General features: G+C 35.9%; 3 long non-coding RNA genes across 6 annotated transcripts, besides 3 other annotated features; 2 read left to right on the top strand and 1 right to left on the bottom strand.

Moving 5' to 3' along the window:
• Nucleotides 25,408-26,127: an enhancer, noted in NCBI's record as "OCT4-NANOG-H3K27ac hESC enhancer chr14:48736950-48737669 (GRCh37/hg19 assembly coordinates)". NCBI's record gives its function as "activates a minimal SCP1, AML or CMV promoter by ChIP-STARR-seq in primed H9 embryonic stem cells {active_cell/tissue: H9 hESC(primed)}" and the evidence as "EXISTENCE:reporter gene assay evidence [ECO:0000049][PMID:30033119]".
• LOC124903310 (uncharacterized) lies at nt 25,794-31,442 on the top strand. Its single transcript, XR_007064150.1, has 2 exons — nt 25,794-28,313; nt 31,391-31,442. It is a non-coding gene; the product is annotated as an uncharacterized LOC124903310 (long non-coding RNA).
• A 9,257-nt stretch (nt 31,443-40,699) lies between these two features.
• On the top strand, nt 40,700-60,347 carry LOC105370482 (uncharacterized). Its single transcript, XR_943835.3, has 3 exons — nt 40,700-40,841; nt 58,256-58,443; nt 59,648-60,347. It is a non-coding gene; the product is annotated as an uncharacterized LOC105370482 (long non-coding RNA).
• A 5,310-nt stretch (nt 60,348-65,657) lies between these two features.
• On the bottom strand, nt 65,658-99,751 carry LOC101927483 (uncharacterized). Of its 4 annotated transcripts, none has more exons than XR_943829.2 (7): nt 99,642-99,751; nt 88,856-88,972; nt 85,607-85,723; nt 81,468-81,637; nt 80,209-80,287; nt 67,555-67,658; nt 65,658-66,023 (listed from the first exon to the last, which is right to left on the bottom strand). It is a non-coding gene; the product is annotated as an uncharacterized LOC101927483 (long non-coding RNA). The 4 variants fall into 4 exon arrangements; XR_007064149.1 differs by lacking the exon at nt 99,642-99,751 and adding an exon at nt 91,151-91,865; XR_007064148.1 differs by lacking the exons at nt 80,209-80,287; nt 85,607-85,723.
• Nucleotides 105,913-106,458: an enhancer, noted in NCBI's record as "OCT4-NANOG-H3K27ac-H3K4me1 hESC enhancer chr14:48656619-48657164 (GRCh37/hg19 assembly coordinates)". NCBI's record gives its function as "activates a minimal SCP1, AML or CMV promoter by ChIP-STARR-seq in primed H9 embryonic stem cells {active_cell/tissue: H9 hESC(primed)}" and the evidence as "EXISTENCE:reporter gene assay evidence [ECO:0000049][PMID:30033119]".
• Nucleotides 106,459-107,004: an enhancer, noted in NCBI's record as "OCT4-NANOG-H3K27ac-H3K4me1 hESC enhancer chr14:48656073-48656618 (GRCh37/hg19 assembly coordinates)". NCBI's record gives its function as "activates a minimal SCP1, AML or CMV promoter by ChIP-STARR-seq in primed H9 embryonic stem cells {active_cell/tissue: H9 hESC(primed)}" and the evidence as "EXISTENCE:reporter gene assay evidence [ECO:0000049][PMID:30033119]".

Genomic DNA, 144,179 nt, shown 5'->3' with positions numbered 1-144,179 from the left:
ATAGAATGAGAGAAAATATTTATAAATGATATATTAATGATAGATTAGTATACGCAACATATAAGGAACACATGCAACTTAATAGCAAAATAAAATAACCTATTTTAAAATGGGCAAAGGATCTGAATAGATGTATTTCTGAAGAAGATGCATGGCCAATAGGTATATACAAGGGTGCTCAGCATCACTAATCATCTGGAAAATGCAAATTACAACTACAATGAGATATCAGCTCACAGTGTTAGAATGGCTATTATCAAAAAGTCTAAAGATAACAAGTGCTGGCAAAGATATGGAGGAAAGCGAACCCTTATACACTGTTACGGAAAATACTGTAGAGCTTTCTCAAAAAATTAAAAATAGGACTACCATATTGTCTAGCAATCTCATTTCTGCATATATATTCAAAGGGAATAAAATTAGTATCTCATAGAAATATTTGTACTCCCATGTTCATTGCAGCATTATTCACAACAGCCAAGATATGGAAACAGCCTAAGTGTTAATCAATAGATGAATGAAGAAAGAAAATGTCAGCTAGATAGATAGACAGACAGATCCATAGAAGATAGATAGATAAATGAATAGAAATACCCACAATAGGATATTATTCAGCCTTAAAAAAGAAGGAAATCTTGTCATTTGCAACATGGATGAACCTGGAGAGCATTATGCTAAGTGAAAAAGTCAAATACACACAGACAAATCCTACAAGATCTCACTTACATGTGGAATCTAAAAAAGACAAACTCATAGAAGCAGACGGTAGAATAGTCACTGGTAGAGGCTGGGAGTGCTTCAGGATGCAAGAGTTGTTGGTCAAAGGGTACAAAGTTTCTGCTATAAGGGAATATGTTCAGGAGACTTAATATACAGCATGTTTACTATAATTAATTATAATGTATTATATACTTGAAAATTGCTAAGAGAGTAGATCTTAACTCTTCTCACTTTACAGAAACTATGTGAGGTGAGGCATATGTTAATTAGCTTGATTATGATAATCATTTCACAATGTCTGTGTGTATCAAAACATCATATTGTATACTTTAAATATATAAAATTGTTATTTGTCAATAATGATCTATTTTCAGATGAAATGAATTTTCTCACATATCAATTTTTATTTATATCAGATATTTTTGCATACATGTTGCAAGGGTAAATGAATTATTCTGAATTACTATATTCAGTCTTCTACTGGTGAATTTTGCATAACAAAGTTTCAAAAAGTAGAGAAAATATAAAAATAGAACGAAATCAATCTGCTGATGTTTCCATTAACTTAGAACTATTATATTCCTTTTCTTACTGTCTTTCTTAGACAAATCCCAGAGTAAAATGTACCAAGTTGTTAAATCAATAGTCTGAAAGAGCACATCTCCAGATAAAACAAGTACAAATGATGATGAGAGTAAATAAATCTAATTTTGTCCTTGTTACAAAAGTTATCTCTGAGACCAGTAAGGCATACATGAATAACTAATTGCTTTTGTGTATTTTTAAACAAAGATGTTTAACAATTCAAGAAGCTTGTAATATTCATTTTATTCCTAACAGACAGATAGTAAAGCAGGGGCAAAGTTCATTTCTGTATTTTCACCACCTTGGGAAATTTTGCAGGAATAAAGTCCAATTATTTGATTGTGCACACATTTTGTCCAAATAGTTACATACTATTGGGATGCAAGAATAAAACAGGGAGCCAAAGAAAAATACTGCCTCTCTAGATTAGAGAAAATTAGTAGAGGTTTATCAAGGCCAAATAATAAGAAAAATGTTTGCTTCAAATATGTATTGCCAAAGATATGTTACTTTAAGATCAAGATATTTCTATCATAATGATGTTAGTGTATGGATAGGGAATAGGTACTCTTAAATGTTGATGAGAGAACAAATTGTCACAACATTTCTGGTGGAAAACAGATATTTGATAATATATACATGTATAAAAATATGCATACACATTGATCTATCAATTCTGCTTTCTGTTCATTTGTCTTAGGAAAATAATAATGGTTACATATAAAACACTACCTACAAGGATATAAAGTTTAAGCACCCTAAATGCTAAATGTAAAACTGGTTAAATAATGTCACATGTTCATGTAGTAAAATACTGTGTGATGTATAACATATATTCAGCAATATGAAAATATGTTAAGAACATATTGTTAACATATGAAAACTAAGTAATTACAGAAGGCATGCATTGAATTATTTCACGGCAAAAAAAAAAAATGAACTCTTTTTGTAATTAGGTATCACTCTACCCAAATTTTCAGTATTCATTTCCTGAATGCTGCTCAATGATGATAGAACCCTCCTTTCCATCCAACCACAACTGATTGATGCAGGCAGCCATGAGCACCTCACCTTGCCTGAACCAATATACTTCTTTTTAAAAAATATCTCCTCAAAGAGAAAAATTTGTTCCATAATTATATCAGCAACTTGTAAACTTGTGAGATGTCAAGAATAGTATCTGGTAGGTGATATGGAAAAGGGAGAAAAATGTTCCATAGGGAAAGAGATCAACAAAGCTAACACTCAGAGAGGAGTAAAGATCAGAGGTCGAATAAAAGAACTTGGAACATTTCAGTCTGTGAATCTAGCCCATGTCTGAACGCTGGCTGCAGTCTTGAGCTTAACTCAATACAAACCTTCTATCCATCTACTTAATTATTCATTTCAGCTTATGTTAACTCCATTGAGTTTCTATTACATGTCAGTAAACATGTTCTCTGCAAAAGTTCTGGGCAGATAGTTAATGCAAATGTCAACAGGCATTATTAATATGTAGTAGAAGAACAGGCATTTTTCTTGTTATTATTTTCTGCATTTTCAAAAGTTTGTAAAACAATTTATTACATTTGAACATGGAAAATGTTAATTAAGTTTAAGATTAAAATATTTAAAATATTTGGATGTTTTTGAGGGAATATGAATTTATAGAATGGAAAACACTCATTCATCAGAAATTTTAGGTTACATTCAAACTGTTAATATATACTCTTGTATGTGTGCCAAGGTACACATACACACATACACTCATACACAAATAAATGTAATTTCAGCATTTTCTGTAATAGCATGACATTGCAAAATGTTCTAAGTCTTCATCAATATAACTGTAGTCATAACAATATATCATAGTATAGAATTCTATGTAAAATGACATAGATTAAGATATATACTTATGTGTGTGTATATATATATATACACACAGATACATACTGATATTAAACATTTTAAAGATATATTAAAGAGTGAAATAAACCAGTTATATATAACTAAAATTTAATAAATATACACATACATATACATATACTGGTATTTTCAGATAAAACTACTTTTGGAATTTTGCATGAGAGATGGTTAACTGTAGTTCCTTCCTGGTGTCATTAAGTAAAAGGATCAATCAAGGCTCAAGTGTAGAGTCTGAGATAAGGAAACATTTTCTAACACGTATAATTCTGGTTTTTTTTAAATTTTTATATGTCATAATCATGTATTTTCATTAATTCAATTTAAAACTTTGTGTAAATATACTTTGCCATCAATATTACATGGAAAAAAATGAAGTTGAGAGAGAAAGAGGGAAAAGAATAAGGAAATGAAATAAGGAAAAAAGAATGTTTGATGGAAATAGCTTCTCTCCTACTCTTGGACATACACCTGAGTTCACTGACACTGTGTGATTTATACAGATAACATCGAATTCCATTATGGATCTGGAGAAAATAAACAAATTCATCATTCTAAATAAAGAGGACATAAACATCTCTTTCACTGGGCTACTAAGGTATCTGCATTGTACATGGATAAAAAAATTCTTTCAACCACATACAATTGTTAGTCTCAAAATAGTTTTGAAAAAACTTAGCTATAATTTCCAGCATGTTCAAGAAACCAGCTTAACCCTACAAAATTCTATTTCAATTCCATTTCTGTGTCTCTGCCAATGGATTATGTGATTATGTATGAGGCTGCACAATGAAGCTTTCAGCTGCTACATGTTTTGAAACTCCATTTTCAAGATTAAAAGGCTATAAAGTGAAATACATTTGCTCATGTGCCAAAAATAGTAGGGAACTTATAAACAGAAGGGAATACAGATATATCCAGAACAGAAAGCACTGTTTTTATAATTTCTGTACTAAATTGTGTTCTCATTTATAAAGAATAATCATATTATTAAAACTGTTATATTCAAGAGATAAGAATTTTCTAATTATACCTAGGAAATCACAGCTAGCACTAAAATAAATTTTTTCTAGTAATTTTCTTGAGATTAAGAATTACATTGAAAAACCAAGATGCCCATTAATCTCTGATTTAAAATGTATTTAATGATATTTTTCTTTCCTTAAAGTCATTAACTTTGAGAAGTACATTTTACCTACTGTTCTTGACATGAATTCAATCTACTTTGTTTTCTACAAATGCTTTCCTGGGTACAATATGACAGTAAGCCATAAAATGAAAAAGGTTTTCATGTAAAAATAAGTATAAATCTATTTACTACTTTATAAACACTCTTCCATCAGCCATGACCAAGAAAGGTAAGGTTTTTATGCTAATGAACTCTCTGTTCTATCTTCTGACTTCTGAGTGTTATAAAACTATGCATTGCTCCTATGAGACAAAGTAATGAAAGTATCCAATAATATTGTTCGTCAGCAAATTATGTCAATCAGAAAACAAATACATGCCACTGATCAACACAACATTTCTCTTAGTATCTGAATATTTGAAATTTGTAAAAAGAATACTGGGAAACATAATAACAAACTTCTATAACATATTCTTTTTTAATTTTCACTATTCTGAGTAATGAGAAAATACTCAGTGAACACTTTGATTTATCCGTATCTTTGTTACATATTTCATGGACGAGGTAGTTAAAAATTCAAATTTACATCTAAAATATTAGAAATTGATTTTTCAAATAAGAGACTATATTTTCTCTTTTTTTCTGAATCATAGGAGGCACATTTTCATAACTTTTTCCACAAGTTTATTGGAATGCATCTTTTTTTCCTTCTCGGAAGACTGTTTATCATTATCCTTCCTGGACCATTTATCTTCACATTTGTTCATTCCCACTATGAATTTTCTTGGATTTGGATTTAGTAGAAATACATTATGGATTTTACTGAAATAATGCACTTAAGAACAATCACTAAATACACCTTGCATAATAGTGCCCATACCTTTTATTTATTTTGTTATTAAGGATCACTAAACCCCATTTTGTTATAACATTAAAAAAATCTTAAATCATGAATGCATAAAATAGTTTTTAAAAAAATCTACGTGCCTCATTATAGTTTCCCAATTTTAATTGATAACATAATTATATTTCAAAATGCAAAATACATTTTGTTTCTTTAAATATGAACCAATAAAACTTACAAATATAATTGACAATAACTGTTAAATATGACAGTCTAAATAATGGTAAATGTATATATTTTAAAGTGTATTCTGTATACATATATTTGTTACAAAGAAATAAAAATGCATGATTAATATAAAGATTTGAATTATAAATATATGATATATGAACAAATTCTGTGGGGAGCATTGCTTAGAAATATGAATCCTGGAAGCAAAATAAATGATGACTAAAGAAATTATAATTCAACAATATTTTAAATAAATTCTGTGGAAATAACCTTGCTATGATACATGAATTCCGTATATTGTCAAGTATTCTAGATTCAGCTTGAATTTACTCTTCATTCTAGCTTTTATCTATTTGGAGAGATTGAAAATAAACTCCCTGTAGGCTCTGAATATTAAACCTTTGTTGGATGGATACATTGCAAAAATTTTCTCCCATTCTGTAGGTTGTCTGTTCACTCTGCTGATAGTTTCTTTGGCTGTGCAGAAGCTCTTTAATTAGATCCCATTTGTCAATTTTTGATTTTGTTGCTTCTGCTTTTGGCATTTTCAGCACAAAATCTTTGCTCATGCCTATGTCCTGAATGGTATTGTCCAGATTTTCTTCTAGGGTTTTTATAGTTTTGGGTTTTACATTAAGTCTTCAATCCATCTTGAGTTAATTTTTATATAAGGTACAAGGAAGGTGCCCAGTTTCAATATTCTGCATATGGCTAGCCAGTTCTCCCAGCACCATTTATTAAATAAGGAATCCTTTCCCCATTGCTTGTTTTTGTGAGGTTTGTCAAAGATCAGATGGTTATAGATGTGCCATCTCATTTCTGAGTTCTCTATTCTGCTCCACGGTCTAAGAGTCTGTTTTTGTACCAGTATCATGTTGTTTTGGTTACTGTAGCCTTGTAGTATAGTTTGAAGTTGGGTAGTGTGATGTCTTCACCTACAAACCCATTTAAAAGTGAGCAAAAGACATGAACAACCACTTTTCAAAAGAAGACATTTATATGGCAACAAACATAAAAAAAGCTCAACATCACTGATCATTAGAGAAATGCAAATCAAAACCACAATGAGATACCATCTCACACTAGTTCAAAATGGTGATTATTATAAAGTCAAGAAAAAAACAAATGCTGGTGAGGTTCTGGAGTAGAAGGAATGCTCTTACACCATTGGTGGGATTGTAAATTAGTTCAACCATTGTGGAAGACAGTGTGGCAATTGTTCAAAGACCTAGAGGTATAAATACCATTTGACCTAGCAATCCCATTACCGGGTATATACCCAAAGGAACATAAATCATTCTATTATAAAGAGACATGCATGTGTATATTCATTGCAGCACTATTCACAAAACCAAACACCACATGTTCTCATACGTGTGAGCTGAACAATGAGAACACATGGACGCAGGGAGGGGAACAGTATACACTGGGGCTTGTTGGAAGGTGGGATGGGAGGAGGGAGAGCACTAGGAAAAATAGCTAATGGATGCTGGGCTTAATACCTAGTTGATGGGTTGATCTGTGCAGCAAACCACCATGGCACATGTTTGCCTAAGTAACAAACCTGCACATGTACCCTGGAACTTAAATTAAAAGTTGAAGTAAAAAAAGAAGAAGAAGAAAAATAAACTACATTTTTAAGTCTCCTTGAATTTATTAATAATTTTCTGACAATTAGATGCACTCCTATGAGATTTGGAATTGAGTCCCAGGACAGGTTCCTGCAACTCCTGGGAGCTATGTCTGACAAGTAAGTAATATTGGGGCAACTTAAAGCCATCCTGTAACAACATGCATTTCAGTTTCTAGTCTCTACCTTCACAGGTGGGAGAGGCAGTTGTATCAGGGATGATTGCATCTTCTTGCATTAAGCTTACCTCTCTGGAAGCCTCAGTTAAACAATTCTGTGTTATTTTGTGTCATTCTTAGAAGAACCAGTTTGGATCTTTCTTTTTCAAGAGTCCCACTAATTTTGTAGACACAAATTGCCAGTTATAATTTCATTCCTGCTTAAGATACCAGGAGTCTTTTTTGCTTCTGACACTGATCTCAGAATAATGCATTTTATACTAGAATTAAGATGGAATAGCTGCTTCTGATAGAACTTGATTAACTAAAGGAAGAAAATAGCAAGTTACAAGTTGCTCAAGGCAAATTCTGAGGACCAAATTTTTATATATTATATATATGTATTTTTTATATATATATGTATTTTATATATATATATATATATACACACACACACACACACACACACACACATACACAAACTACCAGGTACTACATCTCTTGAAAATTTTACTGGAAAAGGAAAACAAAAAAGGACAATAAGGTCTGGTATGGCAGATACTGAATTATACTATAAATTGAATGTACAAACTTTCTGTAAATTATATGTAAATCGAATTGTACAAGTAAAATTTTTAGTATTTATTAAGTAGGACTGAAACTTAGATAATTGTAGTGAAGACATCCAGGTGAATTGTGTTGACATACTTTAAACACAAAAGCCTCCTGTTTCCTTGTCTGTTAAGAGTAATCCTATAGTACACAAGGCCTAATAATTATTTTACTTTAAATATTTTCCTTGAAAATAACACACATTGAGAGGGGTGGAGCCAAGATGGCTGAATAGGAACAGCTCCAGTCTACAGCTCCCAGCGTGAGCGACACAGAAGATGGGTGATTTCTGCATTTCCAACTGAGGTACCAGGTTCATCTCACTGGGGAGTGCTGGGCAGTGAGTACAGGACAGTGGGTGCAGTTCATCGTGCATGAGCCGAAGCAGGGAGAGGCATCACCTCACCCAGGAAGTGCAAGGGGTCAAGGAATTCCCTTTCCTAGTCAAAGAAAGGGGTGACAGACGGCACCTGGAAAATTGGGTCGCTCCCACCCTAATACTGTGCTTTTCCAATGGGCTTAACAAACGGCACACCAGGAGATTATATCCCACACTTGGCTCGGAGGGTCCTATGCCCATGAAGCCTCACTCATTGCTAGCACAGCACTCTGAGATCAAACTGCAAGGCGGCAGCGAGGCTGGGGGAGGGGCGCCCGCCACTGCTGAGGCTTGAGTATGTAAACAAAGCCGCCAGGAAGCTCGAACTGGGTGGAGCCCACCACAGCTCAAGGAGGCCTGCCTGCCTCTGTAGGCTCCACCTTTAGGGGCAGGGCACAGACAAACAAAAGGCAGCAGTAACATCTGCAGCGTTAAATGTCCCTGTCTGACAGCTTTGAAGACAGTAGTGGTTCTCCCAGCACGCAACTGGATATCTGAGAACAGGCAGACTGCCTCCTCAAGTGGGTCCCTGACCCCCGAGTAGCCTAACTGGGAGGCACCCCCCCGTAGGGATGGACTGACACCTCACATGACCAGGTACTCCTCTGAGACAAAACTTCCACAGGAACGATCAGGCAACAGCATTTGCGGTTCACCAATATCCACTGTTCTGCAGCCACCACTGCTGATACCCAGGGAAACAGGGTCTGGATTGGACCTCCAGCAAACTCCAACAGACCTACAGCTGAGGGTCCTGACTGTTAGAAGGAAAATTAACAAACAGAAAGGACATCCACACCAAAACCCCATCTACACATCAACATCATCAAAGACCAAAGGTAGATAAAACCACAAAGATGGGGAAAAAACAGAGCAGAAAAACCGGAAACTCTAAAAATCAGAGCGCCTCTCCTCCTCCACAGGAATGCAGCTCCTCACCAGCAACGGAACAAAGCTGGATGGAGAATGACTTTGACGAGTTGAGAGAAGGCTTTAGAAGATCAAACTACTCCAAGCTAAAGGAGGAAGTTTGAACCAATGGCAAAGAACTTAAAAACCTTGAAAACAAATTAGATGAATGGCTAACTGGAATAACCAATGCAGAGAAGTCCTTAAAGGACCTCATGGAGCTGAAAACCATGGCATGAGAACTACGTGATGAATCCACAAGCCTCAGTAGCCAATGAGATCAACTGGAAGAAAGGGTATCAGCTACGGAAGATGAAATGAATGAAATGAAGCAAGAAGAGAAGTTTAGAGAAAAAAGAATAAAAAGAAACAAAGCCTCCAAGAAATATGGGACTATGTGAAAAGACCAAATCTATGTCTGATTGGTGTACCTGAAAGTGACAGGGAGAATGGAACCAAGTTGAAAAACACTCTGCAGGATATTATCCAGGAGAACATCCCCAAGCTAGCAAGGCAGGCCAACATTCAATTTCAGGAAATGCAGAGAACGCCACAAAGATACTCCTCGAGAAGAGCAACTCCAAGACACATAATTGTCAGATTCACCAAAGTTGAAATGAAGGAAAAAAATGTTAAGGGCAGCCAGAGAGAAAGGTCGGGTTACCCACAAAGGGAAACCCATCAGACTAACAGCGGATCTCTCAGCAGAAACTCTACAAGCCAGAAGAGAGTGGGGGCCAATATTCGACATTCTTAAAGAAAAGAATTTTCAACACAGAATTTCATATCCAGCCAAACTAAGCTTCTTAAGTGAAGGAGAAATAAAAATACTTTACAGACAAGCAAATGCTGAGAGATTTTGTCACCACCAGGCCTGTCCTAAAAGAGCTCCTGAAGGAAGCACTAAACATGGAAAGGAACAACTGGTACCAGCCACTGCAAAAACAAGTCAAACTGTAAAGACTATCAAGGCTAGGAAGAAATTGCATCAACTAATGAGCAAAATAACCAGCTAACATCATAATGACAAGATCAAATTCACATATAACAATATTAACTTTAAATATAAATGGGCTAAATGCTCCAATTAAAAGACACAGACTGGCAAATTGGATAAAGAGTCAAGAGCCATCAGTGTGCTGTATTCAGGAAACCCAATTCACGTGCAGAGACACACATAGGCTCAAAATAAAGGGATGGAGGAAGATCTTCAAAGTAAATGAAAAACAAAAAAAAGCAGGGATTGCAATCCTAGTCTCAGATAAAACAGACTTTAAACCAACAAAGATCAAAAGAGACAAAGAAGGTCATTACATAATGGTAAAGGGATCAATTCAACAAGAAGAGCTAACTATCCTAAATATATATGCACCCAATACAGGAGCACCCAGATTCATAAAGCAAGTCTTTAGTGACCTACAAAAAGACTTAGACTCCCACACAATAATAATGGGAGACTTTAACACCCCACTGTTAACATTAGACAGATCAACAAGACAGAAAGTTAACAAAGATATCCCATAATTGAACTCATCTCTGCACAAAGCGGACCTAATAGACATCTACAGAAGTCTCCACCCCAAATCAACAGAATATACATTCTTTTCAGCACCACACCACACCGATTCCAAAATTGACCACATAGTTGGAAATAAAGCACCCCTTAGCAAAGGTAAAAGAATAGAAATTATAACAAACTGTCTCTCAGACCACAGTGCAATCAAACTGGAACTCAGGATTAAGAAACTCACTCAAAACCACTCAACTACATGGAAACTGAACAACCTACTCCTAAATAACTACTGGGTACATAACAAAATGAAGTGAGAAATAAAGATGTTCTTTGAAACCAACGAGAACAAAGACACAACATACCAGAATCTCTGGGACACATTTAAAGCAGTGTGTAGAGGGAAATTTATAGCACTAAATGCCCACAAGAGAAAGCAGGAAAGATCTAAAATTGACACCCTAACATCACAATTAAAAGAACTAGAGAGGCAAGAGCAAACACATTCAAAAGCTAGCAGAGGGCAAGAAAAAACTAAGATAAGAGCAGAACTGAAGGAAATAGAGACACAAAAAACCCTTCAAAAAAATTAACGAATCTAGGAGCTGGTTTTTTGAAAAGATCAACAAAGTTCATAGACCACTAGTAAGACTAATAAAGAAGAAAATAGAGAAGAATCAAACAGATACAATAAAAAATGACAAAGGGGATATCATCACCAATCCCACAGAAATACAAACTACCATCAGAGAATACTACAAACACCTCTATGCAAAGAAACTAGAAAATCTAGAAGAAATGGATAAATTCCTTGACACATGCACCATCTCAAGACTAAAGCGGGAAGAACTTGAACCCCTGAAAAGATGAATAACAGGCTCGGAAATTGAGGCAATAATCAATAGCTTACCAACCAAAAAAAGTCCAGGACCAGATGGATTCACAGCTGAATTCTACCAGAAGTACAAGGAGGAACTGGTACCATTCCTTCTGAAACTATTCCAATCAATAGAAAAAGAGGAAATCTTCCCTAACTCATTTTATGAGGCCACCACCATCCTGATACCAAACCCTGGCAGAGACACAACAAAAAAAGAGAATTTTAGACCAATATCCTTGATGAACATTGATGCATAAATCTTCAATAAAGTACTGGCAAACCGAATCCAGCAGCACATCAAAAAGCTTATCCACCATGATCAAGTGGGCTTCATCCCTGGGATGCAAGGCTGGTTCAACATACAAAAATCAATAAACGTAATCCAGCATATAAACAGAACCAAAGACAAAAACCACATGATTATCTCAATAGATGCAGAAAAGGCCTTTGACAAAATTCAACAACCCTTCATGCTAAAAACTCCCAATAAATTAGGTATTGATGGGACGTATCACAAAATAATAAGAGCTATTTATGACAGACCCACAGCCAATACCATACTGAATGGGCAAAAACTGGAAGCATTCCCTTTGAAGACTGGCACAAGACAGGGATGCCCTCTCTCACCACTCCTACGCAACATAGTGTTGGAAGTTCTGGCCAGGGCAATCAAGCAGGAGAAGGAAATAAAGGGCATTCAATTAGGAAAAGAGGAAGTCAAATTGTCCCTGTTTGCAGATGCCATGATTTTATATCTAGAAAACCCCATCATCTCGGCCCAAAATCTCCTTAAGCTGATAAGCAACTTCAGCAAAGTCTCAGGAAACAAAATCAATGTGCAAAAATCACAAGCATTCTTATACACCAATAACAGACAAACAGATAGCCAAATCATGAGTGAACTCCCATTCACAATTGCTTCAAAGAGAATAAAATACCTAGGAATCCAACTTACAAGGGATGTGAAGGACCTCTTCAAGGAGAACTACAAACCACTGCTCAATGAAATAAAAGAGGATACAAACAAATGGAAGAACATTCCATGCTCATGGGTAGGAAGAATAAATATCGTGAAAATGGCCATACTGCCCAAGGTAATTTATAGATTCAATGCTATCCCCATCAAGCTACCAATGACTTTCTTCACAGAATTGGAAAAAACTACTTTCAAGTTCATATGGAACCAAAAAAGAGCCCACATTGCCAAGTCTATCCTAAGCCAAAAGAACAAAGCTGGAGTCATCACGCTACCTGACTTAACTGGCTAGTCATATGTAGACAGCTGAAACTGGAGCCCTTCCTTACACCTTATACAAAAATTAATTCAAGATGGATTAAAGACTTACATGTTAGACCTAAAACCATAAAAATCCTAGAAGAAAACCTAGGCAATGCCATTCAGGACATAGGCATGGGCAGGGACTTCATGTCTGAAACACCAAAAGCAATGGCAACAAAAGCCAAAATTGACAAATGGGATCTAATTAAACTGAAGAGCTTCTACACAGCAAAAGAAACTACCATCAGAGTGTACAGGCAACCTACAGAATGGGAGAAAATTTTTGCAACCTACTCATCTGACAAAGGGCTAATATCCAGAATGTACAATGAACTCAAACAAATTTACAAGAAAAAAAAACAACCCCATCAAAAAGTGGGTGAAGGATATGAACAGACACTTCTCAAAAGAAGACATTTATACAGCCAAAAAAACACATGAAAAAGTGCTCATCATCACTGGCCATCAGAGAAATGCAAATCAAAACCACAATGAGATACCATCTCACACCAGTTAGAATGGTGATCATTAAAAAGTCAGGAAAAAGCAGGTGCTGGAGAGGATGTGGAGAAATAGGAACACTTTTACACTGTTGGTGGGACTGTAAACTAGTTCAACTATTGTGGAAGTCAGTGTGGCGATTCCTCAGGGATCTAGAACTAGAAATACCATTTGACCCAGCCATCCCATTACTGGGTATATACCCAAAGGATTATAAATCATGGTGCTATAAAGACACATGCACACATATATTTATCGCAGCACTATTCACAATAGCAAAGACCTGGAACCAACTCAAATGTCCAACAATGATAGACTGGATTAAGAAAATGTGGCACATATACACCATGGAATGCTATGCAGCCATAAAAAATGATGAGCTCATGTCCTTTGTAGGGACATGGATGAAACTGGAAACCATCATTCTCAGCAAACTATTGCAAGGACAAAAAACCAAACGCCCCATGTTCTCACTGATAGGTGGGAATTGAACAATGAGAACAGATGGACACAGAAAGGGGAACATCACACACCGGGGATTGTTGTGGGGTCGGGGGAGTGTGGAGTGATAGCATTAGGAGATATACCTAATGTTAAATTACGAGTTAAGGGTGCAGCACACCAACGTGGCACATGTATACATATGTAACAAACCTGCACATTGTGCACATGTACCTTAAAATTTAAAGTATAATAATAATAAAATTTAAAAAAAAAGAAAATAATACAGATTATATCTGGCCTATTTTTATCAAACATTTCTGTAACCAGACAGAAACCAGAATCAGGACAATTTCAATGTCCCCTAGGGTATCAGGGATCTGAGCTGAGAAAAGATTATCTAGATTTCACAAATTTTATCAGAAATCTGAAAAATAAATTTCATAAGTGATATACAAGAGGGAAAAGAATAAAACTGTAGATTGAACCAAGATGAATAGTGATATGGACATATTTTTTTAAATATTCTGCTTAGTTCTATTCACTACTGAAAGTGTAGTGTTGAAGTCTCCCACTATCTTCCTGCATTTGAAAGCTCTGTCATTAGGTGCTATATGTTTATAATTGTTATGTTTTTCTAATGGGTTAACATTTTTTATTGTTTAAAATGTCTCCTTTTATACGTAGTCACATTTTCTATTTTAAATACTTTTTTCTGTTAGTAGTGTATGCTTTCTAGCTTTGTTATGATTGCCATTTGCAAAATATATTATTTTCCACCCTTTGCTCTCCATCTATTTGTATATCTGAATGTAAAGATTTGAATGCATCTCCTGCAAACAGCATATAGTGGGATCTTGTTTTTTAAAACTTTGTGAACATGCCTGCTTTTAATTGGATTTTTAATACATTTACATTTAATGTTATAATTGATGTAGTTGGACTTCTAACTGCTACTACCCTACTTTTTGTTCTATATCAGTGCCATGTCTTTTTTGTTCCTTTATTCTTCATTTTCATTAAGTGAATATTTTCTAGTGTAGCATTTTAATTCCTTTGATGATGTTTTCATTATATTTTTTTTAAATTTATTTTCCTAATGGTTACTCTGGAATTATCATGGACATTTTAATTTATCAGAATCTACATTAGATTTATATTAATTCTAGCAAGATATACCTAAAAATATTAATTCTATATAGCTCTATTCCCCCTTTCCTCTTTGTATGTTATTATTACTATATATATTACACTTATAAATGTCACAAACCCAATAATACATTGTTGTATTTACTATTTGTCAGGCCTCTGAGCCCAAGCTAAGCCATCATATCCCCTGTGACCTGCACGTACACATCCAGATGGCCCAAAGTAACTGAAGAATCACAAAAGAAGTGAAAATGGCCTGTTCCTGCCTTAACTGATGACATTACCTTGTGAAATTCCTTCTCCTGGCTCATTCTGGCTCAAAAGCTCCCCTACTGAGCACCTTGTGACTCCCACCCCTGCCCACCAAAGAACAACCCCCTTTAACTAATTTTCCTTTACCTACCCAAATCCTATATAACAGCCGCACCCCGTCTCCCTTCGCTGACTCTCTTTTCAGACTCAGCCCACCTGTACCCAGGTGAAATAAACAGCCTTGTTGCTCACACAAAGCCTGTTTGGTGGTCTATTCACATGGACAAGAGTAAAACTATTTTACATAGTTTTATGGTTTTTTTGAAAAAGTTGAGAGAAGAAAGGATGGCATGTATATATTCTTAGAGTTTGTTTTCTTGACCTTATTATATATCATTTCTGGCTCTCTTCACTTCTTTTCATGGATTCAAGTCACCATGTTGTATCATCTACTTGTGTTCAATACACCTTTACTTCTACCCACTCCTTATGCAGTTATTGTCACCAAATATATTTCTATTTCTTATAGGTCCCATAATAAAATTCAATACACAATGTTTTATTCAATTCCATTTTAAATAAGTGCTTTCCCTTGTACATAATGGTTGATTATTCCTTTGCTTCTTTCAAGATTTTCCCTCTGTTTGGTCTTCAATGTATTTACTACGATGTTTCTGAGTGTGAATGTTTTTGCATGTATCCTACTTTAAAAAATCTAGAGCTTCTTGGATATACAGATTATTGCCCATTAAATTTTAGACGTTTTCAGCTATTATTTCTTTGAGTTTTCTGCTACTTTCTTTTTCTCCTGTATTCTGGTACTCTTATTGCTTGTATGTTGGTGTGCATAATGGTGATCCAAGTTTCTCTGAGACTTTTGTTTATTCACATTCTATGTGTGATGTACTGTTGTCATATCTTCCTTTACCTCTTTGAGCACAGTGTTCTTATTCTTTGAAAATACTTACAAATTCTACTTTGAACCCTTTATCTGTTTAAATTTGACATCTGGATCCTCTCAAAGGCAGTTTTTGTTGACTTTCTCTTTTTCTCTTTTTTGTTTTCTGCCACACTTTCCTGTTTCTCTGCATAATTCATAGCTTTGTTGTTATTGAAAACTTCACAGTTTAAACATTATCACAACTCTGGATATGAATTCCTCTTTCTCGTCTTAAAGGCTTGTTATTATATGGTTTTCAGGTTTTTTTTTTAGTGACTATACTAGAATATTTTAGTAAAGTCTATTTCCCTCACATTGTGAATCCTCTGGTTTCATTCTTCAGGTGGTTTGACCTTTATGTAGGAGGCAGAATAATTATCTTCCAAAAATGTTCACATCCTCATCCCTGGAATCTGTGAATTTGTTACCTTATATAGCAATAAGGAATTTAGGTTGCAGATGGAATTAAGGTTGCTAATCAGCTGACTTTAAGATAGGGAGATGATATTGAATTATCCAGGTGGGCCAAGTGTAATTACAGTGGTTCTCATTTTCAGAATGCTGAGGCAAAATGTAAGTCAAAAGATACAACCTGAGAAGGACATCTCCTGTATTGCTTGTTTTGAAGGAGGAAGAAAAGGCTGTGAGATAAGAATGTGAGAAGCCTTTAGAAGCTTGGCAAAGGACTTTTGGCTAAGTCCCCAAAACCAACTGCAGCAAAAACAAAAACTGACAAGTGAAATCTAATTAAACTAAAGGGTTTCTGCACAGTGTAAGAAACAATCAAGTGAGCAAATAGATAACCTACAGAGTGGGAGAAAATATTCACACACTATGCATCTGGCAAAGGTCTAATATCCAGAATTTATTTTTTAAAAATAAACAAATCAACAAGCAAAAAACAACTCCACTGAAAACATAGGCAAAGGAAATTAATAGACACTTCTCAAAAGAAAACATATATGTAGCCAAGAAACATGAAAAAATGCTCATCGTTAATCATCAGAGAAATGCAAATCAAAACCACAACGAGATATAATGTCACACCAGTCAGAATGGCTGTTATTAAAAAGTCAAAAAACAACAGATGTTGGCAAGGCTGCGGAGAAAAGGGAACACTTATATACTTTAGTGGAAATGTAAATTAGTGCAACCATTGTGAAAAGCAGTTTGGAGATTTCTCAAAGAACTTAAAACAGAGCTGCCATTCAATCCAGCAATCCAATTATTTCATATATACCCAAAGGAAAATAGATCATTATACCAAAAGGACATGGAATCAACCTAGATGCCAATTAATGGTGAATGGGATAAAGAAAATGTGGTACATATACACCATAAAATACTACATAGCCATAAAAATGAATGAAATCATATTCTTTGCAGCCACACAAATGAAGCTGGTGGTCATCATTCTAAGCAAACTAACACAGAAACAGAAAACCAAATACCATATGCCTTCCTTTATGAGTGGGAGCTAAATGTTAAGCACACATGGACATACAGAAGGAAACAATAGGCACTGGGATAACTAAAGAGAGGAGGGAGGGAAGAAGGGGGGCATAGAATGAAAAACTACCCAATGGGTACTATGCTCACTACCCAGGTGCAACACACCCATATAACAAACCACACATGTACCCACTATGTCTAAAATGAAAGTTGCAATTAAAAAAAAAGAAGAAGAAGAAGAAGAAGAAGCTATGAAAGGCAAGAAAATGTACAGTCCCTAGAGCTTCCAGGAAGGAATGTAGCTCTCTCAATACCTTGACTTTATCTTGGCAAGGCCTATTTTGTAATTCAGACCTCCAAAACTGTTAAGATAATCAATTATTATTTTTGAAAATGCTAGTTGGTTGCAAATTTTATAGCAGCAGTAAAAAAATTAATATAATGTATCCTGCAATGACAGTGATTCTAGCAGGCATCTGTTTGACTTTAGTCTTTGACCTCTCTTTTAATATGTCTGCCTCTGTTGGTATTACACCTAAGTGTGAGGCTTCACTAATCGATTGGTTTTTGACAATGCTCTAGGGCATAAACTGCTCTATAATATGATCCATTTAAATTTGAGTCCCTTTGCAGGGATCCATTCTAATGCCAGTCTTTACTGTTTGCTCTGACCAAGGAGTGTGCTTTTCTTAGCCATTTATTACCATAGCTCTCTGAGCAAAACAGTTGGCCTATCATTTAGTTTCTTGTTGTCAGGGAACTACTAGCCTTCTATTAATTACTTGCCAACAAAAGCTCCATTGTTTTTGAAAGTGCTCTTAGGCTGGAACTTCTCCACTTTCTGGTCTAAATAAAGCCAGTTTGGTTCAGGGAGATCTTTGGAGCTTTCTTCTCAGAGTGCTTCCCTCCCTCCTTGGGAAAAATCTCTGAGTCACTGTTCCAGAGCTGAGGGTAAAGACAATAGTCCACCTCTCTCAGAGTGACACCATAGCTTTCTGAGCTGTTGGAGGCATTAGCCATTGGTCTTCATGGTTCAAATTTCTTTGCATGGAATAATTTTTTATAAATGGAATTAGGCAAAGGTGGTTGGGACTCCAGAATTTTTGGCCTGTTATACCTGTCATAGATCTCTGTTCTATGAGCAGAGACTGAGTGGGGGAAAGTAGCCTCTATCTCATGGCTACCTTGCCTGGAATTTAACCTTTGCAATATGTAGCTGAAGTAGATGAAAAATGCTGAAACCCTGATGTTGCTGAAGAAATATTATAGCCCTTGACTAGGAGATAGAGGAAAATGAAACTGCGTCTTCTCAGCCACCCTTGGCCAGAATGACGCTCACATCATGCTAAGTATGGGGAAAGGGATTAGGTCATGGCCAAGTGTCAAAGATTCTCATTGTTCTAACTGAACAGCAAGATTTACAGTGATTTTTTCTTTTTTTTTTTTGTGGTTGTTTTTTTTGACAAAATCTTGCTCTTGTCGCCCAGGCTGGAGTGCAATGGCATGATCTGGGCTCACTGCAACATCCACCTCCCTGATTCAAGCAATTCTCCTGCCTTAGCCTCCTGAGTACCCTGGGATTACAGGTACCTGCCACCGTGCCTGGCTAATTTTTGTATTTTCAGTAGATACAAGGTTTCACCAAGTTGGCCAGGCTGGTCTTGAATGCCTGACCTCAGGCAATTCACCTGCCTTGGCCTCCCGAAGTGCTGGGATTACAGGCATGAGCCAGCACAACTGGCCAACTTACAGTAATTCTCTTAAATAAATGTTTCTTCGTTTGTTTGATGACCTTAGGACAATTTTCAGAGATATAAATAGTGGTTTTCTAAGTAATTTTTACTTGTTATGACTGTTTCACTGGAAAGTATCTCACACTGACATTCTGTAAATGGACTGATAAGCATAAAAACCCATTTCATAGTGAGATCAGCGGTCCTGCAGAATCACTCTGGTTATTTTCCTAGTTCCTTAATGCCTGGTTGGCATAGATGTACTCAAAATCTGGCAAAATTTCTATATTTATTTCCTTAACCATGATATAAGAGATATTTTGGAAGATGAATCACTTAGGGACACCTTTCCAAATATATGCATGACCTAAAAGCAATGTCATATTTGTGAAGGAATTATCAAAGTCTTAACAAAGTGATGCAAATCCTCTCACATTTCTAATATGCATACTCGGCTCTTCAGTAGCTGGATTGGTTTTATGGAATATTATAATCAGATGTTACAACATAATCAGATGATAGCTTTAATTACATCTGTTGTTCCAGGTATGACTTTATTGCCACAAACGATTGTAGTCAAGTATTCAAATTGTCAATTTTGGTAATGTGTTTTTCTTTCAAACCAGAACTTTCTTTCACTTGAAGGGAATGGGAGTACATCTCATGATCTTATTTTGGGGCCATGCCAACTGTCTGACTTAGGCAAAAATCACGTACAGAAATTAGCAGGTCACAAGATGTTTGGAAACATATGTTCACAGCAGAGAGTAAAAAATAAATGAAAATGTAGGATACTGCTACTTCAGTGAAATTTTTGAGAGAATATCTTTAAAAATACCCTCCAGTATGAAAAACAATTACTCTGTTATGTTCTGTCCCTGAGAAAGAAGCACAATGTTTGGTAAACTGCCTTGATTTTGGAGACCACACATATAAAAATTAGTTTTGTTGCTATTATTGCAGTATGCAAGCGTAAGTTGGAATAGGATAATACAGGATAGACTTTACCAGTATTTATTACTGATTGCCCTGCTCTACCTCTGTTCTACAGAACGACTAGGTGAAAAAACTTAAAAGCTACATAACACTATTTTTCTGAATTCTTTGAAGCAAGTGCTCTGAATACAAATTATCATTTCCCTTTATGTGCAGGGTAAAAATGAGATAGTTATCATTTTCTTGTGATGTTATTTGTTTTTTGCTTGGGGCAAACAAGGTATTGGAAACAGGATACGTTTTAGCAGCAATATTTCCATGTCTGTTCTCTGTATATACCAGTGGCAATTGCCTGATTTGACTCAGTAATTCTTGGGTTATAGCTTTGCATGTCTATTCTCCAAATTTCTGGGTATTAAAGGAAATTACAACAGTAGTACATTTTTCTTCAGGAATGGCTACAATAGCAGCCTCAGGGAAAAGAGCTTCCTTAGAGGATCGGCACTTACTCATTTTGGAGATCATTTTGAGAAACTCATCATAGAAGCTGCTCTCTGTGTTAAACTACTTCCTATTTAAATCAACTAGTGTGTTTTCCACAACAAGCCCTGGTTGACACAACTTTATGCATTTAAAAGATTGATCATTTGATATTAGTTTAGAATGCCAATATGTCAAAAGAACATTTAACTTATAAAAAATAATCATTTAATGGAAAAGTTAGAAATGATGGAGATAAAGAGGAGTATTCCAGAAAAGCTTATACAAAGGCCTTGAAACTGAAAGAGTATGAAATTCAAGGAACTCAAAGGAAGCTGTTAGAAAAGAATAAGAATGACTAGATAATATTGGAGTGAGTTCAGATTCTTTAAGACAGAGTAAAAAATTTAGAATTTCTTTGAAGTATAATGACTGGAGTTTTAAAACATAATATAATTTTAAACATGGGAGTAAAACTGTGTCTTTTGTGATTGAAGAGCTACTTTGAAAGTAGAAATGCCAGGTGGTGATGATGGATTGCTAACAAATTACCCAACTCTTCCTATTGTTTTGAGTCTAGAAATTTATATGTGACATTTATTGAAAGAAAGAGCTATTTTATGTTTTTAATTTATTTGTTAAGTTTAAAAGCAAAAAACTTTCTCTCAAAAACCTCTAAAGAATGTATAAGAGAGGCAATTAAATAGTAATGGTAGGGAAAAAAAAGCTTATAGTTACATTCAAAGGCTAGTTTTCTGTTCTTGAATAAAAACATCTTTTTAATGTATTTCCTCCCTTATATTAGCATGTATAACTTGTATGTTATCCCATTGTGTACATACAACCCGTAAATCATTTTGTAGTAATATTTATCAGTATTTTTTATACTTCTCAAATAAAGGAGCTGTAAAATTCCAATGCAAAAGTTTGATTTAAGCTACGACTAAAGTCCATCTCCTATTTATTTCTTATTTTTCTTTTTAACTTATATGACAAGAGTTTTTCAGTTCAAGACCAATGCATTTTCTCATATAAAACATGATATTTAAATAAGCCAACTTCATAATATTCTAGTTCAGTGTTTATGTCTTATTTACTCTACTAGGATATTCATTAATATATACAACACCCATACATACACAAATGTGTGCATCTAGATTTTGAAAACGTTCAAACCATGGTATTAATCAAGATGGTCTATATTATGTTGGGATAGCCACAAACCCATGAATCTCAGTGGCTTAATACAACAAAGGTCTCTTGCTTGCTCAGTTGCAGTAAAATCCACTGCAGATCCAAAACATCTGTTATCCATACCGTAATTAAGCAATTCAGGCCAAGGGAGGCTATGGCCATGTCAGGTAGAGGATCTATTACTCTTACATACTCTGGACAAAATTTATACCCAAAGCCCATTGGCTAGAACTAGGCCTACTTTCCCACCTAACACCAAAAAAGTGTGAGTCTGAGAAATTTCTAATTATTCAAAGGAATAATAGATATATTTTAAGGTTCCTTTTAAAATTTATATTTTTAAAATAGATTATTTTAGGGCTGTTTTAGGCTCATAGCAAAATTAAGATAACAGTACAGATAATGCTCATGAACCCCCTTCCCTTGCATAGGCACAGCTTTCCCCACTGTCAACATCCCCCACAAAAGTGGTGCATTTGTAACAATTGACGAACTTCTATTGACACATCGTTATACACTAAAGTCCATAGTTTACATTAGGGTACATGGTTTGATAACTCATTTCTTTTTAGCAATGAATAAATATTTCATTGCCTGGATATACCACAGTTTATTCTGTCAGTCACCTGCTAAAGGATATCTTGGCTGCTACCCAGTTTAGGCAATTATGAATAATGCTGCTATAAACATCCATGGGCTGGTATTTGCATGGAACTTAGTTTTCAACTCAATTACATATCAAGGAGATTATATGGTAAGAGTATATTTAGTATTGTAAGAAACTCAAACTGTCTTCAAGAGTGGTTGTCATAGCATTCCCACCAGCAGTGAATGAGAGTTTCTGCAGCTCCACTCCTTCAGCATTTGGTGGTGTCAGTGTTTTGGACTTTTGCTATCCTAACTCATATGTAGCAGTATCTCATTTAATTTACAATTTTTTGATGACATATGATGTTAAGCATCTTTTCATGTGCTTATTTGCTATACGTATATCATCTTTGAATAAGTGTCTGTTCAGATCTTTTGCCCAATTTTTAATGTTTTTTTCTTATGTTTGAGTCTTAAGAGTTCTCTGTATATTTCGCACAACTATTCTTTATCAGGTATGTCTTGCAAAGGTTTTCTCCAAGTCTGTGGCTTACATTCTCATTTTCTTAACAGTACCTTTCACAGAGAAAAAGTTTTTAATTTTAAGAAAGTCCAATTTATCAACTATTTCTCTCATGGATTGTGCTTTGTTGTTGTATCTAAAAAGTCATCACCAAACCTAAAGCCATCTAGATTTTGTCTATATTACCCTCTGGGAGTTTTATATTTTTGCACTGTATATTTATGACTGATTAATATTATATTAAAATATTATTAAAATTAATATTTTGAGGAATGTAAGGTCTGTCTGTGAATTCATTTTTATTGGTTTGTTTGCATGTGAATGTCCAGTTGTTCCAGCACCATTTGTTGAAAAGACTACTTTTCTCTATTATATTGCCTTTGCTCCTTTGGTTTTTGGTGTTAGGTTAATTCTGAACTTATAGAAAGAGTTATGAACTATCCCTCTACTTCTATTTATTGGAAGACATTGTAGAGAATTGGTATAATTTCTTCTTTAAATGTCTGGTAAAATTCACCAAAGAACACATCTGGGCCTGGTACTTTCTGTTGTATAACATTATCATTTACTGATTTAATTTACCTAATAGATATAGGGCAGTTCAGGTTATTTCCTTTTGTGTGAATTTTGCAAGATTGTAACTTTCAAGGAATTCATTCATTGCACCTAAGTTACCAAATGTGTGTGCATAGGATTATTCATCATTTTTATTATTCTTTAAATGTGCTTGTGAGCTGCAGTTGATGTCCTCTCTTTCATTTGTGATCATACTAATTTGTCCCTTCACTCTTTTTTCTCTTAGGTAGACTGCCTAGAGGCTTATTGATTTTATGAATCTTTTGAAAGAACCAACTTCTATTGTTGTTGATTTTCTCTACTAGCACTTTTTTTTTTTCAATTTTGCCTCTAATTTTTATTATTCCTTTTCTTCTAGTAAGTTTGGAACTCATTTGCTCTTCCTTTTTTAATTTTCTAAGGTGGAAATTTAGATTACTAATTTTAGATCTTTTTTATTTTCTAACATATTATTTCAATGCTATATATTTTTCTATGAGCACTACTTTTCCTGCATCCTACAAAGTTTGATAAATTGTATTTTTATTTTCAAAATAATTTTTAGAAACCCTTTGTGACTTATTATTAGACTTATATATTATTTAGAAATGTGGTGTTTAATTTCCAGGTATTTTGTTTAATTTCCAAGTACTTTCAGCTATCTTTTTGGTTACTTATTTCCAGTTTAATGCCATTGTTTTCTTAGAGCATTCATTATATATCTATTTTTAAAAATTTGTTAAGGTGAGTTTTCACATTCTAACAGAAATGTGATCTCTCTTAGAAAAAGTTCAATGTGGGCTTGAGAAACATATGTATTCACTTTGTTGGATAAAGTAGTCTACAGATGCAAATTATATCCAGTGAATTAATGGTGCTGTTGAGTTCAACCATATCTCTCCTGCCTTTTCTGCCTGTTAGATCTAATAAATGGGCATTGAAGTCTCCAACTATAATATCTGATTCATTGATTTCTCCTTGAAGTGCTATTACTATTTGCCTCATGTATTTTGATGCTCTGTTATTATTCACATACACATTAAGGGTTTTTTTTCTTCCCGAAGAATTGACCACTGATAATTTTTCTTGCTCTGAAGTTTGCTCTATCTGAAATTAACACAGCTCCTCCAACTTTCTTTTGACTAGTTTTATAGTGGTATATCTTTCTCCATGCCTTTACTTTTAATCTATATGTGTCTTGATATTTAAAGGGTGTTTATTGTAGACAACATATAGTTGGGTCAGATTTTGTTCCACTCTGACAATATCTGTCTTTTAAGTGGAATATTAATACCATTCACATTTAAAGTGATAATTGATGTAGTTTGATTAATATCTACCATATTTATGTATGCTTTCTATTCATCACCCTTATAATTCATTTTTATTTTTGTCTTTCACCATTTTTCTACCTTTTGTGGTTTTAATTGAACATTTTATATGATTATATTTTGTTTCCTTTTCTTGATATATCAATTATACTTCCTTTTTAAAACATTTTTTCTTTTACAAATATTTTCTTTCATCCTGTGGGTTGTCTCTGCACTTTTCTGATTCATATGCTGTATAAAAGCTTTTGGCTTGATATGATACTACTATCAATTTTTGCTTCAGTTGCTTGTGCTTTTGAGGTTTCACTCAAGAAATCTTTGTGAACTACCCATCTGACAAGGGATTAATAACTAGAATATATAAGGAGCTCAAACAAATCCACAGGAAAAAATCCAATTTTAAAAATAGGCAAAATATCTGAATAGACATTTCTCAAAAGACATACAAATAGCAAATAAGTACATACAAATGCTCAACATCACTATTGATCAAAGAAGTGCAAGTTAAAACCACAATGAGATATTATCTCACCCCAGTTAAAATGGCTTTTACCAAAAAGTCAGATAATAACAGATACAGCAAGAATATGGGGAAAGGGGAACCCTCATAGACTGTTAGCAAAAATGTAAATCAGTGCAGCCACTATGGAAAACAGTTTTAAAGTTCCTCAAAAAACTTACAATACCTCTATCATGTAATACAATAATCCCATGCTGGATATATATCCAAAAGAAAGGACAACAATATTGTCATGCCTCTGAGCCTAAGCTAAGCCATCATATCCCCTGTGACCTGCACGTACACATCCAGATAGCCCATTCCTGCCTTAAGTGATGACATTCCACCACAAAATAAGTGAAAATGGCCTGTTCCTGCCTTAACTAATGACATTGTCTTGTGAAATTCCTTCTCCTGACTCATCCTGGCTTGAAGGCTCCCCCACTGAGTACATTGTGACCCCCACTCCTGCCCGCCAGACAACAACCCCGTTTGACTGTAATTTTCGTTTACCTACCCAAATCTTATAAAACAGCCCCACCCCTATCTCCCTTCACTGACTCTCTTTTCAGACTCAGCCCACCTGCACCCAGGTGAAATAAACAGCTTTATTGCTCACACAAAGCCTGTTTGGTGGTCTCTTCACACGGACGCGCATGAAATTTGGTACCGTGACTTGGATCGGGGGACCTCCCTTGGGAGATCAATACCCAGTCCTCCTGCTCTTTGCTCTGTGAGAAAGATCCCCCTACGACCTCAGGTCCTCAGACCAACCAGCCCAAGAAACATCTCGCCAATTTCAAATCCGGTAAGTGGCCTCTTTTTACTCTGTTCTCCAACCTCCCTCACTATGCCTCAGCCTCTTTCTCCTTTCAATCTTGGCACCACACTTCAATCTCTCCCTTCTTTTAATTTCAATTCCCTTTATTTTCTGGTAGAGACAAAGGAGACATGTTTTATCTGTGGACCCAAAACTCCGGCCCCGGTCATGGACTGCAAAGGCAGCCTTCCCTTGGTGTTTAATCATTGCAGGGACCCCTCTGATTATTCACCCAGGTTTCAGAGGTGTCAGACCACGCAGGGATGCCTGCCTTCGTCATTCAGCCTTAGCGGCAAGTCCTGCTTTTCTGGGGTAGGGTCAAGTACCCCAACACCTTCTCTCCATGTCTCTACCCCTTCTCTGCCTTTCTGAGGGGCAAGAAACCACAAACCCCTTCTCCTTCACCCTGAGCGGCAAGTCCCGCTTTTCTGGGGGAGGGACAAGTACCCCAACCTCCTATCTCTGTGCCCTGATCCCTTATTTCCACTCCCCGACATCTTATATCTCTGAGCCCCGATCTCCTATTTCCACAGCCCAACCTCTTATATCTCTGCGCCCCGATCCCGTTTCTGCGCCCCGACCTCTTATATCTCTGCACCCTGATCCCTTATTTCTGCACCCCAACCTCTTATATCTCTGCACCCCGATCCCTTATTTCCGTGCCCCATCTTATATCTCTGCACCCCATCCCTTATTTCTGCTCCCCAACCTCTTATATCTCTGCACCCTGATCCCTTATTTCCACACCTCAACCTCGTATCTCTGCGCCCCGACCCCTTCTCTGCTTTTCTGGAGGGCAAGAACCCCCCACCCCTTCTCCATGTCTCTACTCTCTTTTCTCTGGGCTTGCCTCCTTCACTATGAGCAAGCTTCCACCTTCCATTCCTCCTTCTTCTCCCTAGCCTGTGTTCTAAGAACTTAAAAACCTCTTCAACTCTCACCTGATCTAAAATCTAAGCATCTTATTTTCTTCTGCAATGCCACTTGACTCCAATACAAACTGGACAGTAGTTCCAAATAGCTGGAAAACGGCACTTTCAATTTTTCCATCCTGCAAGATCTAAATAATTCTTGTCATAAAATAGGCAAATGGTCTGAGGTGCCTGACATCCAGGCATTCTTTTACACATCGGTCCCTCTCTAGTCTCTCTTCCCAAGGCAACTCATCCCAAATCCTCCTTCTTTCCCTCCCGCCTGTCCCCTCAGTCCCAACCCCAAGTGTCACTGAGTCTTTCTAATCTTCCTTTTCTACAGATCCATCTGACGTCTCCCCTCCTCCCCAGGCTGCTTCTTGCCAGGCCAAGCTAGGTCCCAATTCTTCCTCAGCCTCGGCTCCTCCACCCTATAATCCTTTTATCACCTCCCCTCCTCACACCTGGTCTGGTTTACAGTTTCATTCCATGACTAACCCTCCCCCACTTGCCCAGCAATTTACCCTTAAAAAGCTGGCTGGAGCTAAAGGCATAATCAAGGTTAATGTTCCTTTTTCTTTATCCCAAATCAGATAGCGTTTAGGCTCTTTTTCATCAAATATAAAAATCCAGCCCAGTTCATGACTCGTTTGACAGCAACCCTGAGACGCTTTACAGCCCTAGACCCTAAAAGGTCAAAAGGCCGTCTTATTCACAAAATACAATTTATTACCCAATCTGCTCCCGACATTAAATAAAACAAAAATTAAATTCCGGCCCTCAAACCCCAGAACAGGATTTAATTAACCTTGCCTTCAAGGTGTACAATAATAGAAAAAAGTTGCAATTCCTTGCCTCCACTGTGAGACAAACCCCAGCCACATCTCCAGCACACAAGAACTTCCAAACGCCTGAACCGCAGCAGCCAGGCATTCCTCCAGAACCTCCCCCCCCAGGAGCTTGCTACAAGTGCCAGAAATCTGGCCACCAGGCCAAGGAATGCCTGCAGCCTGGGATTCCTCCTAAGCCATGTCCCATCTGTGCAGGACCCCACTGGAAATCGCACTGTCCAACTCACCTGGCAGCCAGTCCCAGAGCCCCTGGAACTCTGGCCCAAGGCTCTCTGACTCCTTCCCAGATCTTCTTGGCTTAGTGGCTGAAGACTGACGCTGCCCAATAGCCTCAGAAGCCCCCTAGACCATCACGGATGCCGAGCTTCAGATAACTCTCACAGTAGAAGGTAAGCCAGTCCCCTTCTTAATCAATACGGAGGCTACTCACTCCACATTACCTTCTTTTCAAGGGCCTATTTCCCTTGCCTCCATAACTGTTTTAGATATTGACAGCCAGGCTTCTAAACCTCTTAAAACTCCCCAACTCTGGTGCCAACTTAGACAATACTCTTTTAAGCACTCCTTTTAGTTATCCCCACCTGCCCAGTTCCCTTATTAGGCTGCCTTATTAGGCAGATAATTTAACTAAATTATCTGCTTCCCTGACCATTCCTGGATTACAGCTACATCTCATTGCCGCCCTTCTTTCCAATCCAAAGCCTCCTTTGTGTCCTCCTCTTGTATCCCCCCACCTTAAACCACAAGGATAAGATACCTCTACTCCCTCCTTGGCGACCGATCATGCACCCCTTACCATCTCATTAAAACCTAATCACCCTTACCCCGCTCAATGCCAAGATCCCATCCCACAGCACGCTTTAAAAGGATTAAAGCCTGTTATCACTCGCCTGCTACAGCATGGTCTTTTAAAGCCTATAAACTCTCCTTACAATTCCCCCATTTTACCTGTCCAAAAACTGGACAAGTCTTACAGATTAGTTCAGGATCTGTGCCTTATCAACTAAATTGTTTTGCCTATACACCCCGTGGTGCCGAACCCATATACTCTCCTATCCTCAATACCTCCCTCCACAACCCATTATTCTGTTCTAGATCTCAAACATGCTTTCTTTACTATTCCTTTGCAACCTTCATCCCAGCCTCTCTTCGCTTTCACTTAGACTGACCCGGACACCCATTAGGCTCAGCAAATTACCTAGGCTGTACTGCCGCAAGGCTTCACAGATAGCCCTCATTACTTCAGTCAAGCCCAAATTTCATCCTCATCTGTTACCTATCTTGGCATAATTCTCATAAAACACACGTGCTCTCCCTGCTTATCGTGTCCGATTAATCTCCCAAACCTCAATCCCTTACAAAACAACAACTCCTTTCCTTCCTAGGGATGGTTAGTGTGGTCAGAATTCTTACACAAGAGCCAGGATGGCACCCTGTAGCCTTTCTGTCCTAACAACTTGACCTTACTCTTTTAGCCTAGCCCTCAGGTCTGCATGCAATGGCTGTGGCTGCTTTAATACTTTTAGAGGCCCTAAAAATCACAAACTATGCTCATCTCACTCTCTACATTTCTCATAACTTCCAAAATCTATTTTCTTCCTCACACCTGACGCATATACTTTCTGCTCCCCAGCTCCTTCAGCTGTACTCACTCTTTGTTAAGTCCCACAATTACCATTGTTTCTGGCCCGGGCTTCAATCTGGCCTTGCACATTATTCCTGATACCACACCTGACCCTCATGACTGTATCTCTCTGATCCACCTGATATTCACCTCATTTCCCCACATTTCCTACTTCCCTGTTTCTCACCCTGATCACACTTAGTTTATTGATGGCAGTTCCACCAGTCCTAATCACCACACACCAGCAAAGGCAGGCTATGCTATAGTACAAGCCACTAGCCCGCCTCTTAGAACCTCTCATTTCCTTTCCATCATGGAAATCTATCCTCAAGGAAATAACTTCTCAGTGTTCCACCTGCTATTCTACTACTCCTCAGGGATTATTCAGGCCCCCTCCCTTCCCTACACATCAAGCTCAAGGATTTGCCCCCACCCAGGACTGGCAAATTAGCTTTACTCAACATGCCCCAAGTCAGATAACTGAAATACCTCTTAGTCTAGGTAGACACTTTCACTGGATAGGTAGAGGCCTTTCCTACAGGGTCTGAGAAGGCCACCGCAGTCATTTCTTCCCTTCTGTCAGACATAATTCCTCAGTTTAGCCTTCCCACCTCTATACAGTCTGATAACAGACCAGCCTTTTATAGTCAAATCAGCCAAGCATTTTTTCAGGCTCTTAGTATTCAGTGAAACCTTTATATCCCTTACGGTCCTCCTTCTTCAAGAAAAGTAGAACAGACTAAAAGTCTTTTAAAAACACACCTCACCAAGCTCAGCCACCAATTTAAAAAGGACTGGACAATACTTTTACCACTTTCCTTTCTCAGAATTCAGGCATGTCTTCAGAATGCTACAAGGTACAGCCCATTTAAGCTCCTGTATAGATGATCCTTTTTATTAGGCCCCAGTCTCATTCCAGACACCAGACCAACTTAGACTGTGCCCCAAAACAACTTGTCATCCCTACTATCTTCTGTCTAGTCATACTCCTATTCACTGTTCTCAACTACTCATACATGCCCTGCTCTTGTTTACACTGCCGGTTTACACTGTTTCTCCAAGCCATCACAGCTGTTATCTCCTAGTGCTATCCCCAAACTGCCACTCTTAACTCTTGAAGTAAATAAATAATCTTTGCTGACAGGACTATGCTGAACCTCCTTAGGCACTCTCTAATCAGATATCCTGAGTCGTCCGAATTCTTAGACCTTTAATACCTGTTTTTCTCCTTCTCTTATTTCATTTAGTTTTTCAATTCATACAAAACTGTATCCAGGCCATCACCAATAATCTAAATGACAAATGTTCCTTCTAACAACACCACAATATCACCCCTTACCACAAAATCTTCCTTCGGTTTAAACTCTCCCACTCTGCGTTCCCATGCCGCCCCTAATCCCGGTCAAAGCAGCCCTGAGAAACATTGCCCATTATCTCTCCATACCATCCTCCAAAATTCTCACTGTCCCAACACTTTACCACTATTTCATTTTATTTTTCTTATTAATATAAGAAGACAGGAATGTCAGGCCTCTGAGCCCAAGCTAAGCCATCATATCCCCTGTGACCTGCACGTACACATCCAGATGGCCCGTTCCTGCCTTAACTGATGACATTCCACCACAAAAGAAGTGAAAATGGCCTGTTCCTGCCTTAACTGATGACATTGTCTTGTGAAACTCCTTCTCCTGGTTCATCCTGGCTCAAAAGCTCCCCCACTGAGTACCTTGTGACCCCCACTCCTGCCCACCAGAGAACAATCCTCTTTGACTGTAATTTTCCTTTACGTACCCAAATCTTATAAAACGGCCCCACCCCTATCTCCCTTCGCTCTCTTTTCAGATTCAGCCCATCTGCACCCAGGTGAAATAAACAGCTTTATTGATCACACAAAGCCTGTTTGGTAGTCTCTTCACACGGACGTGCATGAAAAATATATCAAAAGAGTATTCGCATTCCTGTGTTTATTGCAGCATTATTCAAAATAGCAAGACGTGGAACAACCTGAGTGTTCATTGACAGATGAATGCATCAAGAAAATATGGTACATATACACCATGGAATATTATTCAGCAATAAAAAATAATCAAATTCTGTCATTTGCAACAACATGGTTGGAATTACAGGTCATTATGTTAAGTGAAATTATCCAGGAACAGAAAGACACATCTTCTCACTGATATGTGAGAAAAAAATTAAATTGAACTCATAGAGAGTAGAATGATTGTTACCAAAACTGGGAAGGGTAGTGGGGAGAGGTAAATAAAGTGGGAATTGTTAATGAGTGCAAAAATACAATTAGGTGGAAGAAATAACATGTAGCATTTTGTAGCACAATAGGGTTAATATAGCTAAATATTTAGTTTATATTTCAAAATAACTAAAAGAAAGTAATTGGAATTTTCCTAATACAAAAGAGATGATAAATTGTAAGGTAATAGATATCCCAATTACCCTGATTTGATCATTGCACATTGTATACTTGTAACGAAATAACACATGTACCCCATAAATATGTACAACTATTATGTATATTAAAAAACATCTTTTTATTGTAGTGGTTGCCCTAAATCTTGCAATATACTTTTATGAATAAGTCAATTTCCAAAACTATATGGCTTCACGGGTAGTGCTAGTACTTTATAATAACAAAGTATTCTGAATTTCTCCCTCCACTCCATTGTAGCATTGCTCTCATTCACTTCACTTATGCATATGCTATGATAATTGAATACATTGTTTCTATTGTTACTTTTTAAAAACTGTTATCTCTTAGATTGAACCAGAATATAAAGAATAAAAGTTTTATTTTCCTTTACTTATTCTTTCTTTAGCACTTTTCCTTTATGTAGATCTAAGTTTCTGACCTAGATCCTTTTTCCTTGCCTTTAAAGAGTATTTTCCTACATTTCTAGCAAGGAAAATCTACTGGCAATAAATTTTCTCAATTGTTGCTTATTTTAGAAGGCCAATTTATCCTTCACTCTAGAATAACTTACAGACTACAGAATTGTATGTTGTTCCTCTCCGCAACCTTCTCCACTTAAAATATTTCACTCTGCTCTATTCTTACTTGCATGATTTCGAGTAAAAGTCGGATATAATTTTTATCCCTGCTTTTCTATAGGTAAGGTGTTTATTCCTGTTTGTTTTCTTTATCTTTCGGTTGCTATAGTTTTTACATAATATGCCTAGGTGTAGATTTTTGGCATTTTTTTCCTGCTTGGTATTCTCTGAGTTTCTGATACTATCTGTGGTTTGGTAAATGACATTAATTTGGGGAATTTTTTCAATTATTATTCTTCAAATGTTTCTTCTCTGCATGAGCCAAAATAGCTCAAATGTTTCTTCTGTCCTCTTTCCTCTATGTTCTCCTTCTGGTATCTGTCAGGCCTCTGGGCCCAAGCTAAGCCATCATATCCCCTGTGACCTGCACGTACACATCCAGATGGCTGGTTCCTGCCTTAACTGATGGCATTCCACCACAAAAGAAATGAAAATGGCCTGTTCCTGCCTTAACTGATGGCATTATCTTGTGAAATTCCTTCTCCTGGCTCATCTTGGCTCAAAAGCTCCCCTACTGAGCACCTTGTGACCCCTACTCCTGTCTGCCAGAGAACAACCCCCCTTTTTCCTTTATGTACCCAAATCTTATAAAACAGCCCCACCCCTATCTCCCTTCGCTGACTCTCTTCGGACTCGGCCCGCCTGCACCCAGGTGAAATAAACAGCCTTATTGCTCACACAAAGCCTGTTTGGTGGTCTCTTCACATGGATGTGAGTGAAATTTGGTGCCGTGACTCAGATCAGCGGACCTCCCTTGGGAAATCAATACCCTGTCCTCCTGCTCTTTGCTCTGTGAGAAAGATCCACCTACAACCTCTGGTCCTCAGACCAACCAGCCCAAGGAACATCTCACCAATTTTAAATCCGGTAAGCGGCCACTTTTTACTGTCTTCTCCAACCTCTCTCACTATCCCTCAACCTCTTTCTCCTTTCAATCTTGGCGCCACACTTCAATCTCTCCCTTCTCTCAATTTCAATTCCTTTCATTTTCTGGTAGAGACAAAGAAGACACGTTTTATCCGTGGACCCAATACACCGGCGCTGGCCACAGACTGGGAAGGCAGCCTTCCCTTGGTGTTTAATCATTGCAGGGGCATCTCTCTGATTATTCACCCAGGTTTCAGAGGTGCCAGACCAGGAAGGGATGCCTGCCTTGGTCCTTCACCCTTAGCGGCAAGTCCCGCATTTCTAGGGGAGGGGCAGGAAACCTGACCTCTTATCTCTGTGCCCCAATCCCATATTTCCATGCCCCGACCTCTTATCTCTGCTCCCTGATCCCTTATTTCTGTGCCCCGACCCCTTCTCTGCTTTTCTGGAGGGCAAGAACCCCCCACCCCTTCTCCATGTCTCTACTCTCTTTTCTCTGGGCTTGCCTCCTTCACTATGGGCAAGCTTCCACCTTCCATTCCTCCTTCTTCTCCCTTAGCCTGTGTTCTTAAGAACTTAAAACCTCTTCAACTCTCACCTGGCCTAAAACCTAAGCGTCTTATTTTCTTCTGCAATGCTACTTGACCCCAATACAAACTCGACAGTAGTTCCAAATAGCCGGAAAATGGCAATTTCAATTTTTCCATCCTACAAGATCTAAATAATTCTTGTCTTAAAATAGGCAAACGGTCTGAGGTGCCTGATGTCCAGGCATTCTTTCACACATCGATCCTTCTCTAGTCTCTGTTCCCAATGCAACTCATCCCAAATCTTCCTTCTTTCCCTCCCACTGGTCCCCTCAGTCCCAACCCCAAGCATCGCTGAGTCTTTCTAAATCTTCCTTTTCTACAGACCCATCTGACCTCTCCCCTCCTCGCCAGGCCGAGCTAGGTCCTAATTCTTCCTCAGCCTCGGCTCCTCCACCCTATAAATCCTTTTATCACCTCCCCTCCTCAAACCTGGTCTGGCTTACAGTTTCATTCCATGACTAGCCCCTCCCCCACCTGCCCAGCAATTTACTCTTAAAAAGCTGGCTGGAGCTAAAGGCATAATCAGGGTTAATGCTCCTTTTTCTTTATCCCAAATCAGATAGCATTTAGGCTCTTATTCATAAAATATAAAAACTCAGCCCAGTTCATGGCTCGTTTGGCAGCAACCCTGAGATGCATTACAGCCCTAGACCCTAAAAGGTCAAAAGGCCGTCTTATTCTCAAAATACATTTTATTACCCAATCTGCTCCCGACATTAAATAAAACTCCAAAAATTAAATTCCAGCCCTCAAACCCCACAACAAGACTTAATTAACCTCTCCTTCAAGGTGTACAATAATAAAGGCAGCCAAGTAGCAACATATTTCTGAGTGGAGGCAATTCCTTGCCTCCACTGTGAGACAAACCCCAGCCACATCTCCAGCACACAAGAACTTTCAAACGCCTAAACCGCAGTGGCCAGGCATTCCTCCAGAAACGCCTCCCCCAGGAGCTTGCTACAAGTGCCAGAAATCTGGCCACCAGGCCAAGGAATGCCTGCAGCCTGGGATTCCTCCTAAGCCGTGTCCCATCTGTGCGGGACCCCACTGGAAATCGGACGTTCAACTCACCTGGCAGCCACTCCCAGAGCCCGTGGAACTCTGGCCCAAGGCTCTCTGACTGACTCCTTCCAAGATCTTCTCAGCTTAGCGGCTGAAGACTGACGCTGCCCAATCGCCTCGGAAGCCCCGGAGACCATCACGGACGCCAAGCTTTAGGTAACTCTCACAGTGGAGGGTAAGTCCATCCCCTTCTTAATCAATACAGAGGCTACCCACTCCCCATTACCTTCTTTTCAAGGGCCTGTTTCCCTTGCCTCCATAACTGTTGTGGGTATTGACGGCCAGGCTTCTAAACCTCTTAAAACTCCCCAACTCTGGTGCCAACTTAGACAATACTCTTTTAAGCACTCCTTTTTAGTTATCCCCACCTGCCCAGTTCCCTTATTAGGCTGAGACACTTTTACTAAATTATCTGCTTCCCTGACTATTCCTGGACTACAGCTACATCTCGTTGCCACCCTTCTTCCCAATCCAAAGCCTCCTTTGCGTCCTCCTCTTGCATCCCTCCACCTTAAACCACAAGTATAAGATACCTCTACTCCCTCCTTGGTGACCGATCATGCACCCCTTACCATCTCATTAAAACCTAATCACCCTTACACGGCTCAGTGCCAAGATCCCATCCCACACCATGCTTTGAAAGGATTAAAGCCTGTTATCACTTGCCTGCTACAGCATGGCCTTTTAAAGCCTATAAACTCTCCTTACAATTCCCCCATTTTACCTGTCCTAAAACCAGACAAGCCTTATAAGTTAGTTCAGGATCTATGCCTTATCAACCAAATTGTTTTTCCTATCCACCCCGTGGTGCCAAACCCATATACTCTCCTATCCTCAATACCTCCCTCCACAATCCATTCTCTTCTGGATCTCAAACATGCTTTCTTTACTATTCCTTTGCACCCTTCATCCCAGCCTCTCTTTGCTTTCACCTGGACTGACCCTGACACCCATCAAACTCAGCAAATTACCTGGGCTGTACTGCCGCAAAGCTTCACAGACAGCCCCCATTATTTCAGTCAAGCCCAAATTTCTTCCTTATCCGTTACCTATCTCGGCATAATTCTCATAAAAACACATGTGCTCTCCCTGCTGATTGTGTCTGGCTAATCTCCCAAACCCCAATCCCTTCTACAAAACAACAACTCCTTTCCTTCCTGGGCATGGTTGGATACTTTTGCCTTTGGATACCTGGTTTTGCCATCCTAACAAAACCATTATATAAACTCACAAAAGGAAACCTAGCTGACCCCATAGATCCTAAATCTTTTCCCCACTCCTCTTTCCATTCCTTGAAGACAGCTTTAGAGACTGCCCCCACCCTAGCTCTCCCTGACTCATTGCAACCCTTTTCATTACACACAGCCAAAGTGCAGGGCTGTGCAGTTGGAATTGTTACACAAGGACCGGGATCGCATCCTGTAGCCTTTTTGTCCAAACAACTTGACCTTACTGTTTTAGGCTGGCCATCATGTCTCCGTGCAGTGGCTGCTGCCACCCTAATACTTTTAGAGGCCCTTAAAATCAGAAACTATGCTCAACTCACTGTCTACAGCTCTCATAATTTCCAAAATCTATTTTCTTCCTCACACCTGATGCATATACTTTCTGCTCCCCCAGCTTCTTCAGCTGTACTCACTCTGTGTTGAGTCTCCCACAATTACCATTGTTCCTGGCCCGGGCTTCAATCAGGTCTCGCACATTATTCCTGATACCACACCTGACCCTCATGACTGTATCTCTCTGATCCACCTGATGTTCATCCCATTTCCCCACATTTCCTTCTTCCCTGTTTCTCACCCTGATCACACTTGGTTTATTGATGGCAGTTCCACCAGGCCTAATCACCACACACCAGCAAAGGCAGGCTATGCTATAGTACAAGCCATTAGCCCACCTCTTAGAACTTCTCATTTCCTTTCCATCATGGAACTCTATCCTCAAGGAAATAACTTCTCAGTGTTCCATCTGCTATGCTACTACTCCTCAGGGATTATTCAGGCCCCCCTCCCTTCCCTACACATCAAGCTCAGGGATTTGCCCCCACCGAGGACTGGCAAATTAGCTTTACTCAACATGCCCCGAGTCAGGAAACTAAAATACCTCTTAGTCTAGGTAGACACTTTCACTGGATAGGTAGAGGCCTTTCCAACAGGATCTAAGAAGGCCACCATGGTCATTTCTTCCCTTCTGTCAGACACAATTACTCGGTTTGACCTTCCCACCTCTACACAGTTTGATAGTAGACTGGGCTTTATTAGTCAAATCAGCCAAGCAGTTTTTCAGGCTCTTGGTATTCAGTGAAATCTTTATATCCCTTACAGTCCTCAGTCTTCAGGAAAGGTAGAGTGGACTAATGGTCTTTTAAAAACATACCTCACCAAGCTCAGCCACCAACTTAAAAAGGACTGGACAATATTTTTACCTCTTTCTTGTCTCAGAATTCAGGCCTGTCCTCGGAATGCTACAGGGTACAGCCCATTTGAGCTCCTGTATGGACGCTCCTTTTTATTAATCCCCAGTCTCATTCCAGACACCAGACCAACTTAGACTGTGCCCCAGAAAACTTGTCATCCCTTCTATCTTCTGTCTAGTCATACTTCTATTCACCGTTCTCAACTACTCATACATGCCCTGCTCTTGTTTACACTGCCGGTTTACACTGTTTCTCCAAGCCATCACAGCGGATATCTCCTGGTGCTATCCCCAAACTGCCACTCTTAATTCTTGAAGTAAATAAATAATCTTTGCTGGCAGAACTATGCTGAATCTCCTTAGGCACTCTAATTAGATGTCCTGGGTCGTCTCAATTCTTAGACTTTTAATACCTGTTTTTCTCCTTCTCTTATTCCATTTAGTTTTTCAATTCATATGAAACCGTATCCAGGCCATCACCAATAATTCTAAATGACAAATGTTCCTTCTAACAACATCACAATATCACCCCTTACCACAAAATCTTCCTTCAGCTTAATCTCTCCCACTCTAGGTTCCCATGCCGCCCCTAATCCGGGTCAAAGCAGCCCTGAGAAACATCGCCCATTATCTCTTCATACCATCCCCCAAAATTTTCGCCGTCCCAACACTTTACCACTATTTCCTTTTATTTTTCTTATTAATATAAGAAGACAGGAATGTCAGGCCTCTGAGCCCAAGCTAAGCCATCATATCCCCTGTGACCTGCACGTACACATCCAGATGGCCCGTTCCTGCCTTAACTGATGACATTCCACCGCAAAAGAAGTGAAAATGGCCTGTTCCTGCCTTAACTGATGACATTGTCTTGTGAAACTCCTTCTCCTGGTTCATCCTGGCTCAAAAGCTCCCCCACTGAGTACCTTGTGACCCCCACTCCTGCCCACCAGAGAACAACCCCCTTTGACTGTAATTTTCCTTTACGTACCCAAATCTTATAAAACGGCCCCACCCCTATCTCCCTTTGCTCTCTTTTCAGACTCAGCCCACCTGCACCCAGGTGAAATAAACAGCCTTGTTGCTCACACAAAGCCTATTTGGTGGTCTCTTCACACGGATGCACATGAAAGTATCCATCATAAATTACACCTTTTGTAGTTTTACACTATTCTTGGATATTCTTTTACTTCTTTTTTATTTTTCACTTTTATTCCTCTTGATTTTTCAGTTTTGAATATTTCTATTAACATATAATTAAACTCACTGAATTTCTTTAGCTGTGTCTAGACTACTAATAAACTCATACATATATTTTTCATTTTTTAGTTTTTTAATTTATATCATTAAAAATTATTTATTAGAATTTATATGTATCGTCTTACATTGGACATCTGTTCTTTATTGCTGTCTACTTTTTCCATTAGAGCTCTTAGCGTATTTATCATGGTCGTTTTAAATTCTCAGTTTGAGAATTGCATCATTCCTTCCATATTTGAGTCTGGTTCTGATGCTTGCTCTGGCTCTTCAAACAGTGTTTTTTTTTGTCTGGTAGTGTGTCTTGTAATTCTTTGTTGAAAGCCAGATATGATATACTGGGTAAAAGGTACTGAAGACGAATAGAACTTAGTCATATGATGGTAAGGCATAGGGTGAAAGTAGCAATCTGTTGTCTTATGATTAAGTGTCATTCTTTTTGTGAGTCTGTGTCTTTTGGCTGTGACCTGCACAAGTTCTCCTCAGTTTCCCACCATTTGGTGCACAGGATGGCTAGGAGAGGCTGAAGTTGGTTATTTTTCTTTACCCAAAGTTGGTTAGGTTCTGATAAAAGCCCAGTAGTTTACTCTAGTAAAATAGCGTCTCTTGAGGATTGACCTTGTTAACAAGAATTGAATGCTCTGGTATATTTCAAAATAGCTGCCTTTTTTCTCCCTCCTGCTGGAATTCAAGGTTTGTTTGTTTGTTTTTCTATCTTCACTGTGAGAATCTTATTGGGCTCCTGAAAGTAAAACTCATACAGTGTGGGGGGCCTTACCTATGACTGGATACCCTAGAGTTTCTAACTCTCAGACTTACTCACACTGAGTTTCCAGCAATTTGTCAATCACAGTATAGGTTTTCCTACCTGGTTACCAGTTCCCATGGGTACTTCTGCTCATGCGTGGTTGTTCTGGAAAGTTTTGATTTTCTAAATCCACCTGTATGTATTTACAACTTTGGGAGCAGCAGTTTGCCCTGTGACCACAATTCTCTGAGGGATCTATGAAGAGTTGTTTCTTTTCAACTTGTTACACCTTTTGCTTGTTGTTGGGATGGAATAGCAGTTTCTAAACTCCTACATAGCAGGCCAGGAAACAGAAGTTTAATTTCTTTTAATTTTAAACTAAATATCTCAGGTAAAAGCTTCAAAAATTAAATAAATTTGAAGCCCTTATGACAGAATTATTTTTTCTTTTTGGAATAATTTATTTTTGGTAAGAAATGTAAGATTAAAAATGTATTGAAAAAAACATGAGTTTTCACCTTTATTCTAACTCCCAATCATATAAAATGAATTAGAAATTGGAAATTAAAATTAATTATCGTGTTTTATAGCTCATTCTAAATAGCATATTTTAAATGTGCGTATAGTTTACTCTTTCTTTCTCTGTAATTAATAATCATGCAATCCAGACAAATCAGTCATTATTGTAAGTTGTTTGTATAAGTTAATTTAATTTCTTCCTTTACAAGTTGTTGCCTATAATATAACATGTGTTTCACTATCTGGCAGTTCATTTAATAACATAGGTCACTACACTTTTGTGGGCAATTGGTGAATATTTAGTTATATTTATTATTGTACTGGATTTTAAGCTTACAAATACTTTAAATTTCTCTATCAGTATTTAACCTGCATATTTAAAACCAAATTGTTTAAAAGTCACAAGGGGAAAGAATTCACATAGTACAAATTATAAATACAAGCAGATAAACAGATGAAGTCATTTTTCATCTTATAGTTACTGATATGGTTTGGCTGTGTCTCCACCCAAATCTCATCTTGAATTGTAGTTCCCATAATCCCCACATGTCGTGGAAGGGACCTGGTGGAAGGCAGTTGATTATGGGGGTGGTTTCCCCATGCTGTTCTCATGATAGTGAGTGAGTTCTCATGAGATTTGACAGTTTATAACGGACATTTCCCCGCTTTGCTTGACACTTCTCCATTGTGCTGCCATATGAAGAAGGACGTGTTTGCTTCCCCTTCCACCATGATTTTTAGTTTACTGAGACCTTCCCAACCCTGCAGAACTGTGAGTCAATTAAATCTCTTTTCTTTATGAATAACCCAGTCTCGGACAGTTCTTTATAGCAGTGTAAGAATGAACTAATACAGTAAATTGGTTCTCAGAGAGTGGGGTGCTGCTATAAGGATACCCAAAAATTTGGAAGTGACTTTGATACTGGGTAACAGGTGAGGTTGGAACAGTTTGGAGGGTTCAGAGGAAGAAAGGAAAACAGGAAAGTTTGGAACTTCCTAGAGACTTGAATGGCTATCCCTAAAATGCTGAAGAAAGGGAGTAATTCAGACATATAGGAGAGACAGAGAGAGAGAGACCAGAAATGAAGAAGGATATTATATCTGGAGCTTAAATAGCAACCTTATACATGATTACTAAAATAACCTGTTGACTAACCCAAGCCTTGCCAATTAATTACTTAAACAAGATAGTCAACTACCTTGATGGATTCTTAGTAGCACCTCTGAAAGGGGAGGTTAAGAGCAAAATATTTTTGAGATTGTTGGATTCTAATTTAAGGCAGAACTTTCCATGTGGGAGGATTAATTATCACTGGCAAAGTTTCTTGCATAATATACAGTATTGGGGTTAGTAGAAACAGAATTGAGGGTTTGAAATGAATATTAAAGAATAAATAGTTTAATGAACACAGTTGAGTAACCTATCATTCTGATAAAAGGACCTTTTACTCTGATGAGAGCAAGTTGAATAACCTATTTTTCAGCTGTGGAAGATTTTACAATGAACAATAAAGTTATCTGTCTTCCTGGGAAAAAAAAGCCTTTGATACTAGATTTATGTTTCTGAGCCAGCCTTTATTTTTCACCTTTTCAGGCTATGTGTCCTTAGTCTAGATTTCAATTTGCACTATGAGTTAAGATTTGGAAATGTAAGGACCAGTTTTATATAATCCACTCTATAGCATGTTAAGGAACATATGTCCAATGCACAACAACATCATTGCTGTCTTTTAATGAGAATAATAACTATGCTTACATTCTACAAATATTGTTCCAGCTTTTGGATACAAAATGGATCAGAAAGTAAAAAGGAAAAAAATACGATGTTTTCTGTTTAGTCTAGTTCTTCACTAGGTTGAACATAACATTACTTTCTCAAACTATAAGATTGTTATATTTCTAAAAAATGTTTTGTATTTATAAAATGCCTAAATTTCAATATAAACTAAGAGTAACAGGATTTTCTAAAAACCACCCTTAAAATATAAAGAGATATAAAACACAAATAACAGGGATCATGAGCCTTTAAGAAGCATTCTTAGAGCGTTGCTTCTTGAAACCAGCATAAAATTACAATGCTCCTGTATTTTACGATTGAATGTGGAATCTTTTACTCTGAAATAAAAGAAGTGACCAAAACTGTGTTGTTATAACTGTTGACTGCCTTGTAATAACTAGAGGTATGAGAACCATTGGCTTCATTAGCTCTCTCTTCTCAGGAGATTCCCTTTTATTTTTTTAAGTATGGTTCCCCTGTGTGAAATTAATGACTTGTCAATCTCATCATTCAGAACTTGGTTAAGAGAAATTTTGTTTGTTTAACAATGGAAAGAGGAAGTGGGTGACAAATAGAGAAGTTATTGTAATTGCGCGCGCACACACACACACACACATAAATATATGAAGGTTTGGATTAGCATGGAGAACGTGATAATGGAAAGACACAAATGTTGCATGCCAGATACTAAAGTGTGCATAGCGAGTTTTTAATTCTACCATTATCTCCTTTGCTCATTTTTGCAGGCTAATGGATAAAAATAACATCATAAATCATCCTGAAATCATGCAGAAATAATTATCCTTTTTATTCTATTTTATTTTTACAATGAGTAGATTCATAAAAGTTTTCAGACCTGTGAAAGTTTTCATCCACATCACCACAGCCAGGCCTTGTGGAGTTCTAAAGCCCACCTTTGACACTTTTACTCTCTCTCACCTTCAGCTATGAAGAGATAGACTGTACTGTCACAGAATGTAGGGAACTTCCCATCACTGTGGTTGTCACACTTTGGCAGACTGATCACTTGATAAGGATATTGCTCAATGAAACATTGACGTTTTTATGCCTGAGATATTATGAGAATTTATGGTAGAATAAAAACATTTTTAAAAACCACTCTCCTCAGGATAACATTTTTTACTGTCTTATTTGCTATTACAGTTTAGAACAGATGGGATAAAGTGACCTAGAAGCCATGATAACTTTCTGAGATCCAAGATTGATACCGATCGTGACTATGTCAGTGGCCAGGAGTCGTAGCAATAACTCCAAAGAGTGGTAAAGACAGAGGAGGTTGAGCTAATGCCAGAGGCTGATTGCCAGTCCAAATGTCCTTGTGTGTCACCATCTGGCACAAGTGTTAAAGGTTGCCAACCCCTTAAGTTAGAGCATTCATATGTATCAGCCGGTTTCCTGTCTTCTCTGATCACCAACAGATTAGTTCAAATACTACATTTTATTAAAATATGGTGCTGAGATACTCTGTTGTTATGAAAATAACACTTATAGTAACTTGTTTAATTGTCCTGAGAAAATGAGTGTAACACTCATTTAGACAGTAAATCAATGCCCTTGTAAAACATAAAGGAAGTATCATCTTTTGTCCTATAATGGCTTCCTGGCTTCCTGTAATCATGAACTTGCATCTAATCAATAAAAAATACAACTTTGTTAGAACAAATTTTGAAAAAAAATCCCCAGACTTTCAATAACATATATTTTATTCTAATCCATTACTTTAAGGTTAAATTAATGTAATAATATCCTTATAGGTTTAATTTATCATATTTTGCAGGGCAAGCCATTGTCAACATTACTAAAAAGAAGTTCTACCCTGTTTCTTTCTATTATTATTTGATAGAAAACTCAGTTTGAAATTTTGACAACTGGGCAGAAATAAATAAAAAGTCTTTTTTTCTCACAAAGCATAGTAAAGAAATATACTGGAATTATGACATTCAAGGGACTCATCTCCATAAAAGAAAAATTAGCTCAAAAGGGAGATTATGCTAAAGAAAGCATGAAAAATTAGGCTGTTTTTGTGATTTTAAAAAATATCCTTTAATTTTAGTTTCTTAAAAGAAAGTGATGTTGGAATTATGAAGTTAGTGAACAAATTGAGTGTATTGAACTAATAATGTTTTGCCATTGCCCAATCTCGATATGAATATGCATATTTTATTGTTAAAATGAAAATGACTCTCCTCATTTGCATATATCTGGCATTGAAATAATATCATTGTAGACACAGTCAAAATTTATGATGCAAGTTAAAAAGTGACAAGGACAAAAGATGAAATTGGTAAAAGAGGAAATGATTGATTTTTTATGGCAATTTTTCAAAAAGCTCAAGGACTAAATATAGAATAAGTCATTTCATTTTAAAAATAAAAGTCTTTGAGGATTAGTTGAAAACTTCTTTCCAGGGTATCTGGAAATACAGCTGACATTAGTTAAGGCATTTATAGTAGCTGAATTCTGAGTGTCTATAACACTATTATACCAACATGTAATAGAAAACTGAACGGAGCCTACCATTATGAAAAAACCTTTAGTTATCAACTTGGTAAGATAAAATAAATAATAACTAACATTTGTATGACAATTTTCAGGTTTCAAATATTTTCCCAAATATTTCAAGAAGATAACAAATCTAGAGAACAAATATATTATCTTCAAGTACAAAGGAGAAAAGTTTAAATATAAATAACTTGGAAATGTGTCAATTTATACAATATAAATTAAATAATCTATTAGAAAAATTATTTTCACCATAATTATTCTTCCCAAAATGTTTAAACAAGACAATTTCTACAAGTATTTATTTTTGCCTTGATTCATTATATATATCTTGCTGAGACATAAAGCTGGATAAATCTAAAATCACATTCCGCTACTTGATAGTGGTAGGAATTGGCATGATTTAGAACTTTTTGATAAGTCTTTCTTCTTCTTTTCTAGTTCTATAATATAACTATATTTTTTAAAATATTAAAACATGTCTCTCAAACAAGTGGGACTCTGTCACAATTTAATTTAACTAATTAAATAAGGAGAGTATGAGATATGCAATTTTATGGATAAATAAAAACTTAGAATATGACTGCTTTATTAAATACACAATTGGTAAAAGTCCAATTAAGCCATAAAAACTATAAACATTGGCATTATCTGTTTCAACTGACAGGAATTAATACTGAGTCATTACTGGAGAAAGTCTGTAATTTAGCAGGTAGCATTACTAAATATGAGACTTTAAATTAATAGTAAATAATTAATAATACTGTGTCATTTTTCTAGACAATTTTCTAGACTTCTAGATTTGCCTTTCAATATATAAAGCTGAAAAAGATCTTTTTGCATTATCTAAGTTTCAGATAATTTTTGGACTATTTCTCACTTTGTGATCGTAAGTAATCTCTGAAAATTATTATTAACCACAAAAAGATTTGACTTGATTATTTACGTAAGTGTCACAAGAGCACTAATTAACCATATAGGGTTTCTTGGGTTTGCTCTACAAATCTGGAGCCATTCCATATTGAACAAGTTCAAATGTCAGAGAAGTAATTTGTCTGGAAATTTTGATACTGGATGACAGACAGGACTTGGAAAAGCCTCTCTTAATTTACTCTTCTATCCTGAAGCTAGGAAACTAATCTTAAGAAATCTTCCCTGCCAGATTTCACCTGCACTACTCATAAATTGGGTAAATTCCTCTTTTCTTGAGTTCCTCCAAATGTGCAAATGTCCCTTACCTGCCAGGAAATAACCACTTTTACCATGTGTGAAAATAGGACCCTGCAAACCAGGTGTCGAGTCAGAGCAGTTTGTGCCAACATAGTGACATTTCCATCTGCCACATGACAAAGCATTTCAGAAAATCCTTGGTGAATACAGGCTGAAAGCACCAGCTCCACACATAAAGTCAACCTTTATTTTTTAATAGTGGACTTGTCATGCCTAATTAAATGAGAATCATTATCAAATGTGGCACTTCAGTTTGGACTTTGTTACTAAATCAATTTGTACCGTTATATACTGGTAAATAGGAAGAGATTTATTGAAAGATGCAAATAACTCTATTGCCCTAAAATGGAAGGAGGCTCAGAAAAAGATTTGTTTCTGAATTCAGGATAAGGATGAGGATGAAGGGGTGAAGGAGTCAATGACAAGCAGATACCATTAAAAATGTTCTATTTCAGCTTTAAAAAACATTGTCTAATAAATGCAGGGTTAGCAATAGCAACTTCTTTATGTATTCATAAAAATATAACATTAAAAACATTATTAACAATATTCAAAAAAGTAACCACAATTAAATTCCACTCATTGTTTAGTCCTGAGTTTAACAGAAAGTATAGCATAAGAGTACATTTTATTTTTATAAGGTTTGAACTTATTTTATCACAAAGTGTTTTACTTAGTACAAACTTCCTAAATGTCTTATATAAGTTCAGTAAAAAAAATAAGCTTTTATTACTCATTTACATAGTATTTAAGATTTGAAAAGGTATACATAGTGTTAAACAAAATTGAATAAAATTCTGAGACACATTTTTATGCAGGAATTATATTTGTAGTGTATTAGCACGAACATTAAGATTTTAGTAACTCAAAAAATTAAGTAAATATTAAATGAAGTTAATATATGAATAGTCTTTGGATATCTATTAAATTCCCAGTAATATTAAATACCAAAACATTTATTACTGTGCATAATTTAAATGTATATATCTCACTTCTTATTTTTCTATATTTTCAAACACTATACCCTTGAGTTCTGTTACGAGTTCCCTTTATGTCTACACTAGATACATTCTTGTTTTGCTGGATCGTGTTTCAGCAGCCTGCTTTTGTGGAGTACCTTCACTTCCGGACTAATAAAATTTCTGTTTATAATGATTCTGTCAACTGGTCCAGTTTGAAAGTTGCCTAAGCAATGCTATTTTAGAAGCCTGTATTCAACAGACTAATTCTTAATTATCAATAGTTCAAAGTACCTGCTACAGTCCTATCCACAATGCACTGTGATTGTCCTTTTATTGGTGAATACACAAGTTCTAGCCTGAAACTTGTAGCAGAGCCTCGGGCAGTCATTAGAGGGAAGTAAAAATCTGTTTGATAGTGATACTAAATGACTGTGGTCAATTTATTACAGTCACCAAATATCAGAAGGGAAAAGATTAAAATTTTTTATGGGATACTGTATATAGGTATTTCCTAGAATTTGATCATTGTTTCTCATGAGGGATAGGAAGTATGGAATCTTTCAGGTACTAATAAAGTGTACAATTCCTAATATATTTATATTAATATTTTAGCTCGACAAACTTTACCTAGGGTAGCGTAAGCATCCCTTCAGATTTCACAATTCCTAAGGAAGTCTCACAATTGTATTGGGCAAATTTTAAAATAGGGAGCAAACCAAACAAATTAATTATTTCTAGTGTTTCTTTTTTTCTTTTTTCTTTTTCTTTCTTTTTTTTTTTTTTTTTTTGAAACAGAGTGTCACTCTGTCACCCTGGCTGGAGGGCGGTGGCACGATCTCGGCTCACTGCAACCTCCGCCTCCCAGATAAAAGTGATTCTTCTGCTACAGCCACCTGAGTAGCTGGGACTACAGGTGAGCGCCACCATGCCCGGCTCTTTTATTTTTAGTAGAGACAGGGTTTTACCATGTTGGCCAGGCTGGTCTCGAATTCCTGACCTCTTGATCTGCCCACCTTGGCCTCCCAAAGTGCTGGGATTACAGGCATGAGCCACTGTGCCCAGCCTCTAGTGTTTCTTTTTATAAAGTGAAAGAGCAGATCTGTATGCTATTCCAGGCCTTTGGGAAAACATAAAACATACCTTTAAGTGTAAAAATATTCATTATAATTTCCATTTGTTCTGAATGGAAAGCCTGATCTGGGGACAGCACAATCAAAAGATACATCCCAAGATATTTGGCCACTAGATTAAGGTAGGATCTTGGATGCATGGGCATTGTAATTTTAAGCAAGCTTACCTCTTCCATATGTGAGAAAACTTTGTTCTATTTTTAATAATGAAGGACATGATAAAGTCATCTCAATAAAGATAAAATTATTTTTGTGGATCATGGATTTTTTTGCTATCTGGGCAGATTGCACAGAAGGTAAAATGTTATTGTTTATTAACAGTAAGAAAGCCAAATTCCAGTTTGGCATTAATATTTGGCAGTTAGTGCTTCGTAACATTTTAAATATAAGCACATTAAACTGAGCCAACTTTGGCAAAAATATTTACACAACACTTTGTGTCTTTACAGATCTAGTATTTGTAAACACTATAAACCAAAGCAAGTAAAAATCCCCATTCTGCATATATGGTGAGCTTTCTCACCCATTCACATCTGGCTTTTCATTATCCTCTTTCATATTACTGAAAAGATACTGTAAGACTACTTTCTTTACATTTTGATTTACAAAAATACAGATTTTATTATTTTGTCTACATATTCATGCTCTTCCATCACCGTTTTTCCCAGTATTATCTCAATATCATATGAATTATAGCATTTAACCAAAACAATGATATCAAAAATGTCAATGTAAGAAAATTATTGTTAGTGTTTCATTGAGAAAAGTCTGTCATATGCAACCATCTTAGCAGACTATCGAAATTCATGAATACATATAATACATTTTTTACTTCTATATATATTTTATTTTTTCAAAGTGGGAAATGGGTATCTTCGCTAATATGCCTCAGACCTATAGTCGTGTAAAAACATATAAAAATAAGAAAAATGTACAAATTAGAAATTGTTTTGATATTCAGTATTACTGGGAAATTTTATAGATATCCAAAGACCATAACTTTATTTAATATTTACTCAATTTGGGGAGTTACCTAAAATCTGAACAATAATGGTTGTGCTAATACACTACAAATATAATTTCTGCAATAAAACATGTTTCTCAGAATTTTTATTCAATTTTGTTGAATGCTATGTATAACTTTTCAAGTCTTGAATATTATGTAGATGAGTAATAACAGCTTACTTTATTAGTAAACCTATATAAGATATTTAGGAAGTTCAGTCTAATTAGGACACTTTATAATAAAGCTATCTTAAATCTTATAAAAATAAAATAGACTCATGCTATCTTTAACAGTGATAGCAAGGAAAAGACATAAAGCTGATTTTTAAAAACTTTTTAAAACCAAGATTATTAAACCATTCTGATCCATTTCAATTAAGTGAATCTGGGTTCATTAACTGTTTCTGAGAAAGCAGTTTTAGTAAGAAGGATTTCATTTTAGCCAAGCACTTCATTATATTACAAATTATATTTTCTTAACTACTGTGAATTTTGGAAATATTCTGTAAAAATCAATCTGAACAGCACTCATTTAATAGAAGAGAGGTAACAATCAAATTTATGAATGCACTCCAGAAATAGCAAAATACTTTATACTCATTTAAAGAAAGGTAATGTCTTTCCTCAATGACAGATACAGAGACACGGAGAGAGCTTACATCTTCAGAGCTGCAACATTAGCCATAGATAAAAGATAAGCCTAGTCAACAATTCACAGAACTGGTCTCCTTAAGAGGAAGCAAAATTCTCAATTCATTTGAACATACTAATAGATAAAGAAACACATACACAAAGAAAAATAAATGCAGATCAGATCCTTCATGTGATAAAGACTTGATTTCCATTATTCACCTGATACAGATCATCATCAAATGGTAAGCCATAATATTCACTTTCCATTCACGTTTTCCACCATTGGAAAATAACTAGCCTGCATGAAGCAGAAACAAAAACATAATCATCAGCTGAAGAACAAAAAAACAAAAAGCAAAAGCCTTGAGACACAAGTCTGCAGTTCTATGCGGCTTGTGTCCAAGCTTAAATAACCCTTTACATGTATACACACCTCCAGTCACGTAGTTTATGTGGCTCCATCAGGTAGGTCCACTAGCATATGTCAGTGGTTGGCCTACCAAAATTTTAAACTTTAATTTTCAAGAGGTCCAAAAACATGACTACAAGTACATGTAAAATGGACATGTTTCAAATACTGTATTTAAATTGTTCATTAACAAGAGAAACAGAAAATACTGAAATTTATACAAAGAACATTTGAGAAGAGGAAAGGAGATGAGAGGAGGGGAGTGGTGGGGAGAGGACAGAAGAGGGATAGAGATTGAGTCATTAAAAATGTAATAACTGATCTTGTAGAATAAATTAGGCATAATTGTCTTAATCATTTCTCTTAAAGCCCTTAGTAAGCACAAAGCAGCTGAGGCCTGCCTGTTCACTAAGTATAACAACTGGTGTGTGTGTGTGTGTATACACGTGTGCATGTATATGTGCATTTTCAAGAAAATTTAATTTGAAGTCTATAAATTAGGGCTTTTTTTTTTTTTTTTTTTTTTTTGAGATGGAGTTTCACTCCCAGGCTGAAGTGCAAAGGCGTGATCTTGGCTCACTGCAACTTCCGCCTCCCAGAGTCAAGGGGTTCTCCTGCCTCAGCCTCCCAAGTAGCTGGGATTACAGACATGTGCCACCACACCCAGCTAATTTTGTATTTTTAGTAGAGATGGGGTTTCACCATGTTGGCCTGGCTGGTCTCAAACTCCTAACCTCAGGTGATCCACCCGCCTTGGCCTCCCAAATTACTGGGAGTACAGCCACTGCGCATGGCCAGGGCATATTGTATTCAGGACTCTGAAGTCCAGACGTCCCCAGTATAAAAATGTATACTTTTAATACAAGAGATAATTCATTTTATCAGTAAACAAATGGAAACAATAAGTATGACTTGTTACTATGGGCAAGTTACTGTGCAACTATTTAAAAATTGTTCTGTTCTGTAGATTCAACTATACTGAAAAGATTCAGAAAAGGAATTAGGGCAACGTCTCATCTCTTGGAGGCTGTTTAGTAGAAATTCATAAAAGTCCCTCACTAGATCAAGGAGTTTTTTTGTTAATTAATATGAGTGGAAGATCTTGGTGCACACGATCCTGGAAGACACCTGGCCAAGCATGAAATGGATGGGAACCAAAGAAGCACAGAATTAGACTAAACTGAGAGAGCTCGACAGAACTTTTCAGAACATTTGGCATAACTTCTTATATTATAGTTGAGAAGTTTGGAGAGAGATAGGTTAAATAACTTTCCTAAGTTACAAAACTCAACCTACAATGGAAAAAAAAATCACAAGCGTTATTCTCTCCAAGTCCACTTTCTTTAACTTTTTTTTGACAATTATATTCAACTGATGTTGTGAGAATACTATTCTCTGACAGAAATTCTCATCTGTATCTCAGGAACACTTCATGGAGAGGAATAAACCTGAGATAAAGAAAGTTGTTGTTTATTTTTGGTTTTGTTTTAATGAAAGCATCTGATTGAAGCCAATTTCAGCAGCCAGACAGAGATGGCAGACCCAATACTGATGTTTTGCCTGAACTGGCCATCTGCCTGGCAAAGGCAATCAGAACTACAAGTTGAAATAAGATGTATTATATGGTACAATCTGAGTTTCAGTTACATAATAATAATAATAATGTGAATAAAATCTAACAGATACAGAGGCAGTGTGTTGGCACAGGTTCTTTGCGTAGTTAATCTTATTTCACAGTAACTTCATGAGATAGACATTATGATCATTCCTATTTTTACAGATGAGGAAATGAGAATTAAAGAGGAAAAAGTATTAGACTGAACTGTTTTGACCTGTAATTTGACCTAGTAATGTCCCTGTTACATGAATACAAGTCTACCAAATCCCAGAATTACAGGATACTGGGAATTGCTTATTGTCTTACTACCTCAGAAGGTCCCTGAAGGAAAGGACCCATTGCCAGAAACTCAGTGACCAGGATTTCTGTTTTCCTTGCTATTGCACACATGTGTTGTCATTCTATGTACATTGGTATTCCAGCAACCCAGAGATTTCTGAAAAATGAAGTTCTTATTTTAAAGAATCTCTATATGTGCGAGCCATCTAAACTGTATAAGCCATTATCCAGGCAAGCTCTTATTTTACTCCCATCAGTTTCATTATTGATCTCATTAGATAGTTACTTAACGCATTGTTCTCTTTAAAATTTATTTTAAAACGAAGATAATTAGTTATCTGGGTCACATATAAATCAAGTTTTTGAATGTTTTGGTTTTCGAACCACAGAGCCTTGGCTATGTAACTCTAATATGATTATCGCTGTGTGATGACAGCTACCTGAATAACAGTCTTAATTGTTGGAATGGAAGTATGAAGAGGCCAACCTTAGCCAATTAATTCCTATTTCATTGCAGAAAAAAATATATAGCCAGTGGTTTAGATTAGCGTCAATTTTGTTGGGCCACTTAGGATTTCTTACATATGATTAACACCAGATAATTTTTTGGTTATTTATAAGCAACTAAAGGAGTTTACTAATATAAACAGATATACTCTCTTGCTCATTCATCATAGTTCCACACTTTTCATCTCTCTTGGAAATATAAATTACATCTAGGAGATTAAGAAATTTGGTATTAGAGTAATAGAGATTTAAACTTTTGCCTTTGTAATTGATGGCAGCAGTTAAAGGGGATGGCAACCCCACTTTCCTACTGTTTCATGGGCCACTGGGATCAAGCGAGGCAGTTATCTTTAGATGTGAAGAGCAATGGAAGACTAGTACATCAACTTTCAGCACTATCCCATTCAGACACCAAGCAAGTCTCACTTCTTTCACCTCCAAAGAAGCATCAAGTATCCTTGATGTCCATATCAGTGAACAATATTTAGAAATCTCTATCTCTCTTTGGCTGTTTCTTAGCAAAGATTCCCTGAATGTTTCCTTTATGAAAGCCACTATGAAAGGGAACATGTGTGGTAGTGGTTTTCCTCAGAGTTGTCGGAGAGGTTCTGTTGTCCTGAAAACAGAGCTAAACTAAGGGCATCACCAAAGACTGTCTGGTTTTATGAGTGCCTTTTGCCTATTGGGATTTAATTATGCTTGTTTATTTCAGATCAGATTTTCTCACTGTACTTTTCTCTCAAAGGAAAGGTTAGCCTTCAGCAGATAAATGGGAAACCTTGGAAAAATATCAGAAGAATGCTTGAATAATTTTTTAGGTCTACATAAGGAGAATACTATAAAAAGAAAATAGAATAGCACCTGTGGTAGTAAAGAAGCTATACTTGTGCGTATACAGCCATGCATCCCATACCAATGTTTGAAACAATAAATCACATATACAGTGGTGGTCCCATAAGATTATAATGGAGCTGAAAAATTCCTACTGCCTAGTGACATTGTAGCCGTCATAATATTGTAGTACAATGCATTTTTAATGTGTTTTTGTGATGCTGCACTCAATAAACATAAATATACTGTACTTTTAGTCATATGAATATAACACACAAAATTATGTACAGTACATAACATGATAATGACAATAAAATAGTATGTTACTGTTTTATGTAGTTACTATACTTTTTAATAATTTTTTAGAGTGTACCTTTCTAGATTTTTTTAAAAGTTAACTGTAAAACAGCCTCAAGCAGGTCCTTCAAGAGGCATTCCAGAAGAAGGCATTATTATCATAGGAGATGACAGTTATTGACCCCGAAGACCTTCCAGTGGGACAAGATGTGGAGGTGGAAAACAAGATATCGATGATCTTGATCCTGCATAGGTCTAGGCTAATGTGTGTGTTTGTGTTTTAGTTTTTCACAAAAAAAGTTTAAAAAGTTGAAAAAAATTAAAAATAGAAAATGCTTATAGAATAAAGATTTGAAGAAAGAAAATATTTTTGTACAGCTGTACAATGTATTTGTGTTTTGAAGCCAAGTGTTAAAATAGAGTCCAAAAGGTAAAAAAATTAAAAAACTTATAAATTAAAACTGTTACTGTAAGCTGAGATGCATTTGTATTAATATAACTTTTTAAAGTAAATTTAGTGTAGTCTACATGTGCAGTGTTTATAAAGCCTACAGTAGTGTACAGTAATGTTCTAGGCCTTCACATTCACTTACCCTCATGCACTGACTCACGCAGAACAACTTAGAGTCCCGCAACATCCATTTATGGTAACTGCCCTATACAGGTATACCATTTTTTACCTTTTATACCACAATTGTACATACATTTTCTATATTTAGATATTTTTAGATCCCTCAAATACTTACCATTGTGTTACAGTTGTCTACAGGATTCAGTATGGCAATAAGCTATGTAGGTTTATAGCATAGGAGCAATAGGCTATACCATATGGCCTAGGCATGTGGTAGGCTATGCCTTCTAGGATTGTGGACGTACACTCCATGATGCTTGCACAATGATGGAACCACCTAGTGACACGTTTCTTAGAATGTATCCTTGTAGTTATGCAATGCATGATTGTACTTATTAGAAGAGTATTTTTCAAATAGGCATTAAAGCATCTTCATATAAAGGTTTGCCATGATAATCACATTTCTTTTGGAAAGTCTGTTTGTTAAACCTACAGCAACTGGTTTCCTGTTTCCTGTTGCTGCTATAAACATATTTCACAACCTTAGTGGGCTAAAACAACACAAATGTATTGCCTTATAGTTTTGGATATCAGAAGTCTAAAATGAGTCAACAGTGCTACATTGTTGTGAAGTCTCTTGGAGATAATCTGTTTTCTTGCCTTTTCTAGCTTCTAGAAGCTACCTGCATTCCTTGGTTCTTGGCTCCATGCTTCCTTTTCAAAGCTGACAGGGAACATTTTCAAATCTCACTTTGCTTTCTATTCCTGCTTTTAGGAACCCTTGTGATTACATTAAATATACCTAGATAACCCAGAGTAATCTTCCCATCTCATGATCCTTAAATTACTCACACCTGCATAAGTCCATTTTGCCATGTAAGATAAAATAGCCATTGATTTTGGGGATTGGAATATTAGACATCTTTCAGGAGTCATTTTGTCTGCCTACCACACCAGTCCTTTATCAGTTGTTTCTCAACAACATATGGTGATATGTAATTGTTTTCTGAGTTACACGTCAACCTTTCTTGTTCTCACTTTTATGTTTATCTCACTAAACTCACTGGAATGAAAATGTTGTCATATCTAGTGGAAGAAAGAGAGAATAATTAAAATATCCAGAAGACATTACAGAGGAAGGAGTAAAGAGTGGATGAGAATGAGAATTAATAAACCAATATTTGGGTTACAAATACAGCTAAGGTAATAAATTTCTAGTGTAATGCTTTAATTACAACTTGTAAGATTATATTTTGTTAGTTTCCATTTGCTGTATAATAAATTATTTAACAAACTAAAACAACATACATTTATTATCTAAACATATTCATGCGTCCATGAACAAGTTAGTATGGTCTTCTGCTCAGAGTCTGACAAGGCTGCAATCAGGATATCAGTTCAACTGTGTTCTGCCTGATGGCTTCACTGGGAAATAATTCATTTCCATGCTCATTCATATAATTGGAAAATATATTTCCTTGTGAGAGTATGACGGAGAGACTCTGATTCTTATTGGCTGTTTGCTATGAGGTAGGAGGTGGGACTCAACTCAGAGGTGTGACTCCGACACCTGATCAAATTGAAAACTAGCTAAAACAGGTCTAGGAAAGCACTTCCCCATAAGACATGCCCACCAGTGGGCCATGTCAGTTTACCATTGCCATGGAAACACCCAGAAGTTACTACTCCTTTCCATGGCAGCAACCTGACAATCCAGAAGTTACCACCCTCATCCTACGAATTTCTGCATAAAACCGCACCCTAACTTGCATATAATTAAAGAGGGAATATATATATATATATGTTCCTCCAAGCTGCTCCTCTGGGCACATTACCTGTGAGGTAACCCTGCTCCACAAGGAGCAGTACCTCTATTGCTGCTGTACACTGCCACTTCAACAAAAGTTGCTATTTAACACCAACAGTTTGCCCTTGAATTCTTTTCCTGGGCAAAGTGAGGAACCCTCCCGGGCTAAGCCCCAATTTGAGGGGCCTGCCTGTCTTGCATCAGTTACAGTCACTCTGACAGTCTAGAGTTAGCCCCAGTTCCTGGCCGTGTGGTCTTCTCTATACACAGCTCACAAATGGCAGCTTCTTAAAGTCTAGCAGGAGAATCTCTCTATTCCAGTCTTCGAAGGAGGAGTCTTACCTAACGTAGTATAATCATGGTCATTATATCCCATCGCTTTGCTTTATATAATAATATAACCTAATTCAGGCAGTGGCATACAATCTCTTTTGCATTTTGGGGGGTGGGTAGGAGGTTAGAAATTATTTATGGATTCTTCCCACATTTAAAGAGTAGGAGTCATCTTAAGCTGTATCCACCACATAGACACATCGTTCCTTTAAAATAATACAGCATAGGTAATTTTTTTTTTTCTGAGATGGAGTCTCACTCTTGTTGCCCAGTCTGGAGTGCAGTGGCATGATCTCGGCTCACTGCAATCTCTGCCTGTTGGATTCAAGTGATTCTCCTACCTCAGCCTCCCAAGTAGCTGGGATTACAGACATGTGTCACCATGCCCAGCTAATTTTTTGTAGTTTTAGTAGAGTCGGGGTTTCTCCATGTTGGCCAGGCTGGTCTCAAACTCCTGACCTCAGGTGATCCACTCACCTCGACCTCCCAAAGTGCTGGGATTATAGGCATGAGCCACCACACCATGCCCGACCCAACATAGGTAATTTTTAATGTATTTTTATGCTCATACTATCATATAGTTAAAAATTAAAAGGTCATAAAGAGACAATAATTGACTATATCAAGAAAAAAGACAGAGGATGTCGAGCTTATAAGCAATTTGGTTATTAACAGTCCCATCAATTTGGAATGAAAATAAACAATTTAGAATGCTATTTTTTTTTAATCAATTCAACCATTTGTTCAAATGGCATTGTTAAGTGGTTAATTATATGTCAACTATCAAATGTTAAGTTACAAACATAAGCATAATAATAGTCACTGCACTCAAAAGTTCATAGTTTACTAAAATACACTGCTACTTAAAAACATAATATTATACAACATAGTCATACAATGGATGTGTTTTTGTGTTAGCACAAAAGAGGATAATATGAAACACCCTTGGTATCAGGAAAGGCCTCAGTGGAATTTACTTGGAGCTAGATTCTTAAGGATAAATCAACAGATTAGAGGAAAGATTGCATTAGAGGGATGCATGTTTCAGTCAGAGAGAACAGGACACCGAAAGTAAGAGAGCAAGTCATAGACTGGGATCTCCAAGAAACAGAGACTGAGATAAGAGATTTTGAGGAGGTATATAATTTGGACCTGATTCAGGCTGAAAAAGCTAGGTACTGGAAAAAATAAGATTATAAAAGGACACAGTAGTGAAAAAATTTATGTGAGAAATAAGGCTTTGACTTTGCAGGACCTTCTTCTAAAAAGCACAGAATGCCTCCCTGAGCTGTTTACCTGAAAGATGAAAAGTAGAAGAGTTTATCTCCTGACCCTCTATCCCCAGTGACTGAGAATTGCTCCAGGGATGGCTAGCTTTCCCCCTCGGCCCCCACCCAACCTTCCTGGCTGTGCTTGCTTATGGTCTGAGATGGTATTCATGGCACTAGAAAGATCCTGGAATGAAGCTGAAATGATCAAGAATGAATCATTCATGCTTAATCTATTGACCTTGCCAACACCATGCACAAGTATGAGTCATTCATGATCAAGAATAAGTCATTTATTCTTGATCTATTGACCATGCCAATACCTTGCCAATACCATGGGCAGTTTTGTGAGATGAACCTTCAAAAACTGCCCATGGTAGCTATTTCGAGGTGAAATGAGAAGAGAGCAAAGGGATATGAAGCAAGACACCAGAGATGTCTATTACCGAGACGAAGACAATAAGGGGTATTCAGGAATTTACAAGTAATCTAGTACAGCTGAAGCACTAGGTATGCAATGGAAACAGTGTAGAAAGAGAGTTTTGAATGGCAGTCCAGTGAGATATGAATGGACAGATAATTTGACCCAAAATATGATAGCAGAACTATAAATGGAAAGAGGGATTAAAAATAAGGCACTCATAATTTCACTATATAATTTATCAATATTTATATATTGATTATTTTTCATCTAGCATGATTCAATATATATGTTTCTGGATTGGCCATAAACACATTACTATAATATATGTCTGTGTGTGTATATAGACATATATAATGTGATAATATAAGCAGATGTTAATTTTATCCATTGAAAACTCATTTCTAATGATTTTATGAATCATTTATAACAAAAAGCTCAGTCAACATGATGCTGTGTGGCTTTAATAACGAGGTTAAAGTATCCTTATATCTTATTCCTGGGCCTTAGGTTACTTAACCTGTAGGAAGCCAGCCTCTATTTGAGAAGTTCATCTATCCTGAGACTGTTGTGTTGTGGTTGCAGGAAGTTCAAGCTGCTAGATGGACAGGTCAAATGAAGAAACAGATGCCTGACCACTACTAAGCTGTAACTGATACTGCAGTTGAGATACAAGATGTGAATCTAAAAGAAATCACCTCGGATGTCTAGCCCTGTCCTCAAATAATTTCAGCTCGGCTGTCTCATGACTACAACCATACAAGAAACCCCAAGTAAGGAAAGCCCCACTGAGCTCAGGCAGCACAGAAAACCAAGAAAGATGAAAATAAATCATTGATTTGAGCCATTTTCAGTCTACCACTAATAGCCAGAAAATAATAATCATAAAACAAACAAAAATGTGCTGATGATTTAGTATATTGCAAACATGAGAAGGACTTTGTAAACATTTACTTGTTCAATTTCCCAGCAATATATGACATAAACATCATAAATTTTATCTTTAAGATATATAATAAATGTAAGTTCAGGAAGTCTTGGCAACTTGCTGGAGGACGTAGAATTGGGCTTTGAATTCAGGTCAATCTGTATCTAATTCTGCTTTTAATCCCTTACCTATTAAAGTTTCAATAGCAATGTCCTTTAACAGAATTTATATTTTTCAAAGATATGTGAATCTAAAAGTTCATAGATGGTTGCTGGGCAAAGTGGTTCATGCCTGTAATCCCAACACTTTGGAAGGCCAAGGCAGGAAGATTGCTTAAGGCCAGGAGTTTGAGACCAGCCTGGGCAACATAACAAGACCTTGTCTCTACAACAAGTACAAAAAAATAATTAGCTGGACATGGTGGTGTTCACCTGTAGTCCTAGCTACTGGGGAGGCTGAGGCAGGAGGATCATTTGAGGCCAGGAGTATGAGGTTACAGTGAGCTATGATAGCACTACTGCACTCCAGCCTAGGTGACAGGGTGAGACACTGTCTCAATAAAAAAATAAAATAATGAAAGTTTATGGATAGGAAATACATTTCTATGGTATCAGGTTTTATATTTTTACTTTTAAAGTGGTGTATTTTTCAGTCATGCAGAGCAGGAAATGAATCTGTGAACAAGCAATAATGTCACTCACAGATATTATAGAAGCAAGTGCTTATATAAATCACTTTTCTAAATGTTTTATACGTATCTCACCTAATTCTCCTAACACTCCTATCATCGGAACTATTATTAGTCACATTTTAGAGATAAGCATTTGAGGCATAGAAGGATTTAATACCTCGCCCAGTTAGTAAGTGGCAGAGTCAGGCTCTGAACACAGGAAACCCGGCTATAAAGAAGCTTTAACTTAAGTAGCATATACCTTGCTGTGTAAATATATTGTAATGCTAATATTTTTAAAAAATTCTGACTCTTTGAAAGTTGATTGAGACCATCACCAAATACTAGTATTAATCTTTTGTAATTCTTGTACTCACAGCAGCCAACATATGGAAACAACCTAAATGTCTGTCGACAGGTGAATGAATAAAGAAAATGTGGTATATACATACAGCAGAATATTGTTCAGTCTTAAAAAAGAAGGAAACCTTACAATATGCAGCATCATGAATGAACATGGAGGACATTATGCTAAATGAAATAAGCCAGTCACAGAAGGAACAGACACTGCCTGATTCCAATCGTAGGAGATAACTAGTATTGTCAAATTTATAAAATTGACAAGAGAATGGTAGTTGCTAGTGGGTGAGCAGAGGGGAAGATGAGGAGTTATTGTTGAATGTGTATAAAGTTTTAATTATGCAAGATGAGTAAGTTCTAGCGATCTATTGTACAACCTTGTGCCTATAGTTAACAATGATGTATTGTGGATGTAAAAATTTGTTAAAGAGGATACATCTCATATTGTTTTCTTACCACAGTAAAAAAAAAAAGAAACAAATAAACAAGAATGTATATAGTACTGAAAACTGTATGTCTGATGATTAAAAATTAAGAATATCCTCAATACCACATAATTTACACAATAGATACAAAAGGTGTTGGCAACAAAGCATGTCTGTCAACTTGGCTTAAATTTTAATCATAATCTCTCAAAGTCTTGAGAGAAGGCTATGTTTTGTTCGTGTCATTGTTATTGTTGTTGTTTGACTCTAAAGAATAAATGAGATCTTGGTAAATTTTTGTTATATGCAATACGTATCTAAGGAACTACAAAAATCAACTTCTATTACTCTTGCCTAATTCTTTCTTAGTACATGATTAGATCTGTGTAGTACTTCATTGATCGTCTGCTGTGTAGGCAGCATAGGCTCAATGTTTATTGAATGCAGATTTACGATTTGTGAACCAAGAGATACAATGTTCTTTAATAGTATTAGAGTTTAGATTTCATGTGTCCTCAGTGTCAACAAGGACAGTGACATTTCTCCAAGACTTTTATTAGTGAGGTATAGCATCCGTGATGCTCAGTAAATGGAAAAGCAGTTACAATGTCAGGCTGAAGGAAAACATTGAAACCCACTTAGGAAACTTCATGTATAAAGACACCTGACTTTATTTTCTATTTCAAACCTGGGCTTGCCAAGTGTGGATTTACTGTGCATAAAAGCAGCAGTTTATTTGAATTGTGAAGTACTCCTTTAAAATGAATAGTTCTAATTGTATTATACAATTTAGCTCTAAAAGGCTATTATATTAGTGTGCTAGGGCTGCCATAACAAAGTACCAAAGACTGGGTGGCCTTAACAACAGACATTTATTTTCTCACAATTCTGAATGCTAGAAATCTGAGCTCAAGGTCTAAGTAGGGTTGGTTTCTTCCATGGTCTCTCTCCTGGCTTATATATAGCCTTCTTTTCTCTTTGTTTCCACCTGGTCAATCCTCTGTATGTTTTTGTCCTAATTTCCTCTTCTTCTAAGTTCACTAGTCATTAAATTAAGGCCTATTCATATGACCTTGTTTAACCTTAATTACACCTTTAGAGACCTATCTCTACATATAGTCACATTCTGAGGTACTGAGGGTAGGAAGTTTGTTGTGGCACTATTCAGCCAGTAAAAACTACCCACCCTCAACTGTTGCTCAATCTTGTCTACCATAGTCATCTCTTATAAGTCAGATGACCCACAATTTAGGAAGCTGATCCTGTGGTAAATCCTGTTCTCCTTAAATTGGTGAAAGCATAGATGTCAAAAATAGCCATATAGTAAAAATTAAGTGAAGGCATAAAATACCTTTTCAAAGGCTTCCAAAAGGTAAGACCTTTCTAAATATTTCTAAATTGATCTACCCTATTTTGCAGTTCCAACCATGAGGATTAATAACTGCTGTGGAATTTTTTATAAGGGCCAGACTAGAATTTTTAAATGATACCTCACATAATTATTTTATGAAAACACTGTAAGTTATTAATCAAATTAGGTTAGCTGTTTTTCAGCAAATATTCTATTCTTGGACATTGTGAATGAAGAATGCTAACCTTTGATTGGGGTTATAGGGCTTTACAACATCCGAAGCATACTAGTGCAAATTAAACAGTGTATCATCAGAAATATATTTGGGAAAAGGGAAACTATAAAGGCAACCAAAATAGGCTGCGTAAACTTTGCAAACTTCTGTGGCTGGCTAGAGCTGATGTACTCAGGATCTCCCAATATCCTGTTAATACCTCAGTGTCTGTCTTTTCCCCCTACATTCAAAGAATCTATGCAACCCCCTGGGGGCAAACCTGTTCTAAATCATATTAGCCTTTATCCCATTATAATTCCCTGTATATCCTAGTCTAAAGGAAATTTAATTGCCTTATTCAGTCACATAAATTCATTTTAATCTGACACATAATGTACAAAACATATATATTGTAAGATAATGTTCATGAAAGACTTATTTATCAAGGGAGAAAATATAATGTATACATATGGGGTAATGACACAAGATATAAACATGGTAACAGCAATGAAAGTTAAAAAATATATAGGATCAGAATTCTGAAAAAAAAAAGCTATTACCACTAATTCGGATATTTGGGAAGGATTGATGATGGAAATGGCAGTGGTAGCGAGTTTTGAATTGTGAAATAGGTGTATTTTAATTCCAGGCCAAAAAAAAAAAAAAAAAAAAAAAACAAGTAGCATGAGGTAAACATAAAGAGAAGAGTGAGACCTCCAGGAGGAAAAGTAGGATTTGTTTGGCTCAAGTAAATGGTAGATGAAAGGCAACAGAATTCAGACATGGGAACATAATCTTATGAAATAACTCCATCCTATATGTAAAGGAGAAAGTGAAAGTTTCAGAGAAGGACCGAAATATGCTTCAGAAGAATTAATGCTGTAGGAATACGTTAAATGGATTTGAACAGGATGTGCCAACAGCGGAGTACCATGGCACAGGTAAGCTGCATGGTAGGAGCCTCAGGAATAAGGGGGAAGGCCCTGAAAGGATACAATTACAAAAAAATTACAAACTATGAAGTCAATTGGTTATGATGATGAGGCAGAGATTTTGGTCCTGGCTGACTAACAAGATATTGCCTTTAATAAAAGCAGCAAGAAAGGTTAATTTTGGTACGAAAAACATGAGTTCAGTTCTAAATATTGTAGTAGTCAATATTTTTAGATGATTGTCAAGACTCACCACCCCTGGTGTGCAAGTTGTGCATAATCTCTCAGACTGTGAATGTGATTAATTTTATTCTTATGATTAGAATATGCTGTGATATGGCACAATTGACTTTAAGAAAGGGAGATTGTGCATTTGGGCCTCACCTAATCATAGAAACCTTTTACATGTAGGGCATTTTGTCTGGCTAGTAGCAAAAGAGGAAGTCAGAGGTTCAAAACATGAGAAAGACTGAATGGTTCAGTGCTGGCTTGAAGATTAGGGTCCACATGGCAAAGAATTCAAGTGGCTTCTCAAAGCTGAAAGCAGCAAGGAAGACCTAGCAAAGAAATGGGGACACTTAGCAAGGAAACGGGGACTTCAGTTCTACAGCCTCAAAGAGATGACTTTTGCTAATACTAAGAACAAGCTTGGAGTGGATTTTTCTCTAGAGCCTTCTGATGAGAACTCAGCTTGGCTCGTACCTTGGTTTTGGTCTTTTGATAACCAGTAAAGAGCCCACTCATGCTTAGCCAGACTTCTGGCCCATTGACTGTGAATTAATAAATTACTTACATTTTAAGCTGCTAAATTCATGGTAACTTCAATAGAAAATAAATGCAGATATATTGCCCTTTAGTTGTATGGAAAGCATTGAAGATAGAATTTCTCAACCTTGGCACTATTGACATTTTTGTACTGGATAATTATTTGTTATGGCGGTCTGTTCTGTGCATTAGAAGATGTTTAGCAGCATTCCTGACCTCTACCCCTAGATGCCAGTAGTATTCAATATTGTAACAACCAAAAATGTCTCCAGACGTTGTCAAATGCCCTCTTGAGAGCAAAATTTCCTCGGTAGAGAAGCATTTATCTTAGGGTAAAAACTAGCGGTCATTTATAAATAGGAGGTGTCTTAGTCTGTAGTCAGGTTGCTATAACAAAATATCATAAACATAGATAGCTTATTCACAACATAAATTTATTATGTGCCTGGTGAGGACCCATTTCTTATACATAGCGTCTTCTTGCTGTCTCCTTACATGGTAGAAGAGGCAAGGCAGATCTCTGAGGCTTCTTCTATAAGGGCAGTGACCCCGATCTCTAGAGCTCTGTCCTCATGATCTAATCACCTCCCAAAGGCCCAGACTCTGAATAACATATGAGTTTGGGGGTTAGGGGGTGGGGGTGGGAGGACTAGAACACTCAGACCATAGCAGGGCACTAGAGATCAAGGAGTTGTGGTAAAACATTTAGATTGGAAAATCAGCTGGGCGAAGAAAGTTGAAGGTGGGAAGTTTTAATAGATAAGATGCAAGAATTTTAAGAAAAAAGTTTGAAAGACATTTCTACTCAAGTATCATAAAAAGGAGAAATGATTCAGGCTGGAGATAATGCAGGCTAAGAGAAGAAACAAGAAAGAAAAGCCTTAAACAATCTAAAGCATAACTATCAGAGAGCTGAGAATAAAAAGTACGTTGAAATTGGAACTAAGATGTCATTGACAGATTTGTTTTGGCAGAGTGGCTTGGACAGAAGCTCAATAGAAAAGGAATGAATAAATTTTTTAAAAGGCAATAGCTTTTAAGAGGAAATGGGAAAATTAGTGCTTTTAAGGTAGGAGCATTGTTAGAGATAGAGGAGAAAGGACATAGGGAAAGAACTGAAAGAGGACAAATATTTATTGAGTATGTTCTCATAGTATCAAAACTCACCTATAACAGTTACCTTCCCAAAATCAAAGCAACCATAAGCTCTGTCTCTGTTTCTACTGTTGTTTATAGAAGCCTCTTGATGTTCTGCCAACTGAACATACTAGCTTTTTCCTGCCAGCCTGCCATTGCAAAGCCTTTGATGTTGGTTGGTTTCTTGCCACTCAACACATATGCCCCTATGGACTTGACACCTTGGATTCTTCCATTGAATCTCAACTTTGCTCTCACCTGACAATTAGTTTTTCTATTTACTTTTACTTCCAATGCTGAAGCCATGGTGTTGGATCCCAGCAATTTATATACTAAACCTGGTACCTGCTATCCTAGCCATAGCAAAACCCTCTGGGAAAATATTTTGTACACTGTATATAGAGGAAAATATTTTGTACACTGTATATCCATGCTGGATAACTACTTAATTTGTTCTCAAAATCTTCTTATGACATCTCTACACTATTTTTAGAGATCATAAATTAACTTGTCCAAACTCACATAGATAGCAAGTAAAAGCTGAAATTTGAACTCAGAACTATCTGACTCCACTGCCTATGATCAGTGCTCAAATTTCAAATGGAATATATGTTTTTTCAACTTGACAGTCTTCCGTGAAAAAGAATGGTGCCAGAGTCAATCTATGACCTGAGATATTATGTAATATTTTCATTAGTATTTAATTTGTGAACTGGAGCAAAACTTGGTTGAAATTGGTGTTGACATAATACTGAGTTAGGTGGGTGGTACATTCTTTTGAAGTAAAGGTCAGAGGTCATTACAAATTTAGCAAGCTATAAAATTAGTCAAATATGATTATACATCTATTTAATTTTTAATGTTATCACTTCTTTATAAAATAAAGAATTTTGCCAAATAGTTCATATTGACATTGTTTAAGAGCTAAGAGGATCCATAGATTCTGTTCAAATGACCCAAATACAGTGTATATATAACTTTCACAAAGTAGGAAATAATTTATATTTTATAAGTATACAAATAATTTAAAATATAATTATTTTTCTGGATGCATTCATAAAATATTTCTAAAACAAATTTAGAAAGATTTTAAATATTTATTTTTATCAAATTATTTTAAATGAGAAGAAGCTGCCATAGAGAATAGGTTGTCATTATTTCCCAGAACTTTTAAATGCGGAAAGACTCATTTTCAAACTAACTCATCAGATTACATGAAAAGTGAATTTTATTAACTTCCTGAGGCAAGGCAGAGCCCAAACCCAATTCTGAATAGGAGGTCTCTGTAGAGAAAATGAGAGAACAAATTGTATTGTTTATCTCTTAGACTCTTAAGTCTTAGAGTGGGATAGGTGGAGGAAGTCTTCGAATTAATTGATTTCTTAAGGTGAGAAATGATGTAAGCAAGGTGAGTTCTGAGGAGAAAAAGGATTGTTGCTAGGGACATAACACATTCTGCCACTGTATTTCCATAGCTGATGATGATATTAATAGTTATTCTGGTTTTTAGAGAGCACAGCTTGTTCATTCCATTAAAAAGTACGGATGGCTATGCTTCAGTTTGACACTCACTGTAAAGGAAGACAAAATGTTGGTAAGTACTCTCAGTACAAAGATATTGTAAAGAAACAAGTAACAACAGTAAATGAAATTCAAAAATGGAATATTAACAATAAAGAGAAGTAATAGCTCTTGAATTACCTTCAAATACTTCAGAGCTGTGCTGACAAATATGGTGGCCAGCAGCCATGGTGATTTTTTAAATATAAAGCAACTAAACTTAAATAAATAAAAGTTAACTTCCTTAGTCAAACTAGCCAAATTTCAAATGCTCAACAGCCACATTTTACTGGTGGTTACTGTATTGGAAATAGCACATATAAAATATTCCATTATTGCAGTATTGGATAGTGCTCCATTAGTACAACTTTAGTGGATTAAAAAAAAATAATGGTAAAATATTTGAAATTTAGGCAATTTGCAATCAAAAGATGAAAATATATGTTTAATTATATATTAATATATTTACATAACAATATTAAGTGTAAATATGGTAGTTTAAGAATGAAATGTAAATGTATATAACCTGGGTTTATTGGATCTTATTTAAATGATGCATATTTTTGGAAAGGCTATACATCAATTATTGAATGAAAATAAAAAAATAAATTGTATGTTGGCCTTCTGGATATTTGGAAAGTTCTGAATATTAATATGTTGAAAAATTTCATTTTGTATATGGGTATTTTGAGACTATATAAGCAGAACTTCAGATATAAATATATTCATCCTTCAAAGCATTTCTAACTTTCTTTCCACTGAAGGCCTACTGGATAAATGTTTATAAAGAACAGTACAAATAAAGACTTCATCTGGAAATTGTGGTCATAAGCTACTGCTAAAAGTGATTTGATTTATAAAGTAATAATGGTCTTATTTTAATAACATATTATGAAGCTGTTTTTATGATTTCTTTGGAAAGTACAGATCTAAGTATTCATGGTATGGTTTGGCTGTATCCCCACCCAAATCTCATCTTGAATTGTGGTTCTCATAATCCCCATATGTCATGAGAGGGACAAGTGGAGGTCATGGAGTCATGGTGACGGTTTCCTCCATCCTGTTCTTGTGATAGTGAGTGAGTTCTCATGAGATCTAATGGTATTATTAGGGGCTTTTCCCCTTTTTGCTCTCCATTTCTCTTTGCTGCCACCATGAAAAGATGGATGTGTTCGCTTCCCCTTCTACCATGATTGTAAGTTTCCTGCGGCTTCCCCAGCCCTGCAGAACTGTGAGTCAATTAAACCTCTTTCCTCTATAAACTACTCAGTCTCAGGTGTGTCCTTATAGCAATGAGAGAATGGACTAATATAATTCATAAGCCTTTTTCTTTCCCCTCCTTTTTAAGTATATTTCCTAATTTGCTTTGGGGGCACAATTCTGCTTGGAGAAATTTGTTGAAAAGCTAAGGCTTCTATCATAAGTACTTCAAATGGAAGCTGTAGGAATGCACGGAGAATTTAGGAAAGGAACATTGAAACGTTCTTTTATAACATTTCAATGTTTTTTCCTTGACATCTTGAAGGAATTATTTTGACCTACCCATGAAAAGAAAAGCCTCTGGTGTCCTGCTTCCTCTTCCTGCTATAATTTTGCTACCAGAATCAAGTTTTTTGAACTTGCATGAAACGTTGAACATCAAAACCCTGAAGACAAAGCATAGCATGGGTACAAAGTACTTTTGAATATCAGAAGATAATAATAAAGAAATTGTGAATGAAAGACATGTTTACTGGCTATTAGAAGGGCTCCCTTAACAATTTTGTTTCTCTATGTATGTGTCCTTGTTTTCTTCAAAACATCTCAGTTGTGTTTCTCTAACATTCTGAGGTGGAGCTTAATGTGCTTGCATTTTTTTTATACTTGTTTTCTGCAGTTGTTTTAAGTGAGTAGATTTCCTGACCTCTTGGATTCAAGAATGAAAATCAATTATCTCCTAATGAATCTTTATACCTCACATATTTCTGCAGTCACAAAATTAATTGGGTTTAAATTAACAAGTTATTTATTTTTCTTCAAATACTAATTACATATTTGGTCTAAGGAGTTTTGCAAGATGCTCTGAGAATTCATTTTATGGAAATTTTTTTAAAAACTGTCAGTCCTGAAATTTCAGCGTACCCTGAGGATGACCTTTATGAAGTCCAGTAGTATAAAGCTATATTTCTAAAATATGATGTCTTGGGTGACAAATGAAACTTTCTCTTCTACTAGATATAATATAAAAACTTATTTTCATTATATATGATGCAAGAAACCAATATGTGCAGAATATATATTTAATATTGTGTACATGATTCATATGCTGAAGAACTTCTATTTTGAAGAATTTAGTGTTACTTAACATACAGAAACTGATTATTTTCAACGTGTGCTTCAATCATATGCCTTTTGTATTTCTAACTTGTTCATTGATATATGTTATTTTTGCTTAAAATGTATTTCTGTGATTCTTTAAACAAAATGTGTTTAATGGATATAAAACACCAGAAAATGCATTAATTATTCTAAACAATTATTTGAATTTTTAAACTCTAACTACAATTGATTCTAGGGAAATATTTAAACCCAGGTTTTGTAACATTGCATGTTAACACTTCAGATATAATTTTGTTGCTTCATTATTTGTAAAATTTATTTTATTATTTTTTTGTGAAGCTTTTAATCCCAGAATTCTAATCTCAAGATTTGAATAAATCTTGACATTTATTACCTTCACCTTTTTATTATTCATGTCTATTGCTCAATGTAGGATTAGAAACTTCTTACTCCCAAGGCAGATTTTTTTTTTTACCTTTGGGTAGGAATGAAAGTTCTTTGAATTCAGCTAAAATCAGTTTATCTAAATTCATAGCCATTGGTTTTAGACCTTCCTCATATAAATGCACTAAGTATTAGAAGTCTCCAAAAGTGGATTTCTCATTACTTTGTAATCTTTTTGTTCTAACAAATGTTTATTGAGCATCTGGGATCAGATCCTAATGATTTAAAAATGAAGTGAACAGAAGATTTGATCTCTAGAAATTTAAAATCATTAGAACTAATTAATATTTAAATACTATCTGCCCCTACAAATTTTACTTTTCAGTTTCTTGTTCAGTTTAATATCTTGTTCAGTCAAATATCTTGTTCAGTCAATTCCTTTTCAGGTCTAGATGTCCTCCCACAATTAGAGTATTAATACCTGGTTAGTCTTCCCTCCCTTTTATCATCATCTTTCATTCCTTCCTTTCTTCCTTCCTCCCTCACTCCCTTCCTTTGCCCTTCCCTCTCTCCTTTTCTTTCTTCCTCCTCTTCCCCCACTTCCTTCCTTCTGCTCTTCAACTTAGTGGTTGCTGAACAGTGGGATGAATTAACTTAGTTATTTACCACGATAACCTCATTCAAATCAATATAAGTATACTTGTATATCTCAAATTAAAGCTTGAATTCAAGTGAAGTAAATTCTGTTCTTAAGCATTTATGATAATATTAAGTAATAAGTAATATAAACCCGATGATTATAGTAATTTTATAATTTGAGCTCCATTTTTCAGTTCATTTATGGTTGTCAAGAAAACACATTTATAAGAAGACTTTAAAGTAAAAGAAAAACACAAAATAAAACTATGAATTTTATAGTATATTCACATAATTGACTAATGCACTGCAATTCTCTTTTGATGTTTCATACATTGGCATTTTTAAAATAAGTTTGCATAGCCATATTTCTGGCTACAATTATCAATGGAAACTTGAAACTTCAGTACAAACCTATTAGAAGAGAAAGTTGAGAAAAAAACACATGGAAATAGAAAAAGTGTCCATGCCCTTCAACTGTGTAATGAACTGAGGAAAGTCAGCCAGTGTGTGCTAGTGTTGGAATATGCTAATACTTTGAATACTGCTAGGATAGGATTTTTCATTGTGGCTGATCAGCACAATGGCTCCAGGAAGACCATCCTGAGGAGACTGCTATCTGACTGTATGCTTCAAATTGCAAATTGCATCCTACATAAAATTCTTTCTTCTTTCCTAGGTTCAGATCAATTTGGTTTGATAATGCCACTATGCATCACTCTGCACAATTCTGTTAATCCTTTGCAGAAAGTATGAGAGTGTGAGAGATTGGAATATCTCAATAAATAGCTGATGTCTTCAGTGAAAAAAAAAAAGATAATTTTAATTAAAATGTCTTAAATTTTAGAAAGATAAATCTATATTGTAATAAATTAATGATTTAAAGTTTATAAAAATAAATTACTGCAGAAAGTAGCAAAGCTATTTTGGAATGCTTTTCTTAGAGTGTGCTGACAAATGAGGAAGGGTCATCCTAAGGGAGAATAATAAATGAAGCAACTCTCATTTAAGGTCTTTATAAACTTTTATTTGGGGAAGTGGGAGAGAAAAGTAAATAATAAATAGTAAGTTGTTAATTTCGGGACTGTTTATTAGTGTGGCATAAAGGGATTTTTACCTTTTGATTGGTAAATAGCTAGAAGTAAGAGAGAACAGTTACTAGACCTTCAAGGTTGTATGCCTGCTTCTAGGGTGTTCTTGCTGTGTCCAAGGGCTTATCCTCCTCCACAACCACAAGCCCAAGATGAGCCCAGCTGAGCTAAATATAAGACAAGCAAAATATTTATCTCAAGAAGGCCCTAGGTCCACTTTCCCCCATATCCCATACTTCTCTTCTTACTTCTATCATTTTCAATGCTTTTATTGCCGTGTTACAAAAAAACTGGCATCTTAAAACAGAGTACCAGAAATTTTCTTCATCAATAAGAAAAAAAAATAGTTCTATTGCATAATGTTTAACAAATTAAGTCCCACAAGAATATATTTGCATGTTAAAAAATAAGAAGTTCAGGCAGGGCACAGTGGCTCATGCCTGTAACCTCAGCACTTTGGGAGGCCGAGGCAGGCGGATCATGAGGTCAGGAGTTCAAGACCAGCCTGGCCAACATAGTGAAACCCTGTGTCTACTAAAAGTACAAAAAATTAGCCAGGTGTGGTGGTGGGCGATGAACTTTATATATATATAAAGTTCAGTACTATTGCTAAACAATAACTAACCATGATTTTTATATCACTTTTGTAATTACATAAACTTTTTTGATCCCAGTATTAATTATATGACACACTTTCCTCTGATCATCAGTGAAGTCACTGATTTTGAAACAATAGAATTTTTTTCCAAACTCCTTGTACAGTCATGCTGTTTTTATGTTTTTTTTTTTTTTATGACAAATGAGGGGATGCTTTTAACGGAACTTTTAGAATACTAGTATCCTAGTCCACATGAAAATATGACATATATTAAGTACAATTATTAAAATATACATAACTCTTTTTTAGGTTAATGAAAAGGAGGAAATATTTTGACAAAGAATACAGAGACCTGTATTGTAACTCCGACTTCATAAGTTAACAGGACCTTTAGTAACCCATTACTGGACATGCACCTCCTTTTCTATTTTTAAACTAAGTTCACTCCACCAATTAATTTCTTAAGATTCCTTTTGTAATGAAAATTCTATGTCTTTTATGTGAATTTATAAAGAAGCAGAGAATTATATTAGTAGCTTTAGAAGTCAGTTATTACCTCCTGCCATTTGGTTAGAATTTTAAATGTTGACATGTATTAATGATAGAAACTTGTAGAGGGGGATAAATACAAAGTTCATATTACAAGCTTCTGGCCAATTTTCTTTACCAAGAAGCTACAAGCAAAAGCTGGGAAAATTTACTTTTTTACACTTTTTTCTATTTATGAGGACTAACTAAAGTTATATTTGGGTTTAGAGGATGCAGTGGATGCTTAGGGGAAATCAAACAGTTATTTAAAAAGAGGAGGTAAGTGTCACTGTGGCAAGCTCTAATGGCAACTGTGTGTTCCAACAGCAAAGCTAGGTCACAGAGCTAGATTGTTTTGAAAAACAATCATAATCACAGAAGTGGACTGGTCAAGAGCAGATTACTGGAAGGCAATTTGGGCCCCCACGAAATATTTTACAATGAAGTTAAGAAATAGAGCCAGGACTGGACTCTGAAATTAGGTCTCAAAGGAGTATTGATACCTGTTTCATACCTGCTTGCCCCAGCCATCCTGCATGCAGACTGGTGCCCGAGAGAGATGGTTCTGTAGGCAAGCCTAAAAGTTATGACCCTACATTTGCAACTGAAAGTCACTCTTGGCTTGGAAGATCTAGGGTGATGAAATAGAGAAGGAAAGAGCATCCTTCCTCACATTTCAAAGAAACCCTAGCTTATAATAGCAGAGACCACTGAAAAAATGGCAGAGGTCGTGTTATACCTACATGAATTATTATGGTGTCTGCTAAAATGGATGATAAAGCCTCTGATTTCAACAGCTGAAGCAACAACACTGTCAGGATGCGTGAATTTAGAAAACTTTATCTCCACTGTGTATCAGGGCTTGAGGCCCAGCTAGGAATAGTGTTGAGAGCAAGAACAATTTCACTACAGGGATGGCAAACTTCAGAGAGCTGCTCCAAGAAAATTAATGTGGAGACTCAGTTTACTACTTTCATTCGCCTTGCACTCCCCAACCATGCCCCTGGAAACTTCTCACTTCCTGTCAAGTAAATATGATATAGGAGGAGCTATGTCATATTTCTACCTCTCTACTGGTGTCCAGCAGTGACCTTCATTTTCTATCAACTGAAGGGTACCAAATTCATACTTCACAGGTTTTGAGAAGCAGGGACAATAACAGCAAGAATTGCTTGGTTTCTCATACATCTGCAATTTGGCCGGTGGCCTCAGATTTTCTGCCTTCTATGGCATAGATTTAATTTGCTCTGTTAGCTCATGGGAAGGAAGACCAGAACTCACTCTAGACCCCTGTAGGGTTCCTTGAAAAAAATAAGGTTTTAAGAGGTTTGACATAGGGCTAAAAATCCTAATTTCTTGTTATGTAGGGCAGATGGAAGCTCAAAACTGCTACGTTTGAAAGTATAAATATGAAAATAACATTGCTTATCCATACTGGCGAACACGAAATATTGGAGCTACACACTAAAGATGTTAAATCTCATGCAGGTTTTAAACGCTCCCCACAGTGACAGATTCCAGACACTATCCAGAAGAAGGTTAAGAGAAATATGACTGGCGAAAGGAATTTACATATCATGACATCCACTGGTATAAGAGAGGCATGCCACATAGATGGTGGAGAATTCATTTAAAAGTTACAATAGTTGCATTCACCCATTCATTCAACAAACGCATGTTCTATACTTTGGGAAAAGCACTCTGCTAGACACAGGAGTTCACAAAAAAATGAATCAGACATGAATACTAGTCTTTAATCTTGTTTCACTGAATAGATTTTATATATATGTATATATATACATATATATACATCTCATAAGTACATAAGTATGGTTTTAATAGTTTCATAGAATATGGATATATATATGCAAATTTATCTATCTGTATCTTTTTATAAGAGTTTTTAAAGTCACCATCATTTTGGTGCATAAAGCTTATTTCCTGCATTGCTTTTAGTTTTTAATAAATATACTTGAAACTAAATCTTTGCTCAAATCTGTAGTTAATCCATTAGGTTAATTTCCAGAAAAATTGATGTATGGAGACAGTTTAAAGCTTTTGCTATTTATTGTGAAACTGTGTTACAGAAAGCTTATTCTACTTTATTCTCCAATCAACATGTATAAGATATTCCATTTTCTTCTATTTTTGCCAACATTGAGTGATACTACTTATAAAATTCTTTATAATTTCATCGTTAAAGAGTGGTGGCTCACTAACATTTTTATTTTTATTTCTTGGTTTATTAGTGAGCTTCAAAGTGTCTTCATACATTGTTAGCCATTTAAATTTCTTTCTTTATGCATTGCTCCCGTATGTCCTTTTAAAATTTCTGATTTTATTATTTTTAATTTGTAAAACTTTGTATTAACATTTGTTTACTTTAAATATGTTTTATACAGTTAATAAAAAGTGTGCCATCAGAAGAACATTTTTATTTATTTTTTTCTGTTCTTCTACAAGGTTCTCGCACTAAAGCTTTAGTATTTATGTATTTCTCCTTTACATTTCTCTGTGCCTTTATTCTAACTGGGTTGACAGGTTAGCTCAAGGGTAGCATTTTGTCATTGAGTTGCTTTGCCAGTTACTTGGTAAGGGGAAAAAAAAATTAATCCTGATAGAACTGAGTAAAATTCATTCTACATTATAATAGAGAAAGATTAGTTTAAGAAATTCAACTTTCCCTTTTTATTATTATTATAATTTAAGACATTCAACTTTCTAATGGAGGAAGTATCTAAGTATGTAATAGACAGCATTCCATATAGTGAGATAAACAAAAACATGTGGCTATAAAGGAAATTGTAACGTTGCTGATTGAGATGAGATACATTAATCTCTGTTAAGTGGAAGGAAATTACCACTGGCAAACAATTTGTTAGCAACTATACAACCAAGAGGATCTGCATGCCTGATTTAAGCTATCATATGAAGCAGCAAAAGTGAGATAGTCCTAAAATCTCGGAATGTTTTTGTAATACTCCTTTAGCATCATAGGAGACACTTCAGTCTCACCTAGGGAGAAATCCTGTCTAGTTTTTAATCAAACATGTGGGATGTTGTTACCCACTTTTGGTGACTCCCTACTTGAGTAGAAAATCTAACTTGTAGTGTACCCATTTATTTTATCCCAATTTTTCTGCTTATTAATAACAGTTGGGGTAATGGAAGTTTTTAACACATGGCTCCAGGGATGGATTAAATGTAGAAAATTTACCTCTTGGTTCTAATAAAGACAAACATTGCTATTTGGTTACCTGCTGCCACTGATAGCAACATATTGGTATTTTTCACTTTTCCACATTAAAACACATACTTTATTAGTGAAATATTAGAAATAAACAGAAGACAGTCATGGGAGGAATGCACTTTAAGTTTGTGAGGCAAATGTACATAAAATAAATATTCGTAGAATATTGTTATGCTCTCTAATTTCACAAAATGATATACAAAAGAAATGGTATTTTATTTATTTTTGCAGAATCATCCCATATGAAAAAATTACTAGGTGTGGCCTGCAGTCAACATTAAGGATTAGAAGAAACCCGTAAATATAAATCAACTGCTCTAATTCCCTATTTCTGTTCTTCAACACTAGTTTATATGTTTGTATGTGCTGCTATTTCAATCAACTTCTCTATATTTTGATTTAGTTGCCGGTTTAGTTGAGCACTGTCAGAGATCATGTAGTTCAGCCTTCTCATTTTACACATGAGAAGACAGATCTTAGAGGTTAAGTGATTTGCCCAGGGTTACACAACTAGTTAGTATCAAAGTAGAAGCTAAAATAGAGAGTTCCTGATTTCTAATCAACCTTCTTCACTTTACTATGTTGACTTCTAAAATAGTACAAGACCTTAAATTAACCTTCTAAATAGTTAACTTTTTTAAGATTAGTGAGAATTTCTGCCAAGCAAGTAGAAAATGGTATTGATTTACCTTGTTTTACTATTTCAAGTAAACTGTGTGATTTTTTTTCTTTATAAAACACACACGCACATACACACATAATATACAATATCATCATCATGAACAACAAAATCCCATCCATGGCCTAGAAAACTGCATATTTATTGCAAAACTCTAAAGTAATAGCTTATTATATTCAAAGTTTTTGTTTGTTTTGCTTATTTTAAATTTATGTAAACATTGCATCTTGTGGATATTTTATACTTGTTAAATACACACAAAGATGAGGGTATTAGAAATGTAAGACCTAGGCCGGGCATGGTGGCTCCTGCCTGTAATCTCAGAACTTTGGAAAGCCAAGGCAGGTGGATCACCTGAAGTCAGGAGTTCGAAACCAGCCTAACCAACATGGTGAAACCCCGTCTCTACTAAAAATACAAAAATTAGCCAGATGTGGTGGTGGGCACCTGTAATCTCAGCTACTCAGGAGGCTGAGGCAGGAGAAGCACTTGAACCCAGGAGGTGGAGGTTGCAGTGAGCTGAGATCACGCCACTGCATTTCAGCCTAGGCAATAGAGCAAGACTCCCTCTCAAAAGAAAGAAAAGAAAGAGAGAGAGAGAGAGAGAGAAAGGAAAGAAAGAAAAGAAAGAAAGAAAGAAAGAAAGAAAAAGAAAGAAAGAAAGAAAGAAAGAAAGAAAGAAAGAAAGAAAGAAAGAAGAAAGGAAAGAAAGACCTTTCTTTGCCTTTTCTGTTCCTCCTTCACATACCTTATAACTGTGGTCTACCTGTAACTTCCTACAAATCCTGAGATAACTTACAAAAGACCAAAATCAATCTGGCATAAAAATTAAAAACTTTATTGACCTCAAAATGCCTGCCAGCAGTATGTGAGCATACTGCAAAACATCAAGCCAAGCTTAGAGGTATGAACATTCCCAGAAGTGTGTAGGTATTACTACCTGAACAATATTACAATATATTTTCTAATTCCTTCCTAATTAACCTCTTCTTGCCACCAAAAGATTTAAAATAATAAGTTAAATAATTATCAAGAAAGGCATAAGGAGGGAAGATTCAGCATTTTCCTACAGGATCCCTGCACCTACTCAGACCATTTTCCCTAGAGTTTCTGAGAGCACATTATGATATACAATGCTTGATAACTAATTCTCTGGAAGATTTACTATTCTATAAATTTCTTAGACACAGATCTCAATTACAGCCACAGTTGTCCTGCTTGATATTCAGTATCAAAAACATTAGAGTGAATTCATCTTAAAATATACAGTGTTACAATGAAAATGATAAAAAGTCTAAAGTTTCTATCCTTAATTTTCATGCTATACCCTAATTTTAAAATGAGACTTGAGGTGTTAAGGAAATGCAGAATGGCTCCTGAACCAAGAAGGAAATGATAGATATTAAAGTAGGAAGAGAGATGAGTGAAAACCAGACTTGTGTGGTGGATCAAAGCACCCTGTGTACCAAAGAAGCTCAATGCTACAGATTTTTCAGAACTAGAAACTGATAGCTGTTGCTGTTTCGTCCTTTGTCTTTAAATTGTCCAGAATAATGCATCCTGCATTCTATTTTAATATACCACCTATTTTATATTGAACTTTCTTTGTATAGATTCTGAGTTGGAGAATTGCAAACAGAAAGTTTATTGTGGAATGTTCTTTGAGATACACATCCAAAAATAATAATGATTGGAGAAATAGGATTGAGCAAAGGAAAACACCAATCTTCAATGTAGTTGCAACTGAGGCTTCAGCCAGTCTGCTGTCAAGTTTTGGAGCTGGAATAACAATGTGGCCCCAAATTAAGGCAAAGAGAACATGTGTTATATTCCTTCATCAGTTAGTCATTAACTGTGAGCCACTGCCTGAAAGGGGGTGGAAACTTGAATGGGCTATTTTTTATGGATCAAGCAATTCTCAGTAAGGCATGAAGTTGTAATCCCTCTGAAACTAAGATAACCAGCACCTCTGAGGTGAATGGAACGCTTAAAACCTAAGAGGCTCCAGGGGTCCAGAAACTGAGCAAGAGATCATGACTTTTTTATCAAGGTGACTACTCTCCTGACTATTCAGCCTTGATTTCTTTGGATGTTTTCATTAGGCACAGTAGTTTGTCTTCTCTCTCTGATTAATCCTGCCTTTTTCTCTTTGTTACAGGTTATCACCCAAGAGTATTTACTAGTAAAACTTCTACACAAAACTCTTTTCTTCAGAGTCTATAATAATTTATTCAGAGTCTATAATCATGAAGCCAAATTTAAGAGGTTTGTTATCAGTAGTGGACCTTAAAAGCAGATTCATAGATGGGGTTTTGGAGATCAGTCACTTACTGGCTTGCTGTCGATTGAAGTACCCATCGCTCTCGGTAATTAGAGTATGAATAGGTCCTGGCATAATGTAGCAGTGCAATTGTTAAAACTTCCATTAGTAGTGAACTGGAATGTGATAATAGTGGAGGGGATATGTTGCTTTGTGTAATATCTTAGACAGTTGAAAGGTAGGAATGAAATGGTAACTCAAAGGGTTATAGAACTCAGCAACTGTTGCAGTCAGCTATAGATTCATTAAAGAAAGATAATTGCAAACTTATATTTATTAACCACTAACACAAGGTCAAATGTTAAAACTAGAGGACTTCCTGGACAGCATTTATGGAAACCCTATTCTTTTCTAGCTGTATCTGAACGTCAGACAGCGTGAGAACCAAGCTCAAGACTTAATCATAAAGACAGAGAGTTTTATCACTTAGAGATCTAGCAGATAAACTACTTAAGGCTGTATTCACCTGTTCCTGATGCTATAACAAAATATTTTATACTTGGCAATTCTCACAGTTCTGGAAACTAGGAAGCTGAGATCAAGGTGCCAGCAGATTTGGTATCAGTAAGGGCCTTCTTGCTGCATCCTCACATGGCAGAAGGGATGAACATTTTGTCTTCACATGGGAAAGAGTAAGAGAGGGAGGCAGCTTTCTGAGGTATCTTTTACAGGAGTGTTAATCTAATACAAGAGCGTGGAGCCCTCTTGACCTAATCACCTCCCAGAGGCCTCACCTTCTGATACCATCACCTTGGTTTCGACATATGAATTTTGGAGAACACATACATTCAAACCATAGAAAAGGTGTACTTCTATCAGAAGGAAAAAGACCCTAAAAGGATATGATAGAAATCCAATATTGATGGTAAGTAATTCAGTGGATAAAATTGTTGGCAACGTAAGTATACATAACAACACCTTAAATATTTTGTTATAGAAGACTCAGACGACCTTAAGTAATTTATCTGCTAGATCTCTAAGTGATAAAACTCTCTGTCTTTATGATTAAGTCTTGAGTTTTGTTCTAACTCTCAACTTCAGATTTAGCCAGTCAAGATTCGGATTTCTATAAATGCTGTCCAGGAAGTCCTCTGGCTTTAACGTTTGACCTTGCATTAGTGGTTAATAAATATAAGTTTGTCATTATTTTTCTTTAAGGAATCTATGGCACATTGCAACAGTTACTGAGTTCTGTAGCCCTTTTAGTTACCATTTCATTCCTAGCTTTCAGCTGTCTAAGATATTACAAAAAGCAGCATATCTCTTCCACCATTATCACAATCCAGTTATTATTATAATCATTATTATAAAATTTAATATAAAAAGTAAATTATGTCTTGTACTTGAGCAACAACTAATGAATATATATTTTTAAAAATATATATGTGTAAAACATATATAAACTGTAAAATTTAAGTTTGATCACATCACTCCTCTGTTTTAAACTCTTCAATGCATTTTTGTGTTATTCACAGTAAAAATCAAAGCTCATAAAACAGCTTCAAGGCTCATCATTAAATTTCTATGATATCACCTCCTAAAAGTTTAGTTTTCTTCTTACCAATTCTATGCAGCTATGTTAATCTCTATGTGACTATAGAGTAATTACCTTTCATTCTTTGTATGTTTCTTAACTGTTAGGACTTTCAGAGCCAGTTTGCTTAAATAAGTAGGACTTTAGCTAATTGACCAAACTGGAGGTTAAATTATGACTGATTAAATATGAATACACCTATAACAAGCCAAGAAAGTACGTTTACCCACAGAAGATAAATGAATATCTGATAAGCACATTTAAAGATTCTCAAATCATTAGTCACTAGAAAAATGCAAATTAAAACCACATTAAGATACCATGTTATACCTACCTACTAGAAAGGCTATACTGTACATGTCAGGAGACAGTAAACTTTGATGAGGCTATGAGGAAAAGGAACCTTCTTACATGGCTGACAGAAATGGGTATATGATGCAGTCCCACTGGAAGTGTCTGACAGTTAATGGAAAGGTTAAATAAACCTGATGTTGTCATATGACCCAGAAATCCTATCTTTTGTTAATTATCCAAAAGAAATGAAAATGTATACCACACAAAGCCTTCTCTCAAAGTACTGGATCAGGGCATCCTGTGTACCAAATAACAAAAGTAAAAGAAAGAGGTCCTGATGCTTTTTTCTCCCCTATTAACACCATCCAGATTCTTTTTTTCTTTCTTTTTTTCTTTTTGGTGTTTCTTCTTTACAGTGTGTAGGATGATATTTGGCTTTAATTATATCACTCCAGGGAAAAAAATTAAGACACAGAGAAACTTTTCAGCTCTTATTTGCTCAAAGTATAGAAACTTGTGTGAATTCTATATAGCATAATAAATACAGATATTAAAAACTTAACGATTTCTTTGGTATTCTTGAAGACACCATACATCCTCTTGCCTTCAATTTTCATGTGGTCTCCATCCATATTTCTTTTTCTGAAATATACACATGACTGTTAACCTTACTTCCTTTAGATCTGTGATCAAATTCATCTGTGAGTTAACCTTTACTTATTCTCCTTCTATAAAAAATGTTCCTTTCTACCTGGCATGCTCCATATTCTACTCTGATTCCTCTTTCTTCATAATATTTATTACCACCTGAAATAGTTATTTAGTTGTTTATGTATCTCCTATATCCCTCCATGCTAGTCAATGAGAGGAAGGGCTCTGTGCAATTTTATTCATTGCTGTGTCCTTCATATCCAATCAAGTACACGGTTAGTGCTTAATGACCTGTTTGTTAAGTTAATGCTGAATAAAGGAAGAGCCACTACCAAGGACGTACATATCAAGGAGGCTTTACAGAGGAGCTGACATTTGAAATAGTTTTTGAAGAAAGAGTAGAGTTTTCTCCAAAACGGAGAGAAAGGAAGGAAGACTTTCCAGCTAGCTGTGTGGAAGAAAGGGAAATACAGTAAACACTGTCAGTGTCTTATGGCAATTAGGAGGAAGTTTGATGACTTGACAAAAGCAACTTCAGGAAGAAAGCATAAATTCTTCTTCAGTGTATTCATTAATATATGTAGTATGTGTTGGACTAAAATATATAATATTATCCACAATATATAAAAGATACATATTTCTAGATACATAATCTATATTAAAGTTTTTGGCTAAATCTCTGTTAGCTCTTTTAGGTTAGCCCTTTCCCGGCAGAACCGGTAAAAGGATTGCATTTTTTTGTGTGTTTGTACTATTACAGAATCCAGTATTTAAAGGATTTTGGAAAAGAGAATTTAAAATGAAATATTAGAAACTACTTCATTTTTCTTTCTCCTTTACAAATAAAGATGTAATTTTATAAATAGTGATGTAGGTAGTCAAATGGAAAACAGTTATGTTTCTTTTAAGTTAATGAAATTTAGTTTCAGGTTAACCAAATTAATTGTATTTTTAAATAACTATTTGAAAAGATAATTATTTAGCAAAAATATGAACAAGAATGTTGACATGTCTTTGTATTACTGTTTTAAGTGTTGGGAAATTTTACTTAACAGGAATCATCATGGAAGTTTTATTTTTGCAAGCCTAAAGACAAAAGATAATTACCAGTTGCATTACAGACAAATCTTCAATGCTCATTGACTTTTCACAAAAGAAATCTATTACTCACTTATGCCCAATTAAACATGGGCTGGTAGGAGGAAAGGGGCACATTCTCCTCAATCTTGTTCCTCTAGGATCCAAGTTGCCTCCATCTTGTTCTTGCCATCTCAACACATGACCTCCAAGTTTGTAGTTTCAGGAAGGAGTGGGCAGCCCATTAGCACACAGTGCCGTATCCTGAAAATAATGTACTTCATTTCCATTCACAATGCTTGGCTTAAATTAATTACAACATCCTTCTATCTTCAAGGGAAGCTAGAAAGTTTAGCCTGCCAACATGCCAAAGAAAAACAAAAACAGGGCACTTGGATATAGGTAAACACCTTGGGAAAAATGTGGCACTATCAGGGGCTTTTGTACAAAATTAAACGCTCTCTGCTCAATTTTCAATTATTACAATAATATTTTTATTCAACTTTTTTCAAAATCACTATTTTCTTTAAACATTATATAATTACAATGATCTTCTACTTAATCATTAAATTTCTCTGTTCCCTGCATAGGCTTTCACCAACAATGTACACTTTATATATTTTTTCCTTCTCTCCAGCTATACTATCTCAATTATTATAATAATTCCATATCTCATATTTTTAAAACAATAGTAAACAAAAATCCTAAAAACAAAATTATTGTTTAAAAGTGCTAGTCGAATCTTTTTCATAAAGGAAGTATCAATTATTCTGCAGATATTTGTTTGCTAACATGTTTATTAAAGTGGGGAATACAGAAAATTTAGGAAGCATTTACTATGCTACTATTTGGCTGAAATCAGTTCCACTAGGTGTAATAATTGGTAAATAACAAAAGCCATTATATAATTGAGTACTAACTTTTAGAGAAGAGAAAGGTAAATAGTTTATGAGTAATGAAAGCTTTGTGGAGCAGTTGGCCGTTTCCCAGAACTTTTAACAATATGAATTGTTGGGCTCAAGTGATGAGTGCTTTCAAAGTTTGGGTAATTAACAGAGGTGGGTATGTTCTCAGGACAAAAAGCAGAACAGATCATATCATACTGGTTCATCTACATTTGTAATTTAAATAAAAATTAGCCAAATATTCAGATCTTTCAGGTCAAAATAAATCTTCAATCTACCATTGTGGTTGTTGATGGTTAATTCTAGGAGCAAAGACTTTAAACCTCACTTATAAAGCAATTAACAAATTTACCACTTTTCTTTCAATTATAAATATAGCTAAGGTGAGATAATTTATTCTGATCTATTATTAGATGCTATTTAAATATCTAGATTCTGAAATATTTACACATTACAATATGAGAACAAAGATCACTGCCTTATTTAGTTTCCAAGATATCCATATAAGGAAAATCAAAAGAAAAAAACAAACACAAGAATTCTACTAGTTTTATACACTATTTTTCAAGTTGTAATTATTATGGACATCTTTTATAAAGAAGTTTAAGTCATCTCCAGAAATGAAATTATTTTAATTTTAACAGAAAGCATGTACAAAATTTCTGTTCGGGTACCCAAAATATAAAAAATAAAATAAAAGCAAGCCCTCAAGAAATTACTTGGCAGGTTTATTTATTTATTTTTTTTATTTGGTCACTTGAACTGCTTTTCCAAGTTTAGTAAAGATCCACCTTCTGTATCCAGATACAAATTGCTTCTGGACAAGATAATATTCCCAGCTTTACAACCACTATACATGTTTACAGGTAGGGATTACAACACGTGGCCATGTTTATTTCTAAAATGCCCAACTAAACATTAGAGCCCTGTCATTGAATCTGAGACATGGCTGTTAGTACAAATTTTGTTGATTTTGACATTTTCCTGATATTCCATGGAAATATAGCTACTCTGGTCGGAGGTGACCATAAAAGGTAACTTCATGTTCTAATAAAAACTAAAACAACAAAGTACTAAGCTCCTGCTATTTATTCATGTCAGTATAAAATTTGTCAAGCAATTACTGTAATAGCAAACACTAAAATTATCTACTGAAATGTAAAAGAAAACTTTAGTATAACAAGGGGCAAATAAAGTATAGTTATTTTACTTCTGATAGTCAAGTATTGATTTTTGGCTGAAACCTTTACAAGACTTGTAGTCAAAGAGTAAGTATCCTGTTGACTGGACTATGATAAGCTTCAGGATAGGAGTGAATTTCTTAGTATGAAGACTTTTACTATTTCAGATGAATATTAATACAATAAATAGGAAATATCTTTCTACTGTTTGATTATAATATTCTTTAGTGTCATAGTGTCCTATTGCCATTATTTAAAATATGTATAAACATTTCCAGAGCAATTCCAATAATATAAAAAATGAAAGAGAATTCAAAAGAAAATATCAGAGAAACACAGTACAGAATTACTGATTACCATGTGCATATCACAACTGATTTTTGCTTTCTATAACTAATCAATAATAGATTGTCTTCAAGGCTAAAATATTATCAAAGTTGACTTTTTCAAGGTGATCTGACTGTAAATATGTAGAATGCAGCTTTCTAAATGTTTTTAAAGATTTCAGTTAGATTAACAAAATGGATACCTGAAAACCCATAAATGATCACATTACTTTACTGTGAAAATGATCACAGGTCCAAGAAACTTCTGGATAACAAAATAACCATCAGGGCAGAAAATAAAGAAAACAACGATTATACTTGCAGGTGCGCCATATTGGTGAGATGAATTTAAGTATACATGTTTATTTCCTCAAAAAGATATATTTTACAAAGTAGATAAACTACTGCAAATGAAAGCATTGAGTTCATGAATTGAGACTTTAGAGAATACAGTTGACCCTTGAACAACACAGGTTTGATTGGTGTGGCTCCAATGATATGTGGATTTTTTTTCAATAAATATTTCAGAAACCTTTTTGGAAATTTGTGCCAATTTGAAAAAAACCTTGCAGACAAACCCATAATCTAGAAATATCAAAAAAAACAAGAAAACAATTATGCCATGAATGCATAAATATATGTAAATACTAGTGTATTTTATCATTTACTACCATAAAATATGCACAAATCTATTATAAAACATTAAAATCTATCAAATCTTAGGCATATAAACACTCCCAGACTTTACATGGCACCATTCACAGTTAAGGGAAATACAACCAAGCATAAAGATGCAGTATTAAATCAAAACTGCATACAATTAACTGTAATACATTCTGTACTCCTATTGCTATTGCAGTGAACTCAAGTGTTGGGAGCATCTGCTTAAAATGCTATGAGATATTAATCATGTCCAATTGTACACTGAGCAGTTTGCCTATTCAGTAAAATGCATATTGCAGTAAAAGTGATCTCTCTGTGCTTCTCTTGTATTTTTATCGTGTTTAGTGTAACACTGCAACCCTTGAATAACACCATTGGACCCCTACGAAGTGCCAGTAGTGATGCTGAAAGTGATCCCAAGCAGAGAAAAATCATGACATTACTAGAAAAAGTTGAATTGCTTGATGTGTACTGCAGATTGAGGTCTGTAGCTGCGATTGCATGCTTTTTCAGACAGGTGGTTCATCGTGTAAACGGATGATGTAAACTTATGGTACTGATAAACACAAAACAGTGCAGACTGTAAATGTATTTTCTCTTTCTTATCATTTTCTTAATAAGAGTTTTTCCTCTAGCTTAGTTCATTGTAAGCATAGAGTATATAATACATACAACATACAAAATATGTGTTAACTGTTTTACGTTAGCAGTAAGGCTTCTACTTCTGACTAGAAGCCTTACTTACCGCTAACATACAACATTTGATTAACACATATTTTGACTTTTGACTCTCCTAAAACTTAATTACTAACTACTATCTATACTTAAGTTTAGGGAAAGTCAAAAATTATACAAAAATTTTCAACTGTGTTGAGATAGGTACCACTAACTTCCAATTTGCTTGAAGGTCACATTTACTAGCTTTTTAGTTTGTTATTTATCATCACACTTCATTAACATGATATAATCTAAATCAAAAAAAGTGTGTGTTTTCAGCATGTTAGGTACTATGAATGCCTAACATGGTACAGTGTGTTAGGCACATAAGACATATGACACCATCCTTGACTTCAAGCTGTGTAAAACCTTAGTCAAGAATAAAAACTTATATTTGCAGAAACCATAAAGTACATTATAAAGCACATCATAATTACAAACCAAAATATAGGTTTCAGATGATGCCATGTTTGAAGTTAAAACATAGGAGAAATCAATGTGCCCCAGAGTGCTTCAATAGGAAAAGCCTCCTGGCTGAAGAGAGACTTCAGAGACATCCTGAAAGATAAATTAAGATTGGCTTATGGGAGCAGAAAGAAGTTGTCCAAGAAAGTAGTAATTCCAACATTTATGTTACCTAGGGTGACCTAAGTAGCTAACTAACAGTATACAAATGGAAAAAAATCATCCCTAAAGTATGAATAAATATACGAAAATTCATAATCGTAGTAGAATCAAACTTAAGAATGTCTCATATTCTACACTATGATTTAACACATTTAGCTATAACCAGAAGAAACAAACATGAAAAAATTAGTAAAAGAGAAACCAAGAATACAAAAATTCCCATGCACTCTTACATGATAAGAAGGTACAACTTAAATAAAGAAAATTAAATGTGATTAAAAATTAACAGGAAAAAATGAAATAGAAAAAAGTGAATTCAATACCAAGAAGAATGGTTGCTATTACAGAACTGGGACACTGACATATAGATCCAAGGCAATATTAAAAAAATACAATCATGTCTTCATGTGGAGAAGATTGACCCTATGGACATCACAGTCCCAAACATGCTGAAGACAAAACACAATTTTATTTATTTTATTTTTACTATTTTTTTTTTTGAGATGAAGTTCCGCTCTTGTTGCCCAGGCTGGAGTGCAGTGGCACAATCTCGGCTCACTGTAACCTCAGCCTTCCAGGTTCAAGCGATTCTCCTGCCTCAGTCTCCTGAGTAGCTGGGATTACAGGCACCTGCCCCCATGACCAACTAATTTTTTGTATTTTTAGTAGAGATGGAGTTTCACCATGTTGGCCAGGCTGGTCTTGAACTCCTGACCTCAGGTGATCAACCCACCTGGGCCTCCCAAAGTGCTGGGATTACAGGTGTGAGCCACTGCGCCGGGGCCATTTTTTTGAAGTTTCTATCAGGAGAAGAAATCTACGAGACCCTGACTGTTCCTGTATGCCATTGATGAGTACGCTAATAATTTAAGACCCTGACAGCTTTTAAATCAGACCTTTTTTCATGGTTGTTTTTGTAGTGAATGAACTTGAGAGATAAGTAACACATTACCTTGGATAGAGAATAGGCTTGCCTCTACGCACCATAAAACAAGTGAAACCCCAAGTTCATGTCTCCATTACTGTAATGAAACCGACTGAGTGTACAGACATCTATAGAGGCCCTTTGTGTTGCCTACCAATGGGACATGGGGGTCATGGAGAATCAAAGCACACGAACATCAAGCTGTGGACACTGCTTTCGCTGTTAAAAAGTTTGTCTCTGACACAGGAGTCTCGTCTTTTGCCACGATTCATGAAACATTAACAGGCCATCAAATCATCTTGTAAGTAGACTAAAATCTTAGACCCACCCTGAGAGTTTCTGGATATTAAGACTTGAAGTTACACAGTTCTCTTCACCCAAAAAATAATATAACCAAAATAAAATCACAACAAAATAAAAATAATAGCAATGAACATTTATGGGGTGCTAACTATAAGCCAGGCATTGTGCTACATGATTTACTTATGTTAATTCTTTTCTCATAAAAATCTAACAGGTAGCCACAATTGATTACTTCCAATTTTCTGGTGGAGAAAATAATACCCTAGGAGATTTTATCACCTGCCCAATATTACACAGGTCATAAGTGAAAGAATTGGAATCCATATGTAAACACTCTAGTTCCAGATCCAGTGTTCTTTCCTACCAGGCTATATCATCTTAATTAGTGCACAACTAAACATTCCAGTGTTTTGATACTAATGCTATTGATTATAGTGTTGATTATAATGAAAAGTATACACTAAAATATATTATTATTGTTTGTTGATTGCTCTCACCTGTGGCCAAAATCTATGGTCCTTTTTCAAAATGTGTTAAATGAAATGCAATTGAGCATTCTTACAGTTTTTCCTACTGAAACTTCTTCTTTCAGCATTATTCTGTCTCCTAATTATTTGATTCCATTTATAATTCAAACGTTTATGCTTTTAAAGACTTTTAGATCACTAAACAGATTTATCCTTGTTTATTCAAATGTTAACTTTATTTATGCAAATATTTGTATAATTTTTCATAATTGACTCATATAAAAGGTTCAGGATTCTCAATTAAAGTAACAGAATAAGAAACCTCTATAAATAAGCAATCTTCCATATTTTAGGGAGTAAAATCTTACATGGCACATAGATACAGGAATCGCTGTTCTTAAACTGACATCTTTTTGTACTGCAAGTTATTTAAGAAAATAGGAATAGAGTTCCAGAAAGAATAACTATCTCTGGGAAATGATTCAAGATAGCCTTAGGCTAAATCTTTGACATTCATTTTTTTGCTCAGCGTAAAGGTTCTGATGGTAACATAAAATAGGCTGTGCAAGCTCAGAACTGATCTCAGAAAGAAATGTGAGTATGAAGGGCCAATAAATTAAACTAAATGAGGTGATTTAAAAAAAAATAAATGGTTCTTGATATCTTTATAAAAAAGAAAAATGAGCTATTGATACTAATCTGCCATCTCTCAACAGACAACTATATCAAGGATCTAGGAGGGGATGCACTCCAATTACTGCTGTTAGCAGTGCAATGCTGCCATTTTATTTTTTATCAGTCATTAGTACAGCAAAGTACAAAGTGTACCTATGCTTTGTAAGCAATGACACATAATGCGTATTTTTTTGCATTGCAATAAGGAAAATAAATGCTATGTGTATAAAATAATCCATTTTTAGAAATTAAGCCATTTGTAAATTGACATGATACTGTTCAAATGTTCCCTTAAGTGTATCTGTCTACCTGAAAAGATCATTGAACTGACAGTTTTATTTGAGTGCATTGCTTCTGTCTACCCCAAAGAAGAGAGAACTAGTTTCTTATGTTTAGTAATCATATTAGGATATCTTAGAAAAATATATTTACAGATAATCTTTTTTTGGTCATGTTTCTTCTAAATAAAATTAATTTTGATGACTGGCTCTTTAGATTTATTTTTTCTCTTATTTCTCAGGAGACTGTGGGGATTTAAGATGCTTAATAACATGCAAAAAACATATAGCTGGGAATGGGAGCAATAAATCCCAAAAGTGAATCAGGAGAGATGATGAGGGGCTTCCACAACAATTAGCTGAAAAATCTAGAGTTACTGAGGGCAAACATCAATTAAGTTTTGATGAGACTTACGATTTTCATTTTCTGATGATTCTTAGCTTTCTCTGTGAGTCGCCGTCATTCTAAAGCTTACTCTTTATATGGGCTCAAGATAGCTCCAATAGGTACCATACGCACACTTCATATGATCTAAAAAAAAAGATTTATTCTGTAAAATATTGGAGATCATTTTGACTGAATCGTCTTATGGCACATATTCAACAATGTGCTAAAGGAACTGAGACTGCACTGGTAAGTTAAGAACAAGTTGTGTATTCCCATGGAGTATCTATCTTGGAGGCTGGGATCAATCCTATGCAGAGTAGCTTTTTGCAATGAACAGATTCAGTGTGTGGCCTTGGAATAAGATATTTTGGGTAGAATAAGTCTAAAGCAATGAGCAGGCTTTTATTTAATAATTGGTAAAACATAGGTTGAGAGTAGCAAATAAATTACCCACATTCAAATTTTAGGAAGCTGCATAGTTGGGAATCAAAGACAATTATTTTCCAACTCCAAAGTTTGTGTTTCCTTTTCTTTTTCTTCTTCTTTTTTTTTTTTTCCAGACAGAGTCTCGCTTGTCACCCAGGCTGGAGTGCAGTGGTGTGATCTCGGCTCACTGCAACCTCCATCTCCTAGGTTCTCCCTCCCTAGCCTCCTGAGTAGCTGGGATTACAGGCGTGTGCCACCACACCTGGCTAATTTTGTGTGTGTGTGTGTGTTTTTAGTACAGACAGGGTTTTGCCATGTTGGCCAGGCTGGTCTCCAACTCCTGACTTCAGATGATCCGCCCAACTCGGCCTCCCAAAGGGCTGGGATTACAGGCATGAGCCACCACACCCGGCATGTGTTCCCTTTTCATATGCAGCATTGCTTCCTACAAAGTTCACTAACTTTTTCTGGGACTACTCTGGCTGTTCAAGGAAAAATGGAGTGCAAGTGTCCTCCATGTGGGTGAGTCGATCATTTCCCCCAACTTGTGATCATTCATCTGAAGAAGGTGTTTGAGATTATTCTTAGTTAGTTAAAATTACCAACTACTTAAAATTCTATGCTCACAAAAGCATGTTACTAGATGCCATGGAAGACACAAAATTTTTTTTATTATACTTTAAGTTCTAGGGTACATGTGCACAACATTCAGGTTTCTTACATAGGTATACATGTGCTATGTTGGCTTGCTGCACCCATCAACTCGTCATTTACATTAGGTATTTTTCCTAATGCTATCCCTCCCCCAGCCCCCGACCCCCTGACAGGCCCTGGTGTGTGATGTTCCTTGCCCTGTGTCCATGTGTTCTTGGTGTTCAATTTCCACCTATGAGTGAGAATATGTGGTGTTTGGTTTTCTGTCCTTGTGATAGTTTGCTGAGAATGATGGTTTCCAGCTTCATTCATGTCCCTGCAAAGGACATGAACTCATCCTTTTTTATGGCTGCATAGTATTCCATGGTGTATATGTGCCACATTTTCTTAATCCAGTCTATCAGTGATGGACATTTGGTTTGTTTCCAAGTCTTTGCTATTGGGAAGATACAAAAATGTTATATGGCCTTCCAGAGACTTAAATATAAGGACACATACACTGAAACAAAATTAAAAACAGCATACAATAGTAATACAAAACTGAAAACTGTTACTTTATATGTGATTATGTGTCTGGAATTGGTTCCTTCCAGTGAGTTCTTGGTCTCGCTGACTTCAAGAATGAAGCTGCAGACCCTTGCAGTGAGTGTTACAGTTCTTAAAGATGGAGTGTCTGGAGTTTGTCCTTCAGATGTTCTTATGTGTCCGGAGTTTATTCCTTCCGGTTGGTTTGTGGTCTTGGTTGACTTCAGGAGTGAAGCCGCAGACCTTCCCAGTGAGTGTTACAGCTCTTAAAGGTGGCGCATCCACAGTTGTTTGTTCCTCCTGGTGGGTTCGTGGTCTCACTGACTTCAGGAGTGAAGCTGCAGACCTTTGCAGTGAGTGTGACAGCTCATAAAGGTAGTGCGGACCCAAAGAGTGAGCAGCTGCAAGATTTATCATGAAAAGCAAAAGAACAAAGCTTCCACAGCATGGAAAGGGACCCGAGTGGGTTGCGCTGTTGGCTGGGATGGCCAGCTTTTATTCCCTTATTTGGCCCCACCCATGTCCTGCTGATTGGTCCATTTTACAGAGCACTGATTGAACCATTTTACAGAGTGCTGATTGGTGCATTTACAAACATTTAGCTAGACAGAAAAGTTCTCCAAGTTCCCACTTGACCCAGGAAGTCCAGCTGGCTTCACCTCTCAATCCCCCCTCTAAACAGGACACCCCAAGTGCTGTTAGTAACTGGGTGATTACCACTCTAGCTACTTCCACTGGATGGGGTGAAGAAGGGGCCCTGCAGTTGTAGTGTCCTCCAGAGGGGAACTCTTTAGGCCAGTGAAAGGGCCAGCGGGTCAGTCCAGGGGACCATGGTAGAAGTTGTTAGTTGAGCGCATTTGGTGTTCTACTTGTAAGACCATCTGTAGCTTGACGGCCTCGATTCTAGAGGGAACAAATTTAACAAGGAGGTTAAAAATACAGTGCCTGAAGGTGAGTAATAGCAAGATGGCTGCCACGGGACCTAGAAAGGGGAGAAGCCATGTTGCCCAACTCCAGAGTTTGGTGTAAGAGTTTGTTCTTTTCATTTTCCCATACTCCTAGAGTACTTGCCAAGGTAGCTCCAGTGAGTGGCTGGAAAGGAGTGTTGGAAGCAAACTGAGTGGCTCCCCGTGTTCTATTTTCCCACTGGAGAAAAAATCATTTTGTATCTACTAGGAACCATTCGAGAGAGTGATTGAAATAGGGATGAGAAGGCATTCACTAGTGGTGGGGGTTCATGCAGGGAATACAGGGGTCAATGGTCATGCAGGGAGTATGTTTGCCATTACAAAACTTGGACTGTTTGTTAAGCAGGGAGGAGGTGATGATTTTGAGGGGCCCTGAGAAGCCGTCTGAATGGAGCTACTTGTGTGACTCGGAAGTTACTATGATCAGTTGGGGCTTGAAGTTGTAGGGTATAATTATACTGATGTGGTAGTAGGTGCCCCAGAAGCAGGCCTGATAACAGGCTGCGATGAATGCATAAAGGGGCTGGGAAAGTTAAGATGATATTCGTAGTTACAGGACCGTGTATGGGCTTTTCATTGCTTGTGTAATAGGTGAGGTTGGAAATGTAAGAACGTGAAAGTTGGATTGCACGTCCTCGTCCTGTTAGGGTATTCTTGGTCCTATCAGAGATGGGGAAGTCGGCTAATGATTGCATATTTAGAAGTCAGAAAGGGGCTTTTCCTTCATAATGAGGGTGGTAGGTTAAGTCGGTAAAGACCCAATTTTTTGCGGGAATGGGAGTGGCAACGTAAGCCGAGGTTGATAGAGAGATACAAAGCCAACAGTTATTTGCCAGGGAAGGATTGGACTGGTTTAACAGAGAGTGGGTTAAGTTGAGAGTCTTGTAGAGGTAATTAGGAGCTAGTGGAAGGGGATAGGTGATTGTATGACGTATCCAAGGAAGCAGGAGGGATAGATAGGCAAAGAGTAAATAGGAAGGTAAAGAGGTGCTCTGGAACACGAGATCATTTTATCCAGGCTGAGTTAAAGGTAGGAGTAAATTGCTGTCAGAAGGAAGGAAGACAGAAAGAAGGCTGATGTGATTAGGATGTTCGACCCAGCAGGAGCTACAGTTTATAGCCCTATCACAAAGAGTATGGTTAGTATGCTGCTTAATAATATGATGAAATAGTAAAATGATTCCATTAAAGGGGTAAGGAGAGGTGTTAAAGATTATGTGGTTTTCACTTATCTTTTTTAAGGAGGAAGGGGTTTTTCTTCAGGATCAGTGGTAGGAGCCTTTTTAATCTGGGATGTTTCCTTCCCACATAGGAGATGCAAGTCTTCCAACTGTTCGCAGGTGTATCGAGGCTGGTCTGGCTGATCTTGGGACTCCTGAGCTGATGGTCCCACAGGTTCCTCAGGGGGTGTCCAAAATTTAACTCTGGTGTGGTGAATCCAAGATTCCACTCCTGCCACCTTAACTGCAGTGGGGGTAGAGAGGATTACTGAGTATGGTCCTTCCCACAGAGTCGATAGATGGGGAGATAGAGGGGAGAGATTTGACCAACACTAGATCTCCTGGTTGAAACAACTCTGTTCCCTTTTCTCTGTCACATCCTTCAGGTAGGTTTTTAAGGTTTTGTTGATATTTTGCCAAAAAAGTTATACCTTTGACCAAGTTGGCCGTTTCCTGATCAAGTGGGAGGTCATTTGTGAGAAAAGGTCATCCATACAGCATTTCATATGGACTGAGCCCCATTTTGTGAGGAGAATTTCGGATTCTCAATAAGGCCATGGGCAAAAGAGTAGGCCATGGGAGATGAGTTTCTTGTGTTTGTTTCCTTAAGTGCCTCTTGAGTGTTTCATTTGCCTTCCAGATCTTCCCTGAGAAATGTGGCCTCCAGGCTCAGTGAGGTGATGTTGTATCCCTAGCACCCTGGAAATTCCGTGAGTTATCATGGCTTTAAAAGCCAGATCATTGTCACTCTGTAAGCTTTGCGGAAGCCCAAATCTAGGAATTATTTCATGAATTAGGGTCACATTTAATCACTTCTGAGCATTCTCAGTCTTGCAGGGGAAAGCTTCGATCCAATTTGTAAAGGTATCAACACAGACCAACAAGTATTGAAATCCCTTTGACTTAGGCATATGGGTGAAGTCTAACTGCCTGTCCTCTCCAGGATAGTGACCTATTCTTTGTTCCCCCAAAGGGGCTTATGAAGGACCAAGAGATTATTCCTTTGGCACACCTCACAGGCTTTGATTACCTGTCGGATGATCCAGAGGAAATGTGGCCCTGTAAGTAAGGATTTGGCCATTTGATGAGTGTTTTCAATACCCATATGAAAAGTATAATGGAGGGTTTTAAGTATTTTCCACTGGCTGGCCTCAGGTATAAGTACCTTTCCTTCTTCTGTCATTAACCACCCCGAGGGGAGAAAACTATGCCCCTGTGAAATTCCCCATTCTGTTTCAGTCGGGGAATACTGGGGCTTAATCTCTTGGAAGGGGTTGTTCCATACCAAGGGTCCTTCCGTAGGTATTTCTAATGGGAAGTTCCTCCTGGCAGCAATTTTGGCCTCAGCATCTGCCCGACAGTTTCCTTCTGCCTTTTCTCCTTCACCTTTCTGATGGCTTTGGCAGTATAAGACTGCCACCTCCTTGGGTTTTTGCACTGCATGCAATAACTCCATAATTTCCTTGTGGTATTTAATGGGGTTCCCCAGAGGTTAGGAACTCCCTTTCTTTCCATATTGCAGCATGGGCATGTAGGATTAAATAAGCATACTTGCTATCTGTATACACATTTATTCTTTTTCCCTTTCCCAGTTCTAAGGCTCGGGTAAGTGCCACTAGTTCTGCTAACTGGGCGCTGGTCCCTGGGGGAAGAGGCTTACTTTCAAGTACTGTTACTGTGGCATAACTTGCCCTTTGCATCCCATTCTCCACAAATGAACTTTCATCAGTGTATAGGTTAAGGTCAGGATTAACTAAGGGCACTTCTAAGAGATCCTCTAAGGTGGCGTAAGTCTGGACTATAATTTGTTGGCAGTCAGGCTCGATTGGTTCCCCATCCTCTGGGAGAAAAGCGGCAGGGTTGAGGGTCGCACACGTGTGTATTTGAAGCACCAGTCCCTGAAATAGAAGTGCCTGGTATCTAAGTAGGTGGTTGTCTGATAGCCATAAACTATGCACCTATAGTCCCAGATACTCGGGAGGCTGAGGCAGGAGAATCGCTTGAACCTGGGAGATGGAGGTTGCAGTGAGTGGAGATTGCGCCATTGCACTCCAGCCTTCATCTCAAAAAAAAAAAAAAAAAAAAGTTACATAACATTAAAAAGAAAGAAAGAATCATGACTTTGAAGACAGAACAATAGGTATCACCAAATCTGAATAAGAGAGAAAACAGACTGAACAAGAATGACTCAAGGACTCTGATAAAGATCTAACATTCAAGTTACTGACATTCAAAAGGAGAGGAGAAAGAGGTCAGGGCTGAAAAAAGTGCTAAAAGAAAGAGTTGCTGAAATTTTCTTAAGTTGGATAAAAGACAAACCTATAGATTCAAAAAGGTGAGCAAATCCCAAGCAAGGTAAACCAGGAGAAATCAATGCCAAGATACATCTTAATGAAAATTCTAAAAACTGAAGTAATATATTGATAGTAACAAAAAGAAATGGAACTTTGATTAGGCTGAAAAGGATGCAACAAATCACGGGTTTTTTTGTTTGTTTTGTTTTTGTTTTTGTTTTTGTTTTTGTTTTTTTGAGACGCAGTCTTTCTCTGTAGCCCAGGCTGGAGTGCAGTGGCATGATCTTGGCTCACTGCAACCTCTGCCTCCTGGGTTCAAGCAATTCTCCTGCCTCAGCCTCCTGAGTAGCTGGGATTACAGGTGTGCACCACTGCACCCGGCTAAGTTTTTTGTATTTTTAGTAGAGACGGCGTTTCACCATGTTGGCCAGGCTGGTCTTGAACTCTTGACCTCAGGTAATCAGCCTGCCTCGGCCTCCCAAAGTGCTAGGATTACAGGCATGAGACTCCACGCCCGGCCCAAATCACAGTATTTTTAATGAAAGTTTAACTGTTTTGAACAATATTTAGAACAATATGCAAGTTAAGATAACATGCTTCACACTTGAAGGAATTGGAATTCAAATTATTTTCCACTGCAATTTCCCTTTTATGAGAATAATAGTTGCATAGGACTTCAAAAATGTAAGTACTCCCAATAACAACATAGAAACAAACAGACATAATAAAATATAATAATATAGTTTACCCCAAAATATTGAGAATATTTAAAATGTAATCAATACAAAAATGAATGGTTTACATTCTTTTCTCATTCTGTTATAAAAACGGTATATTTTACACTTGTAGCATCTCTTACTTCAGACTAGCCACATTCAAATGTTCAATAGCCACATGTATCCTGTGGCTACTATATTAGGCAGTGTAAGTATACAGTGATGGCACAGGAAACAATGGCATGAAAAGCAATGATGTAGTTTGTGGCTCATATTAAAGCTGTTATAAGACTTTCTAGTATCAAAATATGCCTCTCTGACAAGTACTGCCAATGAAAATATGCCAGTATTATTTTTTAAATATTGAATAATGCCATATAGTCATTTTTACTGGGACAAAATATTTAAATTGTAGACAACAGATAATGCACAACAATGTGGTTAGTGAATTCTAGGATTTTCATTTTTGTGCTTATGTTTATTCGCTGGATTGACATTGCTTTTGCAAATATTTCATAAATTATATCTCTAATTTATGATCATTGTATAATCCTGATATATTAGAGATTTTTTAAAGCATTCTGAAATCAATTTGAAAATGCAAGGTTACTGTTTCCTCTTTAAAAATGTAGATATAAGATAGTAGTGCATTAAAATTTTAATTCAGCTGTGACTGGAAAAACTTTACTGTAATCTTTAGAGATTTTGAGTTTCTGTCAAAAAATAGCTAAAATTATTTTAAAAACATATTTGAACATCTAAGATATTATGAAACATATAGGTATTTTGTATTCAATGTTTAAGAAATTGTGAATTAAATACAATCACTGGTTCCCTGTAAATTTAACACACATTAAGATAATGTTTTGTAATTCATCTAAAAAATAAAAATATCCTAGTGTTCATTTTAGAAACTTCAGATCAGTTTATTAGAAGAGTATTGACCAAATACCATACCTAAAAATCTCTAATTATTTATAAGCACTTATTTGTATAAAGATTACCTCCCTATTTTGTGACAGCAACAAAAAGAAATGTAGCAATGAATTAGATAATGAGACAGACAATATTGCTCTTTCATCTGAAATCACCATAGCAAATTTCATGCTAGTCTAACTGCTTCATAGTGCTTTACTGTCCTCTTAGTAAATAAATATCAAATTTGAACTTTATTCAATAAAATTAGACTCACTTTTATCCAGTTGATACATTGAGTACATTTATATGTTTTTATCTGCAAACAGGGTTTCATTAATGGATACAATTTAAAAACAAGGAATTAGATGATAATCATGTAATGGCTGATCCTCAATTTAATTCAGTAGGCATCAGTTAACTAACATCCTGGCATCATGGAAACAGACAAGAATAAAAGGAAAAAGAAAAGGAAAAAAGGGAACACGTTATTAAGAATGAATTTGTGTTTCTATAAAATGATTTTTAAGGATTTGATATGACCTATACCTAAATTTAAAGACTTTGACTATTACTACGCTCACGCTAAAAAAAGTGTGCTTTAAAATAAAATAAAAGCTCATGCTAATGCAGAGGGCGGGCATGTAAAATCCTAGCAGCAAGGAATTTGGCTATATCAACCCTCATTAACTGAAAATTTGGTGACAGCTTTCTCACTAGCATAAAGGAATATCTCCAGAAGAAAATTCATAAGGTAATCTGGGACAGATAAAAGAGTGGGAAAATAGTATATCTAAAACAGGCCATCAAAATACGACTATTTCAAATGTATAGCAATTCTATGCTTCATCCTTTCCTGTTCGACTAAGATTTCTGATATCTCACAAAAGATTACAGCATGGCAATCTAACAAAGCTAACCTGCATACTTCTGCTACACTAATGGGTACTTTTTCATTGTGTGATTCTTTAAAAATTCTGTCAAAGTATCTTTGCAAAAAGGGTACAAAAAAGGCAGACATAGTTCCTCATTTATGTTTTGTCACTTAGTTACTTTTGATGTGCAAATGTTAAAATACTCTGTGTTATATCATTTCTAAAGCTGTACTTGAATATTCAGAAATAAATAAATAAATGAAGCCATGAGAGTTTCATAAAGCATTAAGAGCAAGCAGAATGTGGGTCACTAATCAAGGTGTGACTGACCCAACCAAATACCTTCGACTGACCCAACCAAATACATTTATCATTTCACCACTAGCAAGTTATTTCCTTTGATAAAGCATTGCCCTGTTTTCATAGCGCTGTTTTAAAATGTAAGATCGCTTGAGAGGGAATCATACAATGTCTATAACACTAAGTTTATTATTATATTATTAGGGCAGCTGAGCCCAGCAAGCATGAAAGGCCTCTGAAATTAGAAGGAGGAGCTGAAGATTGAGCAGGAAAAGTATCAAGGGTAGTGATTAGGAGTCAGAAAACATATATTGCCTTCATCATATTTTTCTGAGTGCTGACCTGAATGTCTCAAAAAAAAAACATAAATAAAAATACTACCAATTTTTAAACATTTGCATTTACATGGGGATGAGAATAGTGTGGGGGATATGACAACAAATATTCAAACAGCAGTTCCCAGTCTGCACTGCATGAAGTGCCTAAATATCCAAAATAGAAGATTTGTAGTCTGATTGGCTTGAAGAACCAGTACACATGGTTTGGATAACAACAGCCACTGAGAGGAAATCGTAGAGAAGAAAGAGACAGAGAGCCTCTGGAATTCTCCCTGACTTTCTTGTGGTCCATCATTATCATTGCATTTTTACTGAGAAATTGCATATTTACATTGCAAGCTCATCAGATTATGTACAATGGTGTGGATAGTAAACTACAGGATTTTCATTTTCATGCCAAAGTTTGTGAGCCAGACTGGTGTTAGCTGTTGGCACAAATATTTTCATTAATTCCTATTTAAGTTCTAAGTATATAATGGCTCCTTTGGAACATGTGGAATTTTCTCTGAGGTGCACAGGAAATAATTTAATTATGTCTGAATTTTAAGTTTACACAGGGACTAATAGGAGACAATAAGGAGTCCAAATAATTCTTCTTATTAGGAAAATATCTATTTACTACCAAGTAAGTCTTGCCACTATTCTAAAAAGATGAGGCGATAGGTAAAACAGTAAAGAATTATAAACAGAACTTTTGGACTGTATCTATAAAATGTAAAAGGAAAGACATTTCATGGTGTATTTCATTTTTTATGTTCTATGCAATTAATTGTCACAGTTATTTACATCACTATGCAACTGATTTGGTTTTAGCCCCTGTTAGCTTCAGAATGAGAAAACTGTGTATGCAAAGGTGGTAATTTTGAAAATGCAACAACGTATTTATATCAACTAGGGATTATCTCCATGGTTTAAAGACAGAATTATTTTGTCGTTTTTGCAAATATGCTAATTGTGCCTTGTCATTGCAGATTTCAGAGAAGAAACTGTTACCTAGTTAGTTTTTTAATACATACTGAAACAAGAATTTAGACTCAAGTTCCTTATACTTAAATAGTTGCAAACCAAGAAACAGAATGATAGAATAAGAGTCTTCCTTTTGAGCTTCAGGTTTTTGAAAAAAAAAATTTCTAAAATAAAATTTATCTTTTTAAATAACTACCTTAATGCGTTTATTTCAATGTTATGAAAGCGATTTAATCATCAGGATAAGCAATATTCAAACATTTCCTATTTGGTAGTCCCTTAGAAGAAGCCAGGAAAATATTTGTAAGGTACCTTATTTTTTATACCAGCAACTGAAATAAGATTTGAAAAGTACCTGAAGATAAGAGCTCCTAAACTACATCCAAAACATTACTGGAGAATCTGTAAATAAAAGGGACTCATTCCCTCTAGGCTGCTTGTGTTACCGGCAGTGAGTCTGTACCGGTCTGTAGCAACCTCAATTCTTGCCTCCTCAAAAGAAAGAATTCGACTGAGGGGCGTTAAGGCAGAAGGAGAGATAGGGGCAAGTTTTAGAGCAGGAGTGAAAGTTCATTTAAAAAGCTTTACAGCATGAATGAAAGAAAGGAAACTACACCTGGAAGAGGGCCAAGTGGGCGACTTGAAGGACAAGTACTAGTTTTGACCTTTTAACCTGAGGTTTTATACTTTGGCGTACTTCCGGGGTCTTTTCCCCTTGCGATCCGCTGTCCGCATGCGCAGCACCTGCTAGTACTTGGAAGATGGGCATGCGCAGTGTGCTTACTGGCGTTGTAGGCATGCTCACTTGAGGCGCTCTTCCCTTACCAGCCAAATGTCACATACCAGTTAAGGGGTCATTTTGCCTTTTAGTGCGCATCTGTAAGCCCACTTGCCAGACTCCTGAGATCTTATTGGGAAGCTGCTGGTCACCCGCTTTAGGTTTTTTTCGTGGACTTGGACTTGCACCTTTCCCTGGAGCAAGCTGTGACCAATTATTATTCTAGAGAGACAGTTAACAACTGCCTGACGATCACCTGATGGTCACCTGACATATCTGGTTTGGATGAGATGACCTCTCCTACCCTGTTTATGTCTGACTGGCTACCTACTGTAACATTCGAATGTTGCCTTCTCATAAATAAATGTTAATATAATACCTTAACATACATCGCTTTCACTATTTCAGTCCTAGTTGCTAAATAACTTTATAATAAATAATTGACACCATTTTCTTTAACTGGCAGATCTCCTGAAATAAATTTTTTTTTCTAAAAAACCAGCATGAAAAGGAAGTGTGCTGAAAGCTCTTAATGAAAAATGAGTCCCAAAGAGCAGATTTTTTTTTCCCAGCCTAAAGGATTGCTTTTTAGCGAAATTATCATTGTTTTTAGTTTCAGTTATTTTCTCTAATATGTATTTGTGTATAGACACAAACCCACACAATAATACAAAAACACTTTCTCTAAAGACAACAGCTAAGATACAAAAAAAGTATTTTTCAAATTAGGTTAGCGATCCAAATATTCTTTTGAACATATCACATATTTTTTTCTTGATAAACATGCTGTTTCAGAACACAAAAAAAGCTCCAAAGTGTGAAGTTAACACTAAATTTCCTTCCTCATAGAAGAATGGCCATATTTTTCCACAGAGCCTCTTTTACCCTGTGAAGAAAATTATTTTATATTTCTTCACTAGAGTCAATGTTTTTTCTTTTTTTTTTTTTTTTTTGAATTTTTTTTTTTTTTATTATACTCTAAGTTTTAGGGTACATGTGCACATTGTGCAGGTTAGTTACATATGTATACATGTGCCATGCTGGTGCGCTGCACCCACTAATGTGTCATCTAGCATTAGGTATATCTCCCAATGCTATCCCTCCCCCCTCCCCCGACCCCACCACAGTCCCCAGAGTGTGATATTCCCCTTCCTGTGTCCATGTGATCTCATTGTTCAATTCCCACCTATGAGTGAGAATATGCGGTGTTTGGTTTTTTGTTCTTGCGATAGTTTACTGAGAATGATGGTTTCCAATTTCATCCATGTCCCTACAAAGGATATGAACTCATCATTTTTTATGGCTGCATAGTATTCCATGGTGTATATGTGCCACATTTTCTTAATCCAGTCTATCATTGTTGGACATTTGGGTTGGTTCCAAGTCTTTGCTATTGTGAATAGTGCCGCGATAAATATATGTGTGCATGTGTCTTTATAGCAGCATGATTTATAGTCCTTTGGGTATATACCCAGTAATGGGATGGCTGGGTCAAATGGTATTTCTAGTTCTAGATCCCTGAGGAATCGCCACACTGACTTCCACAATGGTTGAACTAGTTTACAGTCCCACCAACAGTGTAAAAGTGTTCCTATTTCTTCACATCCTCTCCAGCACCTGTTGTTTCCTGACTTTTTAATGATTGCCATTCTAACTGGTGTAAGATGATATCTCATAGTGGTTTTGATTTGCATTTCTCTGATGGCCAGTGATGATGAGCATTTCTTCATGTGTTTTTTGGCTGCATAAATGTCTTCTTTTGAGAAGTGTCTGTTCATGTCCTTCGCCCACTTTTTGATGGGGTTGTTTGTTTTTTTCTTGTAAATTTGTTTGAGTTCATTGTAGATTCTGGATATTAGCCCTTTGTCAGATGAGTAGGTTGCGAAAATTTTCTCCCATGTTGTAGGTTGCCTGTTCACTCTGATGGTAGTTTCTTTTGCTGTGCAGAAGCTCTTTAGTTTAATTAGATCCCATTTGTCAATTTTGGCTTTTGTTGCCATTGCTTTTGGTGTTTTGGACATGAAGTCCTTGCCCATGCCTATGTCCTGAATGGTAAGGCCTAGGTTTTCTTCTAGGGTTTTTATGGTTTTAGGTCTAACGTTTAAATCTTTAATCCATCTTGAATTGATTTTTGTATAAGGTGTAAGGAAGGGATCCAGTTTCAGCTTTCTACATATGGCTAGCCAGTTTTCCCAGCACCATTTATTAAATAGGGAATCCTTTCCACATTGCTTGTTTTTCTCAGGTTTGTCAAAGATCGGATAGTTGTAGATATGCGGCGTTATTTCTGAGGGCTCTGTTCTGTTCCATTGATCTATATCTCTGTTTTGGTACCAGTACCATGCTGTTTTGGTTACTGTAGCCTTGTAGTATAGTTTGAAGTCAGGTAGTGTGATGCCTCCAGCTTTGTTCTTTTGGCTTAGGATTGACTTGGCAATGCGGGCTCTTTTTTGGTTCCATATGAACTTTAAAGTAGTTTTTTCCAATTCTGTGAAGAAAGTCATTGGTAGCTTGATGGGGATGGCATTGAATCTGTAAATTACCTTGGGCAGTATGGCCATTTTCACGATATTGATTCTTCCTACCCATGAGCATGGAATGTTCTTCCATTTGTTTGTGTCCTCTTTTATTTCCTTGAGCAGTGGTTTGTAGTTCTCCTTGAAGAGGTCCTTCACATCCCTTGTAAGTTGGATTCCTAGGTATTTTATTCTCTTTGAAGCAATTGTGAATGGGAGTTCACTCATGATTTGGCTCTCTGTTTGTCTGTTGTTGGTGTATAAGAATGCTTGTGATTTTTGTACATTGATTTTGTATCCTGAGACTTTGCTGAAGTTGCTTATCAGCTTAAGGAGATTTTGGGCTGAGACGATGGGGTTTTCTAGATAAACAATCATGTCGTCTGCAAACAGGGACAATTTGACTTCCTCTTTTCCTAATTGAATACCCTTTATTTCTTTCTCCTGCCTGATTGCCCTGGCCAGAACTTCCAACACTATGTTGAATAGGAGCGGTGAGAGAGGGCATCCCTGTCTTGTGCCAGTTTTCAAAGGGAATGCTTCCAGTTTTTGCCCATTCAGTATGATATTGGCTGTGGGTTTGTCATAGATAGCTCTTATTATTTTGAAATACGTCCCATCAATACCTAATTTATTGAGAGTTTTTAGCATGAAGTGTTGTTGAATTTTGTCAAAGGCTTTTTCTGCATCTATTGAGATAATCATTTGGTTTTTGTCTTTGGCTCTGTTTATATGCTGGATTACATTTATTGATTTGCGTATATTGAACCAGCCTTGCATCCCAGGGATGAAGCCCACTGATCATGGTGGATAAGCTTTTTGATGTGCTGCTGGATTCGGTTTGCCAGTATTTTATTGAGGATTTTTGCATCAATGTTCATCAAGGATATTGGTCTAAAATTCTCTTTTTTGGTTGTGTCTCTGCCCGGCTTTGGTATCAGAATGATGCTGGCCTCATAAAATGAGTTAGGGAGGATTCCCTCTTTTTCTATTGATTGGAATAGTTTCAGAAAGAATGGTACCAGTTCCTCCTTGTACCTCTGGTAGAATTCGGCTGTGAATCCATCTGGTCCTGGACTCTTTTTGGTTGGTAAACTATTGATTATTGCCACAATTTCAGAGCCTGTTATTGGTCTATTCAGAGATTCAACTTCTTCCTGGTTTAGTCTTGGGAGAGTGTATGTGTCGAGGAATGTATCCATTTCTTCTAGATTTTCTAGTTTATTTGCGTAGAGGTGTTTGTAGTATTCTCTGATGGTAGTTTGTATTTCTGTGGGATTGGTGGTGATATCCCCTTTATCATTTTTTATTGTGTCTATTTGATTCTTCTCTCTTTTTTTCTTTATTAATCTTGCTAGCGGTCTATCAATTTTGTTGATCCTTTCAAAAAACCAGCTACTGGATTCGTTGATTTTTTGAAGGGTTTTTTGTGTCTCTATTTCCTTCGGTTCTGCTCTGATTGTAGTTATTTCTTGCCTTCTGCTAGCTTTTGAATGTGTTTGCTCTTGCTTTTCTAGTTCTTTTAATTGTGATGTTAGGGTGTCAATTTTGGATCTTTCCCGCTTTCTCTTGTAGGCATTTAGTGCTATAAATTTCCCTCTACACACTGCTTTGAATGCGTCCCAGAGATTCTGGTATGTGGTGTCTTTGTTCTCGTTGGTTTCAAAGAACATCTTTATTTCTGCCTTCATTTCGTTATGTACCCAGTAGTCATTCAGGAGCAGGTTGTTCAGTTTCCATGTAGTTGAGTGGCTTTGAGTGAGATTCTTAATCCTGAGTTCTAGTTTGATTGCACTGTGGTCTGAGAGATAGTTTGTTATAATTTCTGTTCTTTTACATTTGCTGAGGAGAGCTTTACTTCCAACTATGTGGTCAATTTTGGAATAGGTGTGGTGTGGTGCTGAAAAAAATGTATATTCTGTTGATTTGGGGTGAAGAGTTCTGCAGATGTCTATTAGGCCTGCTTGGTGCAGAGCTGAGTTCAATTCCTGGGTATCCTTGTTGACTTTCTGTCTCGTTGATCTGTCTAATGTTGACAGTGGGGTGTTAAAGTCTCCCATTATTAATGTGTGGGAGTCTAAGTCTCTTTGTAGGTCACTGAGGACTTGCTTTATGAATCTGGGTGCTCCTGTATTGGGTGCATAAATATTTAGGATAGTTAGCTCCTCTTGTTGAATTGATCCCTTTACCATTATGTAATGGCCTTCTTTGTCTCTTTTGATCTTTGTTGGTTTAAAGTCTGTTTTATCCGAGACTAGGATTGCAACCCCTGCCTTTTTTTGTTTTCCATTGGCTTGGTAGATCTTCCTCCATCCTTTTATTTTGAACCTATGTGTGTCTCTGCACTTGAGATGGGTTTCCTGAATACAGCACACTGATGGGTCTTGACTCTTTATCCAACTTGCCAGTCTGTGTCTTTTAATTGCAGAATTTAGTCCATTTATACTTAAAGTTAATATTGTTATGTGTGAATTTGATCCTGTCATTATGATGTTAGCTGGTGATTTTGCTCATTAGTTGATGCAGTTTCTTCCTAGTCTCGATGGTCTTTACATTTTGGCATGATTTTGCAGCGGCTGGTACCGGTTGTTCCTTTCCATGTTTAGCGCTTCCTTCAGGAGCTCTTTTAGGGCAGGCCTGGTGGTGACAAAATCTCTCAGCATTTGCTTGTCTATAAAGTATTTTATTTCTCCTTCACTTATGAAGCTTAGTTTGGCTGGATATGAAATTCTGGGTTGAATATTCTTTTCTTTAAGAATGTTGAATATTGGCCCCCACTCTCTTCTGGCTTGTAGGGTTTCTGCCGAGAGATCCGCTGTTAGTCTGATGGGCTTTCCTTTGAGGGTAACTTGACCTTTCTCTCTGGCTGCCCTTAACATTTTTTCCTTCATTTCAACTTTGGTGAATCTGACAATTATGTGTCTTGGAGTTGCTCTTCTCGAGGAGTATCTTTGTGGCGTTCTCTGTATTTCCTGAATCTGAACGTTGGCCTGCCTTGCTAGATTGGGGAAGTTCTCCTGGATAATATCCTGCAGAGTGTTTTCCAACTTGGTTCCATTCTCCACATCACTTTCAGGTACACCAATCAGACGTAGATTTGGTCTTTTCACATAGTCCCATATTTCTTGGAGGCTTTGCTCATTTCTTTTTATTCTTTTTTCTCTAAACTTCCCTTCTCACTTCATTTCATTCATTTCATCTTCCATTGCTGATACCCTTTCTTCCAGTTGATCGCATCGGCTCCTGAGGCTTCTGCATTCTTCACGTAGTTCTCGAGCCTTGGTTTTCAGCTCCATCAGCTCCTTTAAGCACTTCTCTGTATTGGTTATTCTAGTTATACATTCTTCTAAATTTTTTTCAAAGTTTTCAACTTCTTTGCCTTTGGTTTGAATGTCCTCCCGTAGCTCAGAGTAATTTGATCGTCTGAAGCCTTCTTCTCTCAGCTCGTCAAAATCATTCTCCATCCAGCTTTGTTCTGTTGCTGGTGAGGAACTGCGTTCCTTTGGAGGAGGAGAGGCGCTCTACGTTTTAGAGTTTCCAGTTTTTCTGTTCTGTTTTTTCCCCATCTTTGTGGTTTTATCTACTTTTGGTCTTTGATGATGGTGATGTACAGATGGGTTTTCGGTGTAGATGTCCTTTCTGTTTGTTAGTTTTCCTTCTAACAGACAGGACCCTCAGCTGCAGGTCTGTTGGAATACCCTGCCGTGTGAGGTGTCAGTGTGCCCCTGCTGGGGGGTGCCTCCCAGTTAGGCTGCTCAGGGGTCAGGGGTCAGGGACCCACTTGAGGAGGCAGTCTGCCCGTTCTCAGATCTCCAGCTACGTGCTGGGAGAACCACTGCTCTCTTCAAAGCTGTCAGACAGGGACACTTAAGTCTGCAGAGGTTACTGCTGTCTTTTTGTTTGTCTGTGCCCTGCCCCCAGAGGTGGAGCCTACAGAGGCAGGCAGGCCTCCTTGAACTGTGGTGGGCTCCACCCAGTTTGAGCTTCCCGGCTGCTTTGTTTACCTAAGCAAGCCTGGGCAATGGCGGGCGCCCCTCCCCCAGCCTCGTTGCCACCTTGCAGTTTGATCTCAGACTGCTGTGCTAGCAATCAGCGAGATTCCGTGGGCGTAGGACCCTCTGAGCCAGGTGTGGGATATAGTCTCGTGGTGCGCCGTTTCTTAAGCCGGTCTGAAAAGCGCAATATTCGGGTGGGAGTGACCCGATTTTCCAGGTGCGTCCGTCACCCCTTTCTTTGACTCGGAAAGGGAACTCCCTGACCCCTTGCGCTTCCCAGGTGAGGCAATGCCTCGCCCTGCTTCGGCTCACGCACGGTGCGCACACACACTGGCCTGCGCCCACTGTCTGGCACTCCCTAGTGAGATGAACCCGGTACCTCAGATGGAAATGCAGAAATCACCCGTCTTCTGCGTCGCTCACGCTGGGAGCTGTAGACCGGAGCTGTTCCTATTCGGCCATCTTGGCTCCTCCTCCAATGTTTTTTCTAAATTCTACACTGACTATAAGAACATGAAAAAAAATGTAATTGCTTTTTTCTTCTTTTTCTCATTATTCTTCATGTACACTCTATCATGTTTGTTCTATATATTTATATTTTCCTTAATAGATATCAATCATTTTATAATAGAAATGCTTAATAAATAAAAATATAGCATCATGAATATTGTTAGACCAATATTATTCATAATATCCAAACATTTTCCAGGATAAAAAAATAAATTTATCATAACAAGTTTTAAACAGAATATTCTGCTTTGACAGATTTTGTTAATCTGTTAATAACCGTTTGATTTTGTAACACTTACTTTGGTTTTCAATTAGCAATGAAGCAACAGAAAACCATCTGGGCTCTGCTAAGGTTTTGATGATATGACACATTGTTATTAGGAAAAGTAATATTAGTTTTCTTTATTTAATCTCATCATGAATTTGCTCTCATTTTATTTAACAATATATTCACAACTATTATTTTCTAAATGCTTTAGTTGTTCTCACTGTTTATGTTCAATCAACTAGGAAATATAGATGTGTATATATATATGTCTTATGTTATATAAACTTGCATAATGAAAGGATGCTCTATTGTAAAGATCACATGTAATAAAATAAAATTCACTGAATATATTTTCTTAGCATTTTATTTTCACCTATTTTATCTTCATTTAAATCTGACATCCTTTATACCAACATTTCTCACATAAATTATCCAAATATTTATTTTTAGAATAGTAAAGTGATTTAATTTTTATTGAAATAATAAAATTTTCAAGAAATGTCATGCTAAAATGTGAATTACCTGGGGTATATCCTGCAATAATCAGACCGATTTTAATTTAAATACTCCATATCCTCCCTCTCATCTCTACTTCCTTGCCATATACGTAATAAGGAATCAATATATGCTTTTTTCAAAAATTGTAATTCAGGGAAGATAAAATAACTATTTCTTATTGGGCACTTTTGGATCCACATAAGTAAAACATTGTAACAAATCTAAAAGAAAATTTGACAATTTATCATGTTTTATTTATTTTCAATAAGACATTCAATGTCTGCCCAGCTTCTCTAATTAAAAGAAACTTATATCTACTGTAACAGCATCTTTTTTCAGTAAAGTAAATAGCCAAAACAGTTCAATGTTAAATGAACTCAATTTATGTGAATGTATTTTAGTAAATTTGGGTTTTTTTCTTAAGTAAATTTAGAAAGCTTCTTCGTGAAATTAATGAGACATGTAAATAGGCATAAAGAGAAAATGATCCCAAGCAATACTCACATATACAGTCAGAAGACTTGCTTGGGAAATTCTGTCCCAGAAGATAAGTTTATTCTTTAATGAAACAAAGTCTGCAATTTTTTGATAACTTATCTCTTATAAGTTGAAAAAAATTGAATTTATTCAAATGTAAAAAAGGTGAATACTGTAACACTTTGTTACACAAGATTACATTCTCATTCTTCTAAATTCATTAAATCCTAAAATTTTGTCATTTTTATTTCAGTATTAAATTTGCCTAGCATAAAATTTGTATATATCCGTATATGCTGTGTAAATATTACAAGTAAAAAATATAAAAGTATCTACTATCTAAATTCAAGATAAACTGATATTAAAATTATTATCAACTATATCAACATGTGCACTTTATTAGTCTGAGATTAGCCATTTACAATGATAGGTTTAGGAATCCAAATATTATGTCAACTTCCTGTAAAGCAAGCTGTGGAATTTTATTCTCCATTATTATTTTTTCATTCTATCTCTTCCTTCCTCCTTTTCTCACCAAAAGCAAAAAAGAAAAATAAATAAAGTAAAATAAATGTACTGGGAATGGAATCTGGAAACTTGTTATTGCAATCCTGTAGGTTTAGCTGAGCAAGATTTTAGTATGTACTAGCTACATGGCTTGGGCAAGTTACTTAATTTAAGTGACTGCTGGTTGTTGTTTTGTTTTAATTTTGCTTAAAAAATGGATTAACTGCTACTGCTTTATTTTCAGTTTTAAGATCATTAAAAACAGTGAGAAACCATTGTGAGTCATACTTGGCATTCAGTCTGTATTTTTTACAGATAATATTATTAATAAAACATTTTCATATGCTCTAATTTTTTATTTATAGTCATTTATAACAATTATAAGAATTATAAATCAAATGTTCTAGCTCACAAAAACAACTTGATGTGTCAGATAACACCCATTTCATGATGGACAGCTCAGGCTGCATGGTAACTTGATGATCCACGATTAAACATTCAGTATCTACTATGGCTCAGTACCATAATTGCAATTAGAGCTGCCAAGAGCTTAGTCTCAAAAGAATAGTTGTCTGTGGAGAATGGCACAACTTCAACCATCATTGGATCTCCTGGAACGTGTAGCCCAAGTGGCATAGCAGCTTGTACAGTAGACTGGACCTATTGCATAGCCTTCTCTTGTTCTGAGATCCACTCAAAAAATAGCCATTTTTTGAGTCACATGGTAAATGGGTCTGTGTCACACAATGAAATGACAAATATGTTGCCTCCAAAAGCATCATGTCTCTATTTGGTCCTAGGAACAGCCAGATGCAACAGCTATCCTTCACCTTATGTATTAGTCCCTTTTCACACTGCTATAAAGAATACCTGAGACTGTGTAATTTATAAGAAAAGAGGTTTAATTGACTCACAGTTTCGCATAGCTGGGAAGGCCTTAGTAAACTTACAATCATGGTGGAAGGCAAAGGGGAAGCAAGGAACGTCTTAGCTGGTGACAGGAGGTTAGGTCTGCCAAACACTTTTAAACCTTCAGATTTCCTGATAACTCACTCACTTTCATGGGAATAGCATGGGGAAACCACCCCCATGATCAAATCACCTCCCACCAGGTCCCTCCCTTGACACATGGGGATTACAATTCTAGATGAAATTCAGTGGGGACACAGCCAAACTATATCATTCTACCCACAGCCCCTCCCAAATCTCATGTCCTTTTCACCTTTCAAAACTGATAATGCCTTCCCAGCACTCCCTCAAAGTCTTAACTCATTCCAGAATTAACTCAGAAGTGCAAGTCCAAAGTCTCATCTGACACAAGGCAAGTCCCTTCAACCTATGAGCCTTTAAAATAAACAGACACACACACACACACACACACACACACACACACACATTAGTTACTTTCAAGATACAATGGGGGTACAGGCATTGGGTAAATGTTTCCATTCTAAATGGGAGAAATTGGCCAAAACAAAGGGGCTACAGGCCTTATACAAGTCTGAAACCCAGCAGGGTAGTCATTAAATATTACAGCTCCAAAATAATCTGATATGACTTCATGTCTCACATCCAGGCCACACTGATACAAGGGGTGGGCTCCCAAGGCCTTAGGCAGCTCCACTCCTGTGGCTCTGCTGGATACAGCTCCTGCAGCTGCTTTTACAGGCTAACATTAAGTTCCTGTGGCTTTTCCAGGTGCATGGTGCAAGCTGTTGGTGGATCTACCATCTGGGATCTGGAGTATGCAGGCCCTCTTCTCACAGATGCACTAGGGAGTGCCCCAGTGGAGACTCTGTGTGGGGGCTCCAACCCCAAATTTCCCCTCTGCACTGACCTAGTAGAGTTTCTCTATGAGGGCTCTGCCCCTGCAACACACTTCTGCCTAGACATCCAGGCATTTTCATACATCTTCTGAAATCTAAGCAGAGGTTCCCAAACCTCAACTCTTGGCTTCTGCACATCCGCAGGCCCAACACCATGTGGAAGCCACCGAGGCTTGGGGCTTACACCTTCTAAAGCCACAGCCTAGCTATACCTTGTCCCCTTTTAGCCATAGCTGGAGCTGGGGTGGCTGGAATGCAGGGTGTCATGTCCCAAGGCTGCACAGAGAAACAGAGCCCTGGCCCTGGCCCATGAAACCATTTTTCCCTCCTAGGCCTCTAGGCCTCTGGCCCTGTTATGGGAGGGGTTGCCTTGAAGATCTCTGAAATATCCTGGAGACATTTTCCCTGTTGTCCTGGTAATTAACCTTTGGCTCCTTGTTACTTAAGCAAATTTCTGCAGCTGGCTTGAATTTCTTCCCAGAAATGGGATTTTTTTTTTCCTTCCTACCACATGGTCAGGCTGCAAATTTTCCAAACTTTTATTCTTTGCTTTCCTTTTTAAATATAAATTCCAACTTCAGATAATCTCTTTGTAAATGCATATGACTGAGCAATTTCAAAATCAGCCAGGTCACATCTTGAATGCCTTGCTGCTAGAAATTTCTTCTGGTAGATACCCTAAATCATCTCTCTCAACTTCGAAGTTCCACAGATCTCTAGGGTAGGGGCAAAGTGCCACCAATCTCTTTACTAAAGCACAGCAAGAGTGGTCTTTGCTCCAGTTCCGAATAACTTCCTCCTCTCCAGCTGAGACCACCTCACCCAGGATTTCATTGTCCATATCACTATCAGTATTTCAGTCACAACCATTCAACAAGTTTCTAGGAAGTTTCAAAATTTCCTTCATCTTCTTATCTTCTTCTGAGCCCTCCAATCTGTTTCAACCTGTGCTGGTTACCCAATTTCAAAGTCACTTCCATATTTTTAGGCATCTTTATAGCAGTGCCCCACTCCTGGCACCAATTTTCTGTATTAATCCATTTTCACACTGCTAAAATAATACCTGAGACTTGGTAATTTATAAGAAAAGAGGTTTAATTGACTCACAGTTCTGCATGGCCAGGAAAGCCTCAAGAAACTTACAATCATGGTGGAAGGTGAAGGGGAAACAAGGCAAGTCCTACATGACAGCAGGAGGTGGGGGGATCTGCCAAACACTTTTAAACCATCAGATATCATGAGATCTCACTCGCTGTCATGAATACAGCATGGGAGAAACCACCCCCATGAGCCAATCACCTCCCACCAGGTCCCTCCCTTGACATGTAAGGATTACAACTCTAGATGAGATTTGGGTGGGGGCACAGAGCCAAGCCATATCACCTTAGAAGGAGTATCTTTATATGCCCCATGCCATTAGACCTCTAGGTATTTCACTGAACTAGAAGGCTCCTGAGTTTTTGTAGTATTTATATTTCTTATACACCAGTCTGGTTATTTTAAAAGTGTGTAGTCCTTCCCCCTTAGCTTTCTCTCCCACTCAGCTGTGTGAAGCAGGGATTTGCTTCTCCTTCGCCCTTCCACCATGACTGTAAGTTTCCCAACCAGGCTGCATGTACAGTCTGCAGAACTGTGAGTCAATTAAAACTCTTTTCTTCAAAAATTACCGAATCTCAGGTAGTTCTTTATAGCAATGTGAGAATTGACTAATACAAGTTAAGATAAAACAAAGATATTTCTAATTTTATAATATAGAGAATTGAGAATAAATGCCTTCCACCACAGATACTTCTAGTACTTTATTAATCCCAAACATTAATTTGCCACATATATCTGAGTGCCTATTTTGAGCTAGGTGCTGTTCCAGATTTTGAAAATATAAACTAAATCCTTCCTTCTTGACACATACAATCTCATTCGTGAGACAGTTAAAGAAAAATAAGTAAATAAGTTAAAAATGAATAAATGAATATAAATGAATACATACATACACACATTATACATAAATTATATAATATGTTAGAACATAATTAGTAAAATAAATCAGAGACCAAAATATAGTGTGCATGAGTTAGAATTATGATTTTATATGAGAGGAAATCTCATTAAGAAATATTTGTATCAATACTTAAAATAGTAAAGAGGGAGCTCCAGGGGTAAGTAAAGAAAAAGCATTTCAAGCACAGGGAAAAACAAGTGAAAAGGTTCCAACACAGCGAGAGGTTAAGCCAGCTGGACTTCCTCGGTCGAGAGGGGACTTGGAGAACTTTTCTGGGTCTAGCTAAAGGATTGTAAATGCAGCAATTAGCACTCTGTAAAAACGCACCAATCAGCACTCTGTGTCTAGCTAAAGGATTGTAAACTCACCAATCAGCACTCTGTAAAATGGACCAATCAGCGCTCTGTAAAATGGACCAATCAGCAGGACGTGGGCAGAGACAAATAAGGGAATAAAAGCTGGCTACCCCAGCCAGCAGTGGCAACCCGCTCCGGTCCCCTTCCAAGCTGTGGAAGCTTTGTTCTTTCACTCTTCACAATAAATCTTGCTGCTGCTCACTGTTTGGGTCCGTGCCACCTTTAAGAGCTGTAACACTCACCGCGAAGGTCTGTGGCTTCATTCTTTAAGTCAGCGAGACCAAGAACCCACCAGAAGGAACCACCTCTGGACACAACAGGACCATGTTCTGTCTTTTTAGGGATAGTAAAGAGGTCAAAATGGTCAGAAAAGATGAAGGCAAAGTAATAAAAGGAAAGGATGAAAATCATGTAGCTGTATGTAGATTTAAGGATTTTGGCTTTAAAATGATTCTATGGGAAGTCATTGAAGGCTTATGGGTAGAGAGGCTGACACACATGATCTGAGTTTAGTTAGAAATAGAAATAGAGACGAAAAAGAAAAGAAGGCAAGGGAGAGGAAGGAAAAGGAAGAAGGGAAAAGAGAGAGTGAAGGAGAGAAGAAGAAAAAGGACAGAAAAAAGCAGGGGATGGGGAGATGAAAGGGAGACCAGCAAAGTCTATTGCAGTAATTACAGCAAAAAGTGATTTTGACTTGTGGCAGAATGGCTGAAATGGAAGAAATTAAGTATTGGCTGGTCTCTGAAAATAAAGCCCTCAGAAATTCCTGAGAGGTATGAGAAAAGAGAAATAGATAACCTCAAAATTTTTGGCCTAAATAGTTACCATTTTCTGAGATGAAGTCTCATTGAGAAAAAAAATTAGAGAAAGATCAGTTTGGATTCACAGCTGTTAAGTGTAAGATGCTTATTATACATCCAAGTAGAAGATAAGTAGATAGGCATATGAGTTTGGAAAACATAGAACAGTTCCAGGCTAGAGAAGGCATTTGGGAGTCATTCTCAGGTGAGAAGAAACTAAATTACTTTGCCCAGAGAATGCACGAAGATAGTGAATAGAAGAGCTCCAACCAATGAATATTTTATGTGAAAATACAGATGTTGTGTAAATGTCAAAAATGTTTGAAAAAAGACAAATTCTTGAAAAACACAGATTTTCAGATGGACATAAGAAGAAGCAGAATATATGAGTAAAAAACTTAAAAGGAAATACGAAAATGTCCACAGTACTATTACTCATGAACTTCATACTGAAACAATCCATAGGCTAATCCACATTTGGTACATTCATATAATACAATATTTGAAAGCAATGAAAATTAGCAAAATCATACAAGAAAACAACAGCTTATGTGCACATCACAGACATATTCAGCAGGAGAGGCCCAACTTGTACTAAACAGTTCTAGTTTTATAAAGTTCTCATGCAGATAAAAGTAAATTACAATATAGATTAATAGAATATTTGTTTCACCTGTGTGCTGATAATAACAAGGTATGCTGGTGTATTAGTCTGTTTAAACACTGCTATAAATAACTTCTTGAGGCTGGGTAATTTATAAAGAAAAGCAGTTTAATTGACTCACAGTTCTGCATAGCTGGGGAAGCCTCAAAAAACTTACAATCATGGCGGAAGGTGAAGGAGAAACAAATACCTCTATACACGGTGGCAGGGAGTGGGAGACGTGTCACACTTTTAAACTGTTCAGATGTCCTGAAAGCCCACTCACTGTCATGATAAAAGCATGGAGGAAACCAATCCCGTGATTCAATCACCTCCCACCAGGTCCCTCCCTTGACTCCTGGGGATTACAATTCAAGACGAAATTTGGGTAGGGACACAAAGCCTAATCATATCAGTTGGCAATGTTTTCTCCTTCGATCTGGGTTTGATTACTCAAGTGGTTTTATTTAGTAATCATTTATTAGACTTTACAGTTATTTGTAATATTATGCACTTCTCATGTTAGACTTCTAAAACTTATTTTAATTATGAAAAAATCAAAACAATCAAATAAGAAGTAAAACCAACTAGAAATATATTAAAAGTAGTATTATGTGGAGACTAGCCTTATGAATTATTAAAATATCATATGAATCTAGCATAATTAAATAGGATTTCTAGTGGCATCATACTGGTATGTTAAGAAAAAGACAGAACATAGGTACCTAATGGGAGATGTAAGAGGATTAGTAGACATGATGGGAAAGTGAAATACACAATATGGCTGCAGAAAATGCCTTTATAAGAAAAATACAAACCCAGAAAGAATTGACATGATAAACCTCATTACATATACTTTGAAAATGTCTGAATAAACCAAATCAAAACACAATAGACAGATAGGATATATATTTGCAAATTATGATAGACAGATATATAATTTTTATGGTTCACTAAGACAAATATTAACAACCCAATAGAAAAATATTTAAAACTGCAGAGTCCTTAGTAAAAGAAATGCAAATATCTTTTGAGTATAACATAATATCTTCAATTTGACTCATGATCAGACTTTCAAATTCTTTTCTGTATTTTATTTTTTATTTTTTGAGATGGAGTCTCACTCTGTCACACAGGCTGGAATGCAGTGGTGCGATCTTGGCTCACTGGAACCTCTGCCTCCTGGGTTCAAGCGATTCTCCTGTCTCAGCCTTCTGAGTAGCTGGGACTATAGGCATGCACCACCACACATGGCTTTTTTGTATTTTTAGTAGAGACAGGGTTTCACCATGTTGGTCAGGCTGGTCTTGAACTCCTGACTTCAAATGATCCACCTGCCTTGGCCTCCCAAAGTGCTGGGATTACAAGTCTAAGCCAACACGCCTGGCCACTTTTTGTATTTTATAACTATGTATTTCCCACACAATATGAGAAAATTTAATGAAACTGGAAAACAATTTTATTTTAATCAGATTTGTAACTTGAGTCTTTCTGTTCTTGGAAAAATTTTGCATTAAAGTTTGCTATTATGTTGTAGAATTCCTGAAAGTAGCAGTCTCTCTATTTTACCCTGGGAAAGCTTGAAAGGCCTTGCTTTCAATTTTTAAAATGCAACAATCAGTAGAACATTTTATTTATACACACAGAGTTGCTAAACATTTATGCCTATTACCTATGATGCATGTTAGCATATTCTGGTCTATCCGATCCCCATCCATCCCATCTTCTTCTATCCTATCCTATTCAGATTTATTAAAATAATTGCTAATCTCACGGTACTGAGTTGATGTCATCTGACTGTGACCCACATTTTGAATAATATTGCTTTATCACATGCTGTATGAGTTTTATTTAGTTAAAATATAGATAAATATAATTTTGGGGATAGAGTAAGGATAGTGTTATTTATGACTGTTTAATTTGAAAGCCTAATATAGAAAAATGCAGCTATGATCAAAATATTCCTAGAGAAATACCAGTTTAGTACACAACCTTTGATTCAGTGAGTACATAATTGACTTCAATTAAAGTTCTATAACATAAATGTGTACTTTCTAAACGTTTATGTGCAGAATTAGTTATCTTTTTGAAATAGATAACATTTTAAATAATTGTATGATTCTTTAGAAGATAACAAAATGGTAGATCAACATATGTATGTATCTTTTGTAGAAAAAGATGATAATAGTTTCATATTAATGGCCCAAGTAAATGAACACATAAAGCTTTTTCAGAATTGCAATCTCTAAATTATAAATAAAATAAGCATTAGTGAAATTAAATAGGATGGTGGCAAATAGTTTTTCTGTTCCAAAAACACAAAGTAAATCCCTTTACTCTCTGTTGTTAAAATCATAAGTAATGACTTCTCACTACACATCTAAGCATTAACATTTTCCTTGTGCTTTTAACTCTTTTATGACAATATAAGAATTGCCATAGTTCAAAGTTTATAGACATTTCCTGTGGCCCATTTCCTACTTTCTGTTATTCCAAGAAATACTGTTACTCTGAATGAAGATTGGAAATGTCACTTCATATTTCAGCCTTATATTATCAAGACTGCTATTGAAATATTAATATATTATTGAGTAAATTTGTTTCATATCACTAGAAAAATAGGGGGTATATTACTAAATGTAGCTTAAAATTAAAAGAGATGATGCATGAAGCCATAACTTCTTCATACGATGAGATAGGGAAAGGCAAGCTGTAAAAGCCCTTGTGAGGAGAGTAGCGAGAGTTGTGAGAGTTTGTGAGAATTGATTTCTATTACATGCTTCTAAAAATATGACTTAAAGTGATTTCAGAAACTTTTAAATCACAATATGTGTATTTTCTTATATTAAAATCATCATACAATATAATGCTTTGGTAGTAAAATTGATAGATTAATGAAGGTATAACTCTTAGGAATGTATGAAATTCTGTATTTTGTTGTTTTTGACATATGCCCTATTTTTTACTTTGAAAAGCATTAAATCTATTAAAAAGTTGTAGTAAAAGTCAGATTTTAATGACAGTCATCTACCCGCTACTAGAAGTCACCAGTTGTTAACTTTATCACATTTGTTTTCTTTCTTTTTTTTGTAAATATACAAAAGCAAATTGCTAACGTGGTGGTTTTCACTCCAAAATATTCAATCATGAACCTTCTAAGATCAAGGACAATCTCCTTCATAACCACAGTTTCCTTTTCCCACCAAGCAATTTAACTTTGATAGAATAATATTATATGACATGAAATCCATATTTAAATCCCCTAATAGACCATACAGTTAGTTGCTATTTTTATTTTGTTTTAATACAACAAGAATTACACACTGCATTTGGTTGTATATCTCTTTAGCCTTTAATTCTCTTGACTATCCAGACTTTCATGACATTGATATTTTTTAAGAGTTCACGCCATTTGTTTTGTAAAATGTCCCACGATCAGCTGGGCAGGGTGGCTCACACCTGTAATCCTAGCACTTTGGGAGACCAAGGTGGGCGGATTGCCTGAGCTCAGGAGTTTGAGACCAGCCTGGGCAACACGGTGAAACCCTGTCTCTACTATGATAAATAATTAAGAACAAAATTAGCCTGGCTTGGCAGTGGGCTCCTGTACTCCCAGCTACTCAGGAGGCTGAGCCAGGAGAATCGCTTGAACCCAGGAGGGGGAAGTTGCAGTGAGCCAAGCTCGCACCACTGCACTCTAGCCTGGACAACACAGCGAGACTCTGTCTCAAAAAAAAAAAAAAAAAGTCCAATGATCTAAAATTGTCTTTTCATTAATTCATGATCATACTGAATTTAAATGTTTACAAAGAATATCACAAAAGTGATATAATCATTCCTTGACATTATGTGTATCAGGAGACACAATGTCAGTGTTTCCAGTTAATGGGAAGGTTAGTTGGTTAATCTGTGGTGTTATTTTCTCAGAGGACAGGAATATCTGCTTCATAGTAACTATTCACACAATGGCCTAGTGTCAGTTTATGGGTATTTGCCTAATCAGTTTTTTACATTGCTGTCTACAAATTGACTATGCATTAATTATATTATTCTTCTATATTTATTCATTTATAAAATTTGGTGAAGATAAGGCTTCTTCCCCCATCACCACTTTGTTTTTTGCTTGTTACTATTGACTAATGAAATATTTTCTAATGCAATGCACTTTAATATATTCTTGTACATTTCTATGCTGAATTTGTCCTAAATGTGGCTAGTGGAAACTCAAATTGACTTCTGTCCCATTTCATCTTTTAGTACTTTTTTGTTTTCTAGCACAGGGATTGTTCCAAGCTAATTTTGTTCTTTCTCTGCCCCTAAAAATCACTGGTTATAGATAAATAAAATCTGAGGATTAAACTAGTTTTATGGCTACCCAATTGTCCAAGTTCAATTTATTACAAGGTCCATCTTTGCCTCAGTGATTTATCATCTGCTACATCGCCACATGTGCATGGGTTTGTTTCCGGATTTTCTGTTTGACTGATCTGCTTGTCTAATCGTTTGCCATAGAAACACTCTATTAATTATAGAGGTTTTATAGCATGTATTAATGTCTGATAGTACTTGCAGTTTTTTTCCATAAATGTTTATCTTGAAATTTCTGCATGTTTGCTTCCTTACGAACTTTAGTAACCACTTGTCTAACTCTGTAACAATGTCTATCAGTTAAATTTGTAATCTAATTTAGAAAGAACTGACAACTTCATAATGGTGAGTCATGCAAGAAAAGGGAATAACTACATTTATTCTAACTATTTTTGTGTTTTTCAGTCATGCATTAAACTTTTCCTCAGACAGTATTCTCAAATTTCCTATTGAGTGTATTCCTAAGTTTTCATTTTCTTGTTGCTATTGGAAATGAGTTATTTTCAAGCATTGGGTCATCTCCTGGTTATTATTCTTTAAGTTAAAAATATTGGTTACATAGGTTAATTTTTTATCCTGCCTCTTTACTAAATATTTTTATAGTTTGAGTTATTGTATCATTGATTGTGAAGGATTTTGAGGGTAGACTATAACACCATATGCAAATAGAGGTAGTTTTACTGTTTTACTAATTCTTATGAGTCTAATTCAGTATCTGTGGTAATGTGTTGAGTTGAAGTGGCAATAGTGGTCATCTTTGCCTTGTTTGTGATCCCATTGGGAATACCTCATTTGTTTCCACATTGAATAAGATGCTGTATAGATATATACAAGTCATGTTAAGAAATCAGTAATCAGTTCTTATATCCTGACTGTTGTTCAGGAGTGGATTCAGATTTTGTTGAAGATGTTTTCAACATCTACAGAGATAATACTTTTCTTAGATCTATTTACATATTTTATATATTTATCATAAATTTGGGGTTCTTGAGCAAACCCTGAATCCTAGAATAAATTTCACATGCTAATGACGCATTTTCCTAAAATGGTGTTATATTACATTTGAAAACTTTTTTTTTTTTTTCAGACAGGGTCTGTCTGTTGCACAGGCTGGAGTGCAGCAGCATGCTTCTCCGCCTCCTAGGTTCAAGTGATTCTCCTGCCTCACCCTCCAAAGTAGCTGGGATTACAGGCGCACACCACCATGCTCAGCTAATTTTTGTATTTTTAGTAGAGACAAGGTTCACCATGTTGGCCAGGCTGGTCTCAAACTCCTCACCTCAAGCGATCCACCTGCCTCACCCAGTCCCCAAATTGCTGGGACTACAGGCATGAGCCATCCCGCCTGGCCCATTTGATAACATTTTATATGATACTTTTTAAATGATATTCATTAGTGATACTGTTCCATAGTTTCCTTTGTGTGTATACTTTTTATCAGATTTAGAAACTCAAACATAATATATTGCAGAAAAAGTGTTAGGATTTTTCCTTTTTTCAATGCTCTGGGATAATTTATACAGAGTTGATACTGTTTTATAAAGTTTTGCTAGAATTTATTTGTAAAATAAATTAAACCTGACACATTTTTATAGGATGACACTGTGAAAACCTACTCTATTATTTCTATGGAAATTTGCCTCTTTAAGCTTTTTCTTCCTAATGAGCCACCTTTTGTATTTCCAGACTTTGCCATTCTGAGTCAGGGAGTTTTCATAGTCTTCAGCTATCATGTCTTCTAATTGTTTTCCAGCATTGCTATTTTTTTCACACGTGGTTAGTCTCAAATAGAAGAATCTTTTCGTCAAAAGACTTGTTGTGTCCTAGAACTTGCAGAATTTTGCTGAGGTTTTCAGCATGTAGATTTTTTTTTTTTATAGAAATGGCATTGCATTTTTCTCACTTTTATATTAATGATATCAGTTCAAAAAGAAGTAAACACATAGGCTAAGTCAATCATCTATGATCGTAAGTTAAAAAAAACTTTACTTCAAAGGGGAGAATGGTATAATCAACAGAAAAAAGTGTATCAAATTCATGCTTACAAGAAAATATTGGTCATTGTTACCAGTTGTGCCCAGAAACAATTTGAACTCCAAAAAACAGAAAAGGAAGAAAAAAAGAAACTTTTCCACCCACCTTACTATGATACTTCCTAAATATGTGAGTAGGCAGCTCTGAGATCTTCATTCTGACCTGTACTCTCTCTGTATAAGACTAGACACTCTCACATGACATGGAATAGGATAAGTAGTAGTAAACAAGTTCTGAGGTGTTTTTCCAGCAGCAACATTTATATATATATATATATATATATATATATATATATATATATATATATATGTGTGTGTGTGTGTGTGTGTGTGTGTGTGTGTGTGTGTTTGTGTATAATCTTAGCCTTTTCTAATCGATCATAGCTGTTCATAGATGATATCTATACGAATGTATCCTTAAACCAATAAGAAAATAAGAGTGCATCATTTTTAAAGTTGACTTGTTTAGAAAATTTGAAATGCAGACTGAAGACATCTCTATTATATTGCAAAAGTAGTCAATGTTTAGGACAAACCTATACCTAATAATATAGTAAAATTAGATATTAACAATTATGAGGCAATCAATTATCTGGTATTTATTTACTTTCTAATTTGCTATTTAATGAGATGATTTTTTAATCCTTCTTATAAAATAAAATAGAAAAATGCATTTTAGTCATAATGGTACAGTCATATTGATTCATAATAGCTATTTTCTCCAGGTATTAGTGACATATCCACGTATTTGAAAATATATCCATAACTAAACTACTGCTAATTATTGATCACTAGATTCATCAATGACCCAGTAACAAGAATGGGAGACTGAATACTCGATATTTTCTGTGCATCTTTTTTTTTTCCTATTGTTTCTCTGAAAATTTTAATTAATATTTTTCTGAGTTCCAGTGTATCACAAATAAAGCTTAAGTTTTCTTTGACTTAAAAAATATGGAAGAGAATGAATACTTGCTTACTAGACCACATACCTCAAGTTCTAATACTATCTGAAGAATCATATAAAAATATTAACATTTCAATTAAGGCTAAAAATTCTAATGAAGACTGTTATTGATTCATAAAAGATTATCAAATATTGGGAACAGAGTTGCATTTAAGGCTCCTTATTGGATGAAAACAAAAAATAAAATATTAAGTTAGTGGTTCAAAAATGACAAAATAAGAAACTTCTTTGGTTAGTATATTTTGTTCCGAGTACAGACTTTGAAATTTTTTAAAAATGCATTATTATGTCAACATTGTCACTTTTAGCTGTGTGACACTGAACAAGTTATTATTTTTCTTCACCTGTAGAAGGCATGTTAAAACTTAATTTAAAATATAAATTTAATTTATTAAAGCAATTAATGTGGATTTGCAAGCATGCAGTAAGTGCTCAACGAGTATTACAATGCAAAACTATTTTTACTTTCAAAACCAAATAAAATTAGACATCTTGAAACACTGAGTTTCTTTAGTTAATTTGAACTATTTTAACTCTCAGTAATGTGTTTATGTAATGCATTTTAGAATATATTTCATTATATTTACACTAGCTCAATAAATTGGACATGATCATTTGCATAAACAGAGTAAATATGTTTGGTACATATAATTTTGTTTAGAAACATACAAGAAAGTGATGACTGACATTTTTTAAATGTAAAGTAACCATGGTATACGATACACGCTATAAAATGTACAATATTACTTGCTATACCACATAGAAAATTTTGTTTACTTTTGGAAAAACATATCGCACTTTAATTAAGAAAAGTTTTAGAGAATCACTATGCTGAAATTTTGCTTTTCTCATTAAAATAAAAAGCACACTAAGCTGTTTTATTAGTAATGTGAATAATACTATTAACAGCAGCTAATTATTTAAGGGAGTAAACTTGGAATAGGGTGAACTTTAATGCACAGTACACAAAACAATAATGCAGTGCATACTAATCAATTATTTAACGTAGGATAGATTAGTTCATGGTTGCCAAGTATTTCTATAAGGATACATAACGCAAAGCAAAGCTTGCGTTATGTATCTTTATATGTTAATAGTAAGAGGTAGGGAGAAACAAAATCTGGAATAGTTTGTATTATATACTGCTACTTGTAATACCCACCCACAATTTTAGAATGCTTCAAGGACCTTCACAAGCTGTTTTGAGGGTCATTTGGTAAGTTAAGCATACATAATCTAAATGTGAGTGTTTCAGTTCCAGGCTACATCAATTATTACAAAAAAGGCACATATAAATGCTTAATATCTTTTTGGAATGTAGGATACATAAGAAACTGTTAATAGTGGGAAGTTGGCAAAGCAAAATGGTAATGTTAAATTTCATCAATAACAAAGTCAAATTATTATTTGATTTTTAAAACCTGTTTATCAGTAGATAACTCAGTTTTTAAAATAAGGAACAGACAAAAACAATATTTATTTGCGTCATTAGCTAGTATGCTTTAGTCTGTTCTAGACAAACGTTTTAATATAAGCCTGAATTTATTTAGCTTGGAAAAAAACAAACTAGTACCAATCAAGAATTACAAGTCAATTAATTTAAAAATACTGCATTTTTCTAAATTACCCTTTGTTATACAGACACAAATTAATTTCTTCTAGCTAACTATCTAAAATGCTATGTAGTGAGAGCAATTTCATCACTAAAAAGGAGGTGAATGTGAGGAAAATATGTAGTTCTGTAAATCCATACCTAAAATTTGCTATAGAGGTCATGGCCAGGCTTGTTGGCACCTGCCTGTAATCTCAGCACTTCGGGAGGCCTAGGTAGAAAGATCTCTTGAATGGAGGAGTTCAAGAGCTGCCTGGACAACATAGCAAGACCCCATCTCTACTATATATATTACCTGGGTGTGGTGGTGAGAGCCTGTAGTCTTAGCTACTAGGGAGGCTGAGGAGAGAAGATCACTTGAGCCCAGGAGTTTGAGGCTGCAGTGAGCTATGATCGCACTAGTGCCCTCCAGCCTAGGTGAGAGAGCGAGACCCCATCTTAACAAGAAAAATTCACTATGGCCTAGCATGAATAAACTCTTATCCCTGAAAACATCTACCACTAGCTTTAGAGATTACGTGATCATATCCTGATAGGATTCCAAAACACTCTCTAGGACTAAAGTATCTCTGAAATAGATGTGAAACATGCTAACATAAAAGGATTTATTTTTAACATTCTTCTGCTGCAGAAGTCAGAGGCAGGTTGACAGGCTTTGGCATAGTAAAGCTGAGACTAATAAATTCACATCAGCTTTTTTGAGGATTTTCAAACGTGATTTTTCATTCTTACAGAAAAGAGAACAAAAAATTATTGTCATTTTCTTCTCTACACACACACACACACACACATTCTTATATAGAACTAGACTCAAATTGGTCTAAGAAAAAGAAATACCTGTGCTAATCAGATTCTACAATTTTAATGGAAGCTTAATATATGCTAAAATTATCCCTTAGAAACTCACCAAAATACATATAGATGACAATAAGAACCAGAATGTTTAAGAAAACATTATGAGAAAACGAGGAGATATATTAAGTGAATTTTTTCTTTTTTAACTTTTATAGATTGAGCACCTTCTATAAAGATTCTCAGGCTGAATATATATGCATACATACTGGAAGGCAGGAAACTTATGCAAATAAGTATCATGGTGCAAATCTTCAAAAATATAATCTCTTAAAGTCAAAAGTTCATTCCCACACTAACGTAACTGGAATTTTTTCATTATCAATAATTATAAAGGGCCTGACTACCATGTTTGTGTGCTAACAAGTTGGACTTCCATGGCCTCCTGGATACTGGTGGAAGACATGAGATTCCCAGGTAAGAAATATGTGTGTTTTTTATTTTATTAATCAAAATTATGTTTTATTTCATTAGGCTTGGGGGTAAAGATGGTTTTTGGTTACATGGATGAGTTCTACAGCAGTGAATTCTGAGATTTTAGTGCACCCATCACTTGAGAAGTGTACACTGTACCCGATATGTAGTCTTTTATCCCCCACCCCACTCACATCCTCCTCCCACCGGGAGTCCCCAAAGTCTGTTATATCACTCTGTACATCGTTGTGTTCTCATAGCTTAGCTCCTACTTATAAGTGAGAATATACAGTATTTGGTTTGCCATTCCTGAGTTACTTCCTGTAGAATAATGGACACCAGCTCTATCCAAGTTGCTACAAAAGACATTATTTCATTCCTTTTTATGACTGAATAGTATTGCATGGTGTATATATAGCACATATTCTTTATTCACTCCTTGGTCGATGGGTACTTAAGTTGGTTCCATATCTTTGCAGTCGTAAATTGTGCTGCTATAAGCATGTGTGTACGTATGTCCTCTTTGTATAATTCCTCTGGGTAGATGCCCAGTAGTAGGATTGCTGGATTAAATGGTAGATCTATTTTAGTTATTCAAGGAAACTCCATACTGTTTATAATGGTTTCCCACCAGCAGTGTAAAAGTGTTCCCTCTTCACCACATCCATGCCAGCATCTATTGTTTTTGACTTTTTAATTATGGCCATTCTTGCAGGAATAAGGTGGTATCTCATTGTGGTTTTAATTTGCATTTTGCTGGTGATTGGTGATGCTGAGCATTTTTTTCATGGTTGTTGACTATTTGTATATCTTCTTCTTTTGACAAATGTCTATCCATGCCCTCTGCCTACTTTTTGTTGGGATTATTTGCTTTTTTCTTTTTGTTTTTTTGCTGATTGTTTGAGTTCCCCTTAGATTCTGGATACTAGTTGTTTATCAGATGCATAATTTGCAAATATTTTCTCCCACTCTGAGTTGTCAAATTACTACTCTACTGATTATTTCTTTTTTCGTGCAGAAACTTTTTAGTTTAATTAGGTCCCATTTATTTATTTTTATTTTTGTTGCATTTGCTTTTGGGGTCTTAGTCATGAATTCTTTACTCACGCCAATGTCCAGAAGAGTTTTTCCAATGTCATCTTCTAGAATTTTTATGGTCTCAAGTTTTAGATTTAAGTCTTTGATCCATCTTTAGTTGCTTTAGTTGCTTTTTATATAAGGCGAGAGATGGGAATCCAGTTTCATTCTTCGACTGATGGCTTGCCAGTTTGCCCAGCACCATTTATTGAATAGGGTGTCCTTTCCCCAATTTAGTTTTTGTATGCTTTGTTGGAGATCACTTGGCTGTATTTGGCTTTATTTTTGGGTTCCCTATTCTGTTCCATTGGTCTATGTGCCTATTTTTATACCAGTACCATGGTGTTTAGTATTTATAGCCTCGTAGTATAATCTAAAGTCTGGTAATGTGATGCTTCCCTCCAGAATTGCTCTTTTTGCTTAGGATTGCTTTGACGATTTGGGCTCTTTTTTTTTTTTTTTTTTTTACTTTTTTTTGTTGTTGTTCCATATGAACTTTAGGATTATTTTTTCTAGTTCTGTGAAAAATAATGATGGTATTTTAATAGGAATTGCATTAAGTCTGTAGATTGCTTTGGCTAGCATGATGACCAGTATTGCCCAAAGCAATCTACAGAATCAATATCAATCACAATATTGATTCTTCCCATCCATGAGCATGAGATGTGTTTCTATTTGGGTATGTCATCTATTATTTCTTTCAGCAGTGTTTTGTAGTCTTCCTTGTAGAGATCTTTTACTTCCTAAGTTAAGCATATTCCTACGTATTTTATTTTATTATTTTATTTGTACAGTTGTTGTAAAAAGGGTTAAGTTCTTGATTTGATTCTCAGCTTAGTCGTTGTTGGTATATAGCAGTGCTACTAATTTCTGTACATTGATTTTGTATCCTGAGACTTTACTGAATTTGTTTATCAGATCTAACAGCCTTTTGGATGAGTCTTTAGGGTTTTCTAAATATATGATTATATCATTAGTGAACAATGACAGCTTGGCTTCCTTTTATCCAATTTGGATGCCCTTTATTTCTTACTCTTGCCTGATTGCTCGGGCTTCTAGGACATTGGTACTATGTTGAATAGATGTGGTAAAAGTGGGCATCCTTGACTTGTTCCAGTTCTCAGGAGGAATGCTTTTAACTTTTCCTCATAAAGTATGATGTTTGCTATTTGTTGGTCATACTTGTTTTCTGTTACTTTAGGTAAGTCCCTTCTATGCCCAGTTTGTTGAGGGTTTTTATCATAAAGAGATGATGGATTTTATCAAATGCTTTTCCTGCATCTATTGAGATAACCAAATGTTTCTAATTCTGTTCATGTATGTATGATATTTACTTACTTGCATATATTAAACCATCCCTGCATCCCTGGTATGAAACTAATTTGATGATGATGTAATATCTTTTTGAGGTGCTGTTGGATTTGATCAGCTAGCATTTTGTTGAGAATTTTTGTATCTTTTTTATCAGGGAAATTGATCAGCAGTTTTCTTTGTTTTTATGCCCTTTTCTGGTTTCGGTATTAGGGTGATAATGGCGTCATAGAATGTTTACTCTTTATCTATCTTTGGTAACGGTTTCAGTAGGATTTGTTCCAATTTTTCTTTGAATGTCTGGTAGAATTCAGCTGTGAATCCATCTGGTCCTGCACCTTTTCTTGTTGGTAATTTTTAAATTACTAATTCAATCTTGCTGCTTGTTATTGGCCTGTTCAGGGCTTCTATTTCCTTATGGTTTAATCTAGGAGGATTGTATGTTTCCAGGAATTTATTCATTTCCTCTAGATTTTCTTTTGATAAAAGAATAGCTATTCCTTCATGTTTTTGGTTTCCATTTGTGTGTAATATCATTATCCACTTCTTTACCTTGAGTTTATATGAATCCTTATGTGTGAGGTGAATCTCTTGAAGACAGCAGATATTTGGTTTGTGTTTTCTAATCCATTTTGCCATTCTGTATGTTTTAAGTAGAGCGGTTAGGCCAGTTACATTCAACATTAATATGGACATATGAATGTGAGATACTGTTCTATTCACATGTTGTTACTTAGATACTTTGTGTTTTTCATTGTTAAAATTATTTTTTAACTAACTTTAAAGGCAAAACTTATATATATTTATTATGTAGAACATGTTGTTTTAAAATATGTATACATTGTTGAATGGCTAAATCATGGTAATTACCATATATATTGCCTGATATACTTATTTTTGACACTAACGCTTAAAATTTAATTTTTAAGCAATTTTTAAGAATACAATATATTGTTATAAACTAAAGTTGCCATGTCATACAATAGATCTCTTGAACTCATTCCTTCTATCTAACTTTTATACTATTTGCCCAACATAAAAGGACTTTATTACTCACAACATAGCAAGCAATTTGAGCATTGTGTGTGTCTAGGTTCTCCTTACCCCCCAAATCCCATGGAGGTGATACGGAGGCAGGATCAAGTGAATGTTGTATGTACAGTGAGTTTGCATTACAGCTGAGGAAGCTGGAACTTTGGAAATCCCAGTATTTTAGAGGGAGGTGCTAGCAAATCTGCTTAAACTTTGCATCAGAGGAAGACATGATCTTTATTATCTTGGACAGCAAACAATTCTGAACTTTTCCTCAGAAGGAACCACTATCTCTATCTTCCAAGGCTGTTTGCTCTATAGTCATCTTTGAAGAGATAGTTCTCAACATAATCTCTAAATACCTCTGTTCATAGATGCACAGAATCTATGGAAAATTATCTCCCAACACATAGTTCCCAATATTCTTCTAGCAACAATAGGATTATTTTGCCAGGCGTAGTGGCATGTAATCCCAGCACTTTGGGAGGCTGAGGCAGGTGGGTCACCTGAGGTCAGGAGTTCGAGACCAGCCTGATCAACATGAAGAAACCCCATCTCTACTAAAAATACAAAATTAGCCGGGCGTGGTGGCACATACCTGTAATCCCAGCTACTTGGCAGGCTGAGGCAGGAGAATCACTTGAACCCGGGATGTGAAAGTTGCAGTGAGCCAAGGTCGCACCATTGCACTCCAGCCTGGGCAACAAGAGCAAAACTCCATCTCAAAATAATAATAATAATAATAGGATTATTTATCTTTTGAAAGAAGTTCATAATTGGAATATGATTGCATATAGATTTTCTCAATATTAGATTTGTCTGAGGTTTATGACAAATAACTCTTGATTATCTATACACAAAGGACATGATTTGATTTGCTTTTTAGACTGGAGAAAATATTATTTATCTAGAATCTGTTGAATTAATGATCCACTAAACAGAATAGTATCAGCCTCCACCCAATGAGGATCCAGTTATTATAATGATTCTAATAAGTTAATTTAGTGATTAGATACCTTTAAATAAATATATAACCTGAGTGAGACTTGTACATCTTTTGTGTCAATTATATTTTGAAGTTATAATAAACAGTAATCTGTCTGTGAATTGTTATTCAAAATTCTCCCAATGTTTGTCTTGACAAGGAAAACAGCAAAAAAGGTAAAATCTATTCTTATACACATAAAATATTTTTAAAATCTCCTTTTCAATTTCTATTACTCTCTGGGTAATTGAAGTATGTGAATATCCAGACCATCAATGTCTATTTTTAAATGTTCATAATTTTGCCCATATTACAAATATGAAGTTAGAAGATTTTACAATATGTAAACAAAACAGAGAAATTGCCTAATAAATATGGAATTAAAAAGTATTGGGAAGGGATTGATTTGCCTTACATTTTCCCTTTGATTTTCTTTCCCAGAAAATCAATATAATAATATTTGAAGATTAATTGCTAGTGTTTGGCTCTTTAAGAAACATATTTTCCCTTTTTTCTTCTATTCCTCATTTTCTCCCTGTATTTGCTCAGATTTACATAGATTGGTTGCCAAAATATGCTTTTTTAAGAAATTTAATTTAAGCTTCGTACTTTCTCAGGGAAAAATGATAGAACATAACACTATGGCTTAAAAGGTAGTTCACAGCGGGCAAGGTAAAAATAAGGTCTGAAAATGAAGCAATTGCTTTTTGGATAAGGGTAATCAGAAGAAGCCTGGTGGTAAATAAATTAAACTCCAATAGAATATTCTGAATAATAAGTGAGGGGAGGCATATACTACTCTATTAGTGAGCGTCTTCCGGTTGAGTTAAGATGAATAGACATTCTGTTCTATTTGAAAGTGCAATACATAAGGAAAATACTTAAAATATTGTTTCTCTTTTTATAATTTAGAAAATCGTGCCTATGTTGCTTACTTTTCTGTGAACATTAATCAGCTTAGTAGTAGCAGTTAAGGTGCACAGAGGAATGAGGCTATACAAAACTAGATGTGGTCACAGACTGTTCCTGAAATATGCTGTCATGCATATGTGAATATGTATTTTAATTTTTCTATGACCTTTTTGTTTCTAACCATTATTGTATTCTTCTGCTTTCCTTCTGTTTCTTCAGGTTGGAAATTACATGCTTCATATCTAGGTTCTCAATTATGCCTGCTTCAATTTCTGGATTTTCATCATTCAAGAAATGACTCAATAAATCCTTGCTTGGATTTCAATAACTACCCCAGAAATGTTTATTTATGTCTTTGATATTTTCTTAAAATACACTTAGAATAGCCTCCATGTTCTACTCTGTGTCTCTGATTGATATCATTATAGGCCAAGTAACCACATAAGATGATGATCTTAACATTTTAACTCCTATATACAGGTAAGAAGAAGTGGAATGAATGAAGTGAACACAGGTTTGGTTTTACATGGGACTGAAAGGCAATTTGGCTATTAAAATAAATGTATTAGGATTATCAGACTGTTTAATAAGTGTTCAAATTTTAAGTTGTCTTTGAAAAGTAACAGAAATAAGCAATAGAAAATAACTAAGAAGGAAAAAGACTGCTACTTTTATAGTTAAGAAAACATTTCTGTATTTCCAGTGGTAAAAGTTTAATGTTTATAAGGTTATCAGAGAAATAGGTTTGAAATGTAGTGCATTCTGATAGCAGAGGAAGGCAGAGGCATATAGATTAACTTTCAAGGTGACAGTAGTCATATTTTGAATTTCAACCTTCATATCTGAATGGTAGAGCCATTAATACTCATAGATATCTCAAAAAATTTTTTTCTATTATAGACCTGAGCATAGCACATTTGAAGAGCTTCCTAGAAACACTGCAATCTGATTGTGGGGGAGCTACAGACAAGCTTTCTGGACTTTAATTTATTGCATCCAAATCCAATCTATTGAAGGCAATATTCTTGTTTAACTTTCCAAGTTGCTTATTTATCTGACCAGACTTGAGTACTATAAGGTAAGGTTTACAGTTTTTTTCCTGAATACTAATACAGTAAAACAGAAAGAAATATGTTTGAAAATGAACCATTAAGAAGCCAGAATAACACATGCAAAGAATAATGAGAAAATACATGAGAATCAGGAAAGAGTTATTTGATATATTTTTCCATCCTAATAATTGGAATTTTATTTTTAGCTTTCCATATTTTATGTTTGTATTATTGAAATGCATTCAATATATGTTTACTAATGATTTGTGGTTTAGTCACTGAACAATACAGAGATCCTAGTCTCGATAACCTTAAGATTCAGTAGGAATCATAAAATATATGTCAGCAGAGGTATGGGGAAAATATAAGATAGATGGATAGATAGATGAGATATCAATATATAATATGTATAATAAAAAGCTAATATCATCTGTTATATTAATTAAACTATAAACACAAAATAAGTTACATGATGTAAATGAGTTCACTAATATAAATGCATCTTCAACTTTCCAATTATAAAGTGAATGTAAATTAAAATAGTGTCAAGTATATCAAGAGCCGTTAACATATTCATGTTTTCCATTCCTAGGAACTTCTCCTAAAACATCAATCCAAACAATAAAAGGTTATTTGGCTAAAATGTATTGTATCGTAAGAGTGTTTAAAGAATCTGAATGTTGAATAACAGCAGAAAAAAACTAATTTTTGTGATTCAACTCAATGAGATATAATGCTGTCTTAAGGATAGTTTTAAAAACTGTAGTAACAGAAAATGTATCCTAAAGCATCAATCCAAACAATAAAAAGTTATTTGGCTAAAATTTATTATACTGTAAGAGTGTCTAAAGAGCCTAAGTGTTGAATAACAGCAGAAAAAACTAATTTTTATGATTCAACTCAATGAGATATAATGCTGTCTTAAAGATAGTCTTAAAAGCTGCAGTAACAGAAAATGTGTTAAAATATTAAGTAAATGAGACTTCAATTTTACTAAATCAGGATAAAATTGTTTTAGAATTAAGAGGCTTGCAAAAATAATCCTAAAAAGATATAGCAAGCTAATAATAAAAAACGCTGAACATCATTTCTAAGTTAAAATATGTAACATGCTACAGTAATTTTCATTATTTACTGAAAATGTTGTGTTTATTATTTCCTTTTAGTAAATAGAAAAAAAAATCTTAGTCTCTCCCAAAATTTATTATTTTATATGATTTTAAGTTGCTTAATTGCACATTCTTTGGGCAACTTTCTTAAGATTAACAAAAATATTTGTTTAATAGATATTTGTGAGTTCAAATGTTCCTTATTGTTGGATAGAATAAATAAATTCTATGTTTAGTTGTACCCATATCTCAAACAAATTCCCTGTAGATGTAAACCTTTGTCATTTACCTTTTTCTATATTTGTATCTATAGCCATACTATATCTTTCTATATCTTTGTACCTTATTGTGAATTGTCAGATCAGCATTGTTCACACCCACATCTGCATTCTCCCCTACATTGCATGGGAAAGCTTTGTAGATGCATTTTTTAGAATTTCTTGTCAGCAGGACTCCAGGTTGGATTGTGCTAATGAGAGAAATTCACATCAGATTTGGAAGTCAGAAAAGAAGATATTAACTTCTTCTGGCAGTGGTGAGCAGACATATGATAATCATATAAACTTATAAGCTCATATGAGATTCACTCACCTTGATGCTGCAGAATGGGAAGATCATTAGAACCAGCTTTGTGCAATTTCTGTAGCTTTCTCACCTCCTGAAAAGCAGTGACAAATTTCTCTGACCCTTATTCTCCAAGCCCTTCTGATATTTTCCTAAGCACGCCTAATTTTCTGTGTTATAATTCTTTTCTGTTAAAATACCTAGAGTATTTGGAAATATTTAGAATTATTTTCTGAAACACTTTGAGTATGACCTAATCCTGATAACAATTTATGTCTATGTCAATAACTATCTCTCAGTGTCTATCCGTAACTATGTCTATACATAGTTGTCTGTTGAGGATAAGGAGTTACTCAGAAATGTTAAAACTAATACTAGAATTCCCTTTTAAACAATGATTTCCATGAAATCAAAAAGTTCAATTCATAGATGACTAAAGGCGTCTCTAAAATATTTCTTACAGCAAATTGTTATACCTCACAATTTTACCCAGTGGTATGCAAACTTATGTTTAAAGAAAAATTTTAAATAATTACTAAAATGTTATATTAAAAAGAAACTATTGATTTTAGTTTATTTCTGATTCTGTTCATAATCAAAGAAGGAGCTAGAATTATTGGTAAGAGTAATATTTTAATATTCACTTTACTTTCTTGGAAATCATTTGACAAATTTTAAATTTATAGTTGTCGTTACATTTTTAGAGTACAAAATCCAGTAACTGTACTCATTGCTTATGAGGAGAATATTTATGGCTATCATTTAAAACACCATATTGGCAGTTAATTCCACTGTCCAGGTCTTTTGATTGGAATTTAACATAGTCCTTGAGAAATGACAGCTCATTCATTTAAGTGGTAATTTCTTAAAATAGAACAAAAATCACAAATCTTTAAAAAACCTCCAGTAGACTTAGGAGTATGTAAAGTATTGGGATAAGTATCAAATCTGCATCAACTACAAAGTAATTAAAATCTCTTGAAAGGGATAATTATATTGACTTAATTATTTCAATGTTGTGTGTTGTTCCAGACTACCAATATTAAAATATTTCATACCAGACTATCACTGTGTGTCTAGGGACTTAAATTACATTAATCTTGGACCCTACAGCAAACTGGCTGCCCTTTATACTCCTTTTTACTCATATCTATGCTCTTTAACTACCTCACATGCCTTCTCCTCAACTGATTTACAATTCTCAAATCACTCTTTGTTCTCTTATAGCAAACTATAACTAAAATTATTTGCCAGCATCTCTCACTGCTACAATCTCTTAAATATCTTTATTCTGAGTATCTTTGTAGAATATAAATTTAATCATGCCATTTCCCTACTTCAACTTTTCAACCTTTCAAATTCTAACCCTTTGCTCTGAAGAAATGTTTAACGTCTAAATACAATTGGCAGCACTTCTGCTCACGTTCTTACTTAGCTACCACACCATATTACATTTATAACTACCACACTCTACCTGTTTTAGAATAACTACTAATTATTCTCCAAACATGTGAAGTTATCTTCAGAACAACCCTAGAATTTCACATTCAGTAAAGCCGATTGAAACTGAGATGGGTGGGTTTCTAGAAGACATAAACAGGCCTGTAGCCACTCACGCTTCAAGCATTGGGTGACCACTAGTTCTTTCTAAAAGAAATGGAGTACAGCTTTCCAAAGAAGTGATAGTAAAGGGTATATCTGCATAAGTGGTTGTTGACTTCTGAGAGAAAGCACAGTTCTTACCCACAAAGAAGACACCTGATAAATTAGTTCTTATTCTTTAGGCCACAAGGTGTATTTGGCTTCCAGAATGCCTACAATAAACTCTTACATTTATGGTTAACTGATTTTTGACAAGCATGCCAAGACAATCCAATGGGAGAAAGATTAGTTTTTCAGTAAAGGATGTTGGGACAACTGGATGCCTACATGCAAAAGAAGAAAGTTGGGCCCCTTCGTCACCCCATACACAAAAATCAGCTCGAAATATATCACTGTCCATAGTTTTACCCCCTTATTACATCATGATCACACAGCAGCTGTTAATCAACTCTCTCTGGGAGGTGCTGTCCCAGAACTGTAAGATCCAGAGTGGCAGATCAGAACCCACAGAGCCAAAGGACTCCAAAGTGCTTGAATTTTCAGTTTACCCTGGCAGCCTAGTACTCCAATAAAGCTAAAAACTTCCACAGAATTCGAGGATGTCAGGAGAAAAAAAAAAGTTTCAAACCTAGGAAGAGAGGATCTAAGGCAGAACTTAGTTGTGTGATCGTAATTAGCTACTTTTGTAAAGTATGAAATATTTTTAATAAAATGTTTGACAAAACTTCTAATATACTTTGATGACATTAAAATCCCCTTCTGAGAAGTCATATTTTACCCTTCCAACTGATCTTCAGTATGTGAGGAATCTAGTAATATTACTATTTACATATTTATTTTTATTTATATTTAGATATTTAAAGGTACAAAGACTTTAACCAAACTTATGATTATTTTATAAATCATAAAATAAATAAATCCTTTCTTGTACCTAGTCTACAGCTGTTAGCCTCTCCATCTTCTTATAAAATAGCTTCTACCAAAGATACATGCTCAAAATGTATCTTTGGTAGAGGCTATTTTGTAAGAAGTACCCTTTATATGAATTTGAAATAACGCCACATGTACTAACAAACAATTCAACCAAGAAGTTACTTTATCGGGTTGTTTTGATAATTCCAATGTCTAGGTTAATAAATTAGTATCCCAAAGAAGTGGAATTAAGGTCATGCATCTACAAAAGTAAAATTCGACTACTGCAAGAAAGCATAGTGGGGGACATCTAAAATAATTGCTTAATCAGGTGTTATCGTATTAGTATTCTTTCCATTACATGGCTTGCTTAGCTTTATTGTTAAACTTACAAAATATTTATGTTTTCCTTGCATTCTACAAACTAATTATAATCTTTTGGTTCATTCATGGGTGTAAATATTTAAAAAATCAATGACTTCTTTATTATAATTTTCTTATTAACATTTTATTCTATTCTTAAATTATTAATAAGGCTGTTGCACTTAATAGAGATTTGGAATTCATAGACCAGCAAAAATGGATTCTAGAATTTGAGATTACTAGGCAATTTTAGTTTAACTGAGATATATGAGGACCAACATGGTAAGATTTGGCCTTCATGGCAATAACTAGAAGGCACGTCATGGAAGTTGTAAAAGTTGTTTTAAAGATGATCTCACTCTATGGACCTGAAATGTGAAAAGAACAAAGTTATTGAGGTATTTAGCATACCTGTGGAAATGTACTTCTACAGGTGGTTCTTCTGTTGATTTACAGCCTTCACAACTTTCAGATAATGGAGAGGGAGTGCATTTTCCAAACAATGAATCAAAAGGCTAAGTTGTATTGGTCAACGAGGCCTAGCAGAAGAAATGTCTGATTAATTTAAAAGTCCATTTTGATAAAACAAATTTACTTAATAGTAGCTGTATATTTGATTTTGCTTATTTCTTTGAAAATATTATTAATACATCATTAAGATCAAGCCTCCTTTGAGGAGAGGGACCAATGAAAAGCTGAGGTATTTGCTTTACTTTTTATTTTAAAATAATTTTAGAATTTTAGAAGACTTACACAGATAATGGCACAGGTATAACCCCTCACCTTACTTCCTCTAATTCTAGCATCTTACATAACCATGGTCATTTATCTGCTAATTTTGTTTTTATGAGCACATGTTAGTGGAGAATTTAGGGCTGCTAGGATAATCATCTACTCTTTCATTCTATGTCAATTTATTCAATGATTTGGTATTCCCCTTAACTAGATTAAATTAGGGAGTATCCCAAAGAGGTAGTGCCTGGCACTGTTATTGATGCTGGGGATAGTGCAGTAAACAAAATAGACGAATTCCCTGCACTCATGGAGATCAACCCTAAGATGATAGACAATCAACAGATAAAATAAATAATACAGTATAATGGATTTTGCTGAGTAGTATTGACAAAATTAAAGCAGGGAAGAAAGACCAAGTTGCAATTTTAAATACTGTGGCCAGGAAAGGCCTCACTGATGTTACATTTGAGCAAAGATATGACAGGGTTTTATATATGAATTATAGAAATATCCTGAGGAGTGCACTCAAGGAAGAATGAACAGAATAAAGATTGAAGACCTGAGACAAGATCATGAGTAGAGAACTCAAGTAACAGAGAAGAGGGCAGTAATCACTGGAAAAAAATAACAATGGCATGCCAGGCAGGCTCCTGCCTTTTGTCTTCTGTGCCTACTGTTCCCTCTGCCTAGAACACACTTCTTCCAGATGTACACTTGGCAAAGTTTTAATCTTTTCCAAATCTATGCTCAAATCTCATCTTCTCAGTGAGGCTTATTTTAAACACCCAATTTAGTATCACAGCCTGCCTTCTCCTTTATCCACCATTAGCACATAGCATCCTTCGTCCCTCTTACCCTGATCTACTTATACTTGTCTTCACAGAATTTACAGAGTATAAATTGTATGCTTTAAATTATATTTATTGTTTACTATGTTTCATTCTTGCTTGAATGCAAGCTTATGAAGGCAGGCATCACTCTTGATTTTTCCTGTGATATATCCTAAGCCTCTAAAAAGAGTGCCCACCCACCTGAAAATATTTGATTAACCAATCAATAAAAAAATGGGGAAGAAATAAATATTTGTTGAAAAAATAAATGAATGGATGAAGGGCTTTAAGCAGGTGAATGGTGTAATGACTGATATGTATTGTGCAGAATAACCTATAAGGGGATAATTGCAGAAGCAGGGAGATAAGCTATGAATGGAAGGAAAAGATATTGGTGGCTTGACCAAGATAGTACCTGCAGAAATAGTATTGGGATGGTCAGCATCTGGATATACATATTTGTTGATAGATTGGATATAATATATAACGGAAAGAAAAATCAAATATCATGTCAAGGATTTTTGTTGAAATGGCTAGATAGTATTTCATTTTACTGAGATGGGGGTTGGAAGAGATTAATGATGGGAGGTGGAATCAGTAACTTCATACTAAATTTCAGCAAAAAGATGAGGTTAGACAGAGTAAAGAAGTGCAAGCATTAAGGTCTGGACACTCCAGTGTCTGGAATTGAGGAGATTAAGGAGAGAACAAAAAAGCCTGAGGAAAAATAACCATTAAGGTAAGCGAATGTTTATTAAAAACATTGATTTGAAATTAAAATATCCTCCCAAATTTTTATTAGCTTGAGACTTATTAAAAGGGGGGCATATAAGGGCATTTAATCTGAAAAAAAGGAAAAGTGACACAAAAAATTTTAAACCCCATAAACCTAATAATCCACTAAATATTTTGTGATTTCTTCCGACTTTTGTGATCTCATTCTAACATTAAATGCCTGACCTAAAATGTGCTTACACCTGAAAAAGATATAACTTGCTCATTCAAGTGTATAGCCTTTAGTGTAATACTTCTATCCACAGAAGCTTCAAATATTTATTTATTGATACATGGCACTACATTATTCAATCCTCAGGTCACAAAATTCTGGGCATTTCAATTAATTTCTCCTGTTCAGACACATTTTAATTGATGATTTCAGAAACTAACAGTAGCATAGGAGCCTACAGGGAAAAGCCTATCATTGCAAATAACAATAGATGTGGTAACCTAGCACTCTTAAGTCATAATGATTGGAACTTTATTTTGATTCATAAAGGTTGTAAGTGAAAATGAAAAATCAATTTAGAAGGTATTATTTAAAGTTACCATTTTAGAAAAAAAATCATATATTTTAACCTGACATGTATGAATGATTATTATGTTGACTGCAAATTAAGTTTTTATTACATCCCAATTGACAGAAACTTTGACTGTCTTCATGGAAATTGCTTTGATTTCCCTAACATCATGGCAATGATGATATAAATTTCTTATAATGCTACACTGCACCATAGCCTATTATAGAATGTCCACTACTAAGAGACAGCAGGAAATAAGATTCTCTTCCTATGCCATTCCAGCTGTATAAACTTTAACAATTTACCGATTCAACTTCTTATTTTCATGTATAAAATGATCATTATTAGTTTATTCAATAAATATTAAGTTTGTGATTACTGCATGCCAGCTATTATTCTGGACTATGAAACTATTGTAAAGTGAAAGTTGTAAACAGGACAGATGAGGTGCCTGATCACACAGAAGTTCATTTTACAGTAGTCAAAAGACAATAAAAATACTAAGAAAGTATCAGCTACTGATAAGTCATAGGGGAAAAAAAACAAAAAAAACTAAAAAAACTTCAGATGCAGTGTTAATTAAAGCACTACTTGAGGGCATCCAAATAAGAGAGGGGTTATAGTAAGAATATCACCAAGGAGGCAGCAGTTTTACAAGTGCTGAATTGTAAAGAATTAGTTATAATTGGATAACATGAAGATGGATGCTTAGAAGTGAAAGATGGTAGAAGATGGACAAAGAAAGCAGAGCATGTAGGTGGTTGAAGAAAAGCGAACAAAGTTTCAATTTTATTCTATAACAGTTAAAAGCCATCAGAATTTTATTAATTAATAGACTTTAGATCAGTATTCAATTTACAGAAAAATCTAACAAAAAGTACAGAGCATTCCCATAAAACTCTTCATCTTCTCACCTGCCACCCACACAGTCTGCCCTATTATTAACATCTGTGGCATATTTGTTACAACTAATGGGAAAATATTGTTACATAATTACTAATTAAATTCCATAGTTTACAGTAGGGTTCACTCTTTGTTTTGTACATCCTATGGGTTTTGACAAATGTATAATGCCACATATCCACCACGGCAGCACCATGAAAATACTTATTCCCTGTGTCCTACCTATTCAGCCTTTTATCATACATTGATTAATCATACATTAATGTAGCCTTTTCAAACCGCCTTTTTTCTCTTAGCATACGCTTTGAAGATTCCTCCATATATTTCATGGCATGTAGCTCATTTCTTCTTGTTGCATAATATTTCCTTGTCTGGATGTGTCATGGTTTCTTTATCCATTTACCTGTTAAAGGGCATTTTGGTTGCTTCCAGGCTTTGGCAATTATAAATAAAGCTGCTATATCCATTAGTGTGCAGGTTTATGTGTGGACATAAATTCTCAGCTAATTTGACTGAAGAATAAGGAGTAAAGTCGCTGGATTGTTTGTTAAGACTATATTTAGTTTTGTAAGAAACTACCAAATTCTTTTCCAAAGTAGCTGTAGCATTTTGCATTCCTATCAGCAACAAATGGGAGTTCCTGTTGTTCTGTATGCTTTCCTTCATTGGGTGTTGTCAGTGTTTTGCATTTCAGCTCTTCTAATAGATGTGTAGTGGTATCTCATTGTGGTTTTAGTTTGCAGTTCTCTGGTGACATATGATGTCGAGTATCTTTTCATATGATCATAGGCCAACTGTATATGTTTGGGGGGAAGATGTCTGTTCAGATATCGTGTTTATTTTATAATTCAGTTGTTTGTTTTCTTATTGCTCAGTTTTAAGAGTTATTTCTATATTTTGGACACCAGTCTTCATCAGACATATGCTTTGCAAGAATTTTACCCAAGCTAGTGGTTTGTCTTTTTCCTTCTTTTAAAAGTGTCTTTGCAGAGGAAGTATTTTATTTTAATAGGGTCCAACATATCAAAATTTTCTTTCATGGATCATGTTTTAGGTGTTATGCCTAAATATTTATCACCAAACTCAAGGTCATTTAGATATTTTCCTATGTTTTCTTCCAGGAATTCTACAGTTTTACATTTTACATATAAGTTTATGGTCCATTTTGATTTGACATTTTGTGAAAGGTGTAAAGTCTGTGTCAAGATTTTCTAAATTTTTTTTGCATTTGGATGTCCAGTTGTTCCAGAACTATTTTTTGAAAAGACAATCCTTTCCCCCATTTAATTGCCTTTGCTTCTTTGTAAAAGATCAGTTTAATGTTGGGAACCTATTAAAAAGGTCAATTGATTACTGAATTCTTGTTTTTCAAATGTTACTGCACCATATAGAGAATGGATTGTTATAGCGATGGAGAGAAGATAGATTAGTAGAGATTCTGGAGGATAAGTCAAAAGAACTTACTGGTATTTTGGGATGTGAGGAAGAGAGAAAGCAAGAAATCAAGACATAATAAGGCTTTAGCAGTCTGAAAATATTCAATTGAGACAGACAACCTCTTAAAGTTACAGTTAACTCAAGGCTCTATGACTTTAATATTACTGTGAAATTTATGAGTTGTAAAAATCTTAAAAGGCTTGTTTATTAATATTTTTACTTTTATTTTTGTATTAAACAATTGATTATGTATTTTTAAATTTTACTTTATTTTAAATTTTATGTACTTTTAATTACTATGAAGTTGGTTATTCTACTAACATACTATGACCTAGGACGGTTAGGAGACATGAAAAAATACTTTGAGAAGATGTATCCTCAAGTTATTAGCATGTTAAATACCCTAATTTCTTTTCAGACTGACAGGAGCAAGAATGATGGGGCATATTTGCTTTTGATATTACATTTAATAATTTCTTGTGATGAAGATCACAATATGTTGGGTTTTTTTGAACTATTTCTGGCAATTTTTCAAACAAAAAAATTGATACTCTATGTAGAGTCTTGTCACTGTTGATTAGTATGTTTAAAATAATTGAAGAATAAAAAGACATTAGATTTTAATAGTAAGCTCTGCACAAAGTGAAACTTGGAAAGAGATTTATCACACTAATGATAATAATCTTGTACAAAATATAGTCCACTTACATAACTAGTCAAAACCACAAAGGAGAAAATAATAGTTACTGCAACTCTGAAATGAAATATCCATTCTCTAGGGAGGTAAGGTCTAATAATCAGAAAAGTTTCTAAAAATATTCCTTTTAATTTTCCTTTTATTTTGGATACTCTAAAGCCGTCATATTTGTAAGCTTCTTAGTCACATTCACTTTGCTACTATTCACCTAGATTACAACACAGGTTCCTATAGGAGATTATGAGAATAACAGTACCTGAATTGTGGTATGGCTTTCCCATATTCTTCTCCTTAAACTTTTTATATGAGTCCAGATTTCTTTTTGCCAATACTTGTCATGAAGCAATCAAAAGATATGTGTTTGCCATATTGTGCAGACATGAAATTTCCTAAATTCTACCAACATATTTCACCTGTTGTAATACCTGTGATCTCTTAGTAGGTTTATAAATAATAGCATGTCTGTACAGGTGACTGTGTAATATTTCTACCCAAAAAGGCTGAAGAAGGAAATATGTACTTTGTGCAAGTCATGTCTTCATAAAACAAAAGCTATTAAAATGTTATGCTGTTACTATTGTTATTTATTTATAGTTATGAAAAGCAGAAATAAGCACCACCACAAAAGTGCCCCCAGAAAGTTTGTGTTCTGAATGTTATATGCTGGAGAACAATTTAAAAGTCACATAGTTTCAGCTACTAATCTTATGCATGAGTCCCTTCTAAGACATTTAGTTCTGTGGCTCTCAAAGCTGGATCCAATTAGGATAATCCCATGAATTATTTAAAATTACAAATACATAGTTTCTATTCAGAAAAAAATGAATAAAAATATTTTGAGAGATGGCCTATTTACCAATATATTCTAAAAGCTCCCCCTTTGAGAATAATGTGCCACAAGAGTTATGAAACACTGCCCTTACTTATACTTGTAAGCACAAGTTACAGCCATTTCTACACCCATTGTCTAATGTTATGTGAACATGACTAATTAGAGAGCTTTGAAATCTCCAAGGATCAATAAAAATTTTCCTGGACTTCTTAAATGGTGGTGTGAGGAGCTCAGTGAATGCTCTCCCTGGGAAAACCACCATTTGTGTAATGAAAATTATTACACACACATACACACACACACACACACACACACATACGCATCTACTGTATCAGTCTGTTCCCATACTGCTATAAAGACATTCCTAAGACTGGGTAATTTATAGAGAAAAGAGGTTTAATTGACTCACAGTTCTTCAGGCTGTACAGGAGGCATAGCTGGGGAGGTCTCAGGAAATGTACAATCATGGCAGCAGGTGAAATGGAAGCAGGTAAATCTTCCTATAGTGGAGCAGGGGAGTGAGACAGCAAAGGGAGAAGTGTCATACATTTTTAAACAACCAGATCTTATGAGAACTCACTCACTATCACAAGAACAGCAAGGGGGATATCCACCTCCATGATCCAATCACCTCACACCAGGTCCCTTCTCCAACATTGGGAATTACAATTCAACATGAGATTTGGATCCAGATGCAAAGCCAAACCATATCATTCCACCCCTGGCCACTCCCAAATCTCACCTCCTTCGCACATTGCAAAACATAATCATGCCTTCCCAACGGTCTCCCAAAGTCTTAACTCATTACAGAATTAACTCAAAAGTCCAAGTTCAATGAGCCTGTAAAATAAAAAAAATCAAACTAGTTCCATTCAAGATACAATGCAGGTATAGGTATTGGGTAAATGTTCCCATTCCAAATGGGAGAAATTGGCCAAAACAAAGGGGCTACAGGCCTCATGCAAGTCTGAAACCCAGCAGGGCAGTCATTAAATCTTTGTTTTTGTTTGTTTTTGAGACAGAGTCTCACTCTGTCACCAAGTCTGCAGTGCAGTGGCACGATCTCGGCTCACTGCAACCTCTGCCTCCAAGATTCAAATGATTCTTCTGCCTCAGCCTCCCAAATAGCTGGGATTACAGGCATGCACCACTATGCCGGGCTGATTTTTATATATTTAGTAGAGATGGGGTTTTGCCATGTTGTCCAGGCTGGTCTCGAACTCTTGACTTCAGGTGATCGGCCCACTTGGCCTCCCAAAGTGCTGGGATTACAGTCATGAGCCACCACGCCCAGTCCATTAAATCTTAAAGCTCCAAAATAATCTTCTATGACTCCATGTCTCACATCCAGCCCACACTGATGCAAGGGCAGGGGAGCTCCCAAGGCCTTGGGCAGCTCCACCCCTGTGGCTCTGCAGGGTACAGCTCCTGCAGCTGTTTCACAGGCTGGCATTGAGTGTCTGTAGGTTTTCCAGGCAAAGGGTGCAAGCTGTTGGTGGATCTACCATTCTGGGATCTGGAGGATGGTGGCCCTCTTCTCACAGCTGCACTAGGCAGTGCTGCAGTGGGGATTCTGCATGGGGGTTCCAACCCTAACTTTCCCCACTGCACTGCCCTAGAATAGGTTCTCCATGAGGGCCCCACCCCTGTAGCAGACTTCCGCCTAGACATCCAGGCATTTCCATACATCCTCTGAAATCTAGGTAGAGGTTCCAAAACCTCAAGTCTTGCCTTCTGTGCACCTGCAAACCCAACACCACATGGAAGCCCCCAAGTTTCAGGGCTTGCACCCTCTGAAGCCATGGCCTGAGCTGTACCTTGGCCCCTTTTAGCTGTGGCTGGAGCTTGAGTGGCCAGGATGCAGGGTGCCATGTCCCGAGGCTGCACAGAGCAGCAATAGCCTGGCCCTGGCCCACAATACCATTTTTTTTCCTCCTAGGCCTTCAGGAATGTGCTGGAAGGGGCTGCTATGAAGTGCCCTGGAGACATTCTCCCCATTGTCTTGGCTTTTAACATTCAGCTCTTCTTTACTTATGCAAATTTCTGAAGCCTTGAATTCCTCCCCAGAAAATGGGTTTTTCTTT

The sequence above is a fragment of the Homo sapiens genome, chromosome 14 (genome assembly GCF_000001405.40).
Source record: "Homo sapiens chromosome 14, GRCh38.p14 Primary Assembly".
Lineage (NCBI taxonomy): Eukaryota > Metazoa > Chordata > Mammalia > Primates > Hominidae > Homo > Homo sapiens.
This window is presented reverse-complemented; position numbering and strand designations above follow the sequence as displayed.